The following is a 144,179-nucleotide window of genomic DNA, read 5'->3' as shown; positions in this document are numbered from 1 at the left end:
TTACTTTTAATAAAATTGGTTATATATAACATTTTTATATGCACTTATTTCTGGCTACCTGTGGACAAGAACCCATCCTGTGATACCGCTGTAGAAGCACCTGCTACCAGAATTCAGTGAACTGGAGCACTTTGATTCTCCATTACATTTCTTTTTTTTTTTTTTTTTTAATTTATTTTTATTGAGGTTCTGAACAAAGGCATACATGAGATATGAAAAACATACACAGTGATAATGAAATGCTGGGAACATATAGTACAATTCTGTGCGACAACATAATACAATTCTAAGAAAAGAATGCAAAAGTATATTGTACAAGTGTTAAGCCTAATGTTTTGTATGCCTCCTAGTTGACAAAAGAGGCCACTCTTGGACCCCATTCATAAACACAAAACCATAGGCAGGGGGCTATGTGTAGCTGAGAGACCACTTTTGGATCTCTAATTAAGAACCTCCTTTTATATACATGTAATAGTGTCTCATATTGAAATACAAGGTAGAATAGTGATATGTCGTGTATAGAGTTGGGATGATGCAATATTGGTAACAAAAATGTATTATATAGTAGGATGTTGAAATAGATAGCTGTAAGAATGGGTGTTGAGAAACTACACACCAGTAGGATGAACTCACGTTAGGGAGACCTAGATTATATAGAATTACACTACTAAAGCTCCTGGGTAGTCTGGCATATACTGCATAAGAGAGGCAATTGTATAGATCGCAGTGGTTTTCAATTTTATCTCTAAACCCGGTGTGAAAGCTTATACTCTAAAGTACAGTGATGAGGTTAGCTATATCAGTATTTAGGTTAGCGACTTTCATCCTGTATATTATGGGAACGGGTTCTGGTAAAATCTAGCGAGAACAGATATAGGCTCCCACATAAAAACTGGAGACCTGTATGAGAAATAAACGTGGTTATCACACGGTATGGTCAAAGCTCTCTTTTCCTCATGGGATTGTAACCAATAGAACTGCTATTAATTATATTTATATTTATAGCCCAAAGATAGGACATTAGATAGCTGCTGCAAGAATCAGATATGAGTTACCATACCAGAATAAAACTCGATTAAGTTTGTCGTTCTGAGCCTATAGAGGATAGCATATGAAACTCTTAACTGCCGGAAACACATTCAAGCATAGATATGTAGGCATAATAAGATACAGTATATGAAAGAATCACAATGAAATAGAGATGAACATTAAAAAAAAAAACTTAACAATATAATGCTGTCTATTTATAATAGGCACCAATATCTCTACCCCGGCCGCAGGCAGAGCACTAATACCAATCTGCAAAAAAAAATAATATTGTGTATTATGACTCATCTCAATACAGTAACTTTTAACTGGATTAGATCAACAGTAGTGAGGGTTACAGCACCTTAACCCAAATACAATACATCTGAGCCCCATGTAATACTTATTGGCATTCTAATAAGAGAGAAAAACATTGCAGAAAACATATGCAACTCCACAGCTCTACCGTGTGAAAAACTGTAAGTCCCATCATAAGGATTTAACAAATAGAAAATATAACACTAAAGTTAATAAAAGGCAAGGAAAAACAACTCGAACAGGACATCAGGGTATGGGCTGGTATGCCTCAGTGTCTCTAATAGTCCTAATTCACTCCATTATAGTCTCTGAAAACTGACCTGAAAGCTGTCCTGGGGAGAGCACCCCAAAAGTTGTATTAAGGTTATAACATAGAGGGACGAATTTGCTTTAGTGCGAAAGCCCCACATGGCGATATCAGCTCACAGAGAATCTGATATCAGTTAGCAAGCAATATAGATGTCATCCAATCCCGAATCTCTTCCTTCGTTTACGGTAGCCAGCGAGAGTATAACGGACCAAACTTTTCCAAGAAGAACCAGGTAAACTTCATTTCATTAGCCTTTTCGCCGCCCGCGGCCAGACAGAAGATGGAGCTGTAATGGAGAAACCGGCATGCTGTATAGAGTCGGGTCCTGAAGCGGTTGGTTGCTGCAGCGGTACTTTTCTATGGACTCCAGCCAGGTCGTTCTTAGCTCTTTGTGTCCCCACTTCTGTTAATGTATGGGGGGAACTGCTTATAGGTATGCGCTTTTTTCCAACTGCCAGACTCGCTTGACGCCCGGCAGTATATTCTCCTCTAGCAGCTGTCACCCCTCTGCATCTTGTCTCTGACTTTTTCAGGCTGGCTTCAGGGTCTGTGAATATTTTGACATTGGAGGGCTGCAGGCTCCAAAACTCCAGGGTATCATCTCCCTCTTTGCGGTGCGGGTTTAGAACTGTTAATTCAGGCTGTGTGAGAGCGATCGCATCACCGCTCATGGGCTCCTTGTGACATGTTGCTTCATATGTCTTTAAATAGTCCTCGAGCAGGTTGTAAATATCTTTAATAATAGCCGTAGCATTCTCCATAGTGAGCTCTTTACCTAATAGTAGAATGATAACGAAAGTGCAGAATCTCAAGTATGCTGCTGTGAATTACAGCACTATAGGTTCCGCCTAACGACAGGGACACAGGCGCCCTGCCGGGGGGTATGTTGTAGGCCGAGGTCTTGTAACGGCTCCGGGCTCCGATGCCAGCAGTAATTGTTGGAGCACTAATTGAAATAGTTGCATACATGAGGCACCCTCTTTTTATGTTTATTAATTTGCAGTTACCTAATAAACATCTCTATAAAAGGCTGCTTCTCGAACCACTCCCTTCCCTGACATTGTGGTTCGCCCCTGTGTTTGTGCCTCTGACCAGTATCATGCAATCTGTTATTTTGGGGATTTTTTAGCTCCTGATCCTGGAAAGTCTTCTGACAATCCTTTTAGACAATCCTAGTGTTTGTCATATGATCGGACTAATTACTGGTATCCTGACACCTGGCTTGTCCTGCTCTTGATATTTGTATAGGATCCTGTCTGCCATTGTGGTACCTGACCAAGACCTGTCTGACCTTTCTTCAGTTCATGTATCCTGTGTATCCAGTCCTAGGCCCCAAACTGGCCATTACTTCATTCCTTGGTCCTGATGTGGGCATTTCTCCTGTCCTAGGCCCAGTGTGGGCACTCTCAGTTCTGTGCACAGCTCTACAAATTCCAAGTCATGTGTCTCCTGTGCTCTGCTCTGCTGATTCCAAGTCCTGTGTCTCCTGTGCTCAGATGCACAGATTCCAAGTCCTGCATCTCCTGTGCTCAGTTTTGCAGATCCCAAGTCCTGTGTCTCCTGTACTCAGCTCTGCAGATTTCTGGTATTGTGTCTCCTGTGCTCATCTCTTCAGACTCTAAATCCTGTATCCAGCTTAACAGATTCCAAGTCCTGTCCTGTCTTGTGTTCATCTTCACAAATTCCAAATCCTGTGTCCAGTGTTCTGCTCTACAGACGCCAAATCCTGTGTCCTCTGTACAGCGTTACAGATTCCAAGTTCTGTGTCCAGCTTCACAGGTTCCATGTCCTGTGTCCAGTCTTGTGTACAGCTCCACAGAATCAAAGTCCTGTGTCCATTATTAGGCTATACAGATTCCAGTACAATAAATGTGTTTGTTATTATACCTAAGAAAGGAAAGAACACTAAAGGGAGCATTACGTCTGTACATTTTAGTGAAAATGACAACCAGATTCTAGTCATCTCTACTACTGGGCTCCAAACCCCGCTCCTCTGAGGCTACCAGAAAACTATAAGGATTGTGAGTGTATCATAATACCCTCACAATCCTTACAGTTTTCTGGCTACTCTGTGCACATTAACTTAATTTAAACTGAATACACAGATTTAAATGATAGGTTTTTCTTATATATGATATCTGTAATACATGGTATAGCAATGTTTTTAAAAATATAGTTGTATATCATATGGCATATGACAATGAAGAGATGAATGAAGGGATTTGGTTGTTTTTATTGGTCTCTTTAGTTACATATTAATTTACGTTGAAAGAAAAATCTATCACGTTTAATTCAACCTTTCACAAATTTCTGTTATTACTGTTGTTGGGTCAAAAAATCTAAATGTAGCCACCAATCAGCAAGCAGAACCCATGTTCTTAATAAAAAATGAGCTGGCTCCTAAGCCTACATCAAGAGAATGAAGAAAAATTGATAATAGGAATACATTAGAAAGTTGCTTAAAATTGCATGCTCTACCTGAATCATGAAAGTTTAATTTTGACTAGACTATCCCTTAACCCCTTAATGACCACAGCACTTTTCCATTTTCTGTCCGTTTGGGACCAAGGCTATTTTTAAATTTTTGAGGTGTTTGTGTTTAGCTGTAATTTTCCTCTTACTCATTTACTGTACCCACACATATTATATACCGTTTTTCTCGCCATTAAATGGACTTTCTAAAGATACCATTATTTTCATCATATCTTATAATTTACTATAAAAAAAATTATAAAATATGAGGAAAAAATGGAAAAAAACACACTTTTTCTAACTTTGACCCCCAAAATCTGTTACACATCTACAACCACCAAAAAACACCCATGCTAAATAGTTTCTAAATGTTGTCCTGAGTTTAGAAATACCCAATGTTTACATGTTCTTTGCTTTTTTTGTAAACTATAGGGCCATAAATACAAGTAGCACTTTGCTATTTCCAAACCATTTCTTTTCAAAATTAGCGATAGTTACATTAGAGCACTGATATCTTTCAGGAATCTCTGAATATCCATTGACATGTATATATTTTTTTTTAGTAGACAACCCAAAGTATTTATCTAGGCCCATTTTGGTATATTTCATGCCACCATTTCACCGCCAAATGCAATCAAATAGAAAAAATCGTTCACTTTTCACAAATGTTTTTCACAAACTTTTGGTTTCTAACTTAAATTATTTACAAACAGCTTGTGCAATTATGGCATAAATGGTTGTAAATTCTTCTCTGGAATCCCCTTTGTTCAGAAATAGCAGACATATATGACTTTGGTGTTGCTTTTTGGTAATTAGAAGGCCGCTAAATGCCACTGCGCACCACACGTGTATTATGCCCAGCAGTGAAGGGGTTAATTAGGGAGCATGTAGGGAGCTTTTTGGGGTAGTTTTAGCTTTAGTGTAGTGTAGTAGCCAACCCCAAGTATTGATCTAGGCCAATTTTGGTATATTTCATGCCACCATTTCACCGCTAAATGCGATCAAATTAAAAAAAACGTTAATTTTTTCTCAATTTTAGGTTTCTCACTGAAATTATTTACAAACACCTTCTGCAATTATGGCACAAATGGTTGTAAATGCTTCTCTGGGATCCCCTTTGTTCAGAAATAGCAGACATATATGGCTTTGGCATTGCTTTTTGGTAATTAGAAGGCCTCTAAATGCCGCTGCGCATCACACGTGTATTATGGCTAGCAGTGAAGGGGTTAATTATGTAGCTTGTAGGGAGCTTGCAGGGTTAATTTTAGCTTTAGTGTAGAGCTCAGCCTCCCACCTGAAACATCAGACCCCCTGATCCCTCCCAAACAGCTCTCTTCCCTCCCCCACCCCACAATTGTCCCCGCCATCTTAAGTACTGGCAGAAACTCTGCCAGTACTAAAATAAAAGGTATTTGGCCCTTTTTTAAAAAAAAAAAAAAGCATATTTACATATGCTGATGTGTAGGATCCCCCCTTAGACCCCAACCTCACTGATCCCCCACCAAACTGCTCTCTAACCCTTCCCCTCTGCAATAATGGGCGCCATCTTGGGTACTGGCAGCTGTCTGCCAGTACCCAGTTTTGTAACAAAATGTGCCTTTTTTTTTTTTAAATTCCCTTTTCTGTAGTGTAGCTTTCCCCCCCCACCGAGACCAACCCCCAACCCCTTCCAGGACCCTTATATTGCATTTTAGTGGGGGGTTTTTTTCAACTTTTCAACTTTTTTTTTCTGTAGTGTAGCGGTTCCCACCCGCTCCCGCCCCGTGCACGCAGTGTGGCTCTCTCTGCATCGGATGGCCAAGGGGGGTTATTGCAGGATGCCTCCATATCGAGGCATCACTGCAATAACCGGAAAGCAGCTGGAAGCGAGCAGGATCGCTTCCAGCTGCTTTCCAGACCAAGGACGTACGCCACACGTCCTCGGTCATTAACTGACTTTTTTTTGAGGACGTGTGGCGTACGTCCTTGGTCGTTAAGGGGTTAAATGGACAACATACTTGAAAACTTTAATTGTTTCAAAATATAGATAATCCCTTTATTACCTACTAGGCGATAAGTACTGAAAATAACAAACAAAATTATCAAAAATAAAAAAATTAGACCTAAACTAATACCTCTATAAAAATAACCCCCCAAAATATAAACACCCCCTAATCTAAACTAAACTACCAATAGCCCTTAAAAGGACCTTTTGTAGGGCTTTGCCCTAAATTAAACAGCTCTTTTATGTTAAAAAATTATCAATTACCCCCAACAGTAAAACTCCCCACCCAACCAACCCCCAAAAATAAAAAACCCAAGTTTAAAAAAACCTAAGCTACCAATTGCCCCTAAAGCGGCATTTTATGGGCATTGCCCTTAAATGGGCAATCAGCTCTTTTACAGACAGCTCTTTTGCGCCCATAAAAAAAAAAAAATATCCCTAATCTAAAAAAAAAAACACCCCCAAAAAAACAAAAAAAACCCAAGTCTAACCCCGAAATAGATAATCACAGTTTCTGAAGTTTGGCGGTGAAGGTCTTTATCCAACGTGGGGACATCTTCTATCCTTATCCAGAGCGAAGGCGGCGCAGAGCGGAGGTGATCGCGGACTGGAGATGACCGTGGAGCAGGACTGGCGCGGAGATGAAAGCGGACTGGAGATGAACATGGAGCAGGACCAGAGATCGTGAAGCAGGACCGACCGACGTGGAGGATCCTCTTCATGCGGTCGCGGCCGCAAACTGAATATTGAATGCACGGTACCCCATTTAGGTAGTTCTCATTCCTATTGGCTAACATTTTTAAATCAGCCAATAGGATGAGAGCTACTGAAATCTTATTGGCTGTTCAAATCAGCTAATAGGATTTCTGTAGCTCTCATCCTCTTGGCTGATTTAAACATTTCAGCCAATAGGAGTGCAAGGTACCCCAATATAAATGGGGTACCTTTCATTCAATCTTCAGTGTGCAGCGACGACCTCATGAAGAGGAACCTCCACTCCGGTCCTGCTCCGTGACGTCCGGTCCTGCTCCACGATCACTGGTCTTGCTCCACGGTCATCTACTCTGCAATATCACTTCTGCTCCGCAACGCCTTCGCTCCAGATGAAGATAGATGTCCCTGCGCTGGATGAAAACCTTCACCGCCTGGAAGAAAACCTTTGCTGCTGGACTTCAGGAACTGTGAGTACCTATTTTTTTTTTTTTTTTTGGGGGGGGGGGAGGTTAGATTAGGGATTTTTCTATTTTTTTATGGCCGCAAAATAGCTGTTTGTAAAAGAACTGATTGCTCTTTTAAGGAAAATGCCCATACAAATGCCCCTTTAGGGGCAATGGATAGCTTAGGTTTTTTCAGACTTAGGTTTTTTTATTTTGGCAATGCCCTACAAAAGGCCCTTTTAAGGGCTATTGGTAGTTTAGTTTAGGTTAGAGGTTGTTTTTATTTGGGGGGCTTTTTTATTTTCATAGAGCTCTTGGATTAGGTGTAATTTTTTATTTTTTTTTGATAATTTTGTTTATTTTTTTTAATTTTAGATTAATTTAATCTTAATTTTTTTTATTGTTATTTAGTATTATTTATTTTATGTAATTGGGGTTAATTTAGGGGGTGTTAGGTTAGGGGGCTTAGTAATTAAATTAGTTATTTGTGTTGTGGTGGGTTGGTAGTTTAGGAGTTAATAGGTTAATTATGTATATTGCGATGTGGGGGGTTGGCAGTTTAGGGGTTAATAGGTTAATTGTGATGTGGGGGTTGGCAGTTTAGGGGTTAATAGGTTAATTATGTTATGAGCGTTGTTTAATTTGCAGATTAATGGTTTATTACTTTATTTAAAAATCAAAAGAGAGAGAACAGCACTCCATGAGATAGAACAGAAGCTAGAATAACTTCCATGCCTGTTAATTTATATTGCAACTCAGGGTGCGCGTTCTTTTTGCACACTATGCCCCTTCACAAAGAAAAAATATCCTGTAGCATATCAGTCTGATCCTGCCCAATGACAGTCCAGCGCCGAAATACCAGGCAATTCTTCTCTGAACAAGGGAAGCAACAACCCCAGATGATCGTTTCGGCCTCGTCAGTGAGGTACAGTTTTATCTCTCTAAGGGCATGTGTGCATGGAGTCCACGTCTGGTGGATTCTTTTGGCTGCTCTTGCAGACAACATTCCTTTTTGGATGCTTGCGCAACTGACGACGGCAACGGATGCGTTACAAACGCGATTATAGTATAGTTTTGCATAACCAACACTGTTATATTAATATACTTTTTACCTCTTTGATTACCTTATATCTAAGCCTCTGCAGACAGCGCTGTCTTCTAAATAACTCCATGGGAGTGAGCACAATGTTATCTTTATGGCACACATGAATTAGCGCTATCTAGCTTGAAAAGCCAACAAAATGAGATAAGAGGCTGCCTTCAAGGGCTTAGAAATCACCCTACTTAGGTTTAGCTTTCAACCAAGGAACACCAAGAGAACAAAGCAAATTTGATGATAAAAGTAAATTGGAAAGTTGTTTAAAATTGCATGGCCTATCTATATCATGCAAGTTTAATTTTGACTTTACTGTCCCTTTAAAGAGGAAGACATGACACAATTTTCCCTTAGATAAAATAAGATACTTTACTGTCAGCATTAACTGTTATATCATTGTATATGCTGCTTTGCCAATAAATAAATAAAAAATAAAAAGCGAATTACCACAGAAGCACAAACTCTTCCCTAATGAATATTCATCAGCCTCATTGAGCCTATGGGGCCGATTTCTGAAGCAGTCAAGCTGCTTATTCCGCACGAGCCTCTGAGATGGCGGACAGCAATCATGATACCAAGCATTTCACACTAAACAGCGGATGCTGTTGGCATTTATCGATCTAGGGCGGACATGATCTACTACAGCGGATCATGTCCGCCCGACAGTTGATAAATCGGCCCCATTGTGGCAATAATTAGAAAATAGCAAGAATCAATTATGTTTAGATTTTACGTGTTCTACACTGTTCACAAAGATGTTTATTGTTTTTTTTCTAAATAACTGAGAATAGTCACACAATCCCTCTCCACTCCAACAGTTACCAAGATAAGCATGTTTATCAGTTATCTAGGAAAATTGTTAGAATAGAGTGGAGTAATTAACCATTATCTGTCGGATCCCTGCTGACCACGCAAAATAGAGGGGTCATGTGCTCACTCTTATATTGTGGTCAGGGTGTTCATACAAGATTACATCCTCAATATCTTCAGTCTGCTGTTTTATCTGCACTACAGTAATGATAGCAGTATGAGATAACAGCCGGGTGTAATAGGACATGTAGTCATAACAATAGTAGCAAAACATGATCTCTAAATTCTGAAGACTATTAAATATCATAGTGCACCCTCCAATCTGAAGCTGAAAAATGTTCTCAGGGAATATTCTATTTTCCCATCTCTTTGAATATATGTGCTCAATATATCCATCAATAATAATCACAGACTAGCTGAAAGGTCCATGCAAAGTATGTAGGAGTGATTGTTCCAGTTCCAGTAAGGGTACAGGGTCTCGGATTCTATTCAAATCTGTTTGTGGTTCCCAAAAAAGAGGGAACTTTTTGACCCATTTTAGACCTAATGTGCCTCTACAAGTTTCTCAGGGTACCGTCCTTCAAAATAGAAACCATTCTTCCTTTGATCCAAGAGGGTCAGTTCATGATGACCATAGACCTGAAGGACACGTATCTTCATGTTCCCATATACAGATTCGCCTTTCTAGACAAACACTTTCAGTTTGTGGCTCTTCCGTTTGGCCTCGCCACAGCTCCCAGAATTTTCTTAAAGGTTCTGGGACTCTCTTGGCAGTGATCAGGTCCTGGGGGATTGTAGTGGTGCCATACCTGGATGACATATTGGTTCAGGCGCCATCTTTTCAACAAGCAAACTCTCATACAGAGATCTTGTTGTTTTTCTACGTTCCCGCGGTTGGAAAGTGAATCTGGAAAAGAGTTCCCTTGTTCCAGGTTGTTTTTCTTAGGGACCATAATAGATTCCCTATCTATGAAAATTTTTGTGACGGAGGTCAGAAAATCCAAAATTCTCTCCTCTTGCCTCTCTCTTCAGTCTACTGTTTGGCTATCAGTGGCTCAATGTATGGAGGTAATTGGTCTGATAGTCTCTTCTATGGACATCATTCCCTTTGCTCGATTCCATTTGAGAGCTCTGCAATTATGCATGCACAGGCAATGGAACAGAGACCATTCGGATCTGTCTCAGAGGATAGATGTAGGACAACATCACCTCAGTGGTTTACATCAGGGAGGAACTTGGAGTTCCTTAGCCATGAAGGAGGTGGCATGGATTATTCAGTGCGCGGAAGCTCACAATTGTTGTCTATCTGCCATCCACATTCCTGGAGTGGACAACTGAGAAGCGGATTTTTTGAGCAGACAGATATTTCATCCCGGGGAGTGGGCTCTCCATCTGGAGGTGTTCTCCAGGTTAACCCTCAAATGGGGGGAGCCGGAGTTGGATCTGATGGCGTCTTGGCACAATGCCAAGCTTCCAAGGTACGGTTCAAGGTCAAGAGATCCTCAGGCTGCTCTGATAGATGCTCTGGCGGTTCCTTGGGATTTTTATCTAGCATACCTGTTTCCTCAGTTTGTGCTCCTTCCACAAGTTATTGCTCGCATCAAACAAGAGAGAGCATCGGTTAATCTACTAGCTCCTGCATGGTCTCGCAGGATCTGGTATGCAGACCTAGTGAAGATGTCTTCTTGGCCGCCTTACAGTTTGCCTCTGAGGAAGGACCTTCTAACTCAGGGTCCATTCCTCCATCCAAATCTCGTTTCTCTGAAGCTGACTGTTTGGAGATTGAATGCTTAGTTCTGTCTAAGGGGCCTATTTATCATGATGCGAGTGGACATGATCTGATATTGCGGATCATGTCCGCTGAACATTAATAAATGCCGACAGCATACTCTCTTGGCATTTATCATTGCACCAGCAGTTCTGGGGAACTGCTGGTGCAATACTACCCCCTGCAGATTCGCGGCCGCTACCAGGGGGTGTCAATCAACCTGATCGTATTGGATCAGATTGATTTTCGGCAATGTCAGTCCGCCACCTCAGAGCAGACGGACAGGTTATGGAGCAGTGGTCTTTAGGCCGCTGCTTCATAACTTGTGTTTCTGGCGAGCCTGAAGGCATCAATGGGGCATCAATCAGGAAATTGTTGTTCCTTCTCTCTGTCCCAATCCTTCTTCTCATAAAGAACGTCTGTTGGACAACTTGGATGTTGTGCATGCTCTAAAATTCTACCTACAGGCGATATAGGATTTCCCCCAGTCTTCTGCCCTGTTTGTTTGTTTCTCAGGAAAGCGTAAGGGTCAGAAGGCTACTTCTACTTCTCTTTCCCTCTGGTTGAGAAGTATGATTTGTTTTGCTTATGAGACTGCTGGACAGCAGCCTCCAGCTGTTCACAAGAACTGCTGGTGCAAAGATACATTTCAAAATGTATGCTGTCGGCATTTATCAATGTGCAGCAGACATGATACGCTACTTCGTATCATTGTTAAATATGCCCTTAAATTTAAGGCTAATTACAGCTATCTTTGTCACATCACTACTGAACATTATGTGAAATATAAGTTTCAAGTTTGCCTGATTGGGAATAAAAGTTCTCATGGAATGAAATATATCAATATTATAAGGATAATCTCTTCTTTATCTGGGTTTGCTTTATCTGGGTTATATGGAGGTACAAATGCTTGTACCTCCATATAAGCTGTACAGTATTTAGGCTCTAACGTATATGAATCAATGGATATATTTAAAGGTCTATGGTCTGCTGTTACACAAAAGCATTTCAACAGAGAACTGTGAGAGGACTTTGTTGTAATTGATTTCATCATAAATGAGCCAGTATTAATTGGTGTATGTAGATGTATATCTAAATATCAAAGGTTAATTAAGTTTGACTGTGAATTAAGACATATTAGATTAAATTAAGTTCATTCCTGGCTGTGAGGAGACTATGGGGCCAATTTATCAAGGGCCGAATGGCCCCTGATGCACCTGTTTCCGTGCGGAAACAGCAGTTATGAAGCAGCGGTCTTAAGACCCCTGCTCCATAACTGGTCTGTTGCCTCTGAGACTGAGGTCTGCAATTCGCACAATCCTATATGATCAGGTTGATTGACACCCCCTGCTATCGGCCGATTGGCCATGAATCTGCAGGGGGCAGCATTGTACAAGCAGTTCACCAGAAGTAAATTAAGTAAGTAAATATGTACCTGTTAAATAAATCCTAACCTAAGTTACAATTACACCTAACACCACACTATACTTTAATAAATGATTCCTATTTAAAAATAAATACTTACCTGTAAAATAAACCCGAAGATAGCTACAATGTAATTAATAATTATATTGTAGCTATCTTAGGATTTATATTTATTTTACAGGTAACTTTGTATTTATTTTAGCTAGTTAGAATAGTTATTAAATAGTTATTAACTATTTAATAACTACCTAGCTAAAAGAAATACAAAATTACCTGTAAAATAAATCCTAACTTAAGTTACAATTAAACCTAATACTACACTATCATTAAATTAATTAAATAAACTACCTACAAATAACTACAATTAAATACAATTACATAAACTAACTAAAGTACAAAAAATAAAAAAAGCTAAGTTACAAAAAATAAAAAAATAAGTTACAAACATGTTAAAAATATTACAACAATTTTAAGCTACTTACACCTAATCTAAGCCCCCTAATAAAATAACAAACCCCCCCAAAATAAAAAAATGCCCTACCCTATTCTAAATTAAATAAATTTCAAAGCTCTTTTACCTTACCAGCCCTTAAAAGGGCCATTTGTGGGGGCATGCCCCAAAGAAAACAGCTCTTTTGCCTGTAAAAGAAAAATACAAACCCCCCAACATTAAAACCCACCACCCACATACCCCTAATCTAACCCAAACCCCCCTTACAAAAACCTAACACTAATCCGCTGAAGATCATCCTACCTTGAGTCGTCTTCACTCAGCCGAGCAGCGATGGAACCGAAGTGGACATCCGGAGCGGAAGAAGTTAATCCTCCAAGCGGCGCTGAAGAAATCTTCCATCCGATGAAGTCATCATCCAGGCGGCGCTGAAGAGAAGTCTTCGATCCGGCCGATGTAGGTAGTTTATTTAATTAATTTAATGATAGTGTAGTATTAGGTTTAATTGTAACTTAGGTTAGGATTTATTTTACAGGTAATTTTGTATTTCTTTTAGCTAGGTAGTTATTAAATAGTTAATAACTATTTAATAACTATTCTAACTAGCTAAAATAAATACAAAGTTACCTGTAAAATAAATATAAATCCTAAGATAGCTACAATATAATTATTAATTACATTGTAGCTATCTTAGGGTTTATTTTACAGGTAAGTATTTATTTTTAAATAGGAATAATTTATTAAGGTATAGTGTAGTGTTTGGTGTAATTGTAACTTAGGTTAGGATTTATTTAACAGGTACATTTCTCTTTATTTTAGCTAGGTAAGCTATTAAATAGTTAATAACTATTTAATAGCTATTGTACCTGGTTAAAATAAATTGAAAGGTACCTGTAAAATAAAAATAAATCCTAAGATAGCTAGAATATAATTATTATTTATATTGTAGCTATATTAGGGTTTATTTTAAAGGTAAGTATTTAGTTTTAAATAGGATTCATTTAGTTAATAAGAGTTAATTTATTTAGATTTATTTAATTAATATTTAAGTTAGGGGGGCGTTAGGGTTAGGGTTAGACTTAGGTTTAGGGGTTAATAATTTTATTACAGTGGCGGCGGTGTAGTGGGGGGCAGATTAGGGGTTAATAAATTTATTATAGGTGGCGACGGTGTAGGGGGGGCAGGATAGGGGTTAATAGGTTTAATATAGGTTGCGGCGGGTTCAGGGAGTGGCGGTTTAGGGGTTAAACTATTTATTTAGTTGCGGAGAGGTGCGGGATCAGCAGGATAGGGGTTAATAATTTTATAATAGAGGGCGACGGTGTAGGGGGGGCAGGATAGGGGTTACTAGGTATACTGTAGGTGGCAGCGGTGTCCGGGAGTGGCGGTTTAGGGGTTAATACATTTATAAGAGTTGCGGCGGGGTCTAGGAGCGGCGGTTTAGGGGTTAATACATTTATAAGAGTTGCGGCAGGGTCTAGGAGCGGCGGTTTAGGGGTTAATACATTTATAAGAGTTGTGGCAAGGTCTAGGAGCGGGGGTTTAGGGGTTAATACATTTATAAGAGTTGCGGCAGGGTCTAGGAGCGGCGGTTTAGGGGTTAGTAACTTTATTGAGTTGTGGGAGGCTCCGGGGGCGCCGGTATAGGGGGTAGAACAGTGTAGTTTAGTGTGAGTGCTTAGTGACAGGCTAGCAATAAAGCTGGGAAAAAGCCGAAGGGCAGCGAGATCGGATGAGTGATAACTCTCACAGTCTGCTGCTCATCGCCCCGCGGCTTTTTGACAGCTTTATTTGATAACTTAGGCGTATTTTTTCAGGTCCGCGGCGGCGATGTGAGGCGAGCTTAGGCGGGCGTATTGGGCCGGCGAAGCCAGAAAAGTAGACGGCTTGATAACTACCCCCCAGAGCATGTGGTTGTAATTTTGTTTTATAATGTATTCATATTGTAATGTTTTCTTTTGTTATCTTAGTATCTTTAGTTTGATATAAAGATTTTAAGCTTAGGAGCATGCCTATTTATTAATAAGATTAAATTCTACATTTGATAAAAATTGCATGCTCTATCCGACACCCATGAAATAAAGGTTTAGTGTTTCATATCCCTTTAAATGCTTTTTTTTGCATGCATACTAATATGCGACTAGATTACGAGTTTTGCATTAGGCTTAAAAAGCAGCGCTAGCCGGTCCTAACGCTGCTTTTTAACGCCCGCTGGTATTACGAGTCTTGATTGCATCAGCCAATAGGATTTTTTTCTACCTTAATTCCGATAGGCTGATAGAATTCTATCACTTTCAGTGTCAACTCCACTGTCTTTAGTAATTAGTGCACAAAACATTTTTGAGTTTAGACACAATAGCATTGACATTCAACGTCTGTTTGGAATGAACGGTTAATTGTTTGTTAACCTCCTGTTTGACATAATTGTTATCTAAAACCTTTTTGTCTTCAAACAAAATGTTATCTTATTTTTTGTTAATAGATTTACATCAGCATCAACTGTATTTATTGTTATGTGATAAATGGAACAAATCTTAACTAGGATGTTTAATAAATTTGACAAAATTAAGACAAAAATAAATTGGTATAATTTTAATTTGTACAAATAGATAAAGTAAACCAAAATAAAAGTTATTAAAACAATTTTTATCTGGAGAAAATAATGCAACAACATAAGCAAATAATTATTAGTTTAAATTAATGTTCAAAATACTGATTTAAAACCATGTTCCTTGTGGCCATACCACGCCTATTTGGTGGCTCCCTACAATTTTCCTCAGGGAAATCATCAAAGGGCATGGGAATATCATATCAGCCTCAATGGGGCATCCTCTTTTGGTTGCAATATTGTGCAAAATACAGCAAACTAATATTATTTTTGCAACTTTCTCTGGAGAATACTGCATTGCCCCTCCAGATCTGTCCAGATTTTTAGTAAGCCAAATGTTCTTTCAATTATCCCCCTGGTGGTCTTATGTAACTCATTAAAGGGACAGTCTACACCAGAATTTTTATTGTTTTAAAAGATAGATAATCCCTTTATTACCCATTTCCCAGTTTTGCATAACTAACACATTTATAATAATATACTTTTTACCTCTGTGATTATCTTGTATCTAAGCCTCTGCAAACGGCCCCTTTTTTCAGTTCTTTTGACAGACTTGCAGTCTATCCAATCAGTGCCTGCTCCCAAATAACTTCTTGTGCACAAGCACAGTGTTATCTATATGAAATACGTGAACTAACACCCTCTAGTGGTGAAAAACTGTTAAAATGCAATCTGAAAGAGGTGGTCTAAGAAATTAGTATATGAACCTCCTAGGTTAAGCTTTCAACTAAGAATACCAAGAGAACAAAGCAAAATTGGTGATAAAAGTAAATTGGAAAATTGTTTAAAATTACATGCTCTATCTGAATCATGAAAGTTTATTTTGGCCTAGACTGTCCCTTTAAACTTAATATGTTTCCTGAGTTGGGGGTTAGTATACGGGGTCAGGAGCCATTCATAACAAAAGTAACCAGCTTTGCCTGTAGGAAAAAAGAAAAATATTATCAATTTTGTAAACATTTCAATCATCAAGTATTTTACATATATATTAAACAATATCCATCAATATAATTGTTCACTAAGGTATACAATTTAATATTTATTTTTAAAGTGGACATATTTGCGTCACATTTGGAGGGTTTTGTATAAAATAATAATCTAACTTTTATTACTTATTTTAAAAACTATCGCCTAGATTACGAGTTTTGCGATAACAGGGGTGCGTTGCTAATGAGCCTTTTTTTAACGCTCCCTTAAGATAACGCTGGTATTATGGTTTTTTTTAAACCCAGCGTTAGCCGCAAAAAGGTGAGCATAGAGCAAAATTTAGCTCCACATCTCACCTCAATACCAGCGATGCTTACGGTAGCGGTAAGTTGGCTAAACGTGCTCGTGCATGATTTCCCCATAGGAAACAATGGGGCTGAGCCGGCTGAAAAAAACCTAACACCTGCAAAAAAGCAGCGTTCAGCTCCTAACGCAGTCCCATTGATTCCTATGGGGAAATTAATTTTCTGTCTACACCTAACACCCTAACATGAACCCCGAGTCTAAACACCCCTAATCTTACACTTATTAACCCCTAATTTGCCGTCCCCGCTATCGCTGACACCTACATTATATTTTTAACCCCTAATCTGCCGCTCCGGACACCGCCGCCACCTACATTATCCCTGTGAACCCCTAATCTGCCGCCGCCAACGTCGCCACCACTATAATAAAGTTATTAACCCCTAAACCTAAATCTAACCCTAACATCCCCTAATTTAAATATAATTTAAATAAATCTAAACAAAATAACTACAATTAAATAAATTATACCTAATTAAAACTAAATTCTTACCTATAAAATAAACCCTAAGCTAGCTACAATATAACTTATAGTTACATTATAGCTATTTTAGGATTTATTTTTAGTTTACAAGCAACCCAAACCCCCCTTAAAATAACCTAACACTAATCCCCTGAAGATCATCCTACCTTTAGTTGTCTTCACTCAGCCGAGCCACCGATGGAACTGAAGAGGACATCTGGACCGGCAGAAGTGATCATCCAAGGGGCGCTGAAGAAATCTTCCATCCGATGAAGTGATCCTCCAAGCGGCGCTGAAGAAATCTTCCATCCGGGCGAGGTCATCTTCCAAGAGGCGCTGAAGAAGTCTTCTATCCGGGCGAGGTCATCTTCGAAGCCGGGTCTTGAATCTTCATCCCGCCGACACAGAACATCCTTCTTTCCCGACGGACTACCGACGAATGAAGGCTCCTTTAAGGGACGTCATCCAAGATGGCGTCCCTTCAATTCCGATTGGCTGATAGGATTCTATCAGCCAATCGGAATTAAGGTAGGAAAATTCTGATTGGCTGATGGAATCAGCCAATCAGATTCAAGTTCAATCCGATTGGCTGATCCAATCAGCCAATCAGATTGAGCTTGCATTCTATTGGCTGATCGGAACAGCCAATAGAATGCGAACTCAATCTGATTGGCTGATAGAATTTTCCTACCTTAATTCCGATTGGCTGATAGAATCCTATCAGCCAATCGGAATTGAAGGGATGCCATCTTGGATGACGTCCCTTAAAGGAGCCTTCATTCGTCGGTAGTCCGTCGGGAAAGAAGGATGTTCCGCGTCGGCGGGATGAAGATTCCAGACCCGGCTTCGAAGATGACCTCGCCCGGATAGAAGACTTCTTCAGCGCCTCTTGGAAGATGACCTCGCCCAGATGGAAGATTTCTTCAGTGCCGCTTGGAGGATCACTTCATCGAATGGAAGATTTCTTCAGCGCCCCTTGGATGATCACTTCTGCCGGTCCGGATGTCCTCTTCAGTTCCATCAGTGGCTCGGCTGAGTGAAGACAACTAAAGGTAGGATGATCTTCAGGGGATTAAGGTTAGGTTATTTTAAGGGGGGTTTGGGTTAGATTAGGGGTATGTGGGTGGTGGGTTTTCATGTTGGGGGGGTTGTATTTTTCTTTTACAGGCAAAAGAGCTGAACTCTTTGGGGCATGCCCCCACAAAAGGCACTTTTAAGGGCTGGTAAGGTAAAAGAGCTTTGAACTTTTTTAATGTAGAATAGGGTAGGGCATTTTTTTATTTTGGGGGGGTTTGTTATTTTATTAGGGGGCTTATATTAGGTGTAAGTAGCTTAAAATTGTTGTAATATTTTTTAAATGTTTGTAACTTATTTTTTTTATTTTTTGTAACTTAGCTTTTTTTATTTTTTGTACTTTAGTTAGTTTATGTAATTGTATTTAATTGTAGTTATTTGTAGGTAGTTTATTTAATTTATTTAATGATAGTTTAGTGTTAGGTTTAATTGTAACTTAGGTTAGGATTTATTTTACAGGTAATTTTATATTTCTTTTAACTAGGTAGTTATTAAATAGTTAATAACTATTTAATAACTATTCTAGCTAGCTAAAATAAAATAGCTAAAATTAAGTTACCTGTAAAATAAATATAAATCCTAAGATAGCTACAATGTAATTATTAATTATATTGTAGCTATCTTAGGGTTTATTTTACAGGTAAGTATTTAGTTTTAAATAGGAATAATTTATTTAATTGTAGTGTAGTGTTAGGTGTAATTGTAACTTAGGTTAGTTTTTATTTTACAGGTAAATTTCTCGTTATTCTAACTAGGTAGCTATTAAATAGTTAATAACTATTTAATAGCTATTGTACCTAGTTAAAATAAATTGAAAGGTGCCTGTAAAATAAAAATAAATCCTAAGATTATTATTATTATTTATATTGTAGCTATATTAGGGTTTATTTTATAGGTAAGTATTTAGTTTTTAGTATTTAGTTTTAAATAGGATTAATTTAGTTCATAATAGAAATATTATTTAGATTTATTTAATTAATATTTAAGTTAGGGGGGTGTTAGGGTTAGTGTTAGACTTAGGTTTAGGGGTTAATAATTTTATTACAGTGGCGGCGGTGTAGTGGGGGGCAGGATAGGGGTTAATAAATTTATTATAGGTGGCGACGGTGTAGGGGGGGCAGGATAGGGGTTAATAAATTTAATATAGGTTGCGGTGGGTTCAGGGAGCGGCGGTTTAGGGGTTAAACTATTTATTTATTTGCGGCGAGGTGCGGGATCAGCAGGATAGGGGTTAATAACTTTATTATAGAGGGCGACGGTATAGGGGGGGCAGGATAGGGGTTACTAGGTATAATGTAGGTGGCGGTGGGCTCCGGGAGCAGCGGTTTAGGGGTTAATACATTTATAAGACTTGCGGCAGGGTCTAGGAGCGGCGGTTTAGGGGTTACTAACTTTAATTAGTTGCGGGGGGCTCCGGGGGCGCCGGTATAGGGGGTAGAACAGTGTAGTTTAGTGTGAGTGCTTAGTGACAGGCTAGCAATAAAGCTGGGAAAAGCCGAAGAGCAGCGAGATCGGATGAGTGATAACTCTCACAGTCCGCTGCTCATCGCCCCCTGGCTTTTTGACAGCTTTATTTGATAACTTAGGCGTATTTTTTCAGGTCCGCGGTGGCGAAGGTAGGCGAGCTTAGGCGGGCGTATTGGGCCGGCGAAGACAGGAAAGTTAACACGTTGATAACTACCCCCCATAGGCTCAAACGGAGGAGCCTGTAAAGCCTTCAAAACCAAATTAAGACTCCAAGGAGGAGAGATTGATTTAATGACAGGCTTGATACGAACCAAAGTCAGTACAAAACAATAAATATCAGGGAGTTTAGCAATGTTTCTGTGGAATAAAACAGAAAGAGCAGAGATTTGTCCTTTCAAGGAACTTGCAGACAAACCCTTATCCAAACCATCCTGAAGAAACTGTAAAATTCTAGGAATTCTAAAAGAATGCCAAGAGAATTTATGAGAAGAACACCATGAAATGTAAGTCTTCCAAACTTGATAATAAATCTTTCTAGAAACAGATTTATGAGCCTGCAACATAGTATTAATCACTGAGTCAGAGAAACCTCTATGACTAAGCACTAAGCGTTCAATTTCCATACCTTCAAATGTAATGATTTGAGATCCTGATGGAAAAAACTGACCTTGAGATAGAAGGTCTGGCCTTAGTGGAAGTGGCCATGGTTGGCAACTGGACATCCGAACAAGATCCGCATACCAAAATCTGTGAGCCCATGCTGGAGCCACCAGCAGCACAAACTATTGCTCCATGATGATCTTGGAAATCACTCTTGGAAGAAGAACTAGAGGCGGAAAATATAGGCAGGTTGATAACTCCAGGGAAGTGTCAATGCATCCACTGCTTCCGCCTCAGGATCCCTGGACCTGGATAGGTACCTGGGAAGTTTCTTGTTAAGATGAGATGCCATCAGATCTATTTCTAGAAGCCCCCACATCTGAACAATTTGAGGAAACACATCTGGGTGAAGAGACCACTCTCCCAGATGTAAAGTTTGACGACTGAGATAATCCGCTTCCCAATTGTCTATACCTGGGATATGGACCGCAGAAATTAGACAGGAGCTGAATTCTGCCCAAACAAGTATCCAGGATACTTCTTTCATAGCCTGAGGACTGAGTCCCACCCTGATGATTGACATATGCCACAGTTGTTACATTGTCTGTCTGAAAACAAATAAACATCTCTCTCTTCAATAGAGGCCCAAACTGAAGAGCTCTGAGAATCACATGGAGTTCCAAAATATTGATTGGTAATCTTGCCTCTTGAGATTTCCAAACCCCTTGTGCTGTCAGAGATCCCCAGACAGTTCCCCAACCTGAAAGACTTGCATCTGTTGTGATCACAGTCCAGGTTGGACAAACAAAAGAGGCCCCTTGAAATATACGATGGTGATCTAACCACCAAGTCAGAGATAGTCGAACATTGGGATTTAAGGATATTAATTGTGATGTCCTTGTATAATCCCTGCACCATTGGTTCAGCATACAAAGCTGAAGAGGTCTCATGTGAAAACGAGCAAAGGGGATCGCGTCCGATGCTGCAGTCATGAGACCTAAAACCTCCATGCACATAGCTACTGAAGGGAATGACTGAGACTGAAGGTTCCGACAGGCTGCAACCAATTTCAGACGTCTCTTGTCTGTTAGAGACAAAGTCATGGATACTGAATCTATCTGGAAACCTAAAAAGGTTACCCTTGTCTGAGGAATCAAAGAATTTTTTGGTAAATTGATCCTCCAACCATGTCTTTGAAGAAACAACACTAGTTGATTTGTGTGAGATTCTGCAGAATGTAAAGACTGAGCAAGTACCAAGATATTGTCCAAATAAGGAAACACTGCAATACCCCGCTATCTGATTACAGAGAGTAGAGCACCAAGAACCTTTGAAAAGATCCTTGGAGCTGTGGCTAGGCCAAAAGGAAGAGCAACAAATTGGTAATGCTTGTCTAGAAAAGAGAATCTCAGGAACTGATAGTGATCTGGATGAATCGGAATAGGAAGATATGCATCCTGTAAGTCTATTGTGGGCATATAATGCCCTTGCTGAACAAAAGGCAGAATAGTCCTTATAGTCACCATTTTGAATGTTGGTACTCTTACATAACGATTCAAGACTTTTAGATCCAGAACTGGTCTGAATGAATTTTCTTTCTTTGGGACAATGAACAGATTTGAATAAAACCCCAGACCCTGTTCCTGAAAAGGAACTGGCACGATTACCCCAGGTCTGAAACACACTTCAGGAAAGCCTGTGCTTTCTCTGGGTTCACTGGAATGCGTGAGAGAAAGAAAGAAACTTTTCACAGGTGGTCTTACTCTGAAACCTATTCTGTACCCCTGAGAGACAATTTTCTGAATCCAATGATTTTGGACTGAATTTATCCAAACATCCTTGAAAAATTTTAATCTGCCCCCTACCAGCTGAGCCGGAATGAGGCCCACACCTTCATGCGGACTTGGGGGCTGGTTTAGATCTCTTAAATGGCTTGGATTTATTCCAGATTAAGGAAGGCTTCCAATTGGAGACAGATTCCTTAGGGGAAGGATTAGGTTTCTGTTCCGTATTTTGTCGAAAGGAACAAAAACGGTTAGAAGCTTTAAATTTACCCTTAGATTTTTATCCTGAGGCAAAAAAGCTCGCTTTCCCAGTGACAGTTGAAATTATAGAATCCAACTGAGAACCAAATAATGCACTATGTGAAGGAGTGAAACGAGCGTTCAGACTCGTCTGTGCTTTGCAGCCTCTTTTTGTTACCGTAGCATTGGATCCCGGCTATCCCCGACCTGCCCTGTAAGACCACGCTCCATTTAAGCATTGAAGATTCTGCCGTTGGCACTACGAACACAGGTAGTACTGTTTACCAAATGTGGTTAAGAAGGATATGACAGCTCCTGCACCTGTGAATAACATATACACGCACGGCTTTTAAAGGTATGCTTTGAAGGTGATTTGATCACTGTTCTGGGTCGAGGGTTTGGTCCGGCTAGTACGGCTGAGCTGCACTTTGGGGACTTAAAGATATGGAACTATCTCCTTTGTGGATTACAAATATTTAATACCACTGGTTAACATATATATATCCAGTTCACCCTGGTGCACCAGAAGTTTGTTCTCAGCCCATTGACTTTTTATTACTGGGATCCCATGCATGAATGTGGTATGTTTGTGAATTGTGTGATTTATTAAAGGATATTTTTACTTTTTGACACTTATGTTTCTTGAGTTTTTATTATTAACAGTTGTGCTGATTGAGGGGGCTAGTTATCAAGCCGTCTACTTTTCTGGCTTCGCCGGCCCAATACGTCCGCCTAAGCTCGCCTACCTTCGCCGCCGCGGACCTGAAAAAAATACGCCTAAGTTATAAAATAAAGCTGTCAAAAAGCCGCGGGGCGATGAGCAGCGGACTGTGACAGTTATCACTCATCCGATCTCGCTGCCCTTCGGCTTTTTCCCAGCTTTATTGCTAGCCTGTCACTAAGCACTCACACTAACTACACTGCTCTACCCCCTATACCGGCGCCCCGGAGCCCCCCGCAACTACATAAAGTTACTAACCCCTAAACCGCCGCTCCTAGACCCTGCCGCAACTCTTATAAATGTATTAACCCCTAAACCGCCGCTCCTAGACCCTGCCGCAACTCTTATAAATGTATTAACCCCTAAACCGCCTCTCCTAGACCCCGCCGCAAATCTTATAAATGTATTAACCCCTAAACCGCCGCTCCCGGACACCGCTGCCACCTACATTATACCTAGTAACCCCTAATCTGCCCCCCCTACACCGTCGCCACCTATAATAAATGTATTAACCCCTATCCTGCCCCCCACTACGCCGCCGCCACTGTAATAAAATGATTAACCCCTAAACCTAAGTCTAACCCTAACCATAACGCCCCCCTAACTTAAATATTAATTAAATAAATCTAAATAAATTAACTCTTATTAACTAAATGAATCCTATTTAAAACTAAATACTTACCTTTAAAATAAACCCTAATATAGCTACAATATAAATAATAATTATATTGTAGCTATCTTAGGATTTATATTTATTTTACAGGTAACTTTCAATTTATTTTAACCAGGTACAATAGCTATTAAATAGTTATTAACTATTTAATAGCTTACCTAGCTAAAATAAAGAGAAATGTACCTGTGAAATAAATCCTAACCTAAGTTACAATTACACCTAACACTACACTATACTTTAATAAATTATTCCTATTTAAAAATAAATACTTACCTGTAAAATAAACCCTAAGATAGCTACAATGTAATTAATAATTATATTATAGCTATCTTAGGATTTATATTTATTTTACAGGTATTTTTGTATTTCTTTTAGCTAGTTAGAATAGTTATTAAATAGTTATTAACTATTTAATAACTACCTAGCTAAAAGAAATACAAAATTACCTGTAAAATAAATCCTAACCTAAGTTACAATTAAACCTAATACTACACTATCATTAAATTAATTAAATAAACTACCTACAAATAACTACAATTAAATACAATTACATAAACTAACTAAAGTACAAAAAATAAAAAAAGCTAAGTTACAAAAAATAAAAAATTAAGTTACAAACATGTTAAAAATATTACAACAATTTTAAGCTACTTACACCTAATCTAAGCCCCCTAATAAAATAACAAACCCCCCCAAAATAAAAAAAATCCCTACCCTATTCTAAATTAAATAAATTTCAAAGCTCTTTTACCTTACCAGCCCTTAAAAGGGCCATTTGTGGGGGCATGCCCCAAAAAGTTCAGCTCTTTTGCCTGTAAAAGAAAAATACAACCCCCCCCCAACATTAAAACCCACCACCCACATACCCCTAATCTAACCCAAACCCCCCTTACAAAAACCTAACACTAATCCCCTGAAGATCATCCTACCTTGAGTCGTCTTCACTCAGCCGAGCCACCGATGGAACTGAAGAGGACATCCGGAGCGGAAGAAGTTAATCCTCCAATCGGCGCTGAAGAAATCTTCCATCCGATGAAGTCATCATCCATGCGGCGCTGAAGAAGTCTTCGATCCGGCCGATGTCATCTTCAAAGAGGCGCTGAAGAGGTCTTCTATCCGGGCGAAGTCATCTTCCAAGCCGGGTCTTGAATCTTCCTTCCGCCGACGCGGAACCACCTTCTTCACCGACGGACTACGACGAATGACGGCTCCTTTAAGGGACGTCATCCAAGATGGCGTCCCCTCAATTCCGATTGGCTCATAGGATTCTATCAGCCAATCGGAATTAAGGTAGGAAAATCTGATTGGCTGATGGAATCAGCCAATCAGATTCAAGTTCAATCCGATTGGCTGATCCAATCAGCCAATCAGATTGAGCTCGCATTCTATTGGCTGATCGGAACAGCCAATAGAATGCGAGCTCAATCTGATTGGCTGATTCCATCAGCCAATCAGATTTTTCCTACCTTAATTCCGATTGGCTGATAGAATCCTATCAGCCAATCGGAATTGAGGGGACGCCATCTTGGATGACGTCCCTTAAAGGAGCCGTCATTCGTCGTAGTCCGTCGGTGAAGAAGGTGGTTCCGCGTCGGCGGAAGGAAGATTCAAGACCCGGCTTGGAAGATGACTTCGCCCGGATAGAAGACCTCTTCAGCGCCTCTTTGAAGATGACATCGGCCGGATCGAAGACTTCTTCAGCGCCGCCTGGATGATGACTTCATCGGATGGAAGATTTCTTCAGCGCCGCTTGGAGGATTAACTTCTTCCGCTCCGGATGTCCTCTTCAGTTCCATCGGTGGCTCGGCTGAGTGAAGACGACTCAAGGTAGGATGATCTTCAGGGGATTAGTGTTAGGTTTTTGTAAGGGGGGTTTGGGTTAGATTAGGGGTATGTGGGTGGTGGGTTTTAATGTTGGGGGGGGTTGTATTTTTCTTTTACAGGCAAAAGAGCTGAACTTTTTGGGGCATGCCCCCACAAATGGCCCTTTTAAGGGCTGGTAAGGTAAAAGAGCTTTGAAATTTATTTAATTTAGAATAGGGTAGGGATTTTTTTTATTTTGGGGGGGTTTGTTATTTTATTAGGGGGCTTAGATTAGGTGTAAGTAGCTTAAAATTGTTGTAATATTTTTAACATGTTTGTAACTTAATTTTTTATTTTTTGTAACTTAGCTTTTTTTATTTTTTGTACTTTAGTTAGTTTATGTAATTGTATTTAATTGTAGTTATTTGTAGGTAGTTTATTTAGTTAATTTAATGATAGTGTAGTATTAGGTTTAATTGTAACTTAGGTTAGGATTTATTTTACAGGTAATTTTGTAATTATTTTAGCTAGGTAGTTATTAAATAGTTAATAACTATTTAATAACTATTCTAACTAGCTAAAATAAATACAAAGTTACCTGTAAAATAAAAATAAATCCTAAGATAGCTACAATATAATTATTATTTATATTGTAGCTATATTAGGGTTTATTTTAAAGGTAAGTATTTAGTTTTAAATAGGATTCATTTAGTTAATAAGAGTTAATTTATTTAGATTTATTTAATTAATATTTAAGTTAGGGGGGCGTTAGGGTTAGTGTTAGACTTAGGTTTAGGGGTTAATCATTTTATTACAGTGGCGGCGGCGTAGTGGGGGGCAGGATAGGGGTTAATAAATTTATTATAGGTGGCGACGGTGTAGGGGGGCAAGATAGGGGTTAATACATTTAATATAGGTTGCGGCGGGTTCAGGGAGCGGCGGTTTAGGGGTTAATACATTTATTATAGTTGCGGTGGGCTCCGGGAGCGGCGGTTTAGGGGGTAATAACTTTATGTAGTTGCGGCGGTGTAGGTGGAGTCAGATTAGCGGTGTTTAGACTCGGGGTACATGTTTGGGTGTTAGGTGTAGACAGCTCCCATAGGAATGAATGGGATGTCTGGCAGCAGCGAACTTGTACTTTCGCTATGGTCAGACTCCCATTGATTCCTATGGGATCCGCCGCCTCCAGGCTGGCGCTTTGAAAACCAGGTACGCTGGGCCGTAAAAGTGCCGAGCGTACCTGCTAGTTTTTTGATAACTAGCAAAAGTAGTGAGATTGTGCCGCACTTGTGTGCGGAACATCTGGAGTGACGTAAGAATCGATCTGTGTCGGACTGAGTCCGGCGGATCGAAGTTTACGTCACAAAATTCTACTTTTGCCGGTCTCGAGCCTTTGATAACTAAGGCGAATCAGCCTCGCCACAAATACGCTGCGGAATACGCAGCGTATTTGAGGTTGACGGCTTGATAACTAGGCCCCTGAGCCTAGACTTTTGGAAACCCCTCATTTTGTGGGAATCCACTTTCTTGCTATGTTTGTGAAAATATCATTCTCTAGGTAGCACCTGTTTCTCTTACAATAAGTATCTGAGTGCAGCTGTCCTGTTTTGTTTTGTTCAAATAATTTATTACCTTGGAAAGAAAGAGATAGCAATGTCGATTTAGAAGTCATATCAGTATTCCAAGATTTAAGCCATATAGCTTTTCTAGCTAAAATAGCTAAAGACATATATCTAACATCAATTCTGATGATATAAAAAATGGCATCACAAATGAAATTATTAGCATGTTGAATTAATTTAACAATGCTATACACATTATGATCTGATACTTGTTGCGCTAAAGTTTCCAACCAAAAAGTTGAGGCAGCTGCAACATCGGCCAAAGTAATAGCAGGCCTAAGAAGATGGCCTGAACATAAATAAGCTTTCCTTAGATAAGATTCAAGCTTCCTATCTAAAGGATCTTTAAAAGAAGTACTATCTTCTGTAGGAATAGTAGTACGTTTAACAAGAGTAGAGATGGCCCCATCAACTTTGGGGATCTTTTCCCAAAACTCCAATCTATCAGTAGGCAAAGGATACAATTTTTTAAACCTTGAAGAAGGAGTAAAAGAAGTACCCAGTCTATTCCATTTTTTTTAAATCATACCTGAAATAGCATCAGGAACTGGAAAAATCTCTGGAATAACTACATGAGGTTTATAAACCAAATGTAAACGTTTACTAGTTTTAGTATCAAGAGGACTAGTCTCCTCCATATCTAATGCAATCAACACTTCTTTTAATAAAGAACGAATATACTCCATTTTAAATAAATAAGAGGATTTGTCAGTGTCAATATCTGAGGCAGGATCCTCTGAATCAGACAGATCCTCATCAGAGATAGATAAATCAGTATGTTGTAGGTCATAAGAAAATTCATCAACTCTATGAGAAGTTTTAAAAGACATTTTACGTTTATTAGAAGACAGAATGGCAGACAAAGCCTGGAAACATTCTCTGCATGTAAAAGTTTATCATGACAACTATTACAAACCACAGCTGGAGGAACAGTTACCACAAGTTTACAACAAATGCACTTATCTTTGGTAGAACTGATATCAGGCAGCAGGATTCCAGTAGTAGATTCTGAGACAGGATCAGATTGAGACATCTTGCACTATGTAAAAGAAAAAACAACATATAAAGCAAAATGATCAATTTCCTTATATGACAGTTTCAGGAATGGGGAAAAAATGCAAACAGAATATTATTATTATTTTCATTTATTTGTATAGCGCCGCCAAATTCCTTAGCGCTGGGTACAATGATAGGGGTATACAATGACAAATATTTGTGATAAAATACAAAACATAACAAAACTAAACAAATCTAGCACAGGAGGAAGAGGGCCCTGTTCCGGAGAGCTCACAGTCAATAGGTTTAGGGTGCAGAGACATAAGGATGGGGTAGCTAGTTACATCGGTTGTATTTGCAGCAGTGAGTCAGGCAGTTCATGTACATAGAATAGGCCTCTGACATAGAAAAAAAGACCAGAGGCAAAAGGAATGAGGTCTTAAATAATGAAAAAATGTTTGGCGCCAAGAATGATGCACCACAAACGGAAAAACATTTATTGCCGCCAAAAACATCCAGAACAAAACTCGAGCGTCATAGATGATGCAACCTCGTGAAAGACTCTGCGCCAAATAAGACGCCAAAAATGATGAATTTGGGTCAACAAATGTAATATTCGCACCAAATAAAGTCTTGCGCCAAGAATGACGCAATAAATTATAGCAATCTGCGCTCTCACAAGCCTAATACAGCCCGCAATTTAGAAAGAGTCAATTTGAAATCCTCAAGTAAGAATTTTTTTTTTTTAAAAAAACATTTCCCAGATATGAAACTGACAGTCTGCAAAAAGGAAATATACTGATAAACCCGAATCATGGCAAATATAAGTACAAACATATATTTAGAACTTTATATATAAAGTGCCAAACCATAGCTGAGAGTGTCTTAAGTAAATGAGACATACTTACCAAAAGACACCCATCCACATAAAGTAGATAGCCAAACCAGTACTGAAATAAAAATCAGTAGAGGTAATGGTATATGAGAGTATATCGTCGATCTGAAAAGGGAGGTAGGAGATGAATCTCTATGACCGATAACAGAGAACCTATGAAATAGATCCCCGTTAGGAAGACCATTGTATTCAATAGGTGATACTCCCTTCACATCTCTCTGACATTCACTGTACTCTGAGAGGAACGGGGCTTCATTCGGCAAGTAGGCGTCGGTAGAAGAGGATGGATCCGCGTCGGCTGGAAGATGATGGCTCCAGAAGAAAGCAGATTGAAGATGCCGCTTGATAGAAGACTTCATCCCGATGATGGTCTTCTTCAGCGCCCGCTTGGATTAAGACTTCAGCCCGATGATGGATTTCTTCAGCCGCCGCTTGGATCCAGACTTCAGCCGGAGGATGGATGTCTTCAGCCCCCTGCTTGGGCTTGGATGAAGATTTCGGAGGCTCTTCTGGACAGATTGGGACCCGGTGTGGTGAAGACAAGGTAGGGAGATCTTCAGGGGCTTAGTGTTAGGTTTATTTAAGGGGGGTTTGGGTTAGATTAGGGGTATGTGGGTGGTGGGTTGTAATGTTGGGGGGGGTATTGTATGTTTTTTTTTTACAGGCAAAAGAGCTAAATTCTTTGGGGCATGCCCCGCAAAGGGCCCTTTTGAGGGCTGGTAAGGTAAAAGAGCTTTTCTATTTTAATTTTAGAATAGGGTAGGGCATTTTTTTATTTTGGGGGTCTTTTTTTATTTTATTAGGGGGCTTAGAGTAGGTGTAATTAGTTTAAAATTGTTGAAATATTTTTCTAATGTTTGTAAATATTTTTTTATTTTTTGTACTTTAGTTAGTTTATTTAATTGTATGTATTTGTAGGTATTGTATTTAATTAATTTATTGATAGTGTAGTGTTAGGTTTAATTGTAGATAATTGTAGGTAGTTTATTTAATTTATTTATTGATAGTGTAGTGTTAGGTTTAATTTTAACATAGGTTAGGATTTATTTTACAGGTAATTTTGTAATTATTTTAACTAGGTAACTATTAAATAGTTATTAACTATTTAACAGCTATTGTACCTGGTTAAAATAATTACAAAGTTGCCTGTAAAATAAATATTAATCCTAAAATAGCTACAATATAATTATTATTTATATTGTAGCTACATTAGGGTTTATTTTACAGGTAAGTATTTAGCTTTAAATAGGAATAATTTATTTAATAAGAGTTAATTTATTTCGTTAGATAAAAATTATATTTAATTTAGGGGGGTGTTAGGGTTAGAATTATCTTAGGGGTTAAAAAATGTATTAGAGTAGCGGTGAGCTCCGGTCGGCAAATTAGGGGTTAATACTTGATTAGGGGTTAATAATTGTAGGTAGGTGGAGGCGACGTTGGGGGCGGCAGATTAGGGGTTAATAAATATAATATAGGGGTCGGCGGTGTTAGGGGCAGCAGATTAGGGGTTCATAGGGATAACGTAGGTTGCGGCGGTGTACGGAGCGGCAGATTAGGGGTTAAAAAAAATATGCAGGTGTCAGCGATAGCGGGGCGGCAGATTAGGGGTTAATAAGTGTAAGGTTAGGGGTGTTTAGACTCGAGGTACATGTTAGGGTGTTAGGTGCAGACATAGGAAGTGTTTCCCCATAGGAAACAATGGGGCTGCGTTAGGAGCTGAACGCTGCTTTTTTGCAGGTGTTTGTTTTTTTTTCAGCTCAAAATGCCCCATTGTTTTCTATGGGGGAATCGTGCACAAGCATTTAATTGGAATTTAGAATTGCAGTGGCGGTAAATATGCTATACGCTCCCTTTTTGGAGCCTAACGCAGCCCTTCTGTGAACTCTAAATACCAGCGGTATTTAAAAGGTGCGGGTGAAAAAAAGCATGCGTAGCTAACGCACCCCTTTGGCCGCAGAACTCTAAATCTAGCCGTTAGAAAGTTGCTTAAAATTTCATGTTCTATCTAAATCACAAAAGAAAACATTTGGGTACAGTGTCCCTTTAATAATAAAGAAAGTGAAAATTAAATACCTCAGAGATATTGCGGTTTCCATTCCAGACCATCGCAATAAAGCGAATATAGCAATAAAGTAAACAATTACACTATACTGTAGTCTATTAAGCGTGCAGTAGCATTATCTCTAAAAATAACAATGTACATACCTTAATTAAAAAATACTTTATTGCTAAAAAATGCTAACCATCAGCTGAGCAGTGAGTCTTCAGTGAGTCATAATCTATTTGCTGGCGGTGTGTATATATAGGTGTGCATATATGTATACTCATGTTTGTTGTATCTTTAAATTAGGGAGCTAACCAAACCCTCCTTTTGGTTAATGCACGCCACCCAGTTCAGATGTGTTCCATCTGTGTCATATATATATATATATATATATATATATATATATATAGCTAAGGAACTCTGCATAGACATAATTTGCTGCAGTGTGGATACTGATTAGCATAGGACCAGTCTGATTTGGGACACCTTGTAAGTGGTAGACTGGCTTAGCAGAATATGATCATATTGTGTGACTAAGATCCCATTTTTATTTAAAAGCATATTTTTCTGATAATATTCTTTGCAATTTAAATATATGTCGATATTATTGTGTTAGATGTCTATCCCCAATCTTATTTAAACAGTGCAAGTATATTTAGCAAATTGAAGTATATATTTAAATATGCTATAACTATGTGGACTCTAGTGGTAGGATGTGCACCTACACTTTCTTGTTTTTTTCAATTAATCATTGCTGGTCACCTTGGTAGCACTTCCACAATGTGTGTGCTAGGTTGCAAATAGTCTTTTTGTGGTGTGCTTAACCAAAAAAACCCTTTGTTGTATACTCATATGTATATATGTGTTTATATGTGTATATAAGTTGGAAAAATTGAGTTAATAGACACAGGGTTGCCACAAAACTTCAATTTGGAAAAAGAGCAATATCTGCAAAGCGCAATAAAATGAGGTATACCTGTATGTACAGATAAAAATAGTGAAATTTATATATATATATATATAAATACTAGGCGATAAGCCTGCCCAGAGGGCAGTCTATGTTTAAAAAATACAAACCCCCAAGCTAAAGTAAAATTACAGAAAAATATAAACAAAGCTATCCAAAATAAAAAGTTTAAACCTAAACTAATACCCCCCAAAATAAAAACACCCCCTAATATAATACTAAACTACCAATAGCCCTTAAAAGGGCCTTTTGTAGGGCATAGCCCTAAGTTAAACAGCTCTTTTACTTACAAAGTTACCTATTACCCCCCCTAACAGTAAAACCCCCCACTCAACCAACCCCAAAATAAAAAATCCAACACTAAAAAAACCTAAACTACCCATTGCCCCTAAAGGGGCATTTGTATGGACATTGCCCTTAAAAGGGCATCAGCTCTTTTACTGCCCTTAAAAGGGCAATCAGCTCTTTTACAGCCCATTAAATCCCTAATCATAAAAATAATAAATAAATAAATAAATCCTAAAACTAAGACCCAAATAGGTACCTCACCATTCCTGAAGTCCGGCGGAGAAGGTTTTCTTCCAGGCGGCTCCGTCATCTTCTATCTTCATCCGGAGCAAAGACGGCGTGGAGCAGAGATGCGGAGCAGTCTTCCCCAATGAGTGGATCCCCCTTTAGGGGCAATGGGTAGTTTAGATTTTTTTAGTGTTAGGTTTTTTTTATTTTGGGGGGTTTGGTGGATGGGGGGTTTTTACTGTTAGGGGGGACTTAGTATTCTTTTAAATGTAAAAGAGCTGTGTATCTTAGGGCTATTGGTAGTTCAGTTTAGATTAGGGTTTTTTTATTTGTGGGGGCTTTTTATTTTCATAGGGATAAGGTTTAAAAAAATGTATTTTTGATAATTTTGTTTATTTTTTTTCTGAAATTTTAGAGTTTTTTATTTTTTGTCATTTTAGATTACTTTTTTGTTTTGTTTTGTTTTATTTAAGTGTATCTTAGCATTGGGGTTAATTTAGGGGGTGTTAGGTTAGGGGGCTTAGTAATTAAATTATTTATTTGCATTGTGGGGGGTTGGTGGTTTAGGAGATAATAGGTTAATTTGGTTTATTGCGATGTGGGGGTTTGTCAGTTTAGCGGTTAATAGGTCAATTAGGTTTATTGCGATGTGGGGGTTTGGTGGTTCAGGGGTTAATAGGTTTATTAGGTTTATTGTGATGTGGAGGGTTGACGGTTTAGGGGTTAATATTTTAATTATGTTATTTGTGGATTAGAGGTTAATTACTTTATTATTTTGTGATGTGGGGGTTGGCGGTTTAGGTGTTTGTTAATAATTTGTGCGGGAGGTTAGTATTTTTTTGTTATACTTTGTGCGGGCGGTTACGTGTTTTTTTTATTAATTTCTTGTGAACGGTTATGTGTTTTTTAGTTATTTCGTGCAGGTGGTTGCGTGTTTATTTTTAAAGGCTTCGGGTTTCTTACACTGCATCCAGGTGCATTCCAAAAATGGCAGGGTGGTTAAAGAATCCACCTTCGGTGGATTCTTTTGGCTGCGCGTGCAGCCAACATTCTTTTGGCTGCTTCGCACAGCCAACATTCCTTTGAAGATGCGTGCATAACTGGTGATGTCAACGAACGCGTTACAAGCGCGATTATAGTATAGATAGATATATATATATACACAATATTACGTGATCCTTCCAATTAAGGATTCATAAATATAGCATCCATGTACCAAATCTCCACTAGTGCACAGCAGAATATAGTCCAAAACATTAAATTCCTTTAAGGCTTGTTTCAAATACATATACACTCCAGGCTGCTCCTCCTTAAAAACTGCATTCAAACAAAGGAACATAGGGGGTGCCCCATAGTGTATCACAATATCACCATTATGCATTCAAAATTAAATGTGCTATTCTACTCACATTTAATAATTACCAATGAATGGTGATCATAGACAGACTGAACTCTAAAAGCTGTTCAGCTGGCTCACCTCCCAACTGCAGGAATAATCAGGATGACCCACTGTTGTAAACCCCAAGGGAAGGGAAGCACTTTGACAAAAATATGCTTCCAAATAGTGTGTAAAAGTTGAAAAACTTTATTAAAAGACCAAAATAAGGTCAAAATTAAAAAGTACAAACAGAAATTGGGTTATTAGCCTCACAGACTGGCTTTTTCATCAGGCAGTGTAATAAATCTCACACACAAGGAATCTTTAGATGTACATACAAATGGTAAAACGCATGTGCATTCAATTGCAAGAGTTAATCACCTAGCTAACATTAACAAATTCTAAACTATTAGGTATCACTAAAATGAAATAGTCCCCATTGACTGATTTGGATGTTCAAATTCAAATCAGCCAATAGCTTTTTATATTGGCTGATTTGAATTTGTACATGCAAATCAGCCAATAGGAATGCAAGGGTACCCTTATATAAAAGGCAAAAAGGTAGTTCCACAGCACCTTAAATAAAATGTCCTTTATTGAACTTTCATGGACAGCATAACATGCGACGTTTCGGGAACGTTATCCCTTAATCATGCATACTTCACAATACACCTGGGCCTTCATTTAAAGGCATATCCAACCAATCACTGGTTACCTGTTCATTCCTGTCAATATGTATACTTAACAATGCCCTCTAGTGGACAATGAAAATATGTATTCAATGTTTTGTATATTTGGATAATAGGTGTACTTGAAATTTTTGCGTCTATGTAAACACAATGTTAATACATCATACCTCAAATATTAAAATACAATATATATACAGTACACACATTAAAAATATAAAAATTAATACAAAAATAAATGGATAAATATACATTTTCATATGTAGAAACTGTAAGGCTGCTACCCTTATTTAGTATATACATGTGAAAAGAACAATGTTAAAGGAGTATATTACAAAATGTTTCAACTTCTTGATAGTACTATATCTGTATCTTGGAATGGAACACAAAAACACCCAATACAACTACAGGAAGACTGATAGGTCCAACTCTCTATTTAAACCATTTGGATACATGGATTCCAACTTATGGATCCAGTATGCTTCCTTTTGCTTAAGGATACGCTCCCTATCACCTCCACCTCTAGGCATGTCTACATGATCTATTATCTGCCATCTTATTTGATTAATCTGATGTCCATTTTCCAAGAAATGGCATGCTACCGGGGCTTGAAGATCACCTGTTCTAATATTGGACTTATGTTGATTTAGTCTCTCTCTCATCCTACGTGTAGTTTCCCCTATATAAATGTTAGAGCACGGACACTTTATCATGTATATTACAAAAGTAGAATTACATGTATAATGAGATTTTAACTTAAATTTATGTCCACTCCGCGGATGTTCAAATTCTTTGCCCTTTATTATTGAATGACAACTGGCACAATTCAGGCATGGGAAACACCCTGTGTTCTTTTCAGTGATGTATCTGGTTTTACTACCACATTTAGTACCCATGTCCGAGTGTACCAAAATGTCACTCAAATTCTTGACCCTTCGATGTGCCATGATAGGATATTCCTTGAATATATCTATGTGTTTATTACATGTCTGGATTACGTGCCAATGTTTCCTTATAATATTGGAGATCTTAGTACTTTGATCATTGTATTGTGAAACAAACACCAATCTTTTTGTATCTTTTTTATCATCTTTTTTATCATTTTTAATTTCCTTTCTCCTTGGTTCTTGTTTAATTTTTAAGGTTTCCTTTACCACTAACTTCTCAGGGTACCCTCTTTCTAGGAATTTCTTACCCATTTCTTCCAATATTTTGTCCCTAAGGTGACCATCACTGACAATATTATTAACTCTCATTAATTGGCTTCTAGGTAACGAGTCTTTTAACTTTTGATTATGGAAACTGTCATACCTAAGCAACGTATTGCGGTCAGTCTTCTTCTGATGAAGATCTATTTTAAGCTCCAAACTGTCCTTGTATATGACAGTGTCCAAAAAGGTAATTTGCTCCTCACTGGTTTCAAGCGTAAATTCAAGGCCATTGACTTCCAAATTAAGCTCCTTAACGAACTGTCTTAAAGAGTCTTCGCTGCCCCACCATATGCCAAACACATCATCAATGAAGCGCCACCAGGTGGCACCATACTGTAAAAACAGTTTATTATTATATACATATTTCTCTTCAAAATAACTCATGTATAAGTTGGCATATGATGGGGCAACGTTCGGCCCACTTTATTACGTGAGAATAAAGAGTATTGTGGAAAATTTGAGGCAATACTTAATAAGTGCTCATATGATCTCATTACGCTTACAGTTGAATACTTGTTAAAAGATGTAGAGCAGCAAGAAATGGAGATCGAGGCATGCAAGGTGGAACTTACTAAACTGTTGTCACCTGAAATACTCAACGATTACATCAAGAAAACAGATGAAAAGATTGCACAACTGAAAAAAGATATCCAGGAGCGGAAAAGGCTCAAGTTTATCCGAGACGAGGACGACTATATCCGAGGCAATGTTTACAAGTGGAAAGCCGGGTATATGAGTTTGAATAGGGGATTCCCTAATACGTCACAGGGACGTCAACATCGCTCAACCAATCGGCAGAATAGACGGAGAGAAGGAGGTGGAGTTACCACAGATCAGTCCTCTGGATCATCTTCACCGTCATCGGCTTTTATATCCAGCGACGAAGCAGGCACCGTGGCGGACGGAAACATAGACGCCGAAAACAACAAGCGGATAAAAACAAGGGGCCAAGGAACTCGGAAGAGGGGATCACGGAAACAGTGATCAATATCTCCAAAGAGACTCTGGGAACTAGTGAGTATAATCTGCTAGAAAAAGGACTCTCCTTTTGCCCATATAAAGCGCTGGACTTATTTCAGTTAAATAAAGATCTGTATAGATTTTTTAGGAGCATAAAGTTAAGATTATTTTTTGATGTCAATAGTAACAATGATAAGTTCAACAAGTCTAAAAATATTGCAACAATTGACGTTGGTATTCAAGAGAATGGTAACAGAGTGTATGACACAGACAAGTTTAACTTAAAGAAATTGGGCTTATATAAAAAAAAGCACGTTTACTCCCGCTATACAAAACAGTAGTTTGGATACTTTTAGTAAACTTGTAATGGCTGATATAAATAATATGCATTCTAAAATGTTGCACAATAAGAATAACAAATCAGCAAAATCGTTTAATTTGTCAAAAAATGAATTTAAGGCTATTGAAACTTTGAAAAAACGTAATATAGTGATAAAGAGAGCGGACAAGGGCGGCGCAACAGTAGTCCTTGAGAAAGATTACTATATACATGAAATAAATAACCAATTGAATGACTCCACCACTTACCAGGTATTAGATAGTAATCCCATTTTTAAGATCCAAAAAGAGATAATGAGAATACTCAATAGAGCTATGAACAGGGGTATAATTGATAAAAAATTGTGTGATTTTCTATATAATGAACACCCTAAGACACCGGTGTTCTATACTGTGCCCAAAGTACATAAAAACTTACAGGAACCACCAGGGCATCCCATTGTATCTAATGTGGAATCTGTATTCACAAACATAGCAAAATTCCTAGATCGGATACTACAACCATATGTAGAGAAAATGACATCTTACATTAAGGATACTGGGGATTTTATAAATAAATTGTCATCATTACAATTGGAGAATACCAAGTATATATTATATAGTCTTGATGTGAAAAGTTTATACACCTCTATAAAGCATGAGAGTGGAATAGGGGTTATTCATCAAGTTTTGTCTAATGGTAATAATTATAATGAAATTCAAATCGATTTTTTAGAGGAATTACTGAGAATTGTGCTATTTTACAATTACTTTTTATTCAGAGATACGTGGTACATTCAGAAAAAGGGAACTGCCATGGGGTCGAACTTTGCCCCATTATATGCCAACTTATACATGAGTTATTTTGAAGAGAAATATGTATATAATAATAAACTGTTTTTACAGTATGGTGCCACCTGGTGGCGCTTCATTGACGATGTGTTTGGCATATGGTGGGGCAGCGAAGACTCTTTAAGACAGTTCGTTAAGGAGCTTAATTTGGAAGTCAATGGCCTTGAATTTACGCTTGAAACCAGTGAGGAGCAAATGACCTTTTTGGACACTGTCATATACAAGGACAGTTTGGAGCTTAAAATAGATCTTCATCGGAAGAAGACTGACCGCAATACGTTGCTTAGGTATGACAGTTTCCATAATCAAAAGTTAAAAGACTCGTTACCTAGAAGCCAATTAATGAGAGTTAATAATATTGTCAGTGATGGTCACCTTAGGGACAAAAGATTGGAAGAAATGGGTAAAAAATTCCTAGAAAGAGGGTACCCTGAGAAGTTAGTGGTAAAGGAAACCTTAAAAATTAAACAAGAACCAAGGAGAAAGGAAATTAAAAATGATAAAAAAGATGATAAAAAAGATACAAAAAGATTGGTGTTTGTTTCACAATACAATGATCAAAGTACTAAGATTTCCAATATTATAAGGAAACATTGGCACATAATCCAGACATGTAATAAACACATAGATATATTCAAGGAATATCCTATCATGTCACATCGAAGGGTCAAGAATTTGAGTGACATTTTGGTACACTCGGACATGGGTACTAAATGTGGTAGTAAAACCAGATACATCACTGAAAAGAACACAGGGTGTTTCCCATGCCTGAATTATGCCAGTTGTCATTCAATAATAAAGGGCAAAGAATTTGTACATCCGCGGAGTGGACATAAATTTAAGTTAAAATCTCATTATACATGTAATTCTACTTTTGTAATATACATGATAAAGTGTCCATGCTCTAAATTTATATAGGGGAAACTACACGTAGGATGAGAGAGAGACTAAATCAACAAAAGTCCAATATTAGAACAGGTGATGGAAAATGGACATCAGATTAATCAAATAAGATGGCAGATAATAGATCATGTAGACATGCCTAGAGGTGGAGGTGATAGGGAGCGTATCCTTAAGCAAAAGGAAGCATACTGGATCCATAAGTTGGAATCCATGTATCCAAATGGTTTAAATAGAGAGTTGGACCTATCAGTCTTCCTGTAGTTGTATTGGGTGTTTTTGTGTTCCATTCCAAGATACAGATATAGTACTATCAAGAAGTTGAAACATTTTGTAATATACTCCTTTAACATTGTTCTTTTCACATGTATATACTAAATAAGGGTAGCAGCCTTACAGTTTCTACATATGAAAATGTATATTTATCCATTTATTTTTGTATTAATTTTTATATTTTTAATGTGTGTATATATAGTGTATTTTAATATTTGAGGTATGATGTATTAATATTGTGTTTACATAGACACAAAAATTTCAAGTACACCTATTATCCAAATATACAAAACATTGAATACATATTTTCATTGTCCACTAGAGGGCATTGTTAAGTATACATATTGACAGGAATGAACAGGTAACCAGTGATTGGTTGGATATGCCTTTAAATGATGGCCCAGGTGTATTGTGAAGTATGCATTATTAAGGGATAACGTTCCCGAAACGTCGCATGTTATGCTGTCCATGAAAGTTCAATAAAGGGCATTTTATTTAAGGTGCTGTGGAACTACCTTTTTGTACATATGTGAGCTATATGGTCGCTAGCTCATCCAACGTGCACCTGGCCAACTGGCCGCATCCTAGTTTGCTGGATCCACTTACAATTGTTTGTGAATTATATAAAAGGGGTACCTCGCATTGAAAATTCAGTGTTCAGTTGGTGACTGCATGAAGAGGACCTCCATGTTCAAGATCTGAAGATGGATGTAGACCGCCGCAGCTGATATGAAAATAAGAAGGACCACCTCCAGGATGAAGATGGAGCACCGCTGCAACCATCTTTGGTTAGTAACATCTTGGGGTTTTTCGGGGTTTTTTTTCTTTTAAAATTATTTTTTTTTCTTTTAATCTGGGCAGCAAAAGGGCTAAAAGCACTTTTTAGAGTAGTTTTTTTTTTAGATTTTGTTTTTGGGAGTTTAATGTTATAGGGTTGTAGGTTTGTTTTGTTTTTTCAGAAAAAGAGCTTGATCACTTTATGATTTTTAGAAAAGTGTTTTTTTATTATGTATTTTTTTTATTATGTTTTTTTTTATTTTGGGGTTTTAGAAAAGGCATAATTCCTTTTTAATTTTTGGTACTTTGTTATTTTTTGTAATGTATGTATTTTTTTGGTAATGGTAGAATTTTACAGCAATGGTAGTTTTTTTTTTTTAACAGTAATGGTAGGATTTTTTTAACAGTAATGGTCATTTTTGTATCCAAGGGTTAGTCTATTTAGGTCTAACTTAGGGGGTGTTAGGTTAGGGGTTTAGATGTTAGTGGGTTACTTTGTGTTGGGAGGCTGGCAGTTTAGGGGTTAATAGTGTACATAGGTAGTTTGCGATGTGGGGGGCTGGTGGTTTAGGGGTTAATAATGTACTGCAGACTTTGCAGTGGTGGCAGTTTAGGGGTTATTAGAGAAGGGAATTTATGGTGATTCAGGTTAGCGTGTGAGTAGGGTTTTTTCCCACTTTTTTGGCACCATTGGCTTCTATGGGGCAGTAGGTTATTGCACGCGCAATAGTGTTAAGGCTGTGACACACTGCAAGCAGAGCGACGCGCAGCGTGTAGATGCAGCTGTGCGCGCTCAGTGTGTCTTGCCTTTTCATCTCTGAGCACTCTGCTGCGTCAGGTCGCGTAGCTAAGCGCTCAGAGATTAAATATTTGAACTTCAGAAGCGATGCGACGCGGAGCAAAGCAGCTGCTTTGCCTTGCGCCGCATCGCTTACAGTGTGTCACAGCCTTAAGTTCGGATTTTTGTGCAAGTCAGGTCATATTTAATAAAGTGTTTAACTATCACCTAGATTATGAGTTTTGCCTTAGAGGCTGTGCGGTGCTAACGACAAGTTTCGTCTCACCGCTCACATGCGCGCTGGTATTCCAAGTTTTCAGAAACCCGTTGTTAAAAGACAAGAAATGAGCGTTGAGCAAAATTTTGCTCTTTACCGCATTCCAATGCCAGCGCTGCTTAAGTCAGCGGTGAGCTGGTCATATGTGCTCCCCCCCATAGGTATCAACTGGGAGAGCCAGCTGAAAAAATGTCTAACACCTGCAAAAAAAGCAGCGTAAAGCTCCTTAACGCAGCTCCATTGATTCTTATGGGGAAATAAAATGTATGTTTACACCTAACACCCTAACATGAACCCCGAGTCTAAACACCACTAATCTTACACTTATTAACCCTAATCTGCCACCCCCGACATCGCCGACACCTACATTATAATTATTAAACCCTAATCTACCGCTCCAGATATCGCCGCCACCTACATTAGACTTATTAACCCCTAATCTGCTGCCCCTAACATCACCAACACCTACATTGTACTTATTAACTCCTAATCTGCCGCTCCAATGTAGTTGCAACCTACCTACACTTATTAACCCCTAATCTGCCGCCCCCAACGTCGCCACCACTATAATAAACATATTAACCCCTAAACTGCCGCACTCCCACATCACAAACATTAGTTAAATATTATTAGCCCCTAATCTGCCGTCCCTAACATCGCCGCCACCTACCTACATTTATTAACCCCTAATCTGCCGCCCCCAACGTCGCCACCACTATATTAAAATTATTAGCCCCTAAACCTAAGTCTAACCCTAACACCCCCTACCTTAAATATAATTTAAATAAATCTAAATGAATATACCTATCCTAACTAAATTATTCCTATTTAAAACTAAATGCTCGCCTGTAAAATAAATCCTAAACTAGATACAATATAACTAATAGTTACATTGTATCTAGCTTAGGGTTTATTCTTATTTTACAGGCAAGTTTGTATTTATTTTAACTAAGTAGAATAGTTATTAAATAGTTATTAACTATTTAATAACTACCTAGCTAAAATAAATGCAAATTTACCTGTAAAATAAAACCTAACCTAAGTTACACCTAACACTACACTATAATTAAATAAATTAACTAAATTAAATACAATTAAATAAATTAAATTAAATTAGTTAAAGTACAAAAACAAACAAACACTAAATTACAGAAAATAATAAACAAATTACAGAAATTTTAACTAATTACACCTAACCTAAAATAAAAAAGCCCCCCGAAAATAAAAAAAAAACCTAGCCTAAACTAAACTACCAATAGCCCTTAAAAGGGCCTTTTGCTAGGAATTGCCTCAAAGTAATCAGCTCTTTTACCTGTAAAAAAAATACAAACAAACCCCCCAACAGTAAAACCCACCATCCACACAACCAACCCCCCAAATAAAATACTATCTAAAAAAACCTTAGCTCCCCATTGCCCTGAAAAGGGCATTTGGATGGGCATTGCCCTTAAAAGGGCAGTTAGCTCTTTTGCGGCCCAAACCCTAATCTAAAAAATAAAACCCACCCAATACACCCTTAAAAAAATCTGACACTAACCCCCTGAAGATCGACTTACCGGGAGAAGTCTTCATCCAAGCCAGGCCGAAGTCCTCAATGAAGCCGGGAGAGTCTTCATCCAAGCCGGGCAAAGTGGTCCTCCAGACGGGCAGAAGTCTTCATCCAAGCCGGGCAGAAGTGGTCCTCCAGATGGGCAGAAGTCTTCATCCAGATGGCATCTTCTATCTTCATCCATCTGGCGCGGAGTGGCTCCATCTTTAATACATCCGACGCAGAGCATCCTCTTCTTCCGACGACTAAAACAGAATGAAGGTACCTTTAAGTGACGTCATCCGAGATGGCGTCCCTTAGATTCCGATTGACTGATAGAATTCTATCAGCCAATCGGAATTAAGGTAGAAAAAATCCTATTGGCTGATGCAATCAGCCAATAGGATTGAAGTTCAATCCTATTGGCTGATCCAATCAGCCAATAGGATTGAGCTTGCATTCTAGAATAGAATAGCCAATAGAATGCGAGCTCAATCCTATTGGCTGATTGGATCAGCCAATAGGATTGAACTACAAAAAAACTTTAGGATTTTTTTCTACCTTAATTCCGATTGGCTGATAGAATTCTATCAGCCAATTGGAATCTAAGGGACGCCATGGATGGATGAAGATAGAAGATGCAGTCTGGATAAAGACTTCTGCCCGTCTGGAGGACCACTTCTGCCCGGCTTGGATTAAGACTTCTGCCCTTCTGGAGGACCACTTCGCCTGGTTTGGATGAAGACTTCTCCCGGCTTCATTGAGGACTTCAGCCCGGCTTGGATGAAGACTTCTCCCGGTAAATCGATCTTCAGGGGGTTAGTGTTAGGTTTTTTTAAGGGTGTATTTGGTGTGTTTTATTTTTTAGATTAGGGTTTGGACCGCAAAAGAGCTAACTGCCCTTTTAAGGGCAATGCCCATCCAAATGCCCTTTTCAGGGCAATGGGGAGCTTAGGATTTTTTTTAGATAGTATTTTATTTGGGGGGTTGGTTGTGTGGGTGGTGGGTTTTACTGTTGGGGGGGTTGTTTTTTTTTAACAGGTAAAAGAGCTGATTACTTTTGGGGCAATGCCTCGCAAAAGGCCCTTTTAAGGCCTATTGGTAGTTTAGTTTAGGCTAGGGTTTTTTTTTATTTTGGGGGGGCTTTTATATTTTAATAGGGCTATTAGATTAGGTGTAATTAGTTTAAATTTCTGTAATTTGTTTATTATTTTCTGTAATTTAGTGTTTGTTTGTTTTTGTACTTTAACTAATTTAATTTATTTAATTGTATTTAATTTAGGTATTTTATTTAATTATAGTGTAGTGTTAGGTGTTAGTGTAACTTAGGTTAGGTTTTATTTTACAGGTAAATTTGTATTTATTTTAGCTAGGTAGTTATTAAATAGTTAATAACTATTTAATAACTATTCTACTTAGTTAAAATAAAACCAAACTTGCTTGTAAAATAAAAATAAACCCTAAGCTAAATACAATGTAATTATTAGTTATATTGTATCTAGTTTAGGGTTTATTTTACAGGTAAGTATTTAGTTTTAAATAGGAGTAATTTAGTTAAAGATAGGAATATTTATTTAGATTCATTTAAATTATATTTAAGTTAGGGGGTGTTAGATTTAGGGTTAGACTTAGGTTTAGGGGTTAATAACTTTAATATAGTGGCAGCGACGTTGGGGGCGGCAGATTAGGGGTTAATAAATGTAGGTAGGTGGCGGTGATGTTAGGGACGGCAGATTAGGGGTTAATAATATTTAACTAATGTTTGCGAGGTGGGAGTGCAGTGGTTTAGGGGTTAATATGTTTATTATAGTGGCAACGACGTTGGGGGCGGCAGATTAGGGGTCAATAAGTGTAGGTAGGTGGCGGCAACATTGGGGGCAGCAAATTAGGGGTTAATAAATATAATGTAGGTGGCGGCGATGTTGGGGGCAGCAGATTAGGGGTTCATAACTATAATGTAAGTGGCGGCGGTGTCCGGAGCGGCAGATTAGGGATAACATTTTTATTATAGTGTTTGCAATGTGGGAGGGCCTCGGTTTAGGGGTTAATAGGTAGTTTATGGGTTTTATGTTACGGCGTTGTACCATAAAACTCTTAACTACTGACTTTTAAATGCGTTAGGACTCTTGACAGGGTAGGGTGTACCGCTCACTTTTTGGCCTCCCAGGACAGACTCGTAATACCGGCGCTATGGAAGTCCCATAGAAAAAAGGGTTTACGTAAGTCATTTTGCGGTAAGGCCAAAGAAGAGTGCGGTGCCCCTAAACCTTCAAGACTCGTAATACCAGTGGGTGTAAAAAAGCAGCGTTAGGACCTCTTAACACTGCTTTTCTACCCTAACGCACAACTCGTAATCTAGGTGTATGTATTTACTTAAATATTTCACATTTCAATGTTATGCTCATAGCAGAAAATGTTATAAGTATTTCTAAATAGATATTCCTTTATATATCTGTATATATCTATACATATATATAATCATCTATATATTTAGATATAGATATATATTGTACAAAAATACCATCAGATATATATATAAATATGTGTTTATGAATAAATAGAACATATTCTGCTATGTGAGTGGGGTGTTTTTCTACTTTTTTTTTTCTCCATTAACTTCTATGGGGAATACGTGAACGCATAAGCAATATTCTAATTTCGTATTTTTGCATGAAAGCAAAAACTGTTTACTTTCAACACATAATACGAGTACAACCCGATGAGCGCAAAGAACTAACTTCTAGCGCAATTAATGCTCAAGTGGGAGATCCATTTGTAATCTAGCCCAATTTGTGGTGTATCTTTTTTTAATACACTAATGCACCTTTGCAATATACTTGTTTTGTTTTTTTGTCATATCCCTTTAAATATGGGAGCACCTTTTCTGATTTAGCCTGTATATATCTCCACATCACAGTCTCCAAGTTGCTTAGTATTGGAGTCTTCCTGCTATTGGACTGCTACAGCCAAGCCTTCCTTCTCATCTTACGAGTGTGCTTCTGCCTCTGCCCGCCATTTCCGGATTTACACAGAGCGGTGACGTCACACGCCAACCCGCTCCACACTGCAGCAACAGACTGAGCTGCTGATCTCTCTCCTACTCTGCCAGGACTTGCAAGTTACTAACTGTATCGGATAAACCTTAAACTTATTTCAAGTAAGACCTGCCTCATACTTTCAGTCTCCTCAGTATCAGGATTATTATGACATTTTAGTTTTAGCTAATCCACTGATAATCATAAGAGTTGAAACGATCTTTGGCATTGTTATCATTATAACCTTTTACATATTCTCTCAGTTACTTAAGCTATCAAAATACTATTTAACACACACAAAATTGAATAGTGGCACTCCTCGGACTTTTCCTCTTTATTTTATTTAATTATATATTCACCTGTTTAGTGTGTAGTGATTGTATATCTCTATAGAGGAAATGGTGCTTGTGCATGAAATTAATCCAACCGAATGGAAAGATGATATAAAGAATACCACAATTCCAAAAGTATGCACTTTTAGCACTCTGGGCCCTAAACTAAAGGGTGGGTGGTCCCTGCTGGGATTGGATAAAAATTAACTTTTATTGTAACCTTTAAAAAACCAAATTGTTGGTTGAAGTACACATACTATTAAAATACACTCCAGTACCATATACCAGTAATATCAACATTTATTGGATCACCAGTTATTTGAATTAGGCCTGTCTATATTCACAGTCATGAATGATCCAAAAATTTTTTATAACAAAATAACGTTCGCTAAAACACTGTTACAGTGTACCTACATCGAAAAGTGATTACAAGTGTGAGTTGGGTATATGTAATGAGAGAATGGGTAGAACATATCCCCTCTCTTTGTTAATCCCTGGATTACTGAATTCTAATATTAAATTATGTTCAGTCTATATTGTAACTTCAGTACACTTTGGTAATAGCTAGCAGCTGCTACCAGGTCATATGAATAATTGTTCTGCCCAGCTAAGTCTGTGCGGTGTCAGAGTTGGTAATCACAATGAGTTAAAGTGCTGTTATTCCGGCATCACTTATATGTGAAGGGCTAAATATTTCTATTGTAGCTGAGTCTGGCACAACCCAGACTAGATAAGTTAAATATTTGTGAATTAGAGAGCCTTTCTAGTGGATCGATCTGGATACTAATGACCCAGTTTGCCTGTGTGAGTTTACCATTACTTGTTAGTCATAATATTTCTTCAGGTACACACCACTGCAAAGCACCTCACACAGTTCTATATATGAATGTAGATATATCTAGTAGTTGTCTGTTACTCCCTCTGTTCAAGTCCTTAGGTATCACTGTATCAGACACACTATGCTGCTATTTAGTACAAATTATAACTTGAGTACATTGCGGTAATGGCCTGCAGTTAATACCAGGTCATATCGAAAATTATTCAGTCTAGCTATGTCTGTACAGTGTCAGAGTTAGTAATTCTGTCTGTGCAGTCACAATGAGTTTAGGTGCTCTTATTCCGGTATCCACTATATATGAAAGGCTGTATAAATCTGATAAGGCTAAGTCTGGCACAACCCAGACTAAGTAAATTGAGTATCTATAAATTACAAAGTCTTTTGAGTGAGTCAATCTGGATAGTTATAACCCAGTCAGCCGATATAAATTTTTAATTGTTCATTCATCATGGTATTTGTTCAGACACACACCTCTACACATCATCTCGCACAATTCAATATATAAATAAAGCTAAGTCTGGCACAACCCAGGCTGTGAGTTTTTACTGTTATCAGTTATTTTTCATTCCAATCAGCTGTGCAGCACTCATACAGCTACGATTCTGTTATTCGCAGTCTGAGTAGAATATTGACTGTGAGTTTATATTTTCTACTGTCCACTCTGTTGATAGGCTATATATCAAGTTAAATTATTATCTGGCACAACCCAGTTTCTATATTGAATGTTTATATTTTACATAGCCTTGCAATGAATACGCCCGGTGTTTGCTGCCCGGTGCACTGATACAACCTTGTAAGCTCGATTGATCATTCAGACATTCATTCAGTTTAAATCCCTTGATTAATTATCGAGGGCAAATAGTGTAATTGTGATACTGGGGTGCTGGTTTATACCATATCCCCGGATACATCCAAGTCACTCACTACGAAGTATATTATAAAGGTACAATTTTAGCGGTACATGGATAGATGGTACTGGGCAGTTAAAAATACACAAAAATTAGAGTGTGAAGGAATCAACACTCTCCCCTGACGCGTTTCGCCCGATAGGGCTTTATCAAAGGCAGCGAGCCGCCGAGTTTTTGGGGATTTAAACCCTGCAAAACCGGAAGTCCCGCCCTCGCTCCACTCTAATTGGTTGAAAATCGTCTATAGATTTGTTGATCGACATTGCTATGGACCAATCATCTGTTCTGAATGTCGTTTCTATTGAATTAATGTTACCTGTGTGATTGACATTGCTGTGGACCAATCATCCATTCCAGATTACATGCTAGAAATTTATATTATAGGTTACACATCTTAATATGACTTTAGAATAATGAATACATAAATTTGTATGTATGTGAATACTTTGTATGTTAGTGACGTTCAGCACTACGAGTCAGATTTCCTCTATTGTTATTCTATACTGTATATTAATACCTTTGTATTCTTATCGGTTTTTAAAGTTTGTCATTATCAACCAGATATTTCTATGTTACCAATAATTCTTGATGGATATCGTATTTATCATATTTCTAATAACACTATAGATCTCTTATGGAGTCTAATATAATACAGGTATAACCCCTTTGTTTATCTTCGGGTTTGATAATTAATACAATATTCTGTATGATTGAATCCTCTCTGAAGAGTATGTTTGTTTATTTAAATAATGTGACTATGATTCTACGTGCTGTAAAATGAACTAAAAAAAGGGAGGGGGGGGTTTTGTTGGGGGGTGATTCATTAACAATGCCCCTAATATCTGTGAAACTTTCCGTAGCTTGCAGTAGTGTCAGTGCAAGTGCTCTTGATTCTGTGTAAATATTTAGAGTAAAAAGAAGAAAAAAGGGGGTTTTTTTTGGGGGTTAAGAAGGGGAAGGAGAGTCAAAATATATTGTCTCCCGAATGGTAATCCTATGTCCCTTTATAAGAAATTTTATTTGTAAGTGCAATCATATGCATCATATACTTAACAATTATAGTGATTCGGTGTAGATAAGTGCTAATGATAATGTGGTGAAAAAATATTTTAGATAAAGAAAAAGTGTGTTCAAATTCAATTAAAATAAAATTAAAATGTGCAGGACAACCCAAACTAATCATACTGGTGTCGTGATAAGGTAAATATTCAGGAGGTAGCATACATTTACTATCATATTTTATGTCCTTCCAATGAAGGGGGAATTGGAATCAATGTAGTTTTATCCCATTGTCTAGTGAACCAACTTATATGGTGCAGTCATTATTAGCCTTATATCCATTTATAAAATTTATTAATAACCATTATTGTGGTATCATAAATTCCTATTAGCTTGTATACAGTAATAGAATTCAATTATTGCTGGTGTCACTTATTAGTTACCTTCCTTATTTTAGAACCAGTGTGAAGGGATTCTATGTATGTAATTTTTATATTGATTTAACCTTTTATTTATATCATAGAGTTCCCACTCTTAAATCAGGAATTGAGATTGATCGCTCTTTGTCATATTCATAGATAGTTCTTCACCTTTATGTCTATTAATCTCTACTGAGATGTAATTTTGTTCATTTATTTTCATAAATAGACATAGAGGTTATTTTGTTCATTCAGACCCCAGGGTTGAACTGAGTTTAATAGGTAAATCCAACGGCTTTCTGACTTTAATAGTGCAGTTTCTAGGTCTCCTCCTCTAAATCCCAAACTTACTTTCTTGACTAACAAGTAATGGTAAACTCACACAGGCAAACTGGGTCATTAGTATCCAGATCGATCCACTAGAAAGGCTCTCTAATTCACAAATATTTAACTTATCTAGTCTGGGTTGTGCCAGACTCAGCTACAATAGAAATATTTAGCCCTTCACATATAAGTGATGCCGGAATAACAGCACTTTAACTCATTGTGATTACCAACTCTGACACCGCACAGACTTAGCTGGGCAGAACAATTATTCATATGACCTGGTAGCAGCTGCTAGCTATTACCAAAGTGTACTGAAGTTACAATATAGACTGAACATAATTTAATATTAGAATTCAGTAATCCAGGGATTAACAAAGAGAGGGGATATGTTCTACCCATTCTCTCATTACATATACCCAACTCACACTTGTAATCACTTTTCGATGTAGGTACACTGTAACAGTGTTTTAGCGAACGTTATTTTGTTATAAAAAATTTTTGGATCATTCATGACTGTGAATATAGACAGGCCTAATTCAAATAACTGGTGATCCAATAAATGTTGATATTACTGGTATATGGTACTGGAGTGTATTTTAATAGTATGTGTACTTCAACCAACAATTTGGTTTTTTAAAGGTTACAATAAAAGTTAATTTTTATCCAATCCCAGCAGGGACCACCCACCCTTTAGTTTAGGGCCCAGAGTGCTAAAAGTGCATACTTTTGGAATTGTGGTATTCTTTATATCATCTTTCCATTCGGTTGTATCAAAATACTATTACCTGCTCTATTCTGAGATTCTCAGTATCTAAGTGATATCACAACCTAGCAAGCTTGTAAATATAATTGTATATACCATTTATTTCAAAACTGGGGATTTTAAGTGTTACACTGCTGCAAATATTTAGTGATCATTCACAGGTGGCAGCTATACAGGGAGTGCAGAATTATTAGGCAAATGAGTATTTTGACCACATCATCCTCTTTATGCATGTTGTCTTACTCCAAGCTGTATAGGCTCGAAAGCCTACTACCAATTAAGCATATTAGGTGATGTGCATCTCTGTAATGAGAAGGGGTGTGGTCTAATGACATCAACACCCTATATCAGGTGTGCATAATTATTAGGCAACTTCCTTTCCTTTGGCAAAATGGGTCAAAAGAAGGATTTGACAGGCTCAGAAAAGTCAAAAATAGTGAGATATCTTGCAGAGGGATGCAGCACTCTTAAAATTGCAAAGCTTCTGAAGCGTGATCATCGAACAATCAAGCGTTTCATTCAAAATAGTCAACAGGGTCGCAAGAAGCGTGTGGAAAAACCAAGGCGCAAAATAACTGCCCATGAACTGAGAAAAGTCAAGCGTGCAGCTGCCAAGATGCCACTTGCCACCAGTTTGGCCATATTTCAGAGCTGCAACATCACTGGAGTGCCCAAAAGCACAAGGTGTGCAATACTCAGAGACATGGCCAAGGTAAGAAAGGCTGAAAGACGACCACCACTGAACAAGACACACAAGCTGAAACGTCAAGACTGGGCCAAGAAATATCTCAAGACTGATTTTTCTAAGGTTTTATGGACTGATGAAATGAGAGTGAGTCTTGATGGGCCAGATGGATGGGCCCGTGGCTGGATTGGTAAAGGGCAGAGAGCTCCAGTCCGACTCAGACGCCAGCAAGGAGGAGGTGGAGTACTGGTTTGGGCTGGTATCATCAAAGATGAGTTTGTGGGGCCTTTTCGGGTTGAGGATGGAGTCAATCTCAACTCCCAGTCCTACTGCCAGTTTCTGGAAGACACCTTCTTCAAGCAGTGGTACAGGAAGAAGTCTGCATCCTTCAAGAAAAACATGATTTTCATGCAGGACAATGCTCCATCACACGCGTCCAAGTACTCCACAGCGTGGCTGGCAAGAAAGGGTATAAAAGAAGAAAATCTAATGGCATGGCCTCCTTGTTCACCTGTCCATCATCAAATGTGAGATTTACAAGGAGGGAAAACAGTACACCTCTCTGAACAGTGTCTGGGAGGCTGTGGTTGCTGCTGCACGCAATGTTAATGGTGAACAGATCAAAACACTGACAGAATCCATGGATGGCAGGCTTTTGAGTGTCCTTGCAAAGAAAGGTGGCTATATTGGTCACTGATTTGTTTTTGTTTTGTTTTTGAATGTCAGAAATTTATATTTGTGAATGTTGAGATGTTATATTGGTTTCACTGGTAAAAATAAATAATTGAAATGGGTATATATTTGTTTTTTGTTAAGTTGCCTAATAATTATGCACAGTAATAGTCACCGGCACACACAGATATCCCCCTAAAATAGCTAAAACTAAAAACAAACTAAAAACTACTTCCAAAAATATTCAGCTTTGATATTAATGAGTTTTTTGGGTTCATTGAGAACATGGTTGTTGTTCAATAATAAAATTAATCCTCAAAAATACAACTTGCCTAATAATTTTGCACTCCCTGTAGTGTAATCACCATTATCCCCCACTATTAACTTGAACTCTGGTGTCTGGGCTTATCAATTACTTTGTAGGTAATTTATGATAAAACCCAGTTATCAATGTACTACACATATACTGTTTAAATTTTTTCTTTTATAACTCAGCAGTTGAGGTTCTTGATAATAATTCCTTGCCTTACAGGACATGGCAAGACTTAAACCCTGACATTTTTATATTTAGACTGCTGCTATTAATCCAAAAACTCAAATTAAGAATTATAACTGTTTTCAAATAAATAAATAAATAAATAAATAAAAAGTATATTAGTTGGAAGAAAAACTATAGGGGCTAGCATGGATAAGAGCTTTACCACTAATGCAGTAACATTGAAGATATATATATATTTGTACTCAGAGTCTTACTGTAATGTAACAAGGAACAACAATAAGGTAAAGGGAAAGTGACTTGAGGAGCGCTGCGATCACATGGTCAGTATGCCTAAAATGGGGCATACCCAAAGAGGTAAATGATAAAGAGAAAAGAGGAAATAAAGGGATTGCTGTGTGGGGAAATGTAAATGAAATGCAGACAGGGTGAAGGAGACATGAGCAAGCATATATAGAGTAAGACTCCTGCAATGGAGTTTACAAACCGTTTTGCCTGAATGACCCTAAAAAGGTTAAAGATTATCCTTTCTATAGACAAGATGCTGGGAGGGTCTGTAAGCAGTGCAGATATTGTAGTTCTAATAGGATACAGGTGTCTGATATCAGTTAAAACTACTTAAGCCAGCAGCCTTGTTCTCAGGTTACCACAGACAGAGGAGAAATACTGAAGCTGCAGGTACACCTGCCTAGATACACTAAGAGAATGCAACAATGTTTAATGAAATGTGTAGTAGTGAGAGGAGTACAGGAAACAAGGTAAAGTGGGCCATCCCTAGGTCTACCTGTCAACTGTAACACAGACAGCTACCAGGCACCAAGAGTCATGAGTCTCAAAATACTTGACATTGATGCCGGTCCCTATCTGTTCCGTTTACATATATCCAAATGCAAACAGTAATGCGACAGTGTTTGAATAACAGTTATGGTCTCAAAATACGTAACAACAATGCCAGGCCTTAACTGTTGAGTATTACATGATCTTGACAGGGATCTTGAATAAAGATAAATACAGAGCGCACAGAACTTACTACCAGTACAAGTGAATACACCTGACCTTAATAACCGCAATGGCCAAAAAAGACAGTTAAAAGGTAGGTAACAGCTGAAAAAGGGACTAAGTTATCAAATTGGACAAGTTACGGAAAATCTCCCCAGTAATGGAAACCTGATAACCATGACAGGGGAGCTACTAACCTGAATTCCTTAAAACAGCTTAAAAGGATATACAGTAAATAAAGAGGGCCTTTAAGGGTAGAGTCCAGCTATTGAGAGGCCAAAAAATAGCTGCACCTTTCCCTTAATAGGGGGTTAAAAATATTGCTTGGTACACTCAAAAGGATAAAGATAAAATTGCATATAAAAACTGATATAAAGAGTAGAGGTAAATTGATGCAATATAACAACTGATATAATAACCCAATTTATTTAATCTGACAATATAGTCTAAAAACAAACAAATAAATGAATCAGATGATAAATGTGACCGGTCACTTTTCAGCATAAATATATATAAAAAGTCTTAGAAAATCTTCTTAAAACTGTGCGTTTGGATTTATAAAACCTTATAGGTATTTTCCACGGTAGCGAATAATTCAAAGAAAAAACAATCTTTGTATCTTCCTAAGTATTTAGGATAGACTGAGAAGGCAATTACTGAAGTGAATTAGAGGGAGCAATCTTTCGTTAACTCAACTTGCACAGGACTGAAGACATGTCAGTCCCTGTCTGTAAATGAGGCAGAGTCACCTGGGGCGTACCTGCTGAATTAAAAAATAACTTAAAACTCAGGCCTTATGATTACCTTAAAAACGTGTCAGGTAATTGGTAGGAATGTTATGATATGACGTGCACATATGAATCTACAGACGAAGAGACTTGCCACCAAACAAGTAACTTATTAAATGATAACTCAGTCCGTAAGTACCCGTAAATGTTACGGGTAACATGTGGTGATATAATGCCAAAAATTACAGAAAAACGAATGTATATAAAATAAAAAATGATGAGACATGATGTAAACAAAAACATAACTGAAAGAAAATATGCGAGATGATGGTTTGTAAAATATAACAAAATAAACATGAGCCAAAAGAAAACCAACCTAAAAAAATACAGCCTACCAACTGAAAACAAACTAAAATTATCCATAACACAAAAATAAAGGAATAGACACTGAAAACTAACAACCTAGAAGTTAAAAAAATCATACAAAAGCATTCAAACCTACCGAGCAGATCCGGAAGTATAGAAAACATAAATAAAAAGCTAGAGATATACTAACCAAACAACAAATAAATCAGAATCAGCTAGATTACGAGTTTTGAGCGCAATAGGGAAATTAACGAATGCAACAAAAGTGGCGTTATTTAATCCCCTATAGCGCTGCCATTACACGTTTTAAAAAACCAGGCTTGTGCGAGCGAAATGGAGATTTTAAACTCCATACTGCACACAATTCAAGCGCTGTTTTGACGTGCTCGTGCACGCTTTCCCCATAGACATCAATGGAGAGAGCCGGCTAAAAAAAAGTCTAACACCTGCGATCATGGAAAGAAAAGCCCTGTAACGCAGCCCCATTGATATCTATGGGGAAAAAGAAAATACAGAGCTAAATTAAATTTACAATTATTAACTAAATAAACCTATTAACCCCTAAACCGCCAGCCCCCCACATTGCAACAACCTAAATTAAACTATATTAACCCCTAAACTTAACCCTAACGTAAACCTAACCCTAACACCCCCTAACTTTAACATAATTAAAATATAGCTAAATTAAACTTACAATTATTAACTAAATAATACCTATTTAAAACTAAATACATACTTACCTGTAAAATAAAACCTAAGCTAGCTACAATATAACTAATAGTTACATTGTAGCTACCTAAGGTTTTATTTTTATTTCACAGGTAAGTTTGTATTTATTTAACTAGGTAGACTAGTTAGTAAATAGTTATTAACTATTTAATAACTACCTAGTTAAAATAAATATAAAATTACCTGTCAAATAAAACCTAAGCTACCTTAACACTAAAACCTAAAATTACAAAAAAATAAAAAAAACCTACCATTACAAAAAATAAAAAAACTACCATTACAAAAAAAAAAACGAAAATATCCCCAAAAAATAAAAATTATTCCTATTCTAATACCCTTTTAAAAAAAAAAACACCCTAAAATAAAAAAGCCTCATCTAAAATAAATTACCAAGAGCCCTTAAAAGAGCTGCTAAAATCCTATTGGCTGATTTAAACAGCCAATAGGATTTAAGCAGCTCTAATTCTATTGGATGATGAATAAGCCAATAGAATTAGAGCTGCTTAAATCCTATTGTCTGATTTGAACAGCCAATAGGATTTTAGCAGCTCTAATTCCTATTGGCTGATTAAAATTTTTTAGCCAATAGGAATGCAAGGGACGCCATTTTGGATCGCGTACCTTGCATTGAAGATTCAGTGTACGGCGGGGACTGCATGAAGATGGATCCGCTCTGTGCCACCAGGATCAAGATAGAAGATGCCGCCTGGATGAAGATTGAAGAGGCCGTCTGGATGAAGACTTCTCGCCGCTTGGATACGGACTTCGCCCCCTGGATGAATATTTAAGAGGCCGCCTGGATGAAGACTTCTCGCCCCGCCTGGATGAGGTCTTCTCTGCCGGGATGAAGAACGTTCAAGCGGGACTTCAAAAACTGTAAGTGGATCGTCTTTGGGTTAGTTTTAGATTTTTTCAAGGTTTTTTTGGGTGGGTTTTATTTTTAGATTAGGGTTTGGGCAGTAAAAGAGCTGATTTCTTTAGGGTAATGCCCTACAAAGGGCCCTTTTAAGGGCCATTAGTAGTTTATTCTAGATTAAGTTTTTTATTTTGGGGTGATTTTTTTAATGGGTATTAGAATAGGAATAATTTTTATTATTTTTGATAATTTGTTTGTTATTTTGTGTAATGCATTTTTTTAGGGGTTGTTTGTTTTTCTTTTGTAGCAAAAGAGCTGTTTAACTTAGGGCAATGCCCTACAAAAGGACCTTTTGAGGGCCCCCCAAAAGGCCCTTTTAAGGGCCCTTGGTAGATTCGGGGTGGGGGTTTGTATACTGTTAGGGGGTGTTTGTTTGTTTTTGTAGCAAAAGAGCTGTTTAACTTAGGGCAATGCCCTAAAAAAGGTCCTTTTAAGGGCCCCCCGAAAAGGCCCTTTTAAGGGCCCTTGGTAATTTGATGGGTGGGGGTTTGTATACTGTTAGGGGTTGTTTGGTCTTTTTTGTAGCAAAAGAGCTGTTTAACTTAGGGCAATGCCCTACAAAAGTCCCCTTTAAAGTCCCCTTTTAAGGCAAATTTTGGTAGTTTATTTTTACATTAGGCTTTTTTATTTTGGGGTGTTTTTTTTTTTTTAAACGGTATTAGAATATTAATAATTTTTATTTTTTGGGGGGATAATTTCATTTGTTTTTTTTTTGTAATGGTAGTTTTTTTTATTTTTTGTAATGGTAGTTTTTTTTATTTTTTTAGTTTTAGGTTTTAGTGTAAAGTAGCTTAGGTTTTATTTGACAGGTATTTTTTTATTTATTTTAACTAGGTAGTTATTAAATAGTAAATAACTATTTACTAACTAGTCTACCTAGTTAAAATAAATACAAACTTACCTGTGAAATAAAAATAAAACCTAAGCTAGCTACAATGTAACTATTAGTTATATTGTAGCTAGCTTAGGTTTTATTTCACAGGTAAGTTTGTATTTAGTTTTAAAAAGGAATTATTTAGTTAATAATTGTAAGTTTAATTTAGCTATATTTTAACTTAGGGGTGTTAGGGTTAGGGTTATGTTAGGGTTACATTAGGGTTAGGGGTTAATAGTTTAATTTAGGTTGTTGCGATGTGGGGGGCTGGTGGTTTAGGGGTTAATAGGTTTATTTAGATAATAATTGTAAGTTTAATTTAGCTATATTTTAACTATGTTAAAGTTAGGGGTGTTAGGGTTAGGGTTATGTTAGGGTTACATTAGGGTTAGGGGTTAATAGTTTAATTTAGGTTGTTGCAATATAGGGGGCTGGCGGTTTATGGGTTAATAGGTTTATTTAGTTAATAATTGTAAGTTTAATTTAACTCTATTTTAATTATGTTAAAGTTAGGGGGTGTTAGGGTTAGGGTTATGTTAGGGTTAGGGTTACTTTAGGGTTAGATTTAGGGGTTACTACTTAAATTAGTTTATTGCGATGTGGGGGCTTTCAGTTTAGGGGGTTAATAGTTTAATTTATTATATTTCGTTGTGGGGGGCTTACCAGCTTGGTTTATGAATCAGCCAATAGAATTAGAGCTCCTTAAATCCTATTGGCTGATATGAACAGCCAATAGGATTTTAGCAGGTCTAATTCCTATTGGCTGATTAAAATTTGTTATGGTTTATGAATCAGCCAATAGAATTATAGCTCCTTAAATCCTATTGGCTGATATGAACAGCCAATAGGATTTTAGCAGGTCTAATTCCTATTGGCTGATTAAAAATTTTCAGCCAATAGGAATGCCATCTTGGATCGCGTACCTTGCATTGAAGATTCAGTGTACGGCGGCGATCGTATGAAGAGGATGCTCCGACCCAGATGTCTTCAGGACGGACCCGCTCCGCGCCACCGGGATCAAGATAGAAAATGCCGCCTAGATGAAGATTGAAGAGGCGTCTGGATGAAGACTTCTCGCAATTTGGATGAGGACTTCGCCGTCGGGATGAAGATTGAAGAGGCGGAACTTCAAAAACTGTAATTGGATCGAATTGGGGTTAGTGTTAGTTTTTTTTTTAAGGCCTTTTTCTGTGGGGTTTTTTTTTAGATTAGGGTTTGGGCAGTAAAAGAGCTAAATGACCTGGCTCTTAAGTTTACATTCATGCTTATTCAAATCAAGATAGCATGAGAACGAAGAAAAATTCATAATAGGAGTAAATTAGAAAGTTGCTTAAAATCACATGCGGTATCCGAATCATGAAAAAAATAAATGAGTTTATTATCCCTTTAATAAAGGGAAAAATACATTTGCTTTCATAACACAGATCTAATAAGAGCCATTGTAGGTAGAAAATATACCATCAATACCATTATAATACTATAAATCCCAAAACTCATATTTCTCTGTATAATTGATATAAATTTCTAGCTGAGACATGTCCTCACTCTTTTATTTCGAATAGTTTAATTATACACTAAGGAATGATGATTACAATAGGAAATTCCTACAAAAACTTCCTATTCTTATACCTTTCTCCACTGTAAGACACATATACCCCTTCTTCGTTAAATATTAAGGGGCGGTATAGAAACATGGAGGAACCTTCTGTGTTCTACAATCGTCAAGGGTCTAGAATATTCTGAGATATTGCAGCATTTTCTTTAAAATATAATAATGCAAACATATTCTCTAAACTCAGTGGGCCTTTCAATAGGTTACAATACTGCAAGGTTTAGAGTTACACTTATCTGGAAGGTTACTTTGTTTAAGTACATAAACTACAATGTGTACTAATACAAATAAGGCATACTTTTCTGCAGAAAAAGCTATATTACTTCTTATAACTAATATGATCAATAAAAATAACACAATTACAATATAATACAAAACAAGCAATATAAGTAAACAAGTTAAAACAATACTCCCCTAATTTAGGTGTGGATGACTCTGTAACAGCGTAACAGGTCCTCAACTCCAACAGTCAAGGCACAGTCCAGAGAAGGATAGTGTTTATGTTCTGAAGACACACATCATAGGAAACAGTCATAGATTACCCAGAGTCCAGTTCTCGGGCTGGAACCAGCTTGCAATACAAATAATGGATTTAAAAGGTAGTTCAGCAACTTTTACTGCAGTATGGTGGTTAAAAGAAACTTGACAAAAGGTCTTTATCTTCTTTTTCTTTCCTTCACCTAGGCACCAGGCATCTCTTTATTTAAAAGATTTACTTGCATTGAATCTTATATCTTTTGGAGAGTACACTATGGAATTGTATCTGTACAGATTTACCTAAAATGAAAAGCTCAAAAATCATTTAGTTGTTTTTTTGTTTGTTTGTTTGGATACAGCTCCATGTTCTCATCAGCTGTTAAACACTGCTTGACAAGAGGTCATTGAAGACATATAGTAACATTGACCGGGGTTCCTTTCTTTATGCTATAATTTGTTGAAAACGCTTATAGCGTAATATACCCACAGTCATACAGATAAAAGTTATTCACAGAGCTGTGCAAGGTTCAGGGGACGTAGTCAATTACGTGTACAAAAACACAGGAGGAGGTAAAAAATACTGTGGCAGCGTGTCTCCTATATAAGCCGGCTAGGATCCGCCGCTGCTCACAGCTTACCAGATTCCTCCGTGTATAAGATGGGCGTGGCCTTACGCATTTCACTGGGCTCCTCCCAGCTTCGTTAGAGGCAATACCCATCCATCATCCTGACGTGTCCTTTATAGGGAGACCCGGAACAATGCTCAACCAATAGGATCCCATCTAAAGAGGACACGACCGCATATGTCAATAACCGTAGTAACGGCCTCCGTTTATGCTTGACTATATTGCAATTGATAACAAATGAACAATACTATTCATACCTCAATAATTGATCATGATGATAATAATTGATTAGAAAGAGCACATATTTAAGAAAAAACACATATTCAAAACTGGCACATATTTTTAAAATAACGATACATGTGTTAAAAAAGGTTAATCCTAAGGGACACATATAAAAAAACAGCATAAAACGTAAACCATTTGAAAACTTTTTCAATGTACATATAAAAGTTCCCAAAAACATGGTAAAAAACATAAAAGGCATAAAAGGCAATCAGAGGATATCATTTTGGTCCCCAATATATAAAGCATGTATTTACTTGTGTGAAATATTAAAAAATATATATGAAAGAAGAACAATAAAAAAATAATAAAGAGTGATAAATACATATGCACATAAGGAGATTATGTCACTACAGAATGACCCCAGACTAAAATATTATCCATACATATGAGAGAAATACCCCCAATAAAAAACGTCTCTCATTCTTAGATATCAAGGAAGGCAGCTAGATCAATATCATGATTGAGACCTCCTGGACCCATAGAATTCAGTCTATGGATCCAGTATGTCTCTCGTTTCCTCAATTCTAATAGGCGATCGCCTCCTCTCACTTTGCCTTTAATATGTTCAATGGCTACAACAGTAAGCCCATTGCTGTCCCTATTGTGATACTCTAAAAAGTGGGCCGAGACCCCATGGCTATCCAATCCATTTTCTATGTTCCTGAGATGCTCCCCAAACCTCGTCTTTACTGGGCATTTTGTGCGACCCACATAAATCTTGTCACAGGAGCATCTCAGGAGATAGACAACATAGCAAGTCTTGCATGTCATCAGATCTTTAATTTTATAGTTATTGTCTCCCTTGGAAATGCCAAAGGATTTATTTTGTGGACTTATATGAGCGCAACATTTGCAGCTTCTCCTACCACATTTAAAGAAACCGTTTGTATGTTTCTTCAGCCAGGTGTTTGTGCTTGAAGACCTTAACATACTTGGGCTAACTCTGTTTTTTACATTGATGTTTCTCTAAAACAGAATTCGATTACCTGGTGGTGGAGAACCCTGTCCTACCAATTTTTTATCAGCTACAAAAAAAATCACATCCGATCTCCCAGGAAGGCCCATTGTATTGGGGATAGGGGGACTCACCACCAGGTTATCAGAATACGTAGATATTATATTGAAACCTATGGTACACCACATCTGTTAGAACTGATTGAGGGAATTGAATGGAAAGAGGACTATATGTGGGTCACCATGGATGTGTGTGCACTATATACCTCCATTCCCCATTCACTAGGTATAACAGCTGTGAAATATTTTTCAGAAAAATGTGGATATATAAATAAAACACAAAGTGCTTTTCTGGATCTAGCAACAATGAATTTCATCTTGACCAGGAACTACTTTGTGTTTGAGAACAGGTACCTCCTACAGACAAGAGGAACTGCAATGGGGACTAAGTTTGGCCCCAGTTTTGCAAACCTCTATATGGGGTGGTGGGAGGACCTGTTCATACACAATGGTGAGAACCCACATAAAAGCCACATTATCAGATGGCATCGCTACATATATGACATACTGATAGTGTGGCAAGGTTCAGTAAGAGATTTTGAATTGTTTGTGGAATATGCAAACAAAAACACTATGAATTTGACATTTACTATGGAGCATAACACAGAAAGGATTACTTTTTTAGATCTAGCATTAGTACAGGATGGTGTAAATGTTTACACTTGCTTATACAGGAAGCCCACCGATACCAATGGGTATTTACATGCCCAGAGCGGACATCATGATAAATGGAAGAAAAACATCCCTTTGGGACAGTTTAAAAGGGCTAGACGAAACTGTGTGAAAGAGGTGGACTTCCTACGGGAGGCGGAAGTAATTAAAAATAGATTCCTGGCTAAGGGCTATTCTGAAACCATGTTAGTGGCTATCCAGGGAAAAGTAGGGAAGATAGATAGAGGAACCCTTATAAAAGGGAAGGTTGAGAAAAAAGAGCCCGTCCCCTCTCAGGAATATACAAAAAAGGGAGAAAACAAAATAGTTAGAAGGAAAATACAACTAGTGACAAGATATAATAGAGCTGCTAGAGTTATTGAAAAGGCTATGAGGAAACATTGGCCCATTCTAATGCAAGATCCATTGTTGAAAGAATCCATTAACGAAAGAGGACAGGTAGTGTTTAAGAGAAACGTCAATGTAAAAAACAGAGTTAGCCCAAGTATGTTAAGGTCTTCAAGCACAAACACCTGGCTGAAGAAACATACAAACAGTTTCTTTAAATGTGGTAGGAGAAGCTGCAAATGTTGCGCTCATATAAGTCCACAAAATAAATCCTTTGGCATTTCCAAGGGAGACAATAACTATAAAATTAAAGATCTGATGACATGCAAGACTTGCTATGTTGTCTATCTCCTGAGATGCTCCTGTGACAAGATTTATGTGGGTCGCACAAAACGCCCAGTAAAGACGAGGTTTGGGGAGCATCTCAGGAACATAGAAAATGGATTGGATAGCCATGGGGTCTCGGCCCATTTTTTAGAGTATCACAATAGGGACAGCAATGGGCTTACTGTTGTAGCCATTGAACATATTAAAGGCAAAGTGAGAGGAGGCGATCACCTATTAGAATTGAGGAAACGAGAGACATACTGGATCCATAGACTGAATTCTATGGGTCCAGGAGGTCTCAATCGTGATATTGATCTAGCTGCCTTCCTTGATATCTAAGAATGAGAGACGTTTTTTTATTGGGGGTATTTCTCTCATATGTATGGATAATATTTTAGTCTGGGGTCATTTTGTAGAGACATAATCTTCTTATGTGCATATGTATTTATCACTCTTTATTATTTTTTTATTGTTCTTCTTTCATATATATTTTTTAATATTTCACACAAGTAAATACAAGCTTTATATATTGGGGACCAAAATGATATCCTCTGATTGCCTTTTATGTTTTTTACCATGTTTTTGGGAACTTTTATATGTACATTGGAAAAGTTTATCAAATGGTTTACGTTTTATGCTGTTTTTTATATGTGTCCCTTAGGATTAACCTTTTCTAACACATGTATCGTTATTTTAAAAATATGTGCCAGTTTTGAATATGTGTTTTTTCTTAAATATGTGCTCTTTCTAATCAATTATTATCATCATGATCAATTATTGAGGTATGAATAGTATTGTTCATTTGTTATCAATTGCAATATAGTCAAGCATAAACGGTGGCCGTTACTACGGCGATCGACATATGCGGTCGTGTCCTCTGTAGGTGGGATCCTATTGGTTGAGCATTGTTCCGGGTCTCCCTATAAAGGACACGTCAGGATGATGGATGGGTATTGCCTCTGACGAAGCTGGGAGGAGCATAGTGAAACGCATAAGGCCATGCCCATCTTATACACGGAGGAATCTGGTAAGCTGTGAGCAGCGGCAGATCCTAGCCGGCTTATATAGGAGACACGCTGCCACTGTATTTTTTACCTCCTCCTGTGTTTTTGTACACGTAACTGACTACGTCCCCTGAACCTTGCACAGCTCTGTGAATAACTTTTATCTGTATGACTGTGGGTATATTACGCTATAAGCGTTTTCAACAAATTATAGCATAAAGAAAGGAACCCCGGTCAATGTTACTATATAGCGAGCTGTGAAACACTGCTTGACAAGGGGTCATTGAAGACATACCACACACTGGACGTGAAGTATCGTTTTATGGTGGACATCTGTATGAATTTGTAATCACATACCTCATATGTTTGAGGGTCTAGTCTGTAAGTGTGCATTTTGATTTGTTGTTTATGTGAATAAAGTGCTAAGTGTTTTAAAAAAATCTGCACTTAGATTGGTGTTTTCCCCCTGGCTGCACTCCATCCCCCTTTCTGTATCTACAGATTGCTTTCTCTTTTAAACTATACTATATGCTTATTTAAGAAACTTTTTAACCCTTGAAATACCATGCAAGACTTTAACTTGCCGAAGGAGTTATCACTATGCAAGACTCAAACTTGCAGACAAAACTATTAACCCTTTAAATACAGTGCAAGACTCAAACTTGCACAATAACTTGCTCTGGGACTCAAACCCACGCTTAATGACAGGACTCAAACCTGTCCAGGGGAGTTTAACCCCTTATTATTTCCCCTTAACGCTGGCCAAACTCTTCAGTTCAGATTCACAGAGGGAAAAGCAGAATAAAAACACTTATCTACTTACCCCTGTGTGAATCCCACGCTCTGAAACCAGAATTTGTTAGGTGTTATTTTATAGCCGGGGGTATCACTTGACACTTAGCAGTGTTCTACACCTTCACCTGGAGCTGAATGGGTTACTTGATGAGATATATCAGTGAACAGCATTTAGACAGCCAGCAATTAAAGTCCAATCACTGTTCTATGTAATCATAATCACACCATTTCACACAGTATGCTTAGAACAAAGACCTTCATTAAAAATAAGAAATAAAAAGGAGTATTTTTAATGAGCGAGGAGATAAAAGTATACCTAGGCGCAATGCCCCCAACACATAGCAAGGCCATCGGACAAATTATTGAGATATAGGGGCCCATTTATCAAGCTCCGAATGGAGCTTGTGGGTCCGTGTTTCTGGCGAGTCTTCAGACTCGCCAGAAACACAATTTATGAAGCAGCGGTCTAAAGACCGCTTCTCCATAACCCTGTCTGCCTGTTCTGAGCAGGCGGACAGGAATTGCCATAAATCAACCCAATCGAGTACGATCGGGTTGATTGACACCCCCTGCTGGTGGCCGATTGGCCACAAGTCCGCAGGGGGCGGCGTTGCACCGGCAGTTCTTGTGAGCTGCTGGTGCAATGTTAAATGCGGAGAGCGTATTGCTCTCCGCATTCAGCGGGGTATTGCGGACCTGATCCGCACTGTTGGATCAGGTCTGCAAGACCATTGATAAATAGGCCCCAAAGTGTTCAGCTTAGAACATCAACATATTTTTTCTCACAGCATAATAAGCTATGTTATAATAAACTATAATAAACCATTCTTAAAATGGAGTCTAACAAAATTTATGAGCAGAGACAAAATGGTGTCAGTATTGTGATATATATATTCTTACAATGTATACATTTATTTATATATATATATATATATATATATATATATATATATATATATATATATATACTGTATATATAGGTGTATATAGGGTTGCTACCCGTCACTTAAAATACAGAACACTTATAAGTTACACATGCTGCAGGGTGTGCAGGGAGGAATATGAATAGTGCTGTACAGAAACACAATACATGTTCCTTCCTGCACATCCTGCTGCATATGTAACTCATAAGTGTCCAGGAAAACATGGCTGAGGTGGCAACCCTAGGTGTATATATACACTAGAAAGGTGTTTTATATATAATATATATATATATATATATATATATATATATATATATATATATATATATATATATATTATTAGATCACAGGAGAGCACTCTCACTTAAAAGCACAACTGTCAGGGTGCTAGTACAGAATGAATAATAGTAACAAGAAACTTGCACTCACTGGTCTTTTTTAAACACACTCTTTTACTGTGAAAAGTAGTAACGTTTCGGGGATAAAATACCCCCTTCCTCAGACGTCTGTGTGTGTTTAAAAAAGACCAGCGAGTGCAAGTTCCTTGTTACTATTATATATATATATATATATATATATATATATATATATCAATTTTATGAATGTCAAAATTATTCTCCTATTTGATTTTAGAACCGATTCATGTTTTGAGAAATTGACCTGTAAGATTGAAACAAACACACAGAAAATGTACAAATGCACAAATTACTTGTGCAAAATAATTATATAGATTGAAACACAGGCACTATGCCACACACAAATAAAGTCTGATATCTGATGTTTTCATATTGTTAGACCACTGGGTATGATTTTGCAATAGTCAAACTGTAAACTGAGGTTAATAACAAAGTAAAATCTGCTCCACGGGAAATCAAACAGACAATACAGGGTTTATATTAGTATTTGTTCTACCAGTTAAATAATTTACAAGCTTTTTTATATCATACAGACGATAGTTTTTTGAAAGAGAAACATAACTTCAAAGAACATGTAGCACAAATCTTACAAGACAAGAATATGAAACAAGGCATCTAGCAATTGTAGTCAACATTTGTTATAGAAAATTGCTCTATGTAAGGTGTGGAAGAAGAGATGGTTGCTGTTATAACTTCATGGTGCTGTTCCATTGTTGTTGTTTTTTTTACTTTAAATATTTCTTTTTAATGACCTCTAAATAAATGTTTATCAACATATCGTAATGCTTGTGGGATAGTTCTCTATCAGACCGAACTCGGCCAATAGTCTTGTTATCCTCGCGTCGAGCTGGAAAGATAGGGAATATCCCAGAGGAGAAAGTTAGTAAGATGAGGAAGGCGGCACTCTGCACACACCACAGGCAGGGCAGTTCCCAGTAGCAACGGCAGAGCGGTCCAAGGACAAACCACTAGAATGGTCAGGCAGGCAGGATTTGGCAACAGTACAGCAGTCCAAGGGCAAACCACTAGAATGGTCAGGCAGGCAGGGTTCGGCAACAAAGAGGCAATCCAGAACAACAGGGGTTAGAGGCAGAGTAGTCAGACAGGCAGAGTTCAGCAGCAGTATAACAATAAGGCACTAAGAAAAGTACGATCTATCACACCCAGGAGCACACAAAGTAACACCTATACTTGGGCAGTGATAGATCATACAAAGAACACTTACATAGGCGTAGGATTTGTGCCACAAGCCTCTGACCGGCATCAGAGAGGGAGAGGAGTGTGCGACGATTACGTCAGCGCCGCTCGCCTCCAGACCCGACACAGCCCTAGGCAACGAACAGGGAAGGAGAAACCGCACCCCTAGCAACAGCGTGACACATATTTCTTTCAGATACAAATGCATTTACTATGGGCTAAATTACGAGAGGAGCACTATTTATTGCTTGCGCTCATGCATTAACTGTGCTCAAAGTAAACTTTTTGCGTGCATCAGGTAGCGCTCATATTACAAGTTGAAAGTAAAAACGTTTTTGCACGAGTGGTAACCCAACGAGCGCAAAAAGCCGAAGTTAGAATATCACTTTAACGTATTCTCCCATAGAAGTCAATGGAGCAAAATAATGGAAAAACACTAACACCCTACTCACGCATAAACCCGATTGCATATTCTCAAGTGCGCTAACCCGACACAAAAATATGAATATTTCACATTCCAATGTTCTTCACATAGCAGAATGTTCTATTTATTCTTAAAGGGTCACACAAGTCAAAATAAACTTTTTATAATTCAGAAAGAGCATGCAGTTTTTAGACACTTTCTAATATACTTCCATTATCAAATGTTGCACAGTCTTTTTACATGCACACTTTCTGGGGAACAAGATCCTACTGAGCAAGTGCACAAGCTCACAGGGTATATGTATGCTAGTGTGTGATTGGCTGATGTCTGTCACATGATACAAGGGGCTGAAGAAAGGGCAGAAATAAATTTATCAGGAAAAAAAATCTACTGCTTATTTGAAATTTAGAGTGTGTGTTAAAACATTATCTTTTTATTGTTATTGTTAATTATGCAATTCTACTGCCTTTAGTGGTCCTTTAAATATATACAGAATATATTTATATATATTTATATTTATTTATATATATAAATAATTATTTTGGTAAAATATATATCTATGCCTATATAGATGATTATATATAAGTATAGATATATATACCTATATATATCTGAATGTCTATTTAAAATACATAGAACATACTCTGCTATGTGCAGAACACTGAAATGTAAAATATTTACAGTAGATGCACAGTATAACACTTTATTAAACATTAATAAATCATAAATACAGTATAACACTTTATTAAACATTAATAAAGCATAAATATGTTTTAACATGTTTTCATCTACTTGACTGCAATGCACTTATATATATATATATATATATATATATATATATATGTATTTACATGTTTATATGTGTACATATGTCTGTAAATAGATATATATACATATAAATACATTTGTATATACACATACATACACACACACACACACACATATATATATATATATATATATATATATATGTATGTATATACATGCATACATTCATATTTAGACATGTATATGTATGTATCTCTATGTTAAAGCCCTTTGCATGTGTTGGGTTGCACTCATATTACAAGTTGAAAGTAAAAAGTTTGCACGTGAGCATAAACCTGACGCACGAAAAAAATAAATATCCAAACCGCGTTAACTTCTTCTCCTAGAGAAGTCAATGGAACATTACAAAAATAAAAAAAAATACTTGCTAACCTGATTGCATATATTCAAGAGTGCTAAACCTGACATAAAATATTAATATTTTACATTACAATATTCTTCACATTGCAGAATATGTTATATTTATTCTTAAATACATATTTCTATTTATATGTATATACCTGTGTGTATATATATATATATATATTTCTATAGATATATAGGTATAGATATGTATTTTACATGAACAGTATAAGATATTTATAGAAATATATATTTAATAATAAAAGGTGATAGATTGAATCAAATAAAGGAGCTTTCTACATGAAGTATCTTATACTTCATGAATGAAAGTGCCCTTTATTTGTTTCAATAGTAAATCCTAGCATTTGTAAAATGCTAGGATTTACTTTCACTTTAAGATAACCAAGTTTTCATGTGCACTAACCGGACCACGTTAAAATCTAAATTGCAAAACACAATGGGAACTTCAGGAGCAGAAGGCCTTCATATTGCAAGGAAGCACTGATCGTCCTACCTTTCCCATATGAAGGCAGATCGGTGATACAGACAGTGACACTCTGTTGTAATGCCGTGGGTGGTGTGAGAGGTTAGAAGGGACTATTGCATTGACTATTCCTTAGGTGTCACTGTACCTCAATTGGAGCCAGATTAATAGGATTTGCTTAAAGTGAAGGTCAATTTTGACAAATAAGTGCCCAGTTTTTAATAATCCTATTAAAAACAAGGGCACTTTAATTTATCAAAATTGACATTTCAAGCGTTTTCTTCAAAAACTTACCTTTTAATCCTAAAAGCTCCTCCATCGATTCCCCCGGCTGTCGGAAGCCTCTGCTTATGTCAGAAATGTCTAATCCGGCTCCCTCCAATCACGGTGTTCCCCAAGGGGGGATCATGGCCTGAGGGAACACCGTGATTGTATGAAGCTGGATTCGTCATTTTGGACCCACGAAGAGGACTTGCGACGAGCGAAGGAAGTGCTGCAGCATCTCTCAGGATTAAAAGTTACGTTTTGAAGAAAATGCTTGAAATGTCAATTTTGATTAATTAAAGTACTCTTGTTTTTAATAGGATTATTAAAAACCGGGCACTAATTCATCAAAATTGACCTTCACATTAATGCCCCCATTGACCAGTCTGACGTAATCTTGGCTATTGCTTCTTTAAAAACATAAAAAGACGTACAGATGGCTTGAATTAAGTTTTATAAAAAAGCTAGTAGTGTGTTAAAGGGACACTAAACCCAACATTTTTCTTTCATGATTCAGAAAGAGAATACAAATTTAAACAAAAATCCAATTAACTTCTATTATTTATTTTGCTTCATTTTTTAGATATCCTTAGTTGAAGAAAAAGCAATGCGCATGGGTGAGCCAATCACACAAGGCTTCTAAGTGCAGCAACCAATCAGCAGCTACTGAGTCTATAGCAAAGACTATCAAGAGAATAAAACACATTAGATAATAGAAGTAAATTGGAAAGTTGTTTAAAATTTCATGCTCTTTCTATATCATGAAAGAAAAAAAAAATGGGTTTCATGTCCCTTTAAGTCCAATTCTTACTAAAGTTTATAATGAAGCTCTAGAGGGGAGAGGCCTTTGTTCTTTCCAATATAAGTTGCTTTTGACTTTGCTTTATAAGAAAGGAGAATGTACTGATATTATGAATTGGCGTCTTATAGCTCTCCTTAAATGGACATGAAACTCAACAATTTTCTTTCTTGATTCAGATAGAAAATACCATTTTAAACAACACTCCAATTTACTTCTATTATCTAATTTGCTTTATTCTCTTGGTATCCTTTGCTGAAGAAGCAGCAATTCACTACTGGGTGCTAGTGGAACATATAGGATGAGCCAATACCATATGGCATATATATGCAGCCAACAATCAGCAGCTCCTAAACCTACCTAGGTATCATTTCAAACAAAGGATACCAAGAAAACAAAACCAGTGAGCTAATACAAGTACATTGGAAAACTGTTTAAAATCATATGTTTCTATCTGAACCATGAAAGAAAAAGATTGGGTTTCATGTCTCTTTAATGTTGATTATAAAATGTTGTCATCCATTTTGTGTAAAAGACTTGGAGACGATAATTAGTACCCAACAATATTGTGGTATTATCAGTAGGAATATTGCAAATGGTCTTGCTGGTTTCAGAGAAAATAGAGATTTCACAGGATATGTTTTAAGTCTTGACCAAGAAAAAACATTTGATAAATGTAACCATAATTATCTTTACTCTGTTTTAGGGAAATATGGTATCCCTTTGAAATGTATTTCTTTGTTGCAGCTGATGTTTTCCAAGGCTACAGGTGTGCCGCTGGTAAATGGATATCTTGCCAAAACCTTTAAAGATTAAAGTAGGTGTACACCAAGGATGCGTTGCATTCAAAATAACCATAATATAGACCATGTGGAGGCAATGGGGCAAGCTGCTTGTGTAAAGTATATTTAGTATGCTAATGATGTCACTGTATTTGTTTCATCCAAATCTGAATGTAAACTTATTTTTGAGCATTTTGCAATTTTTGCTAAACATTAAAATCTTTTTTGAACATAATTAAATGTAAAATTCCATCCACCTTCTGATGTTAATGAAGAAAAAGACAGCTGAAATATGCTTGGTATTACCTTTAAAGGTACAGGGTCAGCTCAAGTTAACTGGGAGAAGAAGCTTAAAGGGACACTAAACACAATTTTTTTTCTTTCATGATTCAGATAGAGCAGGCAATTTTAAGCAACTTTCTAATTTACTCCTATTATCAATTGTTCTTCGCTCTCTTGCTATCTTTATTAGAAAAAGAAGGCATCTAAGCTAAGGAGCCAGACAATTTTTGGTTCAGAACAGTGGACAGCACTTGTTTATTGGTGCTCTCCAATCAGCAAGGACAACCCAGGTTGTGAACCAAAAATGGGCCGGCGACTAAACTTAAATTCCTGCTTTTCAAATAAAGGTAGCAAGAGAATTAAGAAAAATTGATAATAGGAGTAAATTAGAAAGTTGCTTAAAATTGCACGCTCTATCCGAATCATGAAAGAAAAAATTTGGATTCAGTGTCCCTTTAAGGTTTGTGCTGAGAAAGTTAATAGATAGAAGTCATGGAAAACGGGTGAAAATTATTAAGACCTTTTTCCTTCTGATTTTTCTGAAAAAAAACTCTGAAAAAATATTTGTATCACTGAGCAGGTGGACAGACATCGCCGGAAATCAACCCGATCGAGTATGATCGGGTTGATTGACACCCCCCTGCTGGTGGCCCATTGGCTGCGAGTCTGCAGAGGGCGGCGTTGCACCAGCAGCTCTTGTGAGCTGCTGGTGCAATGCTGAATACGGCGAGCGTATTGCTCGCCGTATTCAGCAAAGTCTGGCGGACCTGATCTGCACATCTTTTACTTAATCATTTTTATTTTTTTGCACACAAATTTTTAACAGCTGATTTTTTATATCCATAATAGAATATTTTTTTGATCTTTTAAACATCTTTCCTTCTAACATTATTGTGCCAGCATATAGCTTGTTTTCAAGGCCTTGTCTAAAATCACTTACATTTATATTTTGTGACAAACAGGACATTGATATATAATGCAATGAGCATGTGCAGTGGTATTTATAGTATATTATTGGAAGGGATGGAATGGAAATCATAAATACGGTATATTCTATACAGTAAGTTCTCATTTTAAAATGGCTGTATGCTCTTTTTTGTTTTCTTAGAGGAATTGGAATTAGGATTATTCAGACAATGAGCCAGATTACAAGTGGCGTGTTTTATTTTTTTTCCGTTTGCTTGCTAACTGCGCTCACTAAAAGTTAATTTGCGAGCGGAAGACTGAGGTGCACTAACTTCAGGACTTTTTATAGTGTGACCACGCTAATGCATTCTAAAACCTATTAGTTATCGCTCTGAAGCTAATCCGACACTGCACTAGATCAACTGTGCTAAACCTGAAATTAGGAATACTTTACATTCCTATGTTCTTCACATAATAGAAAATTCTCTTTTTTGTTTTTAAATATATATATATTTCTATATATATATGTGTGATTATTTTTTTTGTAAAATATTTTTTGTAAAATATATATCTATACCAATCTATATATATAAAAGACGAAGTCCTGATTGACTGACTCATCAACGCCCAACTCAAACCGTTTAACCTAGGAAACATGAAATTTGGAAGGTATGTTGATTTTATGACAAAGGCACCCACTAATGAAGGAGTTTGGGAAATTACATCCTTAAGGGGGTGAAAAAAGGGGATAAACTTTTTTATGAGGATACCTATATCTCAAAAAAACGACAATGTTACAGACTTGAAAATTGGTATTTAGATTCTCCTTAAAAATAAAGAAACAAGTGTTTTACCATTTCCCCAAAATCCACTTAAGGGGGTTCAAAAGAGGGTGCTGATTTTAGAGACTACCTATATCTCAAAAACCGATGATGTTACAGATGGGAAAATTTGTATTTAGATTATCCTTGAAAAATAAAGAAACACGTGTTTTACTATTTCCTCAAAATCCACTTAAGGGGGTTCAAAAGAGGGGGGGAGCTGATTTATGATGATACTATATCTCAAAAAACAAAAATGTTACAGACATGAAAATTGGTATTTAGATTCTCATTGAAAAATAAAGAAACACATGTTTTACCATTTCCCCAAAATTTACTTAAGGGGGTCAAAAGGGGGGGCTGATTTATGAGGATACTATGGGGCCTAGTTATCAAGCCGTCAACCTCAAATACGCTGGAATTCCGCAGCGTATTTGTGGCGAGGTTGATTCGCCTTAGTTATCAAAGGCTACAGACCGGCAAAAGTAGAAGTTTGTGACGTAAACTTCGATCCGCCGGACTCCGTCCGAAACAGATCGATTCTTACGTCACTCCAGATGTTCCGCACACAAGTACGGCACAATCTGACTACTTTTGCTAGTTATCAAAAAACTAGCAGGTACGCTCGGCACTTTTACGGCCCAGCGTACCTGGTTTTCAAATCGCCAGCCTGGAGGCGGCGGATCCCATAGGAATCAATGGGAGTCTGACCATAGCGAAAGTACAAGTTCGCTGCTGCCAGACATCCCATTCATTCCTATGGGAGATGTCTGCACCTAACACCCTAACATGTACCCCGAGTCTAAACACCACTAATCTGTCCCCCCTACACCGCCGCAACTAAATAAAGTTATTACCCCCTAAACCGCCGCTCCCGGAGCCCACCGACACTATAATAAATATGTTAACCCCTAAACCGCCGCTCCCGGAGCCCACCGCAAGCTACTCTATACATATTAACCCCTAAACCGCCGCTCCCGGAGCCCACCGCCAACTAAATTATACCTAGTAACCCCTATCCTGCCCCCCCTATACCGCCGCCCTCTATAATATATTTATTAACCCCTATCCTGCCGATCCCGCACCTCGCCGCAACTAAATAAATAGTTTAACCCCTAAACCGCCGCTCCCAGACCCCCGCAACCTATATTAAATTTATTAACCCCTTTCCTGCCCCCCTACACCGTCGCCACCTATAATAAATTTATTAACCCCTATCCTGCCCCCTTCTACACCGTCGCCACCTATAATAAATTTATTAACCCCTATCCTGCCCCCCTACACCGTCGCCACCTATAATAAATTTATTAACCCCTATCCTGCCCCCTTCTACACCGTCGCCACCTATAATAAATTTATTAACCCCTATCCTGCCCCCTTCTACACCGTCGCCACCTATAATAAACTTATTAACCCCTATCCTGCCCCCCCTACACCGTCGCAACCTATAATAAATTTATTAACCCCTATCCTGCCCACCACTACACCGCCGCCACTGTAATAAAATTATTAACCCCTAAACCTAAGTCTAACACTAACCCTAACACCCCCTAACTTAAATATTAATTAAATAAATCTAAATCATATTTCTATTATGAACTAAGTTAATCCTATTTAAAACTAAATACTTACCTATAAAATAAACCCTAATATAGCTACAATATAAATAATAATTATATTGTAGCTATCTTAGGATTTATTTTTATTTTACAGGTACCTTTCAATTTATTTTAACTAGGTACAATAGCTATTAAATAGTTATTAACTATTTAATAGCTTACCTAGCTAAAATAAAGAGAAATTTACCTGTAAAATAAAAACTAACCTAAGTTACAATTACACCTAACACTACACTATACTTTAATAAATTATTCCTATTTAAAACTAAATACTTACCTGTAAAATAAACCCTAAGATAGCTACAATATAATTAATAATTACATTGTAGCTATCTTAGGATTTATATTTATTTTACAGGTAACTTTGTATTTATTTTAGCTAGTTATAATAGTTATTAAATAGTTATTAACTATTTAATAACTACCTAGCTAAAAGAAATACAAAATTACCTGTAAAATAAATCCTAACCTAAGTTACAATTAAACCTACACTATCATTAAATAAATTAAATAAACTACCTACAAATAACTACAATTAAATACAATTACATACACTAACTAAAGTACAAAAATAAAAAAAAGCTAAGTTACAAAAAATAAAAAAAATAAGTTACAAACATTTAAAAAATATTACAACAATTTTAAGTTACTTACACCTAATCTAAGCCCCCTAATAAAATAACAAACCCCCCCAAAATAAAAAAATGCCCTACCCTATTCTACATTAAAACAGTTCAAAGCTCTTTTACCTTACCAGCCCTTAAAAGGGCCTTTTGTGGGGGCATGCCCCAAAGAGTTCAGCTCTTTTGCCTGTAAAATAAAAACACAACCCCCCAACATTAAAACCCACCACCCACATACCCCTAATCTAACCCAAACCCCCCTTAAAATAACCTAACACTAATCCCCTGAAGATCATCCTACCTTGTCTTCACTCAGCCGAGCAGCGATGGAACCGAAGAGGACATCCGGACCGGCAGAAGTTATCCTCCAAGGGGCTCTGAAGAAATCTTCCATCCGATGAAGTGATCCTCCAAGCGGCGCTGAAGAAATCTTCCATCCGGGCGAGGTCATCTTCGAAGCCGGGTCTTGAATCTTCATCCCGCCGACGCGGAACATCCTTCTTTCCCGACGAACTACCGACGAATGAAGGCTCCTTTAAGGGACGTCATCCAAGATGGCATCCATTCAATTCCGATTGGCTGATAGGATTCTATCAGCCAATCGGAATTAAGGTAGGAAAATTCTGATTGGCGCCAACTTGGATGACGTCCCTTAAAGGAGCCTTCATTCGTTGGTAGTTCGTCGGGAAAGAAGGATGTTCCGCGTCGGCAGGATGAAGATTCAAGACCTGGCTTCGAAGATGACCTCGCCCGGATAGAAGACTTTTTCAGTGCCTCTTGGAAGATGACCTCGCCCGGATGGAAGATTTCTTCAGCGCCGCTTGGAGGATCACTTCATCGGATGGAAGATTTCTTCAGCGCCCCTTGGAGGATAACTTCTGCCGGTCCGGATGTCCTCTTCGGTTCCATCGCTGCTCGGCTGAGTGAAGACAAGGTAGGATGATCTTCAGGGGATTAGTGTTAGGTTATTTTAAGGGGGGTTTGGGTTAGATTAGGGGTATGTGGGTGGTGGGTTTTAATGTTGGGGGGGGTTGTATTTTTATTTTACAGGCAAAAGAGCTGAACTCTTTGGGGCATGCCCCCACAAAAGGCCCTTTTAAGGGCTGGTAAGGTAAAAGAGCTTTGAACTTTTTTAATGTAGAATAGGGTAGGGCATTTTTTTATTTTGGGGGGGTTTGTTATTTTATTAGGGGGCTTATATTAGGTGTAAGTAGCTTAAAATTGTTGTAATATTTTTTAAATGTTTGTAACTTATTTTTTTTATTTTTTGTAACTTAGCTTTTTTTATTTTTTGTACTTTAGTTAGTTTATGTAATTGTATTTAATTGTAGTTATTTGTAGGTAGTTTATTTAATTTATTTAATGATAGTGTAGGTTTAATTGTAACTTAGGTTAGGATTTATTTTACAGGTAATTTTGTATTTCTTTTAGCTAGGTAGTTATTAAATAGTTAATAACTATTTAATAACTATTCTAACTAGCTAAAATAAATACAAAGTTACCTGTAAATATAAATCCTAAGATAGCTATAATGTAATTATTAATTATATTGTAGCTATCTTAGGGTTTATTTTACAGGTAAGTATTTAGTTTTAAATAGGAATCATTTATTAAAGTATAATGTAGTGTTAGGTGTAATTGTAACTTAAGTTAGTTTTTATTTACAGGTAAATTTCTCTTTATTTTAGCTAGGTAAGCTATTAAATAGTTAATAACTATTTAATAGCTATTGTACCTAGTTAAAATAAATTGAAAGGTACCTGTAAAATAAAAATAAATCCTAAGATAGCTACAATATAATTATTATTTATATTGTAGCTATATTAGGGTTTATTTTATAGGTTTATAATTATTTAGTTTTAAATAGGATTAACTTAGTTCATAATAGAAATATGATTTAGATTTATTTAATTAATATTTAAGTTAGGGGGGTGTTAGGGTTAGTGTTAGACTTAGGTTTAGGGGTTAATAATTTTATTACAGTGGCGGCGGTGTCGTGGGGGGCAGGATAGGGGTTAATAAATTTATTATAGGTGGCGACGGTGTAGGGGGGGCAGGATAGGGGTTAATAAGTTTATTATAGGTGGCGACGGTGTAGGGGGGGCAGGATAGGGGTTAATAAATTTAATATAGGTGGCGACGGTGTAGGGGGGGCAGGATAGGGGTTAATAAATTTAATATAGGTTGCGGCGGGTTCAGGGAGCGGCGGTTTAGGGGTTAAACTATTTATTTGCGGCGAGGTGCGGGATCAGCAGGATAGGGGTTAATAACTTTATTACAGAGGGCGACGGTATAGGGGGGGCAGGAAAGGGGTTACTAGGTATAATGTAGGTGGCAGCGGTGTCCGGGAGCGGCGGTTTAGGGGTTAATACATTTATAAGAGTTGCGGCGGTGTCTGGGAGCGGTGGTTTAGGGGTTAATACATTTATAAGACTTGCGGCAGGGTCTAGGAGCGGCGGTTTAGGGGTTAGTCACTTTATTTAGTTGCGGGGGGCTCCGGGGGCGCCGGTATAGGGGGTAGAACAGTGTAGTTTAGTGTGAGTGCTTAGTGACAGGCTAGCAAGAAAGCTGTCAAACAGCCGAAGAGCAGCGAGATCGGATGAGTGATAACTCTCACAGTCCGCTGCTCATCGCCCCGCGGCTTTTTGACAGCTTTTTTTGATAACTTAGGCGTATTTTTTCAGGTCCGCGGCGGCGAAGGTAGGCAAGCTTAGGCGGGCGTATTGGGCCGGCGAAGGCAGGAAAGTTGACACGATGATAACTACCCCCCATAGTCTCAAAAAACGATGAGGTTACAGATGTGAACATTGATATTTAGATTCTTCTTGAAAAATAAAGAAACACATGTTTTACCATTTCCCCAAAATCACTTAAGGGGGATCAAAGGAGGGGGGGATGATTTATGAGGATACTATATCTCAAAAACCAACGATGTTACAGACCTTAAAATTGTGGGACCTCGGTTTACGAATTTAATGCGTTATCCGGGACGTTTCGTATTGCGAAAAATTCGTAAACCGAAACACGGTTTCCCATAGGAATGCATTGAAAACCAATTAATGCGTTCCGGAGGTGAGAAAAAAGTCAAATAAAGTATTTTATCTGTTCAAAACTCTTTATAAAGTGCACTTTAAAGGCATAAATACTGTACAGGGACATGATTAATCAAGCAATAACATTTCAAACATCCAACTTCATGTTTTAAAACATCACACATCAACTTTTAAAACATGGCAGACTGTTGGTAACATGGTACAGTACACTTTAACTGTACATAAATAACACGTCAACAGGGAAAACATGGAAAATAGCGAAACAATTTCAACACTGTTTGGAAGATGAGGAGGACGAGGGCAATTGGGCAGCACTAACACAAGCAGGTTCTTCTTCATGTCTAGGCTGTTTTTGTAGGAACCTTTCCATTGTCTGCTGCCTCTGGCGCCTTTTAAGCATCCCTCGGAAAGGGGACATGATGTCTGTGTCAAAACTGCTCACAAGTCTGTGGGCTAGAGCCTTATCTGGGTGGTGCTGCTCAACAACTTGCTGCAAATGGCTCCAAAACCTCTCCAACACCTCCACACTACACACTCACGTGCTACCCACACTTCAGTATGCAGGGGGCGGAGCTATAAACCGGGACACTTGTTTCGTATTGCAATAAAAATTTGTAAACCGAGGCATTTTTTTTTAAGAATTTTCATTCGTAAACCGAATTTTTCATTTACCGAGGCGTTCGTTAACCGAGGTTCCACTGTAGTTTCTCCTTGAAAAATAAAGAAACACGTGTTTTATCATTTCCCAATAATTCACTTAAGGGGGGGGGGGTCAAAAGAGGGAGGCTGATTTATGAGGATACCTATATCTCAAAAAACGACGATGTTACAGACATGAACATTGGTATTTAGATTCTCCTTGAAAAATAGAGACACCTGTTTTACCCTTTCAACAAAATCCACTTAAGGGGGCTCAAAAGAGGGGGGGCGACTTATGAGGATATCTATATCTCAAAAACCGACGATGTTACAGACGTGAAAATTGGTATTTAGATTCTCCTTGAAAAATAAAGAAACACGTGTTTTACCATTTCCCCAAAATTCACTTAAGGGGGGTCAAAAGGGGGGGGGTGATTTATGAGGATACCTATATCTCAAAAACTGACAATGTTAGACATGAAAATTGGTATTTAGATTCTCCTTGAAAAATAAAGAAACACGTTTTACCATTTCTCCAAAATCCACTTAAGGGGGGTCAAAAGGGGGGGTTATTTATTAGGATACCTATATCTCAAAAATCAAAGATGTTAGAGACGTTAAAAATGGTATTTAGATCCTCCTTTAAAAATAAAGAAATACAGGATTTACATGAGAAAAGTCAGCTTTAATGGATGGCGTTTCAGGGATCTCAAGTCCCTTTCCTCAGATCAAAAAACAGTTCACTGTTTTTTGATCTGAGGAAAGGGACTTGAGTTCCCTGAAACGTCATCCATTAAAGCTGACTTTTTTCATGTAAATCCTGAGAGTGCAGTATTTGTTGGAACTATTCTATTGGCTATATTTGCACCCAGGTAGCTGCACCTGGAGGAAGGATTTGTTCTAGCTGGAATATATATATATAGAAGGAGAGTGGAATACCTAATTAGGTATGTAACAACTTAAGGGGTAATTTTTTGGAAGGAAGGAAAGCAGGTATAGGTTTAAAAGAGGGGAGTGTTCCCTGCAGAGCAGGGAGGGGGGAACTTGAGAGGGTGGAGATTCAGAGCTAATAATTAGAGCTGCAGAACTGAAAGTAAACCACTAACCTGTTTTTTGTCTTGCAGGTTACACCATGGAGAGGTCCAAGCGGTCTGCGAAGGTCCCACGAAGATTGTTGGAAGAAGAGGATGTCCCTGCAAAGAAGAAGAAGAGTGTGGTTACTGATAGTGGTGAAATGTCTCTGCCTGTGTCTGTAATCCCTGTTGTTTCTGAACTTGCTGGTTCTGGGCCTGTGTCTGTGGGCTCTTCTTTTCCTACCCCCTTTAGCCCTGTATATTCTATCTCTCTACCTGTTTCTTCCTCTGCTGTTTTTACAGCTCCTACTCTTTTCCCTAACGTTTCTGTGTCCTCTGCTTCCCCTCTTGCTTCCTCTCATGCCTCTGTTTCTTTTCCCTCTTCCGTTATCTTCTCTGTCCCTAGTGTGGCCACGCTTTCCCTAGCTAGCACTTCTCTGGCCGGGGGGTTGGTGGGGCAGCCGGTTCCTCACCGGAACCCGGCTGTAGCTCCCCAATCTGTGGCTGATGTGTTGTTGTACTCCCCGGAGATGCGTTTTTCCCCGGGGAGCAGGAGCGCATCGCCATCCCCCCCTTTGTCTCTGGGCAGAGGGGGATGGTGGGTAGGCCTCAGGCGCCATGCGGTGCAGAGCCTCGTGGGGAGTCGGTAGCATTGGAGCCTCAGTTGCGCGTGCCCGCTCTAGCTCCGCCCACCGCACGTCCGGTCGCCATCTTGGGACCCCCTGCACAGTCAATTCAGATTGCGGCGATGGAGGGAGCTGGAGCGGTCGCGGGTGGTTCTGTGCCCTGCGGGCGGCTTGTTACAAGTAGGTGGAGCTGCAGGGGGGAACGGGAGGGCCGGGGGGCCAGTCACTCACGGGGCAAAGGGAAACAAGAAGGGGATGAATGATAATACTAATAAAGGCAGAAATAAGCCTAATAGGAAATCTGATAGGATTCAGGCGGCAAATAAAGGGCCATTAGGGACAGTTTGTACTCCGGTACATGTGAGATCTGTTAGAAAAGCGGGTCATATGGATTTAATGGCAAGTTTAAGAAAAAGGCTCATATCAAGGCATATGTCAGGGGGGCAGTCTGCAGGATCTGGGGGGTTAGGAGGTGCGACTGGGGGGCTCCCTGGGCAGCTTGTTTCTCCTTGTGTTGCTCCCACTTTTCATTTTGTACCACAGGTTGCTGTTCGTGAAGCGCAGGAGATTGGAGTTGCTGGTGGCAGTGCGGCGCAAGGCGGACAGAGAGCTGAGGTAGTCTCATCAGCAGGAGAGAAGGTGGTGGAAGGTTCCTCTGGATCCACGCAGGCCGGGACAGTAGCGGCATCAGGAAATGGTGAGCCTGCTATTGCACAACACACAGGGGGGGACGATTCATCTAGCTCAGGGGATTCAGACAGTTCCACGGGCTAAGAGATGAAGGGCATCGCAAATTGTTTAAAAAAATAAGGAGGTTGGTTGACAGGAAAACTAAAAATGTGGGGGTGCGCGGCGCAGCAACTAGCGATAAGGAGATAGCTGATACTGGGGCGGTTGCAGCCCCTGGGGGAGGTAAAAAAGGGAAGAAAGGCGGCATAGCGAGTACAGCTGACACTTATCCTTGCATAGTTCGTTCGCTGCATTCGCATTTAAAGCCTAGGATTGCGAAAAAAATCAGGGAAGGGCGCTACGTAAAAATCTTTGAGCTGTCTAGGGCTGCGTATCAGGTTAGGGAGATGGCGGAAGATGGTACGGGGGATAAGAAGATACATAGGCCAGAAACATACCAGGAATGGATGAGGTGTTTTAGGGTATTGGCTTCTTGTTACATAGAAGCCAATCCAGATCAGGCTGTTAACATCCTTAAGTATATGGAGGTCATTGATGACATCCATGAAAGGGGAAAAGGTACCGCGTGGCGACAGTACGATGCGCAGTTTAGAAGAATGTTGGAGGCAAACTCGGTTTTAACTTTTGGGATGAAGGAGATGGACCTATGGTCCAATCTAGATCTCTTAGATAATACGGGGTCTGGGCCGGTGAAATCATTTAGTCCTGGTCTGCAAAACCGTCCCTTTCGAAAGAGAGGGGGCAGGGAATGCTGGCGTTTCCAAGAGAAACTATGCGACAGGGGTGCTCAATGTCTTTTTAGGCATGTGTGTATTTATTGCAGTGGTACCCATCCAGGCAATGATTGCAGTAGGAAGAGAGACAGTTATACGGGAAAACAACAATTTGGTCAGGGGTCCGCTGGGAAGAATGCTCGGTCAGAGGAACCTCGGGGTATGCCTTTGGGCACTTAGGTGGTTGTGAAAAAAGTAGCAGTAGGAGTGTTACAAGCGAGCTTGAGTTATAGTTGGGAAGTTCTGTGGGCAGTTGTTGTTGGTGCCCAAGTTGGAATCAGTAACGTTTGGACTTGGTCTGGTTCGTCGAGTTTAATAGAGTTGGTAGGGAAGTTGTAGTTGATGAGGTTGATAAGCCAGTGGCTATCAATTCTTTGAGTTGCCATTTGGCAAAGTTGCAGGGTTGGGGATCAGTCAAGGTATTGGTGAGGTGTTCGCCGGGTGCTTATTGGGCGCTACGTTAATTCTCTGCCGGGGGGGAATGTTTTTGCTAGTCGTTTTTTTGTTTTGGGGTCGTTGTTAGGCGCGTTGCGGTTTTTGTTGGGGTGATAGCTAAGGGGGTTGGATTGAGATAGCTATTGCTTAAGGGCGTTTTTGAGGTGGGCTAATTTTGGGTACGGGCAGCAACCGTGGTGGTTTAGGGTAACGGGTGTCCCACATATTTCTGACAGGTGGCGTGTTCTGGGGTGCTGCGTTAAGGCTTCTGAAGGGCTCGCTGGCTCCCAGGACGTGGCAGGCGTACGGCGTGGCTTGGCGTGAGTGGGGTAAATTTTTACAGTCTGTTGGTACCACATGGAGGACACCTTCGGTACAGTTCTTTATTATGTGGTTGGGCTCCTTAGATCGGGCAGGTTTATCTCCTGGCGCTATAGGTGGAAAAGCAGCGGCTGTCGCATTTTTCTCTAAATTGTATGGGGTGGAGGATGTTTCTAGAGAATTTTTGGCTAGGGCTGCGTTGAAAGGGGTACGCAGGTTAGGGGCTAAGAGAAGAGATGAGAGGGAGCCTATCACCAGGGCTAGGCTAGCGCAGCTGATACAACAGCTTGAGGTGGTATGTGATTCTAGTTTTGAGGTACTATTGTTTTCATTAGCATTTTCGCTTGTGTACTTTGCTGCTCTCAGGATTAGTGAATTAGTGGCGCGATCCAAAACTAATACGGGTTTGGGTTTATTGGATGTACATGTTAGGTTAGTGGACCAGGCGGTCCTAGTCTTTGTGGCTAGATCAAAAACGGATCAGGTAGGAAAGGGTAGATGGCTCAATTTGCTATCGCAGGTGGAGCCATCAATATGCCTAGTTTTGCTTTGTAAGAAATTTAGGCAGATTAGGCCGAGTGTAGGGGGGCGGTTTTTGGTACATGAGGACGGGTCTTTTTTGTCCCAGTTTCAGTTTAGAGCAGTGTTACGGAAGGTAGTTTGTAGTTTGGGGTGGGATCCAGCGGTGGTAGCTCCTCATTCTTTTCGCATTGGGTCTGCCACTGATGCAGCCATGGGGGGTTGTTCTGAGAGGGAGATCAAGGTCCTGGGCAGTATAAGAAATACATTAGGCCCCTGAAGCAGTAGTAGGTTAAAGTGCAGTAGGTTTGTAGTTCTATGGTTAGTGATGTGTTTTTTGGTGTTTCTTTGAGGAAGCCAGGACCTTATTGTTGGTTGATGTTTTTTCAGGTCAGGACACGGGATGCCGGAGGATTTGGATAGTTGGACATTCTTATGTTCATTGGGCGGCCATACGGGCAGCATCCCGGGCGGGAGGTCAGCAGTTGGGACTGCCGACTAACAAGGTGTCGATTAGGTGGCTGGGTAGGAGGGGCATGCTGTGGTCCCAATTGCCCGAGCAGATTGGCGAAGCCAGAAGGAGATGGGGGAGACCTCATGTGATTCTACTTCATTTAGGTGGAAATGATGTAGGAACTATGCTGATGGGAGATCTTGCGGATATTATGGTTTCGGATGTTAGATGGCTGAGAACACAGTTTAAGGGCGTGACCATTATATGGTCAAACATTATATCCAGGAACATATGGAGGCATATGGCTACTAGGAAGGCCGGTTTTCGTGTAAAGAGAAAACTAAATAGGGATGTTGGCAAAGAGGTTTTGGCTTCAGGTGGGAAGGTGGTGTTACATGACAATATTCGTATTGATTATGCAGGTTTGTTTAGGAAGGATCAGGTGCATTTATCTGATGCAGGTAATGATTTGTTCCTGGAAAATATTCGGCAGGTCCTGGCTTCCAGTTATGTTTAGTGGGGCAAGAGTACCTTGTCCTCTTTGGGGTGGCGGAAAGGGGTGTGGCATAACAAGATAATTGGCCGGTAACATCATAGAAGGAAGGTACAGTGGGCGTGTAGGACCCTAGTCGCCGAGGGGCTAGGGATAGGTCGGCTCGCTGGTCGATCTTCCTTGGGCGGAGAAGTAGGCGGAATGAGGGCGTCCTCATTTCCAGGGCGGCCACACCCCTTAGAGGGTTAATTAGGACAAGATCTTCTTGCCAGCTTGGTGGTTAATCAGGTTAGGGTTATTTATTTATTTATTTAATAAAGCAACCCCTCCCCCTGTTGGGGAGGTGGTTTTTTCTCCCAACTCTGAGTGTTGTGTCATTATTATATAGATAAGATGGTTTGTGGGAGGGTTGGTGTCAGGTTGACTGAATGAAACTAAAAAATTTAACCCCTTAATATTATTTAAAAATAAAAAAGTGAAGAACATAGGAAGCTCAACAACAAAACGATATTGCATATTTTAAGTTAGGTGACTGGAAAGGGCTCAAAAATGTCTATATATGTGTATACATGTGTATATATGTATGTATGTATGTATCTGTAAACATACATACACATGTAACCACATAAATACACACATATAAACACCTTTCCAGTCAAACACTTGGCCATATACCATATTCCTTTTAACATTTTTAAAACTTTTAAAAAAACATTCAAATTATATATTTTTGTTAAAAAGTGTATATATGTGTAAACCTTTATCTTAATGGCTTTTTTATGTGTTTTGTGAAGATTTCTTTTAAAACCTTACACTTTACTTCAGGTCTCAAATCACACTAAATATTCTAGCACAGTTCCGGCTCAAGTGCAAACTACAACTTTTAACGTGTCATATGAGCACAAGTTAGTGCGTTCGCAATATCCATTGAAAGTATAAGTTTCCCTAGAGCGATGTTGGCAACGCTAACCCTTCTCTGGTAAACGCAATTTAACATTGACTTGTAATATCATGTTGCATGCTAATGTTAGCGCGATCTATTGATATTGCTTATCGCAACCAGAGCTTTCATAATTAACGTGCCACTTGTAATCTGGCCCAATCTATTTTCTTTTGGCTTCCAATCTCATACATGTTTAGTTTACATATCACCAAGCATCATAGCTTCCTAGTTTAATTTTTAAGCTGCTGAGCCATTTTCATGCTTTTAGTTGTTTGTGCCTTATTTCAATTTTATTGCATTTCTCAAAATTTCAACTTTACCCACACAATTTTTTTCCGCAGGCCAAGTATTTTTGGAAAATAACTTTAGTTTGCAGAAAAAAAGAGGATTTTCTTTTTATGGAGCTTGATGGCCCTTGTTTTTGGCGAGTCTTCAGACTCGCCAGAAAGACCGCTGCTCCATAACCTGTCTGCCTGCTCTGAGCAGGCAGACAGACATCGCCGGAAATCAATCCGATCAAGTACGATCGGGTTGATTGACACCCCCCTGCTGGTGGCCGATTGGCCGCGAATCTGCAGGGGGAGGCGTTGCACCAGCAGCTCTTGTGAGCTGCTGGTGCAATGCTAAATATGGTGAGCGTATTGCTCGCCGTATTCAGCGAGGTCTGGCGGACCTGATCCGCAGTGTCGGATCAGGTCCGCCAGACCTTGATAAATAGAGGCCATGGACTCCTTGCTCAGTGTGCTTAGAGGAATATGGCTGCACCTCACTGACGAGGTCCAGTGAAGGCTGAAACAATTGTCTGGGATTGCTGTGTTACTTGTTAAAAGAGAAATTGCCTGATATTTTGGTGCTGAACTGACCTTAAAAGGGGAGATCAGACTGATATACTACAGGAACGTTCTATCCTGTGAAAAGCATTACTGGACTAAAAAGAAGTTGCACCCAGTTGTTAAATCACCATAGAACAAGTTATTGAGCTGGTTGTTCATTTCTGAGAGTACGCTTCTCTCTCTATGTATTACATATGATTCAATCATTATCAAAAATGGCCATCGTTATTATTGGCATAGGCAGCTCCATCTTGTAATGCGGGTTCAAGCATTCACAGAAGCCAATACCATTATAGTTTATCTCATTATGATATCAGTCAATCTTTGAGTTTGAGGATTTATCATCTGTTCAGATATATGGACATAGGCCTAGATTTAGAGTTCGGCGGTAGCCGTCAAAACCAGCGTTAGAGGCTCCTAACGCTGGTTTTGGCCGCCCGCTGGTATTTGGAGTCAGTGATTAAAGGGTCTAACGCTCACTTTACAGCCGCGACTTTTCCATACCGCAGATCCCCCTACGCCATTTGCGTAGCCTATCTTTTCAATGGGATCTTCCTAACGCTGGTATTTAGAGTCGTTTCTGCAGTGAGCGTTAGAGCTCTAACGACAAGATTCCAGCCGCCTGAAAATAGCAGGAGTTAAGAGCTTTCTGGCTAACGCCGGTTTATAAAGCTCTTAACTACTGTACCCTAAAGTACACTAACACCCATAAACTACCTATGTACCCCTAAACCGAGGTCCCCCCACATCGCCGCCACTCGATTAAAATTTTTAACCCCTAATCTGCCGACCGCCACCTACGTTATACTTATGTACCCCTAATCTGCTGCCCCTAACACCGCCGACCCCTGTATTATATCTATTAACCCCTAACTTGCCCCCCACAACGTCGCCGCAAGCTACTTAAAATAATTAACCCCTAATCTTCCGACCGCAAATCGCCGCCACCTACGTTATCCCTATGTACCCCTAATCTGCTACCCCTAACATCGCCGACCCCTATGTTATATTTATTAACCCCTAATCTGCCCCCCTCAACGTCGCCGACACCTACCTACACTTATTAACCCCTAATCTGCCGAGCGGACCTGAGCGCTACTATAATAAAGTTATTAACCCCTAATCCGCCTCACTAACCCTATCATAAATAGTATTAACCCCTAATCTGCCCTCCCTAACATCGCCGACACCTACCTTCAATTATTAACCCCTAATCTGCCGACCGGAGCTCACCGCTATTCTAATAAATGTATTAACCCCTAAAGCTAAGTCTAACCCTAACACTAACACCCCCCTAAGTTAAATATAATTTTTATCTAACGAAATAAATTAACTCTTATTAAATAAATAATTCCTATTTAAAGATAAATACTTACCTGTAAAATACATCCTAATATAGCTACAATATAAATTATAATTATATTATAGCTATTTTAGGATTAATATTTATTTTACAGGCAACTTTGTAATTATTTTAACCAGGTACAATAGCTATTAAATAGTTAAGAACTATTTAATAGTTACCTAGTTAAAATAATAACAAATTTACCTGTAAAATAAATCCTAACCTAAGATATAATTAAACCTAACACTACCCTATCAATAAAATAATTAAATAAACTACCTACAATTACCTACAATTAACCTAACACTACACTATCAATAAATTAATTAAACACAATTGCTACAAATAAATAAAATTAAATAAACTATCTAAAGTACAAAAAATAAAAAAGAACTAAGTTACAGAAAATAATAAAATATTTACAAACATAAGAAAAATATTACAACAATTTTAAACTAATTACACCTACTCTAAGCCCCCTAATAAAATAACAAAGCCCCCCAAAATAAAAAATTCCCTACCCTATTCTAAAATACAAATATTACAAGCTCTTTTACCTTACCAGCCCTGAACAGGGCCCTTTGCGGGGCATGCCCCAAGAATTTCAGCTCTTTTGCCTGTAAAAAAAAACATACAATACCCCCCCCCCAACATTACAACCCACCACCCACATACCCCTAATCTAACCCAAACCCCCCTTAAATAAACCTAACACTACCCCCCTGATGATCTTCCTACCTTGTCTTCACCATGCCAGGTTCACCGATCCGTCCTGGCTCCAAGATCTTCATCCAACCCAAGCGGGGGCTAGACATCCACTGAAGAAGTCCAGAAGAGGGTCCAAAGTCTTCCTCCTATCCGGCAAGAAGAGGACATCCGGACCGGCAAACATCTTCTCCAAGCGGCATCTTCTATCTTCTTCCATCCGATGACGACCGGCTCCATCTTGAAGACCTCCAGCGCGGATCCATCCTCTTCTTCCGACGACTAGACGACGAATGACGGTTCCTTTAAGGGACGTCATCCAAGATGGCGTCCCTCGAATTCCGATTGGCTGATAGGATTCTATCAGCCAATCGGAATTAAGGTAGGAATTTTCTGATTGGCTGATGGAATCAGCCAATCAGAATATAGTTCAATCCGATTGGCTGATCCAATCAGCCAATCAGATTGAGCTCGCATTCTATTGGCTGATCGGAACAGCCAATAGAATGCGAGCTCAATCTGATTGGCTGATTGGATCAGCCAATCGGATTGAACTATATTCTGATTGGCTGATTCCATCAGCCAATCAGAAAATTCCTACCTTAATTCCGATTGGCTGATAGAATCCTATCAGCCAATCGGAATTCGAGGGACGCCATCTTGGATGACGTCCCTTAAAGGAACCGTCATTCGTCGTCTAGTCGTCGGAAGAAGAGGATGGATCCGCGCTGGAGGTCTTCAAGATGGAGCCGGTCGTCATCGGATGGAAGAAGATAGAAGATGCCGCTTGGAGAAGATGTTTGCCGGTCCGGATGTCCTCTTCTTGCCGGATAGGAGGAAGACTTTGGACCCTCTTCTGGACTTCTTCAGTGGATGTCTAGCCCCCGCTTGGGTTGGATGAAGATCTTGGAGCCAGGACGGATCGGTGAACCTGGCATGGTGAAGACAAGGTAGGAAGATCATCAGGGGGGTAGTGTTAGGTTTATTTCAGGGGGGTTTGGGTTAGATTAGGGGTATGTGGGTGGTGGGTTGTAATGTTGGGGGGGGGGGTATTGTATGTTTTTTTTTACAGGCAAAAGAGCTGAAATTCTTGGGGCATGCCCCGCAAAGGGCCCTGTTCAGGGCTGGTAAGGTAAAAGAGCTTGTAATATTTGTATTTTAGAATAGGGTAGGGAATTTTTTATTTTGGGGGGCTTTGTTATTTTATTAGGGGGCTTAGAGTAGGTGTAATTAGTTTAAAATTGTTGTAATATTTTTCTTATGTTTGTAAATATTTTATTATTTTCTGTAACTTAGTTCTTTTTTATTTTTTGTACTTTAGATAGTTTATTTAATTTTATTTATTTGTAGCAATTGTGTTTAATTAATTTATTGATAGTGTAGTGTTAGGTTAATTGTAGGTAATTGTAGGTAGTTTATTTAATTATTTTATTGATAGGGTAGTGTTAGGTTTAATTATATCTTAGGTTAGGATTTATTTTACAGGTAAATTTGTTATTATTTTAACTAGGTAACTATTAAATAGTTCTTAACTATTTAATAGCTATTGTACCTGGTTAAAATAATTACAAAGTTGCCTGTAAAATAAATATTAATCCTAAAATAGCTATAATATAATTATAATTTATATTGTAGCTATATTAGGATTTATTTTACAGGTAAGTATTTAGCTTTAAATAGGAATCATTTATTTAATAAGAGTTAATTTATTTCGTTAGATGTAAATTATATTTAACTTAGGGGGGTGTTAGTGTTAGGGTTAGACTTAGCTTTAGGGGTTAATACATTTATTAGAATAGCGGTGAGCTCCGGTCGGCAGATTAGGGGTTAATAATTGAAGGTAGGTGTCGGCTATGTTAGGGAGGGCAGATTAGGGGTTAATACTATTTATGATAGGGTTAGTGAGGCGGATTAGGGGTTAATAACTTTATTATAGTAGCGCTCAGGTCCGCTCGGCAGATTAGGGGTTAATAAGTGTAGGCAGGTGTCGGCGACGTTGTGGGGGGCAGATTAGGGGTTAATAAATATAACATAGGGGTCGGCGATGTTAGGGCAGCAGATTAGGGGTACATAGGGATAACGTAGGTGGCGGCGGTTTACGGAGCGGCAGATTAGGGGTTAAAAGTGTAATGCAGGGGTCAGCGATAGCGGGGGGCGGCAGATTAGGGGTTAATAAGTGTAAGGTTAGGGGTGTTTAGACTCGGGGTACATGTTAGAGTGTTAGGTGCAGACGTAGGAAGTGTTTCCCCATAGGAAACAATGGGGCTGCGTTAAGAGCTGAACGCTGCTTTTTTGCAGGTGTTAGGTTTTTTTTCAGCTCAAACTGCCCCATTGTTTCCTATGGGAGAATCGTGCACGAGCACGTTTTTGATGCCGGCCGCGTCCGTAAGCAACTCTGGTATCGAGAGTTGCATTTGCGGTAAATATGCTCTACGCTCCTTTTTTGGAGCCTAACGCAGCATTTGTTTGAACTCTCGATACCAGAGTTAAATTTATGGTGCGGCCAGAAAAAAACCCGCGGAGCGTTAACAGCCCTTTTACCGCCGAACTCTAAATCTAGGCCATAGTGTTTTGTTTGCATTGTGACTATTCCAATGTTGAAAATGTAGTATTAGGAGCAATAAAACAGGTGATAAACACAATTGAAAAGATTATAGACGGACCATTATTTTGAAAGATTTGGATTGCTTTCAAATAAAGGATCTCAACTTTGTCTATGTATTGTGAAAGGGCAACATAGGGGATACCCAACCCCTCTGATGTTATTCCATAATCTTATGGTTATTTCAGGTGATCAGCTGATAGCCACCTGGGCATGGGACACCACTTTTAAAAAGATTCATATCCTTCTTTAAAATAGTCTTGTTGTAGTACTTTTTTGGGGTTGCTAGTGTTCTAGTCTGGAGCACCCTAAAAGAGACCTGTAGAAACAGATAGAGAGGCTCCTCATAAAGCAATATCGTCTGGAAGGGGGAGTACACAAATGACAGTCAATGGCTACAGTCAAGTAGCACCTATTCATAAATATAAAAAGTGTAACCATCGATAACCATATAAAAAATAATAATAAAATAACCTAAATGAAAATAAATCAAATATATAATAACAAAATCTAGCATAAAAAGACATCCTCCACATACATTTCTTCAAGCCTCTATTATAGATAGAGATGCAATCTATATATTAACAGCCAGGCCGGCACAATATTAACGACAAAACCGCAAAATACATGTCGATAATATGAAATAATAAAGCCCATCCCTGCCATTAAAATGTAGAAATTGCTCAAAGTACTAGAAAAAATGACATTAGTACAATTACTATCTCTAATTAACTGTTTCACTGTTGAGCTTGCCACCTCCAAATTGTTCTACTTGAAAAAATTATACCTCTTTTGGTGTTGATTAAAAAAAAAAAAAAATTTAAAAATAACAGTACAGGATAAAAAGAAAAAAAAGACAAAAACACACTTCTCAAAGAGTAACAATTTATATATTTAATAACAGATCAGCCCATGTACACTTTTGACTCCCTTAAAATGTAAAATGAATGGTTTTCCTTCACAACACTGTTTAATCAATCTCTATTGACAGGATTTTTTCTAGATCAGGGGTCGCCAACCTTTCGGACCTCAGGGACCACTAAACTCACAATCTTGAATCCCGTGGACCACTAACATGATTTTTTTTTAAAAAGGTACAAACCTCTATAATGTATCTATAAATAAATAAATAAATATATATATATATATATATATATATATATATATATATATATATACTAGGGATGCACCAAAATTTCGGCCGGAGAAACGTTTCAACTGAAAATGGCATTTTTGTCTATTTCGGTTATTTTTGGTAATATCATTGTGTAGCATATTTCAAATTTGATGCTAGCCTAGAGCTGCTGTTTGAGTTCATTTGATTGGAACACCAATAGGATGAGAGCTGCTCAAATCCAATTGACTGATTGGAACAACCAATAGGATTTTAGCAGCTCTAATCCTATTGGCTGATTGAAATCTTTCAGCCAATAGGAATGCAAGGGATGCAAGGGATGCCATCTTGGATGGCATCACTTGCATTGAAGTTTACAGCGGCGACCTTATGAAGAGGATGCTCCTCGCCGGATGTCTTCAGGATGGACCCGCTCGGAGCCGGATGGATGAAGATAGAAGATGCCATCTGAATGAAGACATCTTCCCACCTGGATGAGGACTTCGCCAGCTGGATTAATATCGAAGAGGCCGTCTGGATGAAGACTTTTTGCCGGCTAGATGGATCCTTCAAGCGGGACTTCAATAACTGTAAGTGGATCGTCAGGGGTTAGTGTTAGGTTTATTTAAAGGTTTTTTGGGTGGGTTTTATTTTTAGATTAGGGTCTGGGCATGTAAAAGAGATAAATGCTCTTTTAAGGGCAGTGCCCATATAAATGCCCTTTTCAGGGCAATGGGGAGCTTAGGCTAATTTAGATTAGGTTTTTTATATGGGGGGGTTGGTTGATTGGGTGGTGGGTTTTACTGTTGGGGGGTGTTTTTTTTTTACAGGTAGAGCTGTTATTTTTGGGGCAATGTCCCACAAAAGGCACTTTTAAGGGCCATTGATAGTTTATTGTAAGCTATAGGGTTTTTTTTATTTTGGGGGGGCTTTTTTATTTTGATAGGGCTATTAGATTGGGTGTAATTTTTTTTATTTTTGATAATGTGTTTATTTTTTGCAATTTAGTGTTTGTTTTTTTTGTAACTTAGTGTTTGTTTTTTTGTAATTTAGTAGTTTCAATAGGGTTTAATAGTATATTTAAATCATTTTAGTAGGGTTAGGTTTTTATAATATGTAATTAAGTTTATTTATTTATTTATTATTGCTAGTTTAATAGTTTAATAGTTAGGGTAGGTTAATTAATAGTTTAAAATTAATTTAATTTAATTCTACATGTAAGTTTTAATTTATATTAAGATAGGGATGTAGTAATTTTAATTTAAAGTTAGCGGGTTGTTAGGTTTAGGGGTTAATAGCGTAATTTAGTTTATGGCGATGTGGGGGGCTAAAGGTTTAGGGGTTAATAGGTTTAGTTAGTGGTAATGATGTGGGAGGCCAGAGGTTTAGGGGTTAATACTTTTATTTAGGTTGTGGCGGGGTCGAGGAGCGGCGGGATAGGGGTTAATAACTTTATTTATGTTGAGGCAGTGTCGGGGAGCGGCGGGATAGGGGTTAAACGTTTTAGTATAGTGGCGGCGTTTAGTGACAAGGTATATATAAAGTTTGGAAAAGCCGACTAGACACGAGATCGATGACTGCTAGTTAACAACACTCTGATGCTCATCGCCCCGTACTTAGTGCGCGTCTTTTTCCCGGCTTTTTTTTTAACTAAGGAGAGTGTATTGAGATATGCGGCCGTAATGTTAGGTGAGCGTATTGGTGCCGGCAAATGCAGCATAGTTGACAGCTTGATAGATATCCCCCTATGTATATATTTACACATTTTTAAGAATTTTTTTTTTTGGAATTAACTAACTGAATGACAGAACTGAAAGAATTCTTCCAAATAACAGATGAAGGGTGAGTGCCAACTTTTGAGCTAGAAACAGAGAGGCAGAAAGTGGGAAAAAAAGAATTGTGTTTAAAAGGACCACAAGACTTCCATGTTACCTCCTCAGTTAGGAATTATTCAAAACTACTTATGATCATGGACTGACATTGGAGTCATAAATTAAGTTTATACCAGAAAGCTCTCAATATGGATGTGAGCTAACCACGACTAATGTTACTGACTACTAGTGGGATATGGCTGATCTGCTGGATGGCAATTACTGGAATTCAGGTGGAATGGCTTTGTGCGCAGGAAAATTATTAGAATGAAAACTAATTCATGTTTACTAAAACAAAAACGAAGAGGGAGGGGAGGAAGACAAACAGTGATGTAAGTCCATCTGAAGGAATTAGGAAAACTACTACAAAGAGACAGGTAAAGGGATTATATTAAATATAAGAGAGATTTTTTTTTAAAGATTTTCGTTTTTTATATAATATAATTCCACTATTTCAAGCCAAGACTATACCAACCTCTGCTGGCTTTAGAATGGAAGCATCTTCCTCTGAGCAGCACACCGGGCAGGAGGAGTTAAAAATACAATCAAGCTATGCAAGTTGCGCAGTACTACGCAACGTGAATAGGGAGATTGTAATTTAACTCCTTTTCCGTTGGTTTTCACTGATGTACAGCCAGACACTGTAGGGAGTCTGACGGAGGTGACACTATCAGAGGAGATTCATTCCTGCTTGATGGTGTCATGGATCACCAACATCTTCTCGTGGACCACTGGCGACCGCTGATATAGAGAATACCTTACATGTGTAACCATTTAGAAAATCAGGATTTCCTTCTATTGGTAGATATCATTTTCTGATACTATATCTAATTGTAGGGTCCCCCCCCCTTCAAATATTTTTTTATATTGCTATATTCAGACTTCTCAGATCTTTTTTATGTAACAAGATAGATAACATTCGAAAGGGATTTACTATAAATCCTACATAGCTTAACCTCCATTGGTCTTATTTCAGATCCCTTAATCTACTGGGATCACAAGTATACTGTCTGGCTGGCCGTCCGGCCATATGCGTAGTTGACCTGGAGCTGCATTTATGTCCACCTAGCAAGATCTATAGTGAAAGTATTTTCTCTATCGTTGGCAACTTTCTGAACACCAAGGGGTAAATTTACCATCCCTGCAGACGGACAGGTTCGCAAGTAGTGAACCTGTCCACCTGCAATCGCGACTTCCGATGTTTTATCGCAAGGCGAAATATATCATTGCACAAATGGATTGTTGTGCAGCCACCCCCTGCACCGGCGCAACCTATGGCGCTAGAGCAGGGAATGTCAATCACCCAATATGAGCGAGTGTCTAGGTGATTGATCTCGCCACTTTTGAGGTGGCAGAAAGGAAAAAAGAAGCAGTTTTTGCTTCTTAAATTGGTGGCAGCAGGCTTGCTATGCCAGCCTGCTCCACATAGCCAGAAAAGCTGCAAACGCAGCTTGCTAAATTTACCACTGAATAGTTACAGTTCATTTCACACCTTATAAATCAAATGACCTTTTTGAAATTGAACCTGCCCAAGCTGGGATACTGGAAGAATTATAATACAAAATGTTTGTAATGTATTATGTGATTAAAATAGACAGCACTAGTTATATAAGTATCATAATTTATTAAAAAGAATTAAAAAGTGTCACACACAAATCACACATTTGGTAGTTGTGTCTCACACCAGATGTCTAAGTATCCTGTCACCAGCCAGGAAAATACAATCCCAATACACATTTTGTCCCTTTTCATTGTACACATCTGCAAGCTGCATAACACAAATTCAAATAGTTCATTTTCTTTCAAAAATTTGGCATCAGACCGTGGCTGTGATCCTGTGAAAACAAAAAGAAAATATTTGTTCATCCCATTGTCATTTTAAGGTCGTTTGCTGGGGTATCTCTTAATGATGTCCAGTCTGAGGCTGTGCTTGCCTCATCATAAGTTTGGTCTCCAATTAACACCCTTGTGTACCCTTTAATGCTACACGACACACTGGAATGCTATAGACAGCTGTACAATACAACACCAGGCCTATGGATTTTTGGGTTCCTGTATCAAACTTCCTTCTCAAAAGTTTTCTATCTCTTATATAATGGGAAGTGGGACCAGGGGTGTAATGTTACGCCTAAAACCACAGTATTCTCTATTAGCAGCCAGGAACACGTTGTGAGATCACACACAAGACCTCACATCCCTTCTCAGATCAGCAAGGTTTTGATGCTGATAATGGATATATTTGGCACCTCATTTATGCATTTATCCTGATATTGGTGCTCCATTTCCTCCACTGGATCTTACCTCTCTAGGGAACAGCACAATGCTGTGTTTGTGTAATAAAATCATCTCATGTACAATAGAATAACATTTGTACACCCAACAATGTATATTAGAAAATGGTAAAAGTCAACACTGCAGGATATTTGAAGAATTATTGGATTTCTATCTTGTTCTGCGTTCTTTTCTTTTTTGTTTTGCCTGTTTCCTGAACAATGTATTTATCAATACTTCTGTATTGTTGCCCGGTAAGGGCTTACATTTATTTTTTTTATGTTGGATACATTGTGGGTTATAAATAAAAATATATAAAAAAGAATAACATTTGTACTATTTTTGCTTAAGCTGTGTAGCTAAAAGCAGTTTCCCTGTATTACAGCTTGTATCTCATGCAAAGGTGACAAATTAGCAGTGTTGTCTCAAAATTGAGGCTGCAATATCCTGTTATCAGAAAGGAATATGCTGGGACATCACTAGTGGCTACAGTTATAACACGTCTGCTCCTTGTGCATAAAACCTTTTCATTCCATGCTCATGCAAGCTGCAAAATATGAAGCCAATCATTTGTTTGCAATTTGCACCACAAATGCCACATCTAACTAGTAGCAATGACCTGAAGTGGACTCTTTGGCTGTGTGATGTCATATCCTGTTACCAATCAGGACCACACTGCAGACCCATATACTAGTTCTCCTCATATATTCCCTCTCCAAGCCAGTGCTGCTAGGCCTAGATCTGGTACTGGATAAATCTCTCACTTTATTTCAGCTGTCATCCTGCTACTAATGCTGCTTCTGTTTATCCTCGTTTCTACATCCCTAGGGAGAGCACAATGATGTGTACAATGGGAAAGGTTGTATAGATGTAAGATTATGAGATTATGAATGGAGCTGTGACCCCCCATCATGCATACATTCCTCTACATAAAATAAATAACACACAAGAGAAGTGGGTGTAAAGGCCGCAGCCCGCATTTATTTAAATTATTCCATAAATATAACAAGTAAATTCAATAGAATTCAACAACATATAAACTTATAAACCATTATAAATAACCTAAAAGGTGCTTGCCTAAAGAGATGTCCCCTCCACCGGCTTATCGCCAGGTACATCCCCCACACAACTCTCCCACCTCTTTTTGGGAGGTACCACTTAACCTAACTTCACCCCATGAAACAAGCACCCCCGCCACAGCATGTGCTAACGTGCCACCCCTACCCGGGCCAAAGCCTGTAACACCCCTTCTCGAATGTTAAAATTAAAGAGGTGGAGCCCCACCTCGTTCAAGTGAGCCCCATCTTTCAAAAAGAAACAACGGCCAGTTTCCCCCTCAAATTCCACATGCCGGATACAAAGTCCCCCACATTTGTTCACAAAACTGCTCACTGTTCTATTTATCTTTTTCCTAGAGGTCTCTAACTTCTTGTGGTCCCAAGCCGCTCTCCACACTGACCTGGGCTCAATATCAGACCATACCACAACCAGTTTCGGGAACAGGACCTTCAATCTACCCACATCCCTTTTTATATTGTCCACTAACTCTTTCTGTGGCTGCAGGCCCAAATCGTTACCCCCGACATGGATTACTAAAATATCTGGAGGACTAAACAAGCTAGCATAGTCCACCACCTTTCTGAGCATCTGATTCCACTTCAAACCCCTAACCCCAAACCATCTAAGCAATACTGTCTTCCCAGGAAAATTCAACTGGACTCCTTGTTCTTTCACTGCTGCTGCCTTGCGAGCCCAATATATGTAGGAATGCCCTATAATCCAACAATGAACTGGACCTGTCGAGACAAAACAATCTACACTGTCAATTCTGGCCTAACATATAAACGATAACATCCAGACTTCCATCCACCAATTCTCTTTATCCCATTCTCACCAAAACCCAAACTAGCAGCCTCAGTAGCAGCCACAATGCGAAAGGAATGTGTCACAAACTCCTCCGCCGGATACCCCAGCATCACCAGCCCCTTCCGCAAAACCGCTAAGAATTGAAAACAAGACAACACTGCCCCGCTCTTATGCATGAACAACGGAAGGAAACCCACCGGCCTCAACTCCAAAAACCTCCTCATACAACCAACTGGGCAACATTCCCCACCCGTTTCACCAATCCGCACCCAACGACCCCGACCCGACCAAATCCACAATACTCCATTTCTAATGGAAACATCACTGGCCTGCAGGCCCCCAACATCCCTCCTATTAGCCCCCACCAATTCCGATATCCGAAATGCTTCAAAAAAGGCCAATACAAACGCTGCCCTGAACAACATCGCCTCAAAATCCGACGAACAAACCAACCCCAAAACCTGACCCAACTTCACTAGCAACTCAAAAACAACCGGCCTCCTCCTGTCCACACTCCCTTTACCCTTGCACATCCCTCTCACCGTTAATTGCACCACAAACAGTTTAGTTAAGTCCTCCTGACCCATCAGCTTAAACAAAAACCCCAATGCCGCCACATTCTTCCTCACCATAGATCTAGACATGCCACTTGTACTCCACTCCCCCATCCACTCTATCAAACCTCTGATCCACCCTTCTCTGAAGACTCCACCCCTTTTAACATTAAGACCTACATCCACTGCCCCCATGTTCTCACATAAGCATCCCATGTACCTTGAGCTAACGCTCCCTGTGCCACTTTCAACAGTTCCACAGCTCCAACTCCAACAGATCCACTGGGCAAGGAACTCCTTCCTCCTCCGCTTCTGGTGCCACCTCCCGAAACCGATCCCACTGGAATCGAGGAAGAGCATTAGCGATCACATTTTTACACCCAGGCACATGCACAGCACGGAAATATACGTTCTTCCTCATACACTCCAGCACAAACAGCCTAAGCAAGTGCACAACTGGCAGCAAGCTCGATGACAACTTGTTTAACGCAAAAACTACACCAAGGTTATCAGTATGAAAAACCACCCTTCTGTCCCACAGGGTACGGGCTCATACCCTCACCGCCACCAACAGTGGAAAAAGCTCCAAGAACACCAAGTTCTTAGTCAGCCTTTTCTCCCTCCAAACCTCAGTCCACACCCCCACACACCATTGCCCCAAACAATATGCTCTGAAACCCATCAACCCTGAAGCATCAGTGAACAAATGTAATTCTTCATTGGACACCACCTTCTCCTGCACCAAGGCCCTCCCGTTAAAGTCATCCAGGAACGTTAACCCCACTTCCAAGTCCGCCCTCAGCTCATCACTCAGCCTGACCCAATGTCGTGGGCCCTTCACTCCTGCCGTGGCCAATGACAGCCATCTGCAAAAAACCCTTCCCACCGGGATAATTTGGCACACAAAATTCAATTTTCCCACCAACGATTGAATTTTCCGCAGCTGCAGTTTCCGCTTTCCCATTGCCTCCGCGATGGAACCTTTCAGGTCCACCAACTTGTCCTGAGGCAATCGACATTCCATCATGTCAGAATCAATCTCAATCCCCAAAAAACTCAATGATGTTACTGGGCCCACAATCTTCTCATGCACCACCGGGATACCAAACTCCGAAGCCACCTTGAAAAATTGATCTATCAATTGAGTGTAAACCATGCTCCCCGCTCTCCCCACAAACAGAAAGTCATCTAAATAATGGACAACCGACAACAGTCCCGACGCCTTACGCACCACCCACTCAACAAAAGAGCTAAACTTTTCAAAGTACGCACAGGAGATGGAACACCCCATCGGAATGCACAAGTCCACATAAAAGGCTCCCTTGAAGAAACACCCTAGCAAATGATGACACACCGGATGCACTGGCAAGAGCCGAAAGGCAGCCTCCACATCTACCTTGCCCAACAACACCCCTTTCCATGCCTCCCTAACCAACCCCACCGCCTTGTCGAATGAAGCATACCTCACTGTTGCCACTTCCGGGTCAATCCCATCATTAACCGACGTCCCTTTTGGGTAAGACAAGTGATGGATCAATCGAAATTGCCCCGGAGCCTTCTTGGGCACCACCCCCACTGGGGACACCCTTAGATTCCTCATAGGAGGTACCACAAAGGGGCCCGCCATTCGACCCAATGCCACTTCCTTGTTTAACTTCCCTTGCACAATCTCCGAAAATTCCTTAGCTGACCTCAAATTACCTGAAACCACACACTCCCCCCTTCCACAAACGGTATCCAGAAGCCCGAACTAAACCCTGTAAGAAGGAGCTCCACGTCCCCGGCCTTCCCCCGCCCCTTAGCGAACTGCTCTAACCAGGGCACCATCTTTCTTACCTTCACCGGTGTCCTGGCCCTTAGCAGTCGCCTCTCCTCCCTTTCCTCCTCCGGTACCTTTCTTAAAACATCTGGCCCAAGGATGACTCCCTTCGCATCCTGAGCACGCGTGCTTGTACTTACATCCACTCCCAAACTTGCACTGTCCTTCATTAAACTGGAAGCAGAGGCCTTTTCTAATGGCCACTGCCGCCCCTCCACTAGCGATCCCCCCCGACTGCACTACCACCCGAGCTTCCCACTCCACTGGGGCCACGAAAGGAACCACGCAATGGGGTCATCAGCTCCAACCAAATCCTTATGTCCCTGTCATCCCACCGCATTTCTGGCCGCACCGCTAGACGCTGACGGAACTGTTCGTCATACCGCCACCATGCTAGGCCCCCATATGTACTGTAGGCCCCTGCAATTTCGTCGTAGTAGCAGAATAAAGCTGAGCACTGCTCCAGGAATTTCTCCCCGAATACCACTGCCAAAATGCAGAATGCCTTCGACCAATTGGATAATGTATTCGGTAACTTCCGGTACCTCTTCTTCCTTTTGTCTTCCTCCTTCTTCTCCTTATCGCCTTTCGCATCCTCCTTGATCTCCAAAACTTGCTCCAACGGGAGTAGAGAAAATATTTCCAAGAATTCTCTTTTCCATATTTTCTCCTTTATGTCCTGAGGTAGATGAATGCCCAGCGGGCCAATGGAGCACAAGCACGGCCTCCTGAGCGCACTCTCCGCCACCTTCAGCACACTGCTCCCCCCACTTCCACTGGCCTGAGAACCCGGCAGCGCCCCTATCCCTTGGCTGGAAGCCCCTGCCCCTGTCCCAGGGACCCCTGCTCCCGCCCCTGCCGTCCATGCTGCTGCAACCCCCTTTTGTTGTTCCGCCAGCTGCCTCTCAAATCCTGCCAGCAATTCCTTCAAGCCACTCACCAGTGCCATAGGAGCCACATTTACTCCATGCTCGCTTCCAGACACACCAACAGTGTTAATAGCACCCTCACCTGCCATCCTTGGTGCCGTTGATGCTCCACCGCCTCCCGATCCGACTGCCTGTTCCGTCACCCTGACCTCCGGCTGGCCTCTTGAATCCCTCTCCCTAGGCTTGTACGCCCTCCTCCTTTGTGATGGGGATCTCGACCTCCTTCTCCTGCCACTCCTGTCCGCCGTCCTGTCCAACCTCCCCCATGTTGGGGATCGCCTGGCAGTTTGGTACCTTTCTCTCTCCCTAGGCAAACGGGACTTTTCCCGCCGTCGTCCAGCTCCAGATCTCGCGGGACTTTGGCGCGTCAGGGAGTCCCTCCCCTGTGGCCGTATCTGCGGAGAGGAGACAGTGAGAACCCTATCCCCCCCCCACTACCTCTTCTACCACTCCCATTCCTCTCTGCCGTCTCTAAGTTACCCAACTCACTCACCCGCCTCACCTCTGACCCCCCCGCCCCAGCCCCCATGTCCGGAGCAAATGCTCCAAAACAGCCAGGTCTCCTACTTGCCGTGTTTCAACCGGGCCCGATGATGTACCCTACCCAGGATCCTCTGCCTCCAAGTCACTATAGGAATAATCTATCCATAATTCATCCCCCTCCGGGTCCCTCACTTCAGGTTCAGCAGATAATTCTATCCCGCCGCCCACCTGCTCCACTGACTCATTCCCTTCACCTGTAGTAAATAAACATGGCATATTAGCCCTCCCTTGCAAAACCTCGCCCACTTGAAGCCCCTGCCCCCCCCCACTAGACCCCCCTTTCCCGTCCTCTTACCCCTCCCCTTCCCCAAAACATTCCTGACCACCTTACCAACCCCCCTCCTGGCCCCCCCTTTTTTCCCACTAGCTGCCCCTTTCTTTCGCGGAGCCATCCCAGAACCCCCTCTGCTGAGCTGACCCTTACCCAGCATACTTACCCGTTGAGCTGCCACATCGCCCTCCCCCTCCCTTCCTAACACTGCCTCCCCAAAGCCCTTTCCACCTCTCCCCTTTTGCCCTTTCTTTCTCCCTGCTGCTGCTCCTCTCACCTGCAGCTGCTCCCGCAACCTGAAAGCCTGGGGGGCCCCAACCCCTGCTGTACCCCCTTCCGGAGCCACCATAGCTACAGTCCCATGGCCTGCGCTGTGAATCCCTCCCTGTAGATCAAGGCCCAGCTCACCAACCACAGCACCCTTACCTGCTGCCACTCTGGTCCTGCTAGGCGCCATCCACGTGTCCTCAGCTCCTGATTCCTGTCCTTCCTCCTGTACCTGGGCCTCTTCACCGCCATCACTGCTCTCCCCCCGGCGCATGGGCCTCCTCTCTATCTGCCCCTGCCCATCGCCCTTACCACAGCTCCTGCGACCTCTCCCTTCTGGAGATAGACGATCCGGAGGCCTAGACCTCCTCTGTGGCCTGCCGTTTGTGCTCCCACCCTCGGACCTCACCATAGGCCTAGACCGCCTCTGCGGCCCGCCGTCTATGCTCCCACCCTCAGACACCTCCACCCGACCTCCATCAAGCTTGGCTGCGGCTAAATAATCCTTTAGCCAAGCCGTGCCTCTGTCTGCTGCCACCCTCCTCACCTCCGTTAACAGGTCCTCCATCCTGGGTCACTGCAATTGCAAGCTCCGCTAAATTTCGCCTTGCGATTGCAGGGATACAAGATGGATCCCTTAGGCGTCACAGCCCTAAATACCGGGCTCCGCTCCTCCCCCGGACCGCTCCATTTGCCTGTGAAGGGGGGGGTCACATACCCCTCCATCCAGGCTATCCTCCGGGGCGCAATGAAGGCTGTACAAAATTGCTTGCAAAAGGTGTGTGAACTGAGATATGAATGGTTATGAATGGCCAGTAACACAGTTTAACCATTTAAGTGATGTTATTGCCCATATGAGTAAGTAGTTAGTTACTATATATACTCACTCATGTGCCAATTTTAATTTTATGTTGTATGTTGTACTTATTGTAATATATTAAAAGAAAATAGCATTCCAGAAGGAAAATAAATTCAGAAATAAATTAATTTAAAAGGAAAAAGATTAGTTTAGTAAAATGAAATGAATCTGTGACCAAAAAGAAAAAATAGTTTCTTCTCTAAAATAGAATTAAAAAAGGAACGTCAGCATAAGGAAAAATCCATTTAACATAATGGGCCTGATGATCTAAAGCTCTGGCAAGATTATTTATAATCTTTAAATCTTGTCAGTACTGCAAGGTCCCTTAAATAATTTTGAAAGGCGCATATTGAGCCCCAGCATTTAAGGATCTTTACACCGTTGCTACTTAACCTCTCTGTGGAAGATTTCAATCCTCCTGATCAGATCCAATCAAGATGATTGACAGCCCCCGCTCGCACACAAGCAAGAGGGAGGCACTGCATAAACAGTGGGTTGTGCAATGTTAAACGCGGGCAGCAGAATCTCATCCACTCACCAATTTATAAATGGAGCCCTTTATCTTACTTTTCCGGGTTCTGGAAGTGAAGGACAGACACCTACATCACAATATAGTGCTCAAAAAAGCCCCACCCCAACATCTTTGTTAATTTAAATATTAGCTATATAATGAAATCAGTAGTAAAAACAATAATAAATTGTTCACCATTGAAAATAAAAAGTAAACACTAACACATGTTGTACGAAACAATTTACAAAAAAAAATTAAGAACAATTTTTTTTGCTCCAAATTAAGTTTTGACCATGTACATCATGCGTTACGTACTAAAATGATATAACATAATTTAAGGGTAATTTTATATTAAATGTTTAATTATACATATACAAATAACTGCAATTTTCTTCAGTTATTCATTTGCCTGGTTTACCTGTAATTGAATTCTGCAGTTGTTGGGGTTTTTTAAGAGAGGCTGAAGTTCATCACAGTAATTGTTTGATCATTTCAAGAGTTTAAATTTGTCGCTAATTGGCCACAGTAGAGGATATATGATAAACAATACACATTATTATTATTTATGCCAATCTTTTATAGTGCAGGTATAACTGCTAATATATATATATATATATATATATATATATATATATATATATATATATATATATATATATATATATATATATATATATATTTATTTATTTATTTATTTAATTTGTTTCCTTCACTTTAAACTGTGATGTTCATATTTGTTACAAAGGGTTGATAAATATTGAAATGCATAAAGTTTACATGCAATATTTGTGAAATTATTTCAAGGTGTAAGGTTGAATTTGGTTAGATAGAAATGTTAAGGAATATGACAATGTTCCAGAATTATACAAATTGACAGTAGTCAGTCAATTACTGAAAAAGTTATTTTTGAATTCTAATGGCTACTGAACCACTTGTACCTTGTGGAAGCAGAATTCTTCAATTGCAGGGAGATTTCTTTAAAAGTCAAATTGCATCTTCTTCTCAAGTAAGAGGGGTACATGGGTCATGTCAAAAGATGTGCTTTGCCTTAGCGTCTTTGCTAATGACACTGGAAATATGCTAAAAAGCTGTCTGCAAGGGGCCTTTCTAATGCGGTCACTTCCTGGGACCTTAAATAAGCTTTAATTGCAGAGCTTTGGAGACAGCAGGTGTGCATGTCATGTCTAATCAGACATTTGGGTGTATTTGACAGCTCAGCCATAGAGGGGTCTCACTCACTCTCCCTCCTCCTCCCAAACTTTTCAGTCACTGCACACCTGTCACATTGATTATGAGAATGAGACTCTTCTAAGGCAATAAAGATGAGTGAAATCCTTTTTCTCTGAATTTTCTCGTATTCATATTGATCATAAGGGGATTAGGGAACACAATCCTTCCCTTGATTCCATAACAAGCTTTACTAGATTATTCAGTATTCGGAAGCAATGATGATATCATATAAATGAAGTAGCCATTAGAATAAGTAATGAATAATTGGGATACTTATTTTGTCATATAGCAATAATAATATTAATCCCCATTCATTTCTCAGCTTTTGTGAGAATTGGTGAGTGTTTAGTCTTGACTTTGACTGGATTTTGAAAATATTTAAAAACATAACAGTATTTACTGTACGTATTTTTATATACACTCTGCTAGGTGGCAGATGGAGATTAAAGATGAAAGCATTGTATTTTCAAATAAAACAGCTAAAAAATATAGAAAATATTTTAAATGGACATTCCAAGATAATTGAAAATAGAATGCTCTAATTTGTTAGAACATTTTTGCACTAGTATCACTTACAAAATATGTTTTATTCCGGCAATGGAATTAAACACATAGCTACAGTCCTGTTCAGGAACTGCAACAGATAGAACAAATTAGGAGCAGCATGCAAATGTAGCCCACATTCATCTTCTGTGTCTTGCTATAGAAATGCATTTTCTTTTTATGTCTAATGAGCAGGACATTAGCTATGTTATTAACGGCTTTTTGAAGATTTAACACATTGGCCCCTATACCAAAACATCTGAATTCATGCATGAAAACATTTATTATCTTCAAAGTATCACAATCAATAAGAATAACTATCTTTTGAATAATAAAAAAAAAAAATTACACAAACACATTTAATTATCTGAAAATGTAAAACAAAATATTATCACAGGCTATTTGGCTTTCACAAGTGGTAGAGGATTAACTTTAACTTAGGTTGACTTTCTAATATATTTGAATACAGCTTTCTTTCTTTTTTAAGCAATTACATTATTGTGTGCAAGTTACATTTTTTTATCATTTTGATTAATTTTATTATTAACTTTTTTTTTTTTTTTAAACTCCAAACACTAATCACAAATTAGCTGTCAATGGCATATTTCATTTGTGTATGATTTTCATGTTTAAAAATGTAAACAAATTTAAAAGAAAAAAAATGGTTTATTAGTGAGGATATGCAAGAATTTAAACAAAAACATGAAGCATTGCAAACAGCAAAAACTACCACTATAAACGGGCAAAAAAAAGGTATACGGTATAAAATTTAAAAAGTCAAAAATATCCATTGGAAAAACTGAAGAAATTGTGCTCTGTACTTGATTGGAATACCATGCAACGTTTAGGGCAGTTTTTGAGCCATGGTTGCATTAGAAAAGCATCAAATACATAGGTTGTGTGCTTTTCAAATTTTTGGAGTAGATTTGAATGTAAAAACCTCATAAAAACACCCATGATGCTCCTCACTAGAGAATTCTGATTGTAATGGAGCCCATAGTTTGCAAAGACATTAAAAATAATGAAGGGGTAGAGAGCCCTGCCCCGTGAGCTGCCCATCATTGCAGGTTAACTTGTGAATTGGTAATTCACAGGAGGGGTAGGCTTTTGAGCTTATGTGCTAAAGGGTTGATTTTTCAAGAGGTCAACGATGTTGAGATCAAAGTTCTGAAATCACTTGACTCTAAATTTAAAGGGAAAACTAGGTTGTTTAACGGATTAGAATGTATTCATATTCAAAAACTCCATGAAAACCCAGAAAAAAAACTATTTACAAGGTTATAATGTTGGTTTGAAATAGACACCCCCCCCCCCTTCCCATTTCAGAACAGAACTAAATCACTTATCTAGCCTATTTCTTTACTTATCTAACCTGCTGTTTATAATAGCCCACATAAATACTATGCATCTTTAGGCGTTTTTCTAAATCTCTTACATAATTATTCCTAATTGTGCTAATTCTAGTACATTTAGAATTTAGGGAAACAATCAACTTATTTTAAAATTAGGTTAATGATTGACAATTAGTTGTTCATAATTAGCATACTAAATTTTCACACACACACACTTGCAAAACACACACACTCACAAAACACACACACTTAAATACAGGACGGTAATGTATATAAATTGAGTTTCCAGCCTTGAGTGTGTGTGTATTTAAATGACAATAGGCTAATACCAGTTTTTATGTAAGAATTGCTATCATAAAGTTATCTGCACCAATACCAAAGATGGCTACAAATGTATAAAAACAATTCATTATCTGTTTTTATCTTTATACTGCGCCTGTTTTAAAATATATATATTATATATATATATATATAGTACTCCACAGGAACCCAGCACTCACTCAGCGTAGCAGCTCCCAGGGTGCCCACAAAATATCACATGTAGTTCTCCAAGAAGCAGGCACTCGCTGGCATTTCAAAATGTTTTTTATTACATCAAAGAATCAAACAGTGAACGTTTTCGGGCTTACGCCCGTCCTCAGAGTTGATAATAACAGATGTATTTACCACCCCTATATGTGCTACCAAACAGATCCCCTGGTGAGCCGCTCTGCCGCATCCGGGTCTCACAGAACACAGGCGACGCAACTGCACATGCGCCGACCGTACTACGGGGTCCCCTCTGGGCCAACGGAAGCTAATCCTATTAAAAGAAAAACAGACTGCATGACTATACTCGGAACATAATACTCCTAAACAACAAGCTGATATAAATACAGTGGGAGTTGCAAATTGAACAGTTAATACGGTCACAAAAATTGTTAATACTGCATTATAACATAAACAGCATTTGTAGACCCTACAATCAGCATATAAACTTGTTTGCAGAATAAAGTCAGGTAAACACATGTACTATAGCAACCTTAGCCCATAGGTCATAATAACGTAACACTCCATGTTGTATATAAAACAAAATTATTAGGGGTTATACTCCTGCATATTTAAGAGAAATGGGCATCAGACAGATTAAGAGCATAGTAGGAAAAGGCACACTAACTACCCAGCAGATTAATTAACACTACAGATGTTACTTAGTTGTAAAACCCAAATGGATATAAAGACAATTAGGGATAATGACTGCATACACACCCTGTCATCAGTAATACACATGAGTGACCCTACTAAGGAACACATGAGTTATTCCTACTAAGGAATTTAAACGTATAATTAATAACTATATCATAAAAGCAATGGAGTCTAATTGTCTATCTAAAAGTGTAAGTGAATTTATGATGGTTGAATTTCCCATCACTCCTGTTATTTACACGCTCCCAAAGGTCCACAAAGGCATAACACATCCACCGGGACGTCCGATAGTGTCCCCCCGGGGTTCCATACTACAACCTATTGCTATTTATTTGGACATATTGTTCCAACCACTGGTGCATAACATGCCCTCCTTTATTCTGGATTCTATTGAAGTGGTTCAGCTTATTACCAATCTAGCTGATATTGAAGAAAATGACATCTTGGTGACACTAGATGTCACAAGCTTATATACAGCAATCCCACACAATGATGGCTTGATGGCAATCAGGAGAACGCTGTTGCAATACCCATATGTTGGGCCACTTTTGGAAGTTATCCTGGAACTGACCGAATTTTGTCTGAAAATATAATTATTTCAAATTCGAAAATAGCTACTACCTCCAAACTGCCGGCACTGCGATGGGGTCAAACGTGGCCCCATCGTATGCCAATTTATATATGGCATGTTTTGAGGAAGAGGATATCGATGCATTCAAAGACCCCAGGATAATGTTATTCAAAAGATACATTGATGACCTCATTCTAATATGGAGGGGTCACCAACATAACTTGGATGATTGGCTATTGAAACTAAATCTACAGAACCCTAATCTAAAATTCAAGATGAATTGTGATAAGTCTACAATTGATTTCCTGGACCTCAGATTAATAAAGAGTGACTGCAGATTGGCTACCACACTGTTTAATAAACCAACTGACCGCAATTCACTGTTGGATGCCATAAGTTGCCATCACCCTAGTCTGAAAAGGGCACTGCCCAAGTCACAGTTTAAACGGGTAGTAAGAAATAACAGTGATCCCAGTACGAAAGCGGTACAGCTGAATGAGATGTATTTGAAATTCCAAACAAGGGGGTATTCTACTGAAATCCTACAAGGGCCACTGGCTGAATCACTTTTAATGACACAGGAACAAGCATTGATGAAAAGAACAAGGAACACTCCGAACAAGAAATTAATTTTCTCCACAGAGTTCACCCCTGACAAGATTGAAATTCCCAATATTCTCAAAAAGAACTGGGAGATTATCAAGTCAGATGGGTCATTACCATTTAATGACTTTGATGGTCCTATGGTTGGGTACAGAAAAGGAAGATCTCTTTGTGATCAACTTCTTCGTATTGACAACAGAGCCAGCTATACCAGTAGGACTTGGTTGGGCTCTGACAGAAATGGGTGTTACAGATGCAGTGGGTGAGTGACATGCAATGGTCTGTCGCAGAGTAAATATTTTGTTCACCCCCTGAGAAATAAATGCTATACCATCAACTATAGGGTCACATGTACTACCACACATGTGGTGTACATGTTACACTGTCCATGTGGAAAATTCTACATTGGAAAGACCCAGGATGATTTACGAACACGCATGGCCAACCACAGGTCGTCCATACGTATGGCTTTAAGGGATGGCAATTCTGACCAACCAGTACCAAGGCACTTCCTTAAATACAAGCATAATGTATCAGATTTGAGATACATTTTAATTGACCACATCCCTGCTCCCACCCAGTGTGGTAATAGAGCTAACATGCTCCTCCAGAGGGAATCCAAATGGATTTTCACTTTGGAAACATTAGTCCCCAAGGGTCTCAACACTAACCTTGTCTTGCATTGTTTTTTGTGAAGTTTTTTGTTGAATGATTTGAAATTCATTACAGTAGTCATATGAATGGTTAGTTGGTGTGCCCGAGTATAATCTGCAAAAATCTTAAAATGCGGGGTTTATGCTAGCTGGGTCATGTGTATTACTGATGACAGGGTGTGTATGCAGTCATTATCCCTAATTATCTTTATATCCATTTGGGTTTTACAACTAAGTAACATCTGTAGTGTTAATTAATCTGCTGGGTAGTTAGTGTGCCCTTTCATACTATGCTCTTAATCTGTCTGATGCCCATTTCTCTTAAATATACAGGAGTATAACCCCTAATAATTTTGTTTTATATACAACATGGAGTGTTACGTTATTATGACCTATGGGCTAAGGTTACTATAGTACATGTGTTTACCTGACTTTATTCTGCAAACAAGTTTATATGCTGATTGTAGGGTCTACAAATGCTGTTTATGTTATGATGCAGTATTAACAATTTTTGTGACCGTATTAACTGTTCAATTTGCAACTCCCACTGTATTTATATCAGCTTGTTGTTTAGGAGTATTACGTTCCGTGTATAGTCATGCAGTCTGTTTTCCTTTATATAGAATTAGCTTCCGTTGGCCCAGAGGGGACTGCGTAGTACTGTTGGTGCATGCGCAGTTGCGTCGCCTGTGTTCTGTGAGACCCGGATGCGGCAGAGCGGCTCACCAGGGGATCCGTTTGGTAGCACATATAGGGGTGGTAAATACATCTGTTATTATCAACTCTGAGGACGGGCGTAAGCCCGAAAACATTCACTGTTTGATTCGTTGATGTAATAAAAAACATTTTGAAATGCCAGCGAGTGCCTGCTTCTTGGAGAACTATATATATATATATTTGTTAAGTGCAGTCAAATAATAATTTTCCTCACTGTGAAAAGCAGTTCCTAAATGAGATAGTTTCTCCTCTAGGCAAAATGAACATTTAAAAGCTCCTCTCTGGCTGTTCATTTCTAATATGTCTGATAGAGCATTTTGCTTTACATCTACCTGTTTGTGACCTACAAAGAAAAACCAGTAGGTGAAAAGTGGGTCTACGGTTCACTACTGATGTGGAGTAGGATAAATGTTAATTTGATTGACTCTCTGGTCTTATAAAGACATTAAAGCCAATATTTAACTTTTAAGATTTAGAAAGAGCATGACATTTTAAATTCTTTTCCATTTTATTTCTGATATTTAACTAGCTTTGTTCTTTTGGTATCCTTTGTTAAAAAGTATACATAGGTAGGTTCGGGAGCAACAGCACATGCTGCTGATTGGTGGCTACACATATACAGTATGTCTCTTGTCTTTGGCTAACCCTATGTGTTCAGCTAGCTCCCAGTAATGCATTTCTGGTCCTTCAACAAAGGATACCAAGAAAAGAAGCACATTTGAGAATTTAACTAAATTGGAAAGATGTTTAAAATTGTATATCTAAATCATGAAATATTTTTATTTTTTTTTGCGATTACTGACCTTTCCAAGTATTGTTCTCTTAGGATGAATGTCTAGGAGTTGGTTCTGCAATTCTTTCTGTTATTTTTCAACTGCATATGGATCATCAGTTTTATCAGTGCCTCCTTTTTTGTGTACTCTCTGGGCCAAAAGTAAAAGTCCTTGTTTTATGGCCTTCAGCCTATTGAGTGGCTATGTAGATCGGATCCCCTTCAACAGGTCATATAGGAAACAACTTTTCTAGTTTTTTCCCTCTCTGTGGAGCTTCAGGCCAGATTAAAGTATAACTCACCATCAATAAAAGGAATGACACTGTCATATACATGTTTTGTACTGTGCTTTTGCATTAAGTTGTGCTGTTTCTGCTAGGTTAGGTGTACAGTACCTTAAAGATGGCCTGGCAGATTATAATCAGCCTGTCCTGATTTTATTTATATATATATATATATTGTCTGTGTATAGTATGTGCTGTTTGCATATTTTACTTCTGTGTTTGTGTTTTCTGTTTGTATACTGAGTTTATGGGGGGTTTTCTGAGTCTTTGTTTTGTGCTTTTTGGAACTTTTATGCTTTTGTATTCCAGGTACTCAGACATTCCCTCTTTTTACAAATTAAATTTGTGTGTCTCTTGGTTTGACTAGGTTTTCCTTGAGACATTTCTCTGACAATTTAGATAACTACTATATTTAAAAAAAATCACAAACACCCAACAAAAAAGGGAAATCCAGGGGTGTTAAAAGTCCAACAGATATGACTAGCACCCAATATCAAAGTTCCAAAAGACGATATATTGAACACCATCCAGCTGTGGCAATTTCTTTCTTCCTCCAAAATGAATAAAGTCCCAAGATGCCTATAAGACAATAAGAAGGTGTAGCGTTGTGTAATCCAAAAATAAACCAATGTATTAAGGAAAGTGTGACAATATACTCACAAGGTATGAAGTAAACTCTTGTGCTATTAAAAGCAGGTTGGCCTCTTTACATTGAACCAGCTTCCTGAACAACCAGTGATAGAACCCTGAAATTCCCTGTAAGACAATAAGAAGTGTAGCTTTGTGTAATCCAAAAATAAGCTATTATATAAAGGAAAGTGTGAAAAAGTACTCATAAAGTAAAGTGACAGGACTCTGGAACTACTCAAGTGATTTGGTGCAACTCCAGAATCAGTCAGCAGCAAAGTAGCAGTGAAAGATTATTTAAAAATACTAAAAACGTTATTAAAACGTCATAACAACGGATCACTCCACATCAGAGCCCCCTAATAAAGTACAACATGTTTCTCAGTGGTTCAGCCCACCATTCAATCAAGCACAATAAATTGTAAACAAAAGTTGTACACCAATAAAATCCCTCCTGTTTTACTGAAAACTCCTATCAAATCCATCAAAGTAACAATGTGGCTATGGCATGCTACAAACTAATCATTTATGTATCAGGTTCAGAATGGTTGTCTGTGATGGATTGCTGACCAATCAGAGAAGTTCTAGTCACTACTTGCATTGTAACTACTTCCTGCTTTGATGCTGATCAGGGTCCTTTTACCGGGTGTTCAGTCAGCTAATCCACTGTCAAGAGGCCAGTCTGCTTTCACTAACACAAGAGTGTGCTTTATACTTAGTAAGTTTTCACACAAGTGATTGCGCTATTGAACTAAATGTAGCGCGCTCCCACTCTGAGTAAAAGCTTTATCCGGAGTGAGCTACATTTAGTGTTCAGGAGAGACATTTACGTTACAATATAATGGTCAGAAAATAAACTGATGATTTCTCTTCATGCCGGTGACTTTTAAAAATTGTGCCCTAAATCTTATAGTGTATTACTTGAGATTGTTTTCAAGAATTTTCTATATTACATCACTAACTGTAAAGAAGACCTTGCTACAACTGTAATTACAGGAACAGTCATTGTGATAAAGTCTTCTTTAAAACTAAACTATCTCAACCTCAAAAGTAGAAACAAACACTATAATATTGGCACAACATCACTCCATCTCATATTCATCAGATATTTCTCACAGACTGGATGATGGAGGTAAATATGATAAAAGGGGTTCCCCCCTACATACTTTGTGGGTTTGCTCTGTTCTAAAACTCCATAGGGAAAGTATAACTGATAACTAAAATGGTAGTAGAGTTACAAATTGAAACAATAGCAGACCTACTCAACAGGCAAGCAGTTTTTTTCTTTGCCCCCCCCCCCCAGGTATCTCAGTAGTAAGCAATAGTAATAATATACATCTGAATAATGATTTTGAGTATAGATGTACAGTGTAGTTAAGATGGACCTGCAACCTGCACTAATAAAAGCTATATTGCTTTAGGATTGTACACATTATGCACACCCCTATATATACTGGTTGCTATGCTCCCCAACCCCCAGCACTTGGGGCCTGGTGCCACTGCACCTGCTGCAGCAATGGTAGTTTCGCCCCTGAATTGAAACATCTCTTTCTGCACCCTCTGCTAAATAGACCTGTATAGATAACTTGCAAACTCCAGAGCATAGTGTTTTCAACTATGGTCAGTTGTAATAAACACATCTTATTAAGGAAATGGATGCAGGAAATTATTCCTTATGTGGCTGACTAGATTTAAAAAGGTATCCCGTACTATCGGTAAAGAGTCAACAATACCTCAACATAGGCAAATAATATCAATTTCTGTGGTAGATTAAGGGGAACTCTCCAGCTAGTGGAAGACTTAGGACCTATATACACTGGAGTTAGCACTTGGTTAAAGGACCCCTTTTATATGCAATCTTGTGTATGAAAGGATGATCATGCATTAATTATCCAGAAACACAACTTGTTATAAAAATGCACAACATATCACTATTGTATTTTTTTTGGTTTCTTTTACTCACCGTTTTTGTGTTTTGCTTTTTTCTTTTTTTCTTATTAATTTCATCTTTTTCAGGAATGTTTTTTCATTCTACATTGTAAGTTTTTTGTATGGGCCAAATAAGAACAATACCTGGAAGGCTTTCTTTACCACCTGTTATTTATTTGTTATCTGAAGTTGATGCTTATTATAAAAATCGATAAAAATATTGAACTAAAAAAGAAGCACTTTGTGCTGGAGCGCTATTATAGAAGAATTAAATTCTATCCATCTTTTCAATTCTGCTGCAGGGGCTAGTGCAGTTGGTAGATTAATCTTTGTCCGCTGAATTAACATTAGTATCACAGTAGTGTTTAATGATATCTTTCTCAATAAAAATGTCTTGTTAAATGTCCCTTTATTTTTAATTTTTACTTGTGGTACCATTCTTTCCTTTTTATTCTCCGTATCATCCTTTTCATCTAAGTCCCTTGTCATCTTTATCTGTTGACCTGCATTGTTCTTGCAATTCTGTTTTTTGTCCCCATTCTTTATTCTCTGCAGGATTTCCTTGTCTGATACTATTAGTCCCTTTGGCTGTTAGATTTCAGGAGCACTACATTTCCATGGGAATTAAAATAAAGGGGGGGGGGGCTTTGAAGTCATGTTGTGAAATAAAAGGGCTATATAATGTCCAAAACTGATATGTGTTTCTTCTCTGATTACAACAAATAAATGGCCTAAAGCCACCACCTTGATACTAAGAGTGTCTCAACATGTAATGTATTTTCCCACTTGGTATCTATTTCCTGCCTATTGCACTGTGTGTATCAGCCCCACACTCCTTGTTCTCTACATTTTATTGTTTGCTAACATTGTCTAACGAGTGATGGAGAAACCACTTATGTGAAAGAGCGAGTTAGGTTAAAAGGAGAGAGGGCAATTAAAGAAGGCATGGGATCTTCTCATTCTAAAAGGAAGCTATTCTTAGTTTGCCTAATAGTAAGGCCATGTCAGCAGTATTTGAGTGCTTTAGGAAATATGGCAAGGTTAACACTATGTTAATATGAACACACAGGGGAATAATGCAATTGGGGGAAGATTGAGGGTTGGAAAATGAGCAGGTAGGTGATTGAAATGTGAAAACACTGGTTTTGTTTTTCCTCTTCCAAAGCAGGAATACAAATGATCCTTACAAAGCCTTAGCCATCCTCAGACTCTGTAGCCAATTAGTATACATCAATATTTAATCAAAACTCCACTATTGTGAAGCAGAAGCCACTGCTGTTCATGCTGTGCTATACCAGCTCTCACAGACACACTGCTATGACACATAATGATATTGTCAATTAATAATTTAGAAGTTTTTGTTCTCCCTCCGTGACCTTATTAGTAGAAAATGTGAGAGAGGTTTTTTTTTTGGGGGGCGAAATAGGAAAATATATTTTCTAGCAGTCCCATTTCCTGGTCTGTGGTTATAGAGTTGCTATCTTTAAAATGACATAATAAATGTAAAAAAAAAAAACAGATGAACTTCCACCACACATTCTAAAATTATTTTGGCAATTTTAAACAACTAATTCTATTCTTCATAATAATACAAAATATAACAACAAAACAAAGTGGATTAAATGGCTTGAAATGCAAATTCATTTTAATACATTATTCAAATAGCTAATGATTTTTTTTTGTGAAAGGATGATATATGCTGTACTCAACCAACACGTTGTTTTACTTGCGTGATCATATATATTAAAATTATTATTCAGAATATTATCTGAGTTTAGTTAAACTGTTTAAGTACAATCCTTCATAGTATATTATCTCTTTTATTATGTGGTAAATAACGGCAATTTATATTTTATTGCATTGTATTTATAAGCTCATACACAACAAAATGACACAAATGCTGCAAATGGAGATAATGGGCTAGATTTATCATAGTGCGAGTGGACATGATACAAAGTAGCGTATCATGTCCGCCACACATCGATAAATGCCGACAGCATACGCTGTCGGCATTTGTCATTGCACCAGCAGTTCTTGTGAACTGCTGGTGCAATGCCGCCCCCTGCAGATTTGCGGCCAAGCCGTTCAGGCTCACTGTAAACAGAAGTTATGAAGCAGCGGTCTAAACATGGGGCATTAAGCTCCAAATAAATCAATAAATCGGCCCCATAGTCCTGAAACAATTTTGAAATATAAAGAACAAATTGATATTACATTAGTTCCCTGTACTGTTAACTGAACAATTTAAGGTCTCTACTACTTATAATTGCTTCATATTATCAAATAACATCTGTATGCCTCATATATCCTAATCATTCAATAGAAACTGAAAACAAAGGAAATGAATTTCAATTAATATAAAAATATATATCACCTAATAGTTTGTAATAAAGAAACTCAATTTGTTTTATACCTTAATTGGACAGGAAATTTAAAATTAAACAGACAGAGCTTGCAATTTTAAACAATTTTCCAATTTACTGTTGTTATAATTTTCGATTTGTTCTCTTATTATCCTTTGCTGAAGCATAAACCTAGGTAGGTTGATAGGAGTTTAGGAGTGTGCATGTGTCTTAAGCAGTATATGGTAGCAGTATTTGCAACATTGTATAACACTGCAATAAACAAAGCTGCCAAATTGCTAGATATGTGCACGCTCCTGAGTTAATCTACGATTACTCTTTAATAAAGGATACCAAGAGAACTAAGCAAAATTGATGATATAAGTAAACTGGAAAGATGTTTAAAATGTTATACTCTATTCAGACAAATTAAAAGGACAATCTTACTCCCGAATTTTTATTGTTTAAAAATATAGATAATCCCTTTATTACACATTCCCCAGTTTTGCATAACTAACACAGTTATATTAAAACACTTTTTACCTCTAAGATTACCTTGTATCTAAGCCTCTGCAGACTGCCCCCTTATTTTAGTTCATTTGAAAGACATGCATTTCAGCCAATCAGTGCTGACACATAATTAACTCCACGGGAGTGAGTACAATGTTATCTAAATGGCACGTGTGAACTAGTACTGTCTAGTTGTGAAAAACTGTCAAAACACACTGAAATAAGAGGCGGCCTTCAAGGTCTTAGAAATTAACATATGAGCCTACCTAGGTTTAGCTTTCAACAAAGAACACCAAGAGAACAAAGCAAAGTTGATAATTCAGGTAAATTGGAAACTAGTTTAAATTTGCATGCCCTATCTGGATCATGAAAGTTTAATTTTGACTAGACTGTCCCTTTAACTTTCATTTTGACTATACTGTTTTCACTGTTTACTGTTTACTGTTTAACTAGTAAAATTATTGTCAAAAAATATATATTTAGAAGATACCAAAAATACTGTAAATATTATTATTATTATTATTATTATTATTATAATATTGTTGTTGATATTTGATTGCAATGTAGTGAAAATCAGGAATTCTTAAATTATTATAAACAAAAAATCATATTGTGAAATTTCTTATGCAAGGCATGAAGATTTAAAAAAAAAAAAAAAATGTCTTTTGGAAATTGCTTTTCAAATGTTTCCATCAGCAGTTTTGAAATGCTAACGTTGTCAAACCTTGTCATGTGACAAATCAAATAAAAGCCTTCAGTGTTTTTCATTCCTAGCCTGAATGGTTAGGTTTTTGTATTTTCATGCACTCCAATTGTGGATTTTGAAAAATGTAAAACTTTATAAATAAAAAACTACATGAGATAAAAAAAAAATGTGAGCGATAAAAGTTTGAGATTTGTTGTAAGAGTTGAAAAACCATTAAAGGGACAGTCTACATCAGAAGTTTTATTGTTTTAACAGATAGATAATCCCTTTATTACCCATTCCCCAGTTTTGCATAACCAACATAGTTATTTTAATACACTTTTTACCTCTGTTAATGCCTTGTATCTAAGCATCTTCTGACAGCCACCTGATCACATGCCACTTTATTTATTATCTATTGATCTGCATTTTAGCCAATTAGTGCAGTGTCTGCCACAAGCCATGGGTGTAATCACAATATTATCTATATGGCTCACACGAACTAGCACTCCCCTGTTGTGAAAAGCAAATAAAAAAACATGTGATAAGAGGCTGTTTGTAGTGGCTTAGAAATAGACAGAAATTTAGAGGTTTAAAGGTTATAAAGTATATTAATATATCAATGTTGGTTGTGCAAAGCTGAGGAATGGGTAGTAAAGACATTATCTATCTTTTTAAACAATAACAATTTTAGTGTTGACTGTCCCTTTAAGTATACTGATGAAACAAAATCGGAAAACCTAAGGTAAATAATGAACATTGACCCTCTTGGCCTAGATTCAATAAAACTTATTCTTGAAATTGTAAAAAAACTTGAGTACTTTGATGCATGCCATGGAGCATTGTCCTGCATAAATATCATGGTCTTCTTAAAAGATGCAGACTTTTTCTTGTACCACTGCTTGAAGAAAGATTCTTCTAAAAACTGGCAGTAGGTTTGGGAGTTGATTTTGAGTCCATCTTCAATCCGAAAAGGTCCAACTAGCTCATCTTTAATAAAACCAGCCCATACCAGTACCCCACCTCCTCCTTGCTGGTGTCTGAGTCGAAGTGGAGCTCTGTGCCCGTTATTGATCCAGCCACGGGCCCATCCATCTGGTCTGTCAAGAGTCACTCTCATCTCATCAGTCCATAAAACCTTTGAAAAATCTGTCTTCAGATATTTCTTGGCCCAGTCTTGATGTTTCCACTTATGTGTCTTGTTCAGTGGTGGTCGGGTTTCCTTCCTTACCTTGGTCATGTCTCTGAGAACTCAACACCTTGTACTTCTGGGCACTATAGGTAGGTTGCAGTTCTGGAACATGACAGCACTGGAGGATAATGGGTTCCTGGTAGCTTCACGTTTGATTCTTCTCAAATCTTTGGCAGTTAATTTGCATCTTTTTTTCTCAACACGTTTCTTGCAACCCTGTTGACTATTTGCAATAAAATGTTTGATGATTTTGTGATCACACCCCAATATCTTAGCAATTTCTAGAGTGCTGCATTTCTCTGAAAGACTTTTAACAAATTTTGACTTTTCAGAGTCAGTTAAATCTCTTTTTTGGCCCATTTTGCCTGAGGAAAAGAAGCTGCCTAATAATTATGCACACCTTGATTTAGGGTGTTGATCTCCTAAGGCCACACCCTCCCTCACTACACAAATACACATCACCTGATATCCTTAAATCCAATAAGCATTCAAGTTTATGCAGCTTGGAGATGGACAATATGCATAAAATTATGATTTTGTTAAAAAACTCACTTGCCTAATAATTGTGCACACAGTGTACATATACAGTTGTGCTCATAAGTTTACATACTCTGGCAGAATTTATGATTTCTTTTCTTGGGCTGTTTTGCCTGAACTGCATGTTTGAGATCTCCCCAGAGTGTCTCAATGATATTGAGGTCAGGAGACTGAGATGGCCTCTCCAGAACCTTCACTGTATTCAGAATACAGTATTCTGCTGTAGCCAATGACAGGTCGACTTGGCCTTGTGTTTAGGATCATTGTCTTGTCCAAGTACGTCCCATGTGCAGCTTCCGGGCTGATGAATGCAAATTTTCCTCCAGTATTTTTTTATAACATACTGCATTCATCTTGCCATCAATTCTGACCAAATATCCTGTGCCTTTATAACTCAAACATCCCCAAAACATCAGTGATCCACCTCCGTGTTTCACAGTAGGAATGATGTACCTTTCATCACAGGCCTTGTTGATTCCTCTCCAAATGTAGCGTTTATGGTTGTGGCCAAAAGCTCAATTTTGGTCTCATCACTCCAAATGACTTTGTGCCAGAAGGTTTGAGGCTTGTCTCTGTGCTGTTTGGCTTATTGTAAGTGGGATACTTTGTGTCATTTGCATAGTAATGGCTTTCTTCTAGTGACTCGACCATGCAGCCCATCTTTCTTCAAGTGCCTCCTTATTGTGCATCTTGAAACAGCCACACCACATGTTTTCAGAAAGTCCTGTATTTCACCTGAAGTTATTTGTGGGTTTTTCTTTGCCACCCGAACAATTTTCCTGGCAGTTGTGGCAGAAATATTTGTTGGTCTACCTGACCGTGGTTTGGTTTCAACAGAACCCCTCATCTTCCACTTCTTGATTAGAGTTTGAACACTGCTAATTGACATTCTCAATTCCTTGGATATCTTTTTATATCCATTTCCTGTTTTATACAGTTCAACTACATTTTCCCGCTAATCCTTTGACAATTCTTTTGCTTTCCCCATGACTCAGAATCCAGAAACGTAAGTGCAGCACTGGATGAAAGATGCAAGGGTCTGTCAGGAGTCCAGAAACTCATTGACCTTTTATACACACACACTAATTACAAGCAAACAGATCACAGCTGAGGATGGTTACCTTTAATAGCCATTCAAACCCCTTTGTGTCAACATGTGTGCATGTTATCAGGCCAAAATCACCAGGGTATGTAAGTAGTAATAGTATGGAGGTTATGTCAAACTCATTTTGACAGGTGGACATGCCCCTTTCTCCTCCCCTAACCCCTCCCCTTTCTACTCCCACTTTTACACCTCTCTTTAATATCAATTTGATATTAAATTGATATAAAAAGGGGTTTTAATATGAATTTGATATTAAATTGATATTAAAAAAGTGTTTTAATATGAATTTGATATCAAATTGATATACAATTGTTAAAAAGGGGGTTTTGATATGAATTTAATATCAAATTCCTATCAAAACCCCATTTTATATCAATTTAATATCAAATTGATATTAAAAATGGGCGTAAAAGTGGGAGTATAAAGGGGTGGGGTTAGGGGAGGAGAAAGGGGAGTGTCCACCTGTCAAAATGAGTTTGACATAACCTCCATACTATTACTACTTATGTAGTACTTGGGTAGTTTTTGTTGTCATTATGATTTAAAAAGAGTAAACACAGGTGATTGATAATAAATGGCTTCAGCCAAACACTAACCATGAGTGAAAGAAAAGTCATCTTTTCATTGTCATCTTTTCATTGTAATCAGGTCTTCAGAAAAGGGTGGCAATGTTGTGGTATTGAATAATTCTGACTATATGAAAGAGGCAGTTAGGCAATTGGGTGATGGCATTACTTATAGACAGCTATCATCCAACCCCACTATTGTCTTTAGTAATAAACTTGAGAAACTTATAGATGAAGGCATCAGTATGGGAATCTTTACACAAGATGACAAAGCACATTTAATACCTTTGTACCCAATCACCCCAATCTTCCACTACCTACCTAAGATTCTAGTCAACCCTCCTGGCCGCACAATTATATCTGGGATCGGCTCATTATTTGAGCCTTTGTCTGAGTGGGTTGACTCTATTCTTCAGCTTTTGGTAAAGGGCCTGAGCAGCTACTTAAGAGACTCGGGCCATTTAATATCTTTACCATACACTTAAAAAAAGAAAGAACAGGCTGTACCGGTATTAGGTGCAGCCCAAAAGACCAGGATAACAAGCAATCACCTAACAAATAATAAATAAATTAATCAAATACCAATGAATATCAAAAAGTTGCAATTTAATCTAAATGAACAAAAATTTCCTAAAGTGCAAAATTCATTAATCAAAAATAAATAAAACACATAACATAAAGACACACATAGAGGACAAGCAGACAAATCACATGGGCCCATCATACAGCTCCTAAACTGAAACCTAAGCCGGCAACACAGTCCAATGTCAGATTATATTCATTCACAATGATGGAACAATCCACATCTGCATGCAATGGAAATGAAATGGACACATAGAATGTATCAAATGAATGAAGGTGATTATAGATGGCTGTATGCAGTATCACAGCAGTGATGGTAAGACAATAAATAAATGAAGATGGTATATAGGATGAAAGCTGACACAAATCACTTAGGCCAGTTTTAGGGCATTCAAACATTCACAGCAATCCTGTACGCATAAAGGTCTAGATGCTCAGTGTGGTGGATTCACATGAGAAAGTTAGTATAGGGGGCGAGTTAACCTGATATTTGCAAATCCATATAGGATATAAGGCAGTTCATACCAAACTCTAAGCCCCTAAATGCAGATCACACATGCGAACAATCCAGGATGTACTCACTACCCCTCCACACATCGGCTGTCTGACCGGCAAATTTCATACAGTTCCACAGGTGTTGCTGCTCCAAAAAATAAAGTGGGGGGATCCCACGGACAAAAGCGCTGCTCACCGACGCGTCCTTTTGCGCGTTTCACTCCTAACTCTCAGCATGGAGCTTCTTCCAGGTTGGTGCGTAGTAAGTGCAGGCATTTCATTTATTAGTGGTAGGCAAGTCATCTGACCATTTTGTCATGAATCCTTAAAGCGGCACTTTGTTCATACTTAATGCAGCCATTGTAGGTTCCATCATTGTGAATGAATATAATCTGACATTGGACTTTATTGCCGGCTTAGGTTTCAGTTTAGGAGCTGTATGAGGGGCCCATGTGATTTGTCTGTTTGTCCTCTATGTGTGTCTTTGTGTTATGTTTTTTATTTATTTTTGATTAATGAATTTAGCACTTTAGGAAATTTTTGTTCATTTATATTAATTTGCGACTTTTTGATATTAATTGGTATTTGATTCATTTATTTATTATTTGTTAGGTGATTGCTTGTTATCCTGGTCTTTTGGGCTGCACCTAATACCGGTACAGCCTGTTCTTTCTTTTTCTAAGTGTATGGTAATATAGTAAACACTAGGGATGGGCGAATGTTTCGCAACATTCGAAAAACGGCACAAATTTTAACACATTCGTTCGTTCGAATCGAATTTCGAATGTTTACATAACATTCTAACATTCGATTTTCAAATATTCGGTTTCGAATTTTACGATTACATTCGAAAATATTCGAATTCGAAAAATTCGAATTTAGATTGTAATAGTATTTCTAATGCTTTTTCTTTAAATGTAATATTCGAATTATGCAATATTCGAATTCGAAAAATTCGAATTTAGATTGTAATAGTATTTCTAATGCTTTTTCTTTAAATGGAATATTCGAATTATGCAATATTCGAATTCGAAAAATTCGAATTTAGATTGTAATAGTATTTCTAATGCTTTTTCTTTAAATGTAATATTCGAATTATGCAATACGTGTATTCGAATTCGAAAAATTCGAATTTAGATTGTAATAGTATTTCTAATACTTTTTCTTTAAATGTAATATTCGAATTATGCAATACGTGTATTCGAATTCGAAAAATTCGAATTTAGATTGTAATAGTATTTCTAATGCTTTTTCTTTAAATGTAATATTCAAATTATGCAATATTCGAATTCGAAAAATTCGAATTTAGATTGTAATAGTATTTCTAATGCTTTTTCTTTAAATGTAATATTCGAATTATGCAATATTCGAATTCGAAAAATTCGAATTTAGATTGTAATAGTATTTCTAATGCTTTTTCTTTAAATGGAATATTCGAATTATGCAATACGTGTATTCGAATTCGAAAAATTCGAATTTAGATTGTAATAGTATTTCTAATACTTTTTCTTTAAATGTAATATTCGAATTATGCAATACGTGTATTCGAATTCGAAAAATTCAAATTTAGATTGTAATAGTATTTCTAATGCTTTTTCTTTAAATGTAATATTCGAATTATGCAATACGTGTATTCGAATTCGGAAAATTCGAATTTAGATTGTAATAGTATTTCTAATGCTTTTTCTTTAAATGTAATATTCAAATTATGCAATATTCGAATTCGAAAAATTCGAATTTAGATTGTAATAGTATTTCTAATGCTTTTTCTTTAAATGTAATATTCGAATTATGCAATATTCGAATTCGAAAAATTCTAATTTTGATTGTAATAGTATTTCTAATGCTTTTTCTTTAAATGTTATATTCGAATTATGCAATATTCGAATTCGAAAAATTCGAATTTAGATTGTAATAGTATTTCTAATGCTTTTTCTTTAAATGTAATATTCGAATTATGCAATACGTGTATTCGAATTCGAAAAATTCGAATTTAGATTGTAATAGTATTTCTAATGCTTTTTCTTTAAATGTAATATTCGAATTATGCAATATTCGAATTCGAAAAATTCAAATTTAGATTGTAATAGTATTTCTAATGCTTTTTCTTTAAATGTAATATTCGAATTATGCAATATTCGAATTCGAAAAATTCGAATTTTGATTGTAATAGTATTTCTAATGCTTTTTCTTTAAATGTAATATTCGAATTATGCAATACGTGTATTCAAATTCGAAAAATTCGAATTTAGATTGTAATAGTATTTCTAATGCTTTTAAATGTAATATTCGAATTATGCAATATTCTAATTCGAAAAAATTTGAATTTATATTCGAATTCGAAAAATTCGAATTAATATTCGAATTCGAAAAATTCGAATTTCGAATGTAGACATTCGATATAATTATAAACATTCGAATTCGAAAGTGACATTCGAAAACTGTAAATAACATTCGATTTTCGAATGTTTAAGAATATTCGTTCTTATCGACATTCGAATTTAGAATTCGAATTTCGGTAATAACATTCGTTCTAAATTCGAAATTCGAAAATTTGCACATTCGCCCATCCCTAGTAAACACCAGGTAGCATCCCCTTTATAATTATTAATTACAACATTATTGGTTGAACTTCTTTATTTGTCGGTTTTTTAATTTAATATCTTTGTTAGAGAATGTTGGTTGGTCCGAAGATTCTGGGTGGGTAGTGGTTGATGTTGTTTCATTGTATTCTAATATTCCCCACCAATTGGGGATTAAAGCCATTGGTTTCTCTTTATAGGACTAATTTCTCTGAGGAATATAGAATCTTCATTTGTGAGTGCGTTGAGTTCCTACTGTCCCATAATTTTTTTATGTTTGACAGCAAATTTTATTTGCAACTTTGTGGTACAGCAATGGGGGCGAAGTTTGCCCCCTCATTTGCTAATTTATTTATGGGATGGTGGGAACTCAGCTTTCTATATGATGTGTTTGGATTAAAAGGATTTTTTAAGGATCACATACAATTATATATGAGATATATTGATGATCTCATTTTTATTTTTAAGGGAGATTTTGTATTTAAGGAATATTTGAAAATTATCAATGATAATGAGTTTGGCTTGAGTTTTACAGGACTGACTAATAAAAATGAGGTATAATTTTTGGACCTCAGATTATATCAAATTGACCTTCCATATTAAATTGCCGAATACCAGCAGTTACATAGAATTCTATGTAACTGCTGGCATTCGGCAATTTAATATGGAAGGTCAATTTGATATGACCCACTTTCTATCTTTCTGTTAAGAAACTTATTGCAAAAAACTTATTTACATATTTGTATGCATTTCTATGTAATTGCTGACATTCTGCTCATATTTGTGTTCCTGAATCTTTTTCAAAGCACCTGTTATTACTTAGATCCCTTTTATTTACCTGTCCGGTAATTATCCCTTGCTTAGACTTGGGTACCGTGTACAGCTTGGGTGTAGTAATATATTAGGTAGCTCTGAATGGTATTCATACCATTTTGTGATTTAAGATGTGCACATCTCCAGGGTTTTATTTGGTCTCATGTATTTGAGCTAATTGTGCAACAATTTTTTATGTGATGATAGTATATACCTGTGCTTCTATTTATGTAGCCTATTGCTACTCTATGGAAAATAAGGTTTTTCACTATTAATAAACATTTTGTTTACTGTGATTGTGCTGGTCAGAGATTTATTTCTTATTAATATATTTTAGAGTTAGATTGTTTACTTTATTTCTATTTTTCAAGAGTGCTTGATTCCTTAACTGTTTGGGCCTTAATTTTTTTTAGTCCTTGTTCTTCTCTTATAGTTTGTTGAAAAGGTAAATTCTATATAGGGTCTGCACCATTTAAACATTTTCTAGCTACTATTTTATTGATAGACACATACACATTTATAGTAGCCATTTGTCCTGTAGCCCTTCTGGTTCTTTATATATATACCTATTGTCATTGGCTTTCATCTAGCTCTCAGTAATGTTTTACTGCTCCTTCAATCAAATTAGGTAATAGATGTAAAATGGAAAGTTTTTTAAAATTGTATGATCTGTCTTAATCATGAAAGAAAACAATTGTATTTCATGTCCCTTTAAGGATTTATAGCAGGTCTAAAACATTGTCTTTATTCCCTTTGACACTGATGCAAGGAAATAAAAGGTCCTTTTTAACAAGAAAGGCTGGAATTGTATTCGATGTAATGGTTGATGGATACACAGTGAGTTTCAAGAAAAAAAATAATAGAAAATGTGAAATGTGCTTATGATTGTAAAGTTATTGTGAAATGGAACATAGCTATAGGAACAAGATCAGGATAAAAATAGTTAATGGATGTTCTACCGTAGAGGATGCTTAATGATTAGAGTAGACGCTGAAAATGTTTCTGTTTAATGGAACAATAAGTCAAAATTAAACTTTCATGCTAGGTCTTCAGGCTCTCTAATCCATTGCACTCGAGCACACCCGCTAACTTTCAACTTGTAATATGCATATAAGTTAGTGCAGCCGCGATATAGTGACACATGCTAACTTTAGTGCGCCACTCGTAATCTAGCCCATTATGTTTAACCCTAAACGAAAAAAATTTATTTTTATTTATAAATTTATATTTATTTTTATGAAAAAAGCACTTTATTAAAATAAATGTTATACTTTATTCACTGTGTATTAACTGAGACAGAAGGGAAGGGGAAAACAATGTCTTGAAATTTTTGACATGCGATCACCGTGACTGTCCCAGTGATCACATAACTATGGGCCTCTTTTTTTATGCATCACTGGACTGCCTCTCTTTTTTGGGGCATCCAATGATTGGCCCAGAGCCTGATACCACTGAGTCCTCATTTTAAATGTACAATAACTGTGACTGTCAGAGTGATTACATCCACAGTAACTGTCACAGCAGCATGATCTACCCAACTACCCAAATGATCGGGGTCATTTGGGTAGTTTTTGTTGTCATTATGATTTAAAAAGAGTAAACCCAGGTGATTGATAATAAATGGCTTCAGCCAAACACTAACCATGAGTGAAAGAAAAGTCATCTTTTCATTGTCATCAGGTCTTCAGACAAGGGTGGCAATGTTGTGGTATTGAATAAATCTGAATACTTGAAAGAGGCAGTTAGGCAATTGGGTGATGGCATCACTTATAGACAGCTATCATCCAACCCCACTATTGTCTTTCGTAATAGTGGGGTTGCAGTGTGTATCTCATGAATGGAGGTGTCCCACTGACAGGCTTGGGATCACAGGGGCAACCAGTCCCTGCGATTACTAACCTGGGGTGTCCTCCATTATGCTATTCTGCACTGCCTCACTCGTGGGGCATACAGAAATAGCAGGTCCGCACCGACAGGGCTGACACAGGCATGCTAACAGCCCAGGACACAGTCACCATACAGGATACAGCCCTGGTCCTTAAGGGCTAAACGGCGCATTCAGGGGTTAAATAAAATGGTGAAAACGTAACTGTAATATACACTGCGGGTTAATGAAGAGATTGAATAAGTAGTAGTGGTAATATGGGTTGGATAAAAGTCTTGAGTCTATCAAGTATAATCTTTCATACATTTGTGCTACGACTGTAGATCCAAAAGAAAGCAAAAAAATTAACGCCTAGATTTAGAGTTCTGCGGCCAAAGGGGTGCGTTAGCTACGCGTGCTTTTTTCTGGCCGCACCTTTTAAATACCGCTGGTATTGAGAGTTCACAGAATGGCTGCGTTAGGCTCCAAAAAAGGAGCGTAGAGCATATTTAACGCAACTTCAACTCTCGATACCAGCGGTGCTTACGGACGCGGCCAGCTTCAAAAACGTGCTCGTGCACGATTCCCCCATAGAAAACAATGGGGCTGTTTGAGCTGAAAAAAAAACTAACACCTGCAAAAAAGCTGCGTTCAGCTCCTAACGCAGCCCATTTGTTTGCTATGGGGAAACACTTCCTATGTCTGCACCTAACACTCTAACATGTACCCCGAGTCTAAACACCCCTAACCTTACACTTATTAACCCCTATTCTGCCGCCCCCGCTATCGCTGACCCCTGCATATTATTATTAACCCCTAATCTGCCGCTCCGTAAACCGCCGCTACTTACATTATCCCTATGTACCCCTAATCTGCTGCCCCTAACACCGCCGACCCCTATATTATATTTATTAACCCCTAATCTGCCCCCCACAACTTCGCCTCCACCTGCCTACACTTATTAACCCCTAATCTGCCGACTGCACCGCTATTATAATAAAGTTATTAACCCCTAATCCACCTCACTAACCCTATAATAAATAGTATTAACCACTAATCTGCCCTCCCTAACATCGCCGACACCAAACTTCAAACATTAACCCCTAATCTGCCGACTGGAGCTCACCGCTATTCTAATAAATGTATTAACCCCTAAAGCTAAGTTTAACCCTAACACTAACACCCCCCTAAATTAAATATAATTTAAATCTAACGAAATAAATTAACTCTTATTAAATAAATTATTCCTATTTAAAGCTAAATACTTACCTGTAAAATAAATCCTAATATAGCTACAATATAAATTATATTTATATTATAGCTATTTTAGGATTTATATTTATTTTACAGGTAACTTTGTATTTATTTTAACCAGGTACAATAGCTATTAAATAGTTAAGAACTATTTAATAGCTAAAATAGTTAAAATAATTACAAAATTACCTGTAAAATAAATCCTAACCTAAGTTACAATTAAACCTAACACTACACTATCAATACATTAATTAAATACAATATCTACAAATAAATACAATGAAATAAACTAACTAAAGTACAAAAAATAAAAAAGAACTAAGTTACAAAAAATAAAAAAATATTTACAAACATCAGAAAAATATTACAACAATTTTAAACTACACCTACTCTAAGCCCCCTAATAAAATAACAAAGACCCCCAAAATAAAAAAATGCCCTACCCTATTCTAAATTACTAAAGTTCAAAGCTCTTTTACCTTACCAGCCCTGAACAGGGCCCTTTGCGGGGCATGCCCCAAAGAATTCAGCTCTTTTGCCTGTAAAAAAAACACATACAATACCCCCCCAACATTACAACCCACTACCCACATACCCCTAATCTAACCCAAACCACCCTTAAATAAACCTAACACTAAGCCCCTGAAGATCTTCTTACCTTATCTTCACCATACCAGGTTCACCGATCGATCCAGAAGAGCTCCTCCGATGTCTTGATCCAAGCCCAAGCGGGGGGCTGAAGATGTCCATGATCCGGCTGAAGTCTTCATCCAAGCGGGAGCTGAAGAGGTCCATGATCCGGCTGAAGTCTTCATCCAAGCGGGAGCTGAAGAGGTCCATGATCCATCTGAAGTCTTCTATCAATGGCATCTTCAATCTTCTTTCTTCCGGATCCATGTTCATCCCGCCGACTTGGAACATCCATCTTCACCGACGACTTCCCGACGTATGACGGTTCCTTTAAGCCAATCAGAATTTTCCTACCTTAATTCCGATTGGCTGATAGAATCCTATCAGCCAATCGGAATTCAAGGGACGCCATCTTGGATGACGTCCCTTAAAGGAACCGTCATTCGTCTGGAAGTCGTCGGAAGAAGAAGATGGGTCCGCGGTGGAGGTCTTCAAGATGGAGCCGGTCCTCATCTGATGAAGATAGAAGATGCCGCTTGGATCAAGATGGTTGCCGGTCTGGATCTCCTCTTCTTCCCGGATAGGATGAAGACTTTGGAGCCTCTTCTGGACCTCTTCAGCCGCAGGATTATGGATCGCCAGCCCCCGCTTGGGCTTGGATGAAGATTTTGGAGCCAGGACGGATACCCGGCGAGGTGAAGACAAGGTAGGAAGATCTTCAGGGGCTTAGTGTTAGGTTTATTTAAGGGGGGTTTGGGTTAGATTAGGGGTATGTGGGTGGTGGGTTGTAATGTTGGGGGGGGGTATTGTATGTTTTTTTTACAGGCAAAAGAGCTGAACTCTTTGGGGCATGCCCCGCAAAGGGCCCTGTTCAGGGCTGGTAAGGTAAAAGAGCCTTGAACTTTTGTAATTTAGAATAGGGTAGGGCATTTTTTTATTTTGGGGGCTTTGTTCTTTTATTAGGGGGCTTAGAGTAGGTGTAATTAGTTTAAAATTGTTGTAATTTTTTTCTAATGTTTGTAAATATTTTTTTATTTTTTGTAACTTAGTTATTTTTTATTTTTTTGTACTTTAGTTAGTTTATTTAATTGTATTTATTTGTAGGAATTGTATTTAATTTATTTATTGCTAGTGTAGTGTTAGATTTAATTGTAGATAATTGTAGGTATTTTATTTAATTCATTTATTGATAGTGTAGTGTTAGGTTTAATTGTAGATAATTGTAGGTAGTTTATTTAATTCATTTATTGATAGTGTAGTGTTAGGTTTAATTGTAGATAATTGTAGGTAGTTTATTTAATTCATTTATTGATAGTGTAGTGTTAGGTTTAATTGTAACTTAGGTTAGGATTTATTTTACAGGTAATTTTGTAATTATTTTAACTATTTTAGCTATTAAATAGTTCTTAACTATTTAATAGCTATTGTACCTGGTTAAAATAAATACAAAGTTGCCTGTAAAATAAATATAAATCCTAAAATAGCTATGATATAATTATAATTTATGTTGTAGCTATATTAGGGTTTATTTTACAGGTAAGTATTTAGATTTAAATAGGAATAATTTATTTAATAAGAGTTAATTTATTTTGTTAGAATAAAATTATATTTAATTTAGGGGGGTGTTAGGGTTAGGGTTAAAATTAGCTTTAGGGGTTAAAAAATTTATTAGAGTAGCGGTGAGCTCCGATCGGCAGATTAGGGGTTAATACTTGAAGTTAGGTGTCGGTGATGTTAGGGAGGGCAGATTAGGGGTTAATACTATTTATTATAGGGTTATTGAGGCGGGAGTGAGGCGGATTAGGGGTTAATAACTTTATTATAGTAGCGGTGCGGTCCGCTCGGCAGATTAGGGGTTAATAAGTGTAAGCAGGTGGAGGCGACGTTGAGGGGCAGATTAGGGGTTAATAAATATAATATAGGGGTCTGCGGTGTTAGGGGCAGCAGATTAGGGGTACATAGCTATAATGTAGCTGGCGGCGGCGTGCGGATGGCAGATTAGGGGTTAATAATAATATGCAGGGGTCAGCGATAGTGGGGGCGGCAGATTAGGGGTTAATAAATATACTATAGGGGTCGGCGGTGTTAGGGGCAGCAGATTAGGGGTACATAGGGATAACGTAGTTGGCGGCAGTGTACGGAGCGGAAGATTAGGGGTTAAATTTTTTTTATAGAGTGGCGGTGATGTGGGGGGGCCTCGGTTTAGGGGTACATAGGTAATTTATGGGTGTTAGTGTACTTTAGAGCACAGTAGTTAAGAGCTTTATAAACCGGCGTTAGCCCAGAAAGCTCTTAACTACTGACTTTTTTCTGCGGCTGGAGTTTTGTCGTTAGATTTCTAACGCTCACTTCAGCCACGACTCTAAATACCGGAGTTAGAAAGATCCCATTGAAAAGATAGGATACGCAATTGACGTAAGGGGATCTGCGGTATGGAAAAGTCGCGGCTGGAAAGTGAGCGTTAGACCCTTTCCTGACTGACTCCAAATATCGGCGGTAGCCTAAAACCAGCGTTAGGAGCCTCTAACGCTGGTTTTGACGGCAACCGCCAAACTCTAAATCTAGGCCTAAGAGATTTCCAAATATACTTTAAAGGGAAAAATTCTTTCTTTATTTGGCAATTCGATTTCTCCTTGGATTAACTATCTAAGCTACTGTACTATCTATACTAACTGGTATCACTGTATATCCTACTTTGCAAAAAATATAAATTATCATCTAATCCTTCTATTCCACTGCTTATTAAATCTGCCTCTTATCTTTATTGTTCTTACTGTAAAGAACCCCATATGGTGCTATAGGTGAAATCCCTGTCCTCATTCGCGGACTTATTGTTCTTTCAACAGTCCTACTGATAAACAGGTCAGCTGATAATTCATTATGGGATAAATTATGAGTGGAGCACTATTTATCACTCCCGCTTGCGCCTTAACCCAGCCAGAAGTAAGTTTTTTGCGCTCGTTGGGTTGCGCTCGAATTACAAGATAAAAGTAAAACATTTTCACTCTTGCACTAAAAAGCCAAATTTCGAATATCATGACCACATTAACATATTCACCCAAAGAAGTCAATAGAACATGAAAATTGGAGAAAAAAAAACTAACACCCTTCTCGCACACAAAGCTGATAAATTTTTCTTTGAGCCCTTATAACTTTGTTGTGCAATATTTTTTTTAACAATAATTTTATCAGACTGTGTTGTTATGAGTGTAACTGTACTATTAAATGTATTTTTAAGTGGGTTTTTTTCCACTTTTATTTAGAGTGTAACAGTTAACCAGAGCTCTGAGGTCACGCTATACTGTTGTGCGTTACATTAGCTTGCGTTAAAGAGATCGCATTTACTTACAAATTGTAATACACTCATTACTTCCGACATGCACAAAGAACAGTGATAAACCCGATATCGATTTTGCGCAACTGTAAGCGTGCCACTTGTTATCTAGCCCTATATAGGGCCTTTTTTCCACCTTTTTCCTTCATAATGCAAATCTTCCTTTCTTCTTGACAATTTTGCTATCCTCCTATCCTCCTCCACCCTTTTCCAGTCCTTTTTCCAGTTCTATAAGCCCTTCTTAAAAACTGGTGTTCAAAAATGCTCTGTATATTCAAGGTGGGGCTGAATTGTTTTATTAAAGGGAAACTGTATTTTTATCATGTGGATGTATATTCACACTTTATTATGCAGCTGCAATTTAAAGGGACAAATAAACCCCTTTTTTCATGATTCACACAGAGAATGCAACTTTAAAAATGTTACTATTTATTTCTATTATCTAATATGTTTTTTTCTCTTTGAAGCCTTTATTAAAAAAAAAAAACATACCTAGGTAGGCTCAGGAACTGCTGATTAGTGGTTGTGCATATATGTCTCATGCTATGGCTCACCCTTGTGCATTGCTGTTTCTTCAACAAAGGATACCAAGACAATAAAGCTAATAAGATAATACAAGTACATTGAAAGGTTGTTTTAAATGGTATTCTCTATCTGAAAGAAAAGTGTTGGGTTTAATGTCCCTTTAAATGTAACATGTATGCTTATACCAGGATAAGATATAATAACAATTGATAGCACCTATTGACATTATGCATTTTTACGTGTAACACTTACAGTATATCATATTGTTTTAAAATAATGTTGATTTCACACCCAGTCATAAAGGGATTGCCTTTTTGATCCTAAATATAAGAACAAGATAGTTGAGAATAGTTCTTGGGGGTAGCAAGGTTTGAGAGATATATAAGTTCTTCCATGATTTTTCCAGTATGAAATGTGCTCATGTCTAGTGTATAACATTTTAAAGAAACATACATATATTTTTTTCTAGAGCATTGATTTCCTGGTTATTTAACTTAAAGGGACAGTCTACTCCAGAGTTGTTTTTGTTTAAAAAGATAGATAATCCCTTTATTACCCATTCCATTCCCCAGTTTTGCATAACCAACACAGTTATATTAATACATTTTTTACCTCTATGATTACCTTGTACCTAAGCCTCTGCAGACTGCCCCCTTATTTCGGTTCTTATGACAGACTTGCATTTTAGCCAATCAGTGCTGACTCATAAATAACTCCATGAGCACAATGTTATCTATATGGCACACAAAAAACTAGCGCTGCCTACCAGTCAAAATGCACTGAAATAAGGGGCCATCTTCAAGCGCTTAGAAATTACCATATGAGCCTACCTAGGTTTTGCTTTCAGCTAAGAATACCAAGAGAAAAAAGCAAATTTGATGATAAAAGTAAACTGGAAAGTTGTTTAAAATTGCATGCCCTATGGGCCTATCTAAATCATGAAAGTTTAATTTTGACTAGACTATCCCTTTAACTAAAATCTCCTTAGCAATAGCTGATATAGGGTCAATATATCAATACTTTAATAATGCTGTAGTTTGTCATTGCCTAGTTATTTATTCCTTATAGTTCAGGGGGGAAATGCTTACAAAAACAAAGTGAACTTCCTTGTAAATCCTGAGATAAAACCACCAATGTACATGTGTTAATTTAAATAATACATTTAAAAAAATCTTGGTGACACTAACATTTTGTATATGAAACTTAGACAGTGAATCTAATTTGAATTGAGTAAAATAACTTGGCAAATGAACAAAAAAATTACCTGAGATGAATACAAAGTTTTCTAATGGCTGACTTTAATCAGGGGTCAAGTCGAACGGGAACGCATGGGAACGGAGTTCCTGCACTATTTTTGCAGGAGGAACTAAGTTCCCTCTGGACAGAGAACAGAAATGATTCAGTAAACACCACTGTTGCTGATGGGAGGAGCTAGAGGAAATCTGGTTAGAGGGATAGTGAAATCCTCTAGTAATGGACATTAACATTCCCGACAATACACTAAATGCAAGCCTGTTAGTGGTTCTGCTGTGTGATCCCCTGGCACTGTGTGGAACACCTTGTGATTACATTTAGCTCAACTCAGCAGAAATAGGAATATTGCATCTTAAGTGGTGAGACTCTGTGACAGAAGAGGATTCTAAGGCCCAGAGGCAACCATTTAATCCTTCATTGGATTTAATTTGCTTTCATTAACCCAAGTGTATAGATAGACATATAAATACAGTGTGTGTGTGTATATATATATAAAACAAAATAAATTGTGAGGAGGGGTGAAAGTCTTTGTTAGTTCCCACACTTTTTTTTTGTAGGACTTGACCCCTGACTTTAATGCATTAAAGTAGGAGGAATAACATTTTTTAAAAAAAAAGTTATGTTGCTTCATTCTGTGAACAAGAGTATATTTTTGTTCTAGGTAGCAGGAACTATTTAGAACAGTGTTTCTCAACTCCAGTCCTAAGGACCCTTAACAGGCCAGAGTTTCATTATATCCTAAAGGGCCAGTAAACCTACAAAATAATGTTATATAATTCTGCACGTAGTGCAGAATTATATAAAATTATCTTAGCGCCAACTTTATAACTAAAAAGATTTCAGAGATATTTTATTAAAAAATTACATTTTCATGAATGCCTCTCCTGGCTCTTTTGAGCGGGTCTTAATTTGCATAAGCGCATCGAGGGCAAACAGGGCCGGCTGTGACTAGACAATCATGCCATTAAACTGAATCTAGCTCGCTCCCGCTCTGGTCTGGTAGCAGGAGCGAGCTACATTCAGTTTAATGGCGCTATCGGGCCGGCTGTGACTAGACAGCGTGCCCTTGATGTGCTTATGCAAATTTAGACCCACTCAGTAGAGCCAGGAGAGGCGTTCATGAAAATGCAATATTTTCAGTTATAAAGTTGGCGCTAAGATAATTTTATATAATTCTTATATAACATTATTTCGTAGGTTTACTGGCCCTTTAACTACAGCACAGGTGAAATAATCAGCTTATCAGTAACCATGGTTACTTCACCTGTGCTCTAGTTAAGATATAATGAATCTCTAGCCTGTAAAGGGTCCTGAGGACTGGAGTTAAGAAACGCTGTTTTAGATTAAGCATTTAGTGGTAATTTAGGTTCATGTAATATGTGTTTCTTAAAACTAATGTTTAAGTTAAACATTATTTAAATTTTATGTAATCTTTAACAATTATTTTATACTTTATATTTTACTAGTTGATAAGCCAAGAGGGCAGTCAAATTATTTTTTAAACTACAGATGTATAAACAACCTATTTTTTAACTCTTCTTTTATATAAACATTTAAGCTACAGCTGTAGCAATACTATAATTATAATGGACTACTGTCTTAAATATAAAAAAAAATATTTTCTATATAATAAACTACAGATATAGCCACACTCTATTTGGACAAACTACTGTCCTAAATAAATACAACATTTCTTCTCTAGCCTAACACCCCTTAACCTAACACCCCCTTAAATTAACCCAAATTACATAAACTAATACATTCTAAAGTTACAAAAACAAAAACAAAATAAGTTTGCAAAAAATAAAAAAGGCTAACATTACAGAAAATAAAAAATCAAATTACCAAATTTAACAAAATCCCTATGAAAATAAAAAGCCCCACCCCCAAATAAAAACCCACTACTCTAAGAATAAACTACCAGTAGCCCTTAAAAGGGCTTTTTTGCAGGGCATTGCCCCAAGATAATCAGCTCTTTTACAAAAAAAAAACACAATAGGATGAGAGCAAGTGAAATTCTATTTGGCTATTCAAATCAGCCAATAGAATTTCACTTTCTCTCATCCTATTGGCTGATTTGAATTGGAAGAATCAAATCAGCCAATAGGAATTCAAGGGATGCCATCTTTAATTGCGTACCTTGAATTCACTATCCAGTGTACGCGGAGATCGTACGAAGAGGATCCTCCACGCTCCATGGCTCCGCGGTCGCCGGTCTTCAGTTCCAGGGTCACCGGTCTTCAGTTCCAGGGTCGCCGGTCTTCAGCTCCGTGGTCATCGGTCTTCAGCTCCACTTCGTGCACGATGTTCCTGGAAGAATAAGGGGTCGCACTTGGAAGAAGACTTCACCGCCTGGAACAGGACCTTCTCCGCCGGTCTTCAGGAACAGTGAGTAGCAACCTGGGGGTTAGACTTAGGTTTTTTAATTTTTTTTGGGGGGGGGGGTTGTTTTATTTAGATTAGGGATGGGCAGTAAAAAAGCTGAATGCCCTTTTAAGGGCAATGCCCAAACAAATGCCCCTTTAGGGGCAATGGGTAGCTTAGGTTTTTTAGAGTTAGGTTCTTTTCAGGGCTATGGGTAGTTTAGATTTTTTAGTGTTAGGTTCTTTTATTTTGGGGGGTGGGGGGCGTTTACAGTTAGGTGGGACTTTGTGTTTTTTTTTGTAAAAGAGCTGATTATCTTGGGGCAATGCCCTGCAAAAAGCCCTTTTAAGGGCTACTGGTAATTTATTCTTAGAGTAGGGGGTGTTTTTATTTTGGGGGGGCTTTTTTATTTTCATAGGGATTAGGTTTAATTTTGTAAAATTTGGTAATTTGATTTTTATTTTTTGTAATGTTAGCCTTTTTTTATTTTTCTAAACTTAGTTTATTTTTTATTTTTTGTAACTTTAGAATTTATTAGTTTAAGTAATGTGGGTTAATTTAAGGGGGTGTTAGGTTAGAGTATTTAGTTATTTACATAGTTATTTGTGTTGTGGGTTTTGGCGGTTTAAAGGGTTAATAAGTTAATTAGGTTTATTGCGATGTAGGGGTTTTGCGGTTTAGGGGTTAATAGGATAATTAGGTTTATTGCGATGTGGGGGTTTTGCGGTTTAGAGGTTAATAGGGTAATTAGATCTATTCTGATGTGGGTGGTTGACGGTTAAGTGATTAAGGGGTTAATTACTTTATTATTTAGCGATGTGGGGGTTTGTGGTGTATGGGTTAATACTTTGTGTAGGATTTTTTTTTGTTATATTTCGTGCATGCCGTTTTTCTTTGTTGTTTTTTTAATACTTGATGCAGGCGGGTTTCTTTTAATACTTGATGCGGGCGGTTAGTTTTTTTTTTTTTAATACTTGATGTGGGCGGTTAGTTGTTGCTTTTGTAATGCTCCATTAGCCTTCGCTGCATCCCGGTGGATTCCGAAAAAGGTGGATTCTTTCACCACCCTGCCATTTTCAGAATTCACCTGGATGCAGCTTTGCTGCATCCAGGTGAATTCTTTTATCCTCGCGCTGCCAACATTCCATTGAGGATGCGTTGGCGACGGACATTACAAACGCAATTATAGTATAGATATTAATATTGATCCTCATTTTTTTTATTTAGATTTGCTTTGTGAATAATCCATCAGTCAGCCACTCTTTTACCCTCAGATAGCACAGTAAATTTGTAAAACAATCTATTGAGTCATGTTTGTAATGATTTTGTCAGGAATCCCCATTAGTACAAAAAAAAAGGGTGAGATGGGGAGCTAAATAATAATGAGAAATGGGAATTGAATCATGAAATCAGTACAGCTATGGAAGAAGGAGGATTGTATGTGAGTGAGCTGCGCAAACAGGGCCTTACATCGCAGACTTAATCAATAACTCCATCTGACTAGTTTGACTTCACACAGATCACATTCATGCAAACGGGATTCCCCTTTGGCTTTAATCCTGATTATAAACTGTATAGTTAGATCTTGGATGGACAAAAACATAAAACAAAATAAATAAATAAATAAACAAACAAAGGTTAAAGGTTTGTTGCTAAATTGAAGCTGCCAATATTAATGATTTGTTTTTCTATCATGTTCAAACGTTTCTCTATGTATACATGCAGTTTACATGTTTGTCTAAGAGTCACTTGTCAGTGAGCAATTATTACTAAATATTTTATACGGCATGCAGAGAAAAATGTAGCTGTCTATATTTTCTCTTTAAAGTTTAACACATTTGAGCTTTGATACGTTACATTTGGTTGTAACACTGAAAACAAAATGTGATGTGAAAGTTGTGCTATTCAATAAAAGATATTTTCCACTATTTCCATATAAAAATGAAATGAACGACCTGCATCACTCTCTGTCACTCATTCTGTTTCCTTCTCTAAACCCCTATTAGTTCAAAATCAAGATCAAAATCTGGGGACAAGCTATACAAAACCATGTTGAGCAGCATACGTAATGCTTGTTTCATGTCTTCTGTGTGAAATTGCTATTCAAAAAGGTAACTTGTCTCTGCCTCACAAATCCATTACAAAAGTTCCTTGCTGGTAAACTTCATCCTAAGCAATGGGTCAGAAACTGGTTTAAAGGGACACTAAACCCAAATGTTTTCTTTCATGATTCAGATAGAGCATGCAATTTTAAGCAACTTTCGAATTTACTACTATCATCAATTTTTCTTCGTTCTCTTGCTATCTTTATTTAAAAAGCTGGAATGTAAAAGCTTAGGAGCCGGCTCATTTTAGGTTCAGCACCATGGATAGCGCTTGCTTATTGGTGGCTGATGTATATAATATGTGTGGGTACAGTAAATGAGTAAGAAGAAAATTACAGCTAAACACAAACACCGCAGAAATGTAAAAATAGCCCTGGTCCCAAATTATCAACAAATAGAAAAGTGGTCTGGTCACTACGGGGTTAAAACTGCATGCTGTATCTGAATCATTAAAGAAAAAAATTGGGCTTAGTATGCCTTTAAAGGTACAGTCTACACCAGAATTGTTATTTTTTTAAAAGATAGATAATCCCTTTATTACTCAATCCTAATTTTGCACAGCCAACAATGTTATATTAATATACTTTTTATATATTACATATCTTGTACTACTATTATTATCAGTTATTTGTAGAGTGCCAACAGTTTCCGCAGCGCTATGCAATGGTACACCTTTATATCGTGCGAGGATACTACAGTGTATCCCATATCTTATACTACTGTTATACATTGCTGGCCAATAGTATACCTTTACATTGTGAGAGTTTGTAATTATGTATAAAATTGTTATAAACAATGTTGCAAACACTGCTGCTAGATGGTGTAAGATACGTGGATGCTCCTTAGCTCATCTAGGATAACTATTTAACAAAGGATACCAAGAGAACTAAGAAAAAAATAACAACGAAAGTTAAATTGTTTAAAATTTCTTGCTCTATCCAATCAATTTAATGGGACATAATACTCATATGCTAAATCACTTCAAAGTAATGCAAAAAGTTATCTTTCAGTTACTGTCGAGCTGCAGGTAAAAAAAAAAGGAAGAAATGAACAGCAGCCAATCAGCATCAGAAGTGCTGAGGTCATGAACTGTTTTAATGTGATCTCATGAAATTTCATGCGGCTAGATTACGAGTTGTGCATTAGGTTAAAAAAGCAGCGTTAAGGGGGCGGAGCCTAGCCATAGATGGCGATGGCTGCTTTCTAAAAAAGCTCTGAGGCCCCTGCCATGCTTACACTAAAACAAGTGCATCCACAATATAATATTACACTGCAAACTGCATTTTTTAAAAGTCTTAAACGACACTCAGTGGCCTGAGATAACTTGGACAACTTTTTGGCTTTGCATAAGATCTACAGAGCTGAGGACTAGCGACGCCGGGATTAGGCCTGACATTGCCCGGAACCACCCACCGCAAGAAAACACCCTTGACTATCGACCGGCCGCACCGGTGGGGTGATAGAACAAGAACTGACTGAGCGGAGCATTGCGGCATCCAGGACAGGTGGGGCTACAACAGTTCCGGTGCCGATCTGAGTTGTGGAGGGCCGGTGCGCTCCAACATGGGTAGCTTGTGACCCGACATCTGCGCTAAGTGAGCTTGATAGCACGCCGTGCCTGAAAGGGCCTACTCACCTCACCTTGGTCTGCTGCTTAGCGATCCCGGGCAGAGAGGACAAACCGGCCTAAGGGAGTAAAGAGGAGCGGGCCTAGACGGGGTCACGTTGCCGGCTCCACGGGGAGATCACACGCGGCGGAAGAAAACGCTGCTTGCTGCCTATCTACAACAAGGTAAAGTGCACGCTTTCCCTTTACTAATCTTTCCCTGGAAGGCTCCCCAAAACGAACTAAGAGAAGGGTTGAGGGAGAGGAGTTCACAATACCCCCACGACCACTTAACAAGCTGATCACGCAGTTACATAGGCCACATAGCAGGTGAAAGCCCTGACAATATAATGGGCCTGACAAGTAATATACACATTGACACAGGCTCTGAGGTAACAGAGCAGAAAGGCGCTCCTTTTAACAGACACCTCAAACACATTAACGCTCTGGGCCATAGGAATTCTCTGAAGTGTTAACTAAATATATGAAGAATAAAGGAGAACTCAGTACAACACAGAACAAGTGCCCCACAGAGAAATAATTGACTGCAAGACTCCTGTAATCAGGACTACCACCTCACACTAGCCTCACACTACTCAGATCAACTGTGCATATGTGATGTCTAATAAAAGACACACCAGACCGTCTAAAAACTCTCAAACCACTATGATGGACAGTTACTTAATAACTAGTGAACCAGCAACTCCTTCAGGGAGGCCTGAGACACATCAGAAAGATATGACTGCACAGATTCATAGCTCTGAAACAGTACCTATACATCAGAACTGTGTGACTAAAGAGGACCGTAAGCTTCTCTCTTCAAAAGCAGATATAAAAGAGGCTATGAGGGATTTTAAATCTATGTTCCAAGAGCTAAAAAAAGATATCTCAGCCGTAGACCGCAGAGTAACTCAGGTAGAGGAAAAACATGAAACACTCAGTTCTGATCTCCAACATCAAGCCAGCTTCCTTCAGGCGCAAGAGAGCACAGTACATACACTAATGGAGAGAATAGAAGATCTTGAGAACCGCAGTCGGAGGAACAACCTCAGACTGCGGGGAGTTCCTGAGACAATAGAACCCCCCGACATACAAGAATATATCCAAGATTTTGTCAAATACCTCAGAAATGAGGTGGTGGGGCCTGAGATCCAGATTGAAAGAGCACACAGGGCACTACGCCCTAAACCTCCTGGGCGGGCTCCACCCAGGGAAATCATCTTAAAGTTACTCTCTTTCAAGGAAAAAGAAGAAGTGCTGAAACTGGCCAGAAATAAGCAACAAATAGAATTCAGAGGAGTGAAACTGCAGGTATACTCAGACTTGAGTCCAACCACCCTCCAAAAGAGGAGAGACCTGAGGTTCGTTACGTCTGCTTTAAAAGCCAACAGAATCCCGTACAGATGGGGCTTTCCCACAAGCCTTATAGTCACCAAAAATAATGTCACACATGTCCTCAAGACACCAGCAGATCTCCCATCGTTCAACCAGGCACTGGGCCTTAATATAAGACTTCCTGTAAGGGCCCCTGTGGTCCTAGAGGGCCCAGCTGATGGGGAACCCAGTGGCCTGCAGCATATACCGGACTGAGTATAAGGGTCATTCTCATACCATTATTGAAATGTTATGACTTGTCTGATTTTAGCCCTAGACCTAGGCATGGGACTCAACACTCTGGACACTAGGAGTCGACTCAGATAAGTTACTACTTAATGATGTTGAATTCTGTGTTGTAGCTTAATTAATGGCAACCCCTTTGGTTGATTTAACTAATGTTTATGATAATAACACTAGACAAATGTATATAGTTCCTGTACTATCACTGTTTAAATGCAACCTCACAGGTTTAGATAGTAGTAAATAGCTTCCACACAGCTCAGAGCTTGGCGCAGGCTAGACCTCCTTACTGACCAAAATCAGGACAAGCCTGAGACTCCTCTGTAAAGAAATAGTCACCTCACCCCTGTATTTCAGCAAGGCTGACTTAATATGACACTCAATTAATACTGATAGTCCATCAAGAATAGACAGGTAGAGGAGATCTAATTGACGCACCACAATCGAGGGGAATACTGAAAAGAGGCCAACTAGCAGCAGCAAAACTCAATATGTAGGTGACCCCCTCTAAAATATAGGTTGCGGAGCCCACTATAATGCTCTTATGATGCATATGAAGGAAGTTCAATATAAGAATTTGCTGTTAAATAGATAGAGAGTGAACCACGAGAAGTGTCAGTTCTAAATGTTCATTATTTTAAAATGCTTTGTTCCACCTGGGTTTTGCACTAGACATAATGTTTAAATCCCCGCTCCATGAATACTATGAGGCGGTTACGGTAATTGGAGGCTTAATATTGTTGAGACGGGGTGGGACTTATTCACACGTAGTATTCAGTAAATAACTGACAGCAAAGAACATGACGCAGCTATAACTCTCCATTGAATAACCTGTTATTAAACAGTAGACACCCAAATAAAGATCATGTCCACTATCCCATATGACCAATTGATATTAGACGAGGAGGCCACAATCATAGTTCACTACAGTCATAGACGACATTGTATCAGATAGCAAGTAGGTTTTACACACAACTGTTGTAGATGGCCTCCAATGTATGGACAGGTAGATGAGAAACACCTAGTCCGCCCCGGGTTTTGACAATACAGAAATAGGCCCACTGAACTGCGTCAAAGGTTAAACGGGTAGTGGATCTCTTTAAAAGTACAGGTTATTGGGTTTTTTTTTTTACGTTATTTTTATCTTGAATTTCATAGGGGTTATTTATGAGAAATTACGGCTAAAAATAAGTAGAAAAAGTCGTAAAAATGCACTTTTCAAATGCACTTGTTACTGTTAATGTTTGTTCTAAAAGAATGTTTGTGTAGTGTAAGCCGGCAGGGAACCCTAAGGTGACGTAACTCGTCCTCTTCCCTTTCCCCCTATTCAATGTTCTCCACCCTTACACTAACCTCCTTTCTTCCTCCCCCTTACCCCCCCTCCTCCCATTTACTCACTTTTTCCCCCTCTTCCCCCCCATTTTTTTTTCCTCTCTCCCCCCTAGCCTTTGAAAATGGCAATATCTCTCACACGGGAGAAGTGTCCCGCCCCATGGAGCTGATTTCTATAAATGTGAAGGGCCTGAATAGTCCAGCCAAACATTCTATGGTGTTGAGAGATCTACATAGACAGGGGGTAATGTTATCTACTTGCAAGAAATGCATTTTGCGTCAGGCCATGAACCCCGTTGGTTTAGTCGACAATACCCCTTAGCTTTCTTTGCCTCCGGCCCACGGAAAAAAAACGGGGTGGGTATTCTTGTCAGTCCAGACTTGCCTTTCAAGCTGACACAAGCACACAGAGACTCAGAGGGTAGATATCTGATCCTCATAGGCTCAATTTACAACAGACCCATAACACGAGCTAATGTGTATTGTCCCAATCAATCTCAGCAGGTCTTCTTTCGAAAGGTTTTACATAAGGTGCTTGAAGTACAATCTGGCATTTTATTCCTGGGGGGAGATCTAAATGCTTCCCTAGATCCAACCTTAGATACCTCTGATGGTGTCTCCAGCATTCCCCATAGAGCTCTCAAATGTATGTCATCCTATCTCAGAGACGCAGCACTGCACGACATTTGGCGGTCACAACATCCCTCCTCTAAGAATTTCACATTCTACTCCCACCCCCATAGAAAATACTCCAGAATAGACTACTGGTTTACAGACGCGACAGGACTCACAATCACCACAGACATTAACATACTTCCTATCACTTGGTCCGACCATGCCCCGGTCACCTGCACTGTATCATGGTCTAATACACCGGCCACGCCTTATATCTGGAAGCTGGATGATCTCATGTTGGATGACCCGGTTTTCAAGCGGGAAGTGGAGGAAGCACTAACAGAATACTTTCAAATACACAGAGATTTGGGCTCCCAACCCACAATAATCTGGGAGGCTCATAAATGTACAATTAGAGGCCTCTTTCTTAAGCAGAAAGCCAGATTAGTCAGGAAGAGAAGAGAGGGATACCGCAGCCTGCTAGTAGAGGTAGAAAAGGCGGAATGCGCACATAAGATTGCGCCAGCGGATGACACATTGGCTAGGACTTTGGCGCAAACGAGAACAGATCTCTTGAAATTCCTTCAAGTGGACTATCAAAGGGCGGCCTTAATTTTAAGGCAACAATTTTTTGATCAGGGAGACAAAGCCGGACGATTACTGGCCAGAGCTATAGCACGGAAAAAGAAGCACTATGTGCACAATATGATCCACCCTGACGGGGAAACTAAAGAGGATGGTAAATCTATCGCTGAGATCTTCGGATCTTACTATGTGACACAATATAACATACAGAAACCAGTAGACAAAAGAGAGGATCCCTCCTCTCAGGCACGCGAGACGCAAAAAATACTTGAGTATCTCGGGAGGGCTGATGTCCCCAAGCTCTCGGTACAGGATTCGGAGGCTCTGGAATCTCCATTCACACTGCTTGAAATTAAACAAGCCATTAAAGATTTAACAACTGGGAAA

Source organism: Bombina bombina, chromosome 1, assembly GCF_027579735.1.
Source record: "Bombina bombina isolate aBomBom1 chromosome 1, aBomBom1.pri, whole genome shotgun sequence".
NCBI classification, from domain to species: Eukaryota; Metazoa; Chordata; class Amphibia; order Anura; family Bombinatoridae; genus Bombina; species Bombina bombina.
This window is presented reverse-complemented; position numbering follows the sequence as displayed.